A 133,606-nucleotide genomic window follows, 5' to 3' on the forward strand; every position below is an offset into this window, starting at 1 on the left:
GAGGCCTATGCTGCTGCTCACCAGCTCTGCTTGGGGGCTGGAAGTGGGACAGCCATTCAGCCCAGCATTAGAGAAGCTAACTGGCTCTGCTCATGGACCAGCGCCAGCACACGACTGTCCTGTGTGACAGTACAAGCTCTAGGAAACACAAGCTCGGAGGTCTGGGCACCATGCTCCAGCACAGGCTATGGCCATGCCTTGGTTTATCCAAGGCAAGAAGTATTCTCCTCTTCTGATAACACACCAGCTTTCAGGGATGGATGCAACCACAGTACTGAGGGGGAGGAAAAAATCTGCCAATCAGCTTTTCCTCTGTGCTAACCAGTGGCAGCTAATTAGATGGCTAATGTCCCCCCAGGCCTTGCAGCTCTCCTAGAAACCCTGCCTTGGCTAATCACTTTAGCATGAACTGCAGGAAAGTGTTGATAACAGAAGAAAATGAGATCACACTAAAACTATCACACTGTCTTTCTTGGTGAGAAGAATAAAATTTATTTCCGTCCGTCACTCAGATAACTTCAGATACACTGTGCATGATCTGTTGAGCTCTTCCCATTGATGCCTTTATCAAGGGCTCAGCAGCCACATCAGCTTTGTCTTCAGTATTTTCCTGTTTTACTTTCTCTGCAGCTTATCAAGTGTAGACACTGTTCTTTGATAACTCCACAGATAACTGCTCTTTCTGGACTTTTATTTTCACCATTCAGCATCTTGCATGAGTAGATCTCCACGTACTTCAGGAAGCCCTGAGAAAGAGTATCAGGAGGCAGATAGGGTCTGATTCTCCAGTGTCTTATGTTGTCCTTAATAACTACATAAAGCTTTAACACCCGCAAAGCAATTCCAGGTGTGAGAAAGGAGAATCCAGTTCGACAGAATTGCCATTTCTGGCTGCTTTTCATGATGAAGCTGGATGCCGGTGAGCATCGTGTTTCTAGAGAATAACTCTCAAGTTATAGAAGACACAAGAAGTCCGTGGCAGCCCCAGAAGACAGCAGTCAGCTGTCCCAGCTCCCAGCACCTTGTTTTAAGAGTGAGCCTCAGCACACAGAGGCAGGGGAGACTAGGGCTTGGGTATCAGGCAGCTTGAGAACATGACGGTATTTTTAGCATTGAGGAGTTTCATTGCTGCTGAGATGCCCACCCAGGGCAGGTGCCTCCACAGCAACTGGCCAGCATCCCTTCTCATTTCTGAATAATCTCTCACGTCCATCATCCCGGTGGGCAAAAGGAAAACATGCTGCAGAAAGGACATGCCTTGATTTTTTTTTTACCAGACACCAACTATTTTGTCCAGTATTTTTCAGATTAAATGTCAGCTTCTCTGCTTTGGGGCAGATAGCTACAGGTCTGCAAACCCAAAGACATGATTTATTCACTTGTGCCCCTCTCTCCCACCCATAGCCAAACAAGTTGGCAATGCTTTAACAACAGCTGCACATGGCGGCTCAGAACACAACCGACAAAATTACCTGGCATGGTCGCAAGTTGTTCACCACACTGACAAACAGTTACCAGTCACTTTCTTCTGCCTCCCCTAGCTTAGTCATATTACAGACACCGCTTATAAACCACATCCTTCTGTTGCAGTATGACTTGTCCCCACAGCTTATGACACATTTTCTGATTAAATGCATGCATGCCATGTTTTATCGCAGGGAGAAGTCGCTGTGGAGGCTCAGAGGATCCCCAGTCTGCATGGAGGATGCTTTGCCCACCGGCGGCAGAAGCTTGCTCAAGGCACCAGGACCCCCTTTGCATTTAAACAAGCACTGCCCTCATCCCATGGTGGGCTTCTCAGCACTCTTTCTCTAGCGCTTTCGGCCGACGTTACTTGCACGGTAGCACATCAGTACTACTTTACTCAAAGGGAATCCAACTATCCTGCCAGGGAAGTAAGGGGAGAAATTAACTTTTCATAAACTGACTAGGAAGAAACAAATTCTCTGCCTACCAACAGGAACATGCCTATGAATAGCCCCCGTGTAAACACGGATTACGTATTGCAGAACAACATCAAGCATGGTTACCGCTAGCCATCTCTTCCTGAAATTCAATAGACATTGATATTTATATCCAGCATTTGAGGTTTAGCATGCTTCAGCACAAATACACATGTATTAATACCGCAATACATCGGGTCTTACTGACTGTTATTGAGTCTCATTTCACTCACAGATACACTTCTTTCCTGGACTGTCATGCTTGAAATAAGTTAAGCCAAGAGTGAATGATCTTTCAACAGAACAAGTAATATGCTTAAGGCTACATTCAGCATTATTTTCCTTACTTCACTTCACCAAAGTGATATTTAAAGAGAGGGCTACATTCTGCTCAGCAGTACATTAATGTTAATGATACGTGACTCCAGTGATTACAGCAGAGTGGCTCTGAACATGTATCGACAAAAGAAGGAGCGGGAATTTGGCCCAGCGTTCTCAAAATAAGAGTACTAGGACTGGAGTTATGCCAGGGAAGAATTTGGCCCATACTGTTTCTCAAATGAGGGAGCCAAATAATACAACAGCGTAAGCTGATATGTAGCCTGTTCATAAGAAAATCCACGATTTCCAGTGATTTATAGAACCCAGCTAGAGGAAGGTTAAGTTTCAAGAGCAATACAACATGACTAAAAGAAGTTATTTCTCCCTGTCAAAGGACGTTTTAATAGAAATGAGGGCAAATAAAATTCTTAAGACATGACCTTGCTGTGGAAATACAATCCTTTTATGTTTTCCATCTCAGATCATGCTCCTGTGTTGTACAAAGGCATCGCTCTGCCTATAAAACAGTTGTTTCTCTGCTTCTGCTCTCCAGCATTCTCCTGAATCTTCATCAATATAAATGCTTCAGGGGCGATAGTAAATAGTCAGGTCTGCGTGCCTGAGGTTCAGTTATACCAGACGGATCTGGCAGTTAGCAGAGCAAGATGCAATGACCTCTGTTATTATAAATTTCTTTGTCCAAACAGGAGTCGGGTTCTGCCATTTCCAGCTCGGGGGCTCCAGCGCTGAATCTGACTGCCAGGGCTTCACCAGCACAGCAAGGCGCATTGCTTACACCCTTTTTTTTCCCTTCCAGATTGACCCTTCCTTTCCCCTCTCCCAACATTACAGAGCTCATGCCTACTGCAAAGCCGGGCTAAAATAGGTCAGAGAGTCTTCAAAGGGAAATCTACATGCAGGAGTCATGCATTTCCATCCGGCAGCAGACAAAACAGGCAGGCTAGAGGAGACGGGAGCAGAAAGGAGTTGACGGCTGTTGGTCCAGGGAAGCTGCTGCTCCTTTTCTCTTGCTCTGCAGCACCAGATGGCTGGGCCCGTCCTACTTACTGTATTTTGGTATATCACAGTGGGCATCGCCTGGCCGCGCAGGAGGGAGGAAGGCAGAAATGCCAAGGTTAGCGGGTTGCGTGGCTTTGTGCAGGCACGCTGCGCTGCTGATTCAGTCAGCCGGCTCCCCTGCAGGCATCTTTCTTTAAGGCTGAATCTCAAAATTTGGGACTTCTGTCCAAGGATGTCCCCGGCATCTAGATGGCAATCGATGAAAGAAGAAACATGCTATGCAAACAAGCCTTCAGCGCTGAGCCTATTTTGCTGGGGAAGATCCCGTGTGCTAACTGCCTTCACTCACACACCTAATTGCTTCTAAGTATGGTATCTTCTGAGAAAATCCTGCTTGCACGGACACCCTGCTTTTTCCAGGGTGTAACCGCCAGAAAAATAATGAAACAGGGTAAAAACATTTTTAAATCAAAATAAGCCAAGTCCATAACAGATGCAAATCTTTCAGCACTTCAGCTCTTCTTTGTCTAGAAACAAAGAATAAAACTCTGCCATAGTTCAGACTGATCTTCCAACATACTTATGTTCATATCTCGGGGGCTTCAATGGGAAATGAACCTAAATTATGTGCCATATCCCAAAAGCTGCTGAGTTTTGTATTTGATTTTTGTATTTGTATTTTGTATTGGAAAATAATGAAAGTCATAACATTGCCAGTGAATACAGGAAGCTAATTTCACTGATCAACTCCATCCTTAATGTGGCATCATGCTGTACCATGTGTTTCATTTGCAAAATATGAACAGACAAGTTCTGCTGCTTGAGAAATTTTAGGTTTTTTCAGCCAAAAACATTGACATTTGTGCGCTTTGCACTGGCTGGGCATAGAACTGAGCCAAAGCAGTGGAAGGAAACAGGCAGCAAAACCCCGGGTTCCAGTTTGCCTCCCCAATGAGCAGGTATCTGAGCCAGCTGCCTCCTGCTTGCCCTCTTCTGGCTCCTTGGCTTTTGAACTCTTGGCCTCATGGTGTCCTGGCTGCAAAAGGAGGGCTCGAGGTGCTTTTACCCAGCCTGACCTACAGTGTCATGGTTAGGCTGTACTCTCCAGTGACGTGTGATGTAGCTGGGAGCCGAGGCAGGAGCTATCACTTCCCAGCCAACAGCCAGCAGCACTTCTCTGTCTTCTCGAGGCAATCTTGCCACCTGGACCCAGGCCCAAGGCATTGGTAGACACCTACATCTCACAGAGGTGTCATAACCGCAGCTTTGATGCAGGCACCCATGTTTAGGACAGGGATGAAACTTCGGGCACATCCTTCCTGGTGCTGCGGCTGGTGCCGCATGTTGTGGTTGCACAGCCAGTGCTGAGACCCAGACTTGTCCCTGCTCCACGTGTACGACCCCAGGCATCCGTGTCCGCCCCGTGAACTCCACCTCCAGTCCTGGAGGGGAGAGGTGTTTCTGTCACCAAAGATAGTCCTGCTGTTGTTAAATCTGCTCGGTAGGACTATCTTCAATATTAATATGAATACATTGCAAGGCATTACTTGTAATTCTCCTTTTGCAGGGAGCAAGACCAGGCTACCTTTGTCCTGCCTTTCAGATTTTTTTTCAATTAATGCATTTCCCTGCTGTATCACTCCCAGAAACTGTACAGGCCAAAATACTTCCAAAGTTAACTCAAAGCATAGCCTATTTTTTCCAGATGATCCCTATTTACAGGCTCGCAGCATTGGCCAGTGTGGTCTCAGAAGGCTGAACTGAAGTAAACAACATGTTGAAATATATTTAGCGAATTATCATGCAAACCACAGAAGAACATAAAGAGAGAGAGGAGAAGAGGTTTCTTGGTTGGGTAGTGATTTAATGCTTTTTAGAGTTATTTAACTGTCAAAGAAATTAGATATTAAAAAGGCCTATTAGGTCAGCGAGTTCAGCTCTCCTGGGCCAGGCTGTAATGGTTTCTTACGATAAACATAATTTCAAGTGCTGTATCTAGTCAGGGCTTAAAAGCTGCAAATGAAAAGTTGTGTACCCCTCACGCTCGAGGAAGAATTCCACAAACTATCACATCTCGCTGTCTCACGTAATTATCTGAACACTCACTTTGCAAATTAGGATGGGAAGTCATTTTGTAGTGTCAAAGTGTGTGTAACATCACTCAGGGCACAAACTTTATCTGCTGCTCTTCCTTCCCCTAACAATGTAATATAAGTCCTGTGCGAGTGATATTAAAACGGTGCAACAAAAATTATGATAATGAAGGCAGGATTATCGCTCATTTGACATAAATGCAATGGGCTGGATTTTCGGCCTTGAGAAACCACATCTGTTTTCCTATGTATCCATGTTTGGTATGGCTTTACTGAACGATTCATGGACTCATGAAATGTAAGGCATGTGACATGTCAACCACCTCGCCTAACCACACGCACAGCGCTTTATTGTGGCAGCCAGACGGGGAGAGTGGGTAAGGCTCCAGAGCTCAGACATGCCCTCTTTTCCGGCTCCTGAGCAAAACTTGAGGATCTTTTAATTTCATGTGGGATTTCTAGTCTTGCAGCGATCCAGTCAGAGCTATTGCATCGCAGCTGCTCCCTCCCTTCCTCTCTCTCCAAGCTGCTGGAGGTCTATGAATCACAAACATATTCACTGCATAACAAGTTCAATTTTACAGCATTGATCTTGTCAATCCAACCTTTTCAGGAAGCATCAAGCTGTTGTATTAATGTATGAACAACAAAAGTACTGCACGCTCGTACAGGAGGTACACATCTTGGGGAAGCATCGTGTGGACTGACTGAGCACTCCCGTAGCACCTGCACAGCACACTGCAGTCAGGCTGACTTTTCCGGGACACACAGCATGGTCAATACTGTACAGGCGATCTACAGAGCATCTTCTTATTCTGTGCTCTCTCACAGGTTGGTTGTACAGCGGATGGTTGTTGGGTGTGATGCTTTCTAGAAGGCAGTGGAGGTGCACTGTGTCCAGCTCTCAACCTTCTCTTCAGGAAATTCCCGGCAGAAATATTGTAGCCCCAGCAGGAGTTCAAAGCTGGTATCACACTGCTAAACTGTGGTATAAGTGCTCAATCTGGGGGAAGAAAGCAGCTTGATGTTTGGATGTGCTATGTCTCTTAGCCGATCTGTTTGAACCATGTCAGCGTAAAGGCTGCATAAGGCATTAGGAGAACTTTGACCTTCTAGCAAAGGCTGTCACATCTCATCCAATCCTATGGCGAGGGCAGCAGTCCACGCCTGGCTGCAACATGTCTGCCAAAAATGCATTTGATGATTTCAGGAGGCAGAGAAATCCCTACTTCCTTTGGAAGTTTGTTCCTGCCTTATTGTTTCATCAGAGTGTTTGTTTTTTAAACTTTGCAAAAGTTACAATCATTGATGATAAAAATCTGTTTAAACCAGTAACCACTTGTGCAACTCTATCTCAGCAGGTCAGTAATCTCTCTGAAAGGATGCGATGGTCTCAAGTCAGTATGCTCCATACCATCAAGAAAAATAAAATCTCTACCTTTCCCATACACGGCAATAACTCGCAGCCTCTTTAGGTGACCTCAGCAGAGAGGACTGGTTTTGTTTATAGAATTGACCGCCGTCTTAAAATTTCCAGGCAGGTCAAGATGTCAGGCTGCTTGTAACTCAATTACCTCTTAATTTCAGGATTCTGCTTTCCTTTACGACTCAGTAACTGGGCAAAAACTGAAGGAAACCCACAGCAGCGGATGGCAGGTGAGGTACAGTTGGATCATAAAAACTGCCAGTCAATTGTGAAGGGAGCCTTGAATATTTTTCGCAATACTTCTTTCGAGAAATAAGTTTACAAGGAGAACTTTCAAGAATGTGGATATGTTCACCAAGAAGCCAGCTTGTACAAAGAGAGGCTTTTCCTCTGCAGAACTTATGCACATGTTCAACTCGAAATGGAACAAGCCAAGAGCTTAGAATCAGGCACACATGCACAAGTCTTTGCAGACAGCAGGACTCCGCAGATGGCGTAAGCTGAGCACATACGTGGCGTTTTACAGGATCGGTGCCACAGGGATCCCAACAGTTCATTTCCAAACACTGCAATGAGACAGAGCTCAGGTGCTTTGAAAATTCTGATATTGTCTCTAGTCTACACGCTAATTATCTAATACTGACACTTGATAAGCACTGTGTCTGGCCCTGTTAGGTACACTTCTGATCTCTGTTAGGCATTAAAACTCTCTACAAAAAGAAAATGCAGAGGAAAAAAATGAACTTCAGAAAAGATATCCAAGAGAATTTTTGTTGGGTGCAGGAAAGGATTTTAGGCAACTTCCATTTGCTGTATTGTTTCCAAAAACAATGAAACATTTTCAAAGTTTATGCTTCTCTTGACATTTCTCAGATCCTAAAGTACTGAAAGGCAAGACTGGGAGCCACAAAGGTACTCAAGTGCTTATGGTTTAAGTGAGGGTTAGTCAACCACATACTTCAAGCATCTGGACATACACGTCCTGCCCCCTTTCACAAGAAGTTTGTGGCAGAACAGACCAGATATCAAATTTCTCAAATTTTAAACTGCCGTACAAGTCAGCCTAACTTTCACACTTTGCTAATGGAAAATTTTCCTGGTTTTAATGGGCTTTGCTAAAGGTCTGAAGTTGTCACTCAAGGTGGGAATAATTTCAGTGGAGAGCAATGGGACCCAACCACATTTCTGAGGACAGCCTGTCATGTGTACTTGCCACTGTGGAAATAAAATAAATGAATGGATTGGATATATAGAATATTGAATATTGAAATCTTAATATTTGCCAATGTTCCAATGTTAAAGAGTAACTCAGTCGAAATAATTCTCTTACCTGTGTTTCAACTTGCCTGCTACCATCCTCGCCAATGGGTTTGAGTTTTGAACCACGCACTTTGACAGCAAATGACTCAAACTGATCTTACTTGAGCTGAAGAGTCAATTCCCCATTGCTTGTGGCTATGACTCTGAACCTCTTCTGCTTGCTTTAAAACTTCTCATTTCAGATACCACCATCATGGAGTTCAGCAATAAATAGCAAGCCACTTACATCATTCATGTTGCTTACTTACATTTTAGCATTACATTCAGCCTAGACGATGGAACTAAGCTGTTGGGCTTTCCTTTGTCACTTCAGTTGTAATAGCACCACGCTGTAGTATGCGGGATGCAGACACGGCACAGCAGGTACCTGCACTCTCGCAAACTGTTTTCTCACGTTGGGATGTCATTTCTACTATACTGCTTGGAAAAAAAAAAGACCTCTTCCATTTATTTCTCTCCAAGCATTTTGTATGGGTGCCTGTGACTGTAACATTTGGATGCATTCCACATTGACTTGACCGGCAATAGCGGAGTCCACACTGTGCCCGCCTGCTGAAGGCAGCTCTGCCTCAGGAAAAGATCCCTTTGGAAACGGATGGAAGGGGAAGGATGGGGGAGGATGTTGCTGTGGATGCGGTTTTACTTACAGTGGTACAGTCTGATCTGAGAAACTTTTCGGTAGTTCTCAAAGACCGTCAGATCTAGGTTCAATTAGTCTCCTTTAAGAGATGTAAATTACTAATCGCATTCTGCCCTTTTTAGCCAGCCAGTTGACTAAATTACACAATGCTTCATTTTGCAAAAATAGAAAGTATTCCCAGGCAAAGCAGATCACATGACTTACAATTGTTTTGCCAGGAGAAACCTTGAAAACAATGTATGTAACACCCCAAATCTTCTTAGAAATTTCATAGAGTTATAGCATTGTTTCCATAAGAAAATCAAATCCTTCTACACCATCATCTTTCAAGATAGGAATTACATAAGGCTCGACATTTAGTAAACAAACTTTTATTGCTGTCAGTGGGACTACTCACGTTAAAGCCCATATATGCGTATTTAAAACCTAAAGCTAAAGCGCACACAAACAAGGAAAACTGCAGTGATGCTATGATGTAAAAAAGAGGTTTATACCCCAGCTATCCTAGGCTGCAGATTATAGATTTGTTTCTGTCCTAATTATACACTCCATCTCTGTGCATTAGCATGGAGCCTAGAAAACCTGACTCATCATTTCTAACAATCCCGGTGACCCGAGGCAAACACACACACGCTCGCATGCGCGCTCCAAACGTTCCCAACTTCCCCTAAAGCAAATACCTAATCCTATTCTGCCTGGCAGCAGAGCAGTCTCGTCCCTACATGTGCAAGCTGCCACCTCAGCGCGGCCGCTTTTACAGAAAGCGGTTCGCCCTCCACACAGGCAGCCCCCCGCCCCGGACGCCTTCGGCCGGCAGCAGCGAGCACCCTCACCACGATTAACGGATGCGCGGCTTTGGGGAGGGGATACCCCGGGAGGATGGCCTGGGCCTGGGCCTGGGCCTGGGCCTGGGCCGAGGCCTGGCCCCGGGGCCAGCAGCCAGGCGGGGCGGGAGGCTGAGGCCCGCACCTCATCACACCGGCGACCCCTCGCCCTGCCCTGCTCCGCGCCCCCAAACTTGGGCCCCTCGGGGAGCATCCTGGAGGGGAGCGCCCCCGAGCAGAGCCGGGGGGACCGGCCGGGGCGGCTGGGGGGAGCCGAGGCCTCCGTGGCCCGGCCGCCCCCCGCCCCGGCCCGCCGCTCCCTCACAGCCCCCGCCGGGCCGCGGCCCCCCACTCCGGGGGCGGGGCCTCTCGCGCCTCGTTTGCATAGCGCCCGTTGAGCCACCCTATTGGCCAGGAGAAGGCACGCGCCGAAGCGCCGGCCCCGCCTCTCTCCCCAACGCTGCCCAGAGACGCGGCCGGCCCCGCCCCTCCGCGGCGGTGACCACGCCTCTTCCCCCGCCCCCTCTCCGAGGCTGCCTGGAGATGGGAGCCGGAGAAAGCTCTGCCCATTGGTCGGCGGCGGGCGGCCTCCGGGATTGGCGAGGCGCGGCGGCGGTGGGCGGGGCGGCCCGCGCGGATTGGCGGAGCGCGCAGGGGTGTGCGCGGGGGGCAGTGGCCCGGAGCGGGGTGCTGGGGCCGCGGCTGGAGGATGGGGGCGGCCGGCGGCGCGGGCTGCTGAGCGGCGCGGAGCCACCCTGCCGCCACCCCCCCTTCCCCGCCCGGCCAGCGCCGCGCTCCCCGCCAGCATGAACCGGCTCGGCTCCGGCACCGTGGGCAGCGCTACCGCCGCCCCCGCCGCCGGCCAGTACCGGGTGTGCGGCAATTGCCGGAAGGTGCCGAGACAGGTACCGGGGGGGGGCCGCTGTGAGGCGGGGGGAGCCAGGAGGGCTGCGGGAGGCGGTGAGGTAGAGACTTGTAGAGGGCACAGGGGGAGCCGGGCGGTGGGGCAGAGACTTGGAGGAGGGGAGGCAGTGGCGTGAGGAGAAAAGGGCCATAGGGCAGCAGTGGGGCGGGGGGCTGAGGCGGTGGGATGGAGGGCGGGCAGTGGGGGGCGGTGGGGTGGGCGCTGGGGGGCACCTGGGGCGGTGTGGGGGTGTGGATGGGGCCTGCCAGGAGGTGAGTGCCTGGGGGTGTGGGGTGGGGGGTAGCGGAGGGGTGCAGGGCAGGGGGGATGTGGCCCCAGGTGTGCCGGGGGTGCAGAGGGGCGCCAGGTCCCGCACCCCCATCGCCTCCCTCCCCTTGGGACGGTTGTCACTTGCCCTTGCCCTAGGCTGCCCCCCCCCGCCGAGGGTTTGGGGGGCGCCTGGCCTCCCCGATGGCATGGGGGGATTGACTTGGGGCCCAGCGGCGCTTGGAAAGTTTATCCACGTATCTCACGGACAGAATTCATCACCGCGATCTCCGTCAAGCCTTTGTGCGGGGCATCCGAAATCAGAGCTTTGAAAAAAGAAAAAAGCACCAAAAAAGCCCCTGCCCCCCCCCCGCCCCCCCCCAGTCCGCTAAACCCCATCCCTACAGTTATCAGCAGCTCCCTTGCGCGGACCCTCTGTGCTTCAGGAGGAGCGTGATCGCTTTACCACCTCCTCTCGACATCTGCTTAACGGGGAGCATTAGTTGAGGTGCTTTTTGTTTGTCCAGTGCAAATGAATTAAAATTGCTGAGCTGTGCAAACGCGCCGAGTCTGAGCGCCCAGGATGAACGCGATGCCGTTTTTGGTTTTATTTTAATTCAGTCTCTCCGATAACATTTTGCACCAGGTTGTTTCTTGCAAACGCTAAGAAAGCCTGTAAGTCAATGAGCTCAAATATTTGCGCTCTTTGTCCAAAATCTGTTTTTCTTCCTCTGTGGGTCAGGCCAAGTGCCAATCAAAGTTGTTTTTCAAGCCTCTCTTCCCTGCAGTAGGACTGCTTTTTTCTTTCTTCTTTTTTTTTTTTTTTTAAGGGTTTGGTTTTTGGAAAGGAGGTGTGTATTAAGGGGAGGGAGGAGAAGAAACGTTAAAAATCGGTCAGAGAGAGAAGCAGATCTTAAAAATCGTGTTCCTCGAATATTTTAATGGAAACAAAATCTTATTAAATGTGCATGCTTGGTATGTGCAGTTATTTTTTCCATAAACTCTTGGATCATATTACAGTTGATACTTGGTGCTCAGCTCTTAGCTCAGCTTGCGAGAAATGTAATGGATCAGAGAAGCACACATCAGCAGAGTCTGATTTTTAACCATTTTGTTGCAGGATCAAATCCCTTCTTGGCTTTAACTTGCTGCTGTTACTGCTTTAAGAAAAACAAGTACTTAAAAGAGAGAAGTTCTGCGGGGTTAAAGCCTGAAACAGCTTCAGACTTGACATATGTCTAAAGACATACAAATTAACCAGTGCCAAATATGTCTGTGGAGAAAGCAGGGAGGGAGCTTGCTTTGTTCTGCCAAATAATCAAAATGTTTTGTTGACAAATAAAGTGGTGCTTGGCAGCACTTGTGGATCTAAAATTAAATTTAAATTATTTAATTTTTTTTTGAAGCTGTAGTCTCATCCTGCTGGGTAGAACTTTTTTTGTATACCTCTAATATCGGGGGGGACAGGACTAGATGTTACTTTTCTAATAACAGGGAACTTGCTGGATTAGATTTTTTTTTTTTTAAGTAATGTAGGGAGGATGATGGTAAAACATAGGTACTCAGCTGGGTCTGTTGAGGAAGGCAGCTCAGCGCTGTACTGCTTTGTCTGTGGTCATTTCAACTACTTTTGTTGAAAAATAGGGGAAAGAAAAAAGAAACTGAGTGACAGTCCATGAAACGCTCTTGAAATATAGGTGTTTTGTGCTTGCAGTGGTTGCACTAGGACATCGTTGCATCTGTGGTTTAGGCTGGACAATAAACATAGAAGTACAAAGCTTCTGACTACATCTGTAATTATTTAAAAGTTGGTATAATAAAAATCACTGTAAACTTTAACCTTTTGCACTTCATTGGCAAGCATACAAGTAGAAAACAGGAAAAAAAAAAAAAGGCTTGGTGGAAGTGAGATGCAAATTTGACCTGAGTCTCTGTAATAATCTTCAGATAAGTGCTGCCTCATCTGTTCTTTTGATGGTATTGTTCTTTTTTTTAATGCTGATGTGATAATATACTGGAAAAATGATTGGCCTTAAAACATGTTGAATCTCTTCTGCCCTCCTCAGTCTTAGGTTTTTATTTGAAGCCACTTGAATGCTCGCAGTTTAGGTTGTGCTGTTGTCAAAATTATAAGGGGCAAAGCCAGCTTTCTACTCGGTGGCCTATAATGCAATCTGAAATAGTCTAGCACGTTTGGGATTTTCATGGGTGAAGGTAGGTTTCTTTTTTCAACAGGGAAATGGGAAAAGCTAGATGCAGCACTTTAGGTTCCAGCTAATTTCAATTAATCAAAGCTATGTTTTATTACGGAAAGTTCTATTAGGGTAGCGCTAGAAACTTGCTAAGGATCCATGGGTTAAATTTGCTTATGAGGAAGGTTTTTCATATTAAAAAGATAAAATTTCCGGTTGGGTTTATTGTTATGGGACACTTCACATAACCAGATCTACTTGCAGAACAATTGCTGCTAATCAGAAGGGCTTAGACAGTCATAGATATGACAGCTATGTCATTATTTGATTTAGAAAAAAAAGACAACTAGTAATAGGTGATGCTGGTTTGGATTTGGCGAGTGAGCTTGTTGAACAGACAACCAAGGATAATGCTTTGACTCAGCTTAAAATAAATGGAAGAATGAGCAAAACGAGATGAGTAGCTCCAATTTGTGGGATTGATGGGCAGGCTTTGTACCAAAACTGTGTCATATCAGTATGGAAAAGTGCTCAAAATGGCCTACAAGTGCTGTAGCCAGATCTTTCCTAGAGGTGGCCAAGAGTTGCTGCCATTGCAGTAACCAGGACAGCCTGCAGCTTTCACGTTTGAAAATCCAACATATGGGGGAGTCCCTGGGCAGGGGAGCTCCGGGGTGTAAATCTGGAGGGGGTCTGGAGCCTGATGGAAACGCAAGGTTCTCCTGTCTAAACAAAATCAATAGCCCAAGCAAGCAAGAAAAGGATATATAGGAAGGGCTCAGTATTTCTTTGGACAAATAACTGCTTCAGGAGGGCTTTTAGGAATAAGCAGAAAGTCTTCAGGGAATGGAAAAATCCTGATACGTCAGGGGAGAGTTTGCCAACTGTTCAAGCCTAGTTGCAAATTGCAAAGCATGTGAAGTAAAAGGTTCTTTTACATGTACATACAAGTTGGTAGGATAGAAAATAAAATGAGTATACATGTGGTTCCAGGATTAAATATTTGTTTTGTGTTAGATTTCAGTGAGGGAGATACAAGGGCAATGGCAAAACGGGTGATTGGGGAGTGCGGTTTATAAGTATCCATCGCTGTTGGCAAGGTGGAAGTGAACCCAGCTTAGCTGACCCTCCTGGCTCGAGCCAGTCTCTGTGCTGGAGTCCTGGGTAAAGATATATGAAATCCAGGATCTGTTCCTGTTTTTCATAGACCTACCCAATCAGGGTGATCCTGTGAGAGGGAAATAGCCATCAATATGATGGACATAATTTTCAGTGCTCCCCATCTCGCCATGCCAGTCTCCTTCTTTAGCACAAGCCTCAATACTATACAAGTTACTAAGGCAAATTTTGACGGAAAAGCATACAGGTAGATGAAAAAAATATGTATGACACAATACCACCAAAAGTAGGTCACGCTAGAGTAATGTAGTAGTCTTCTGTTGATAAGACATCTGCTAGAGTGTCCTCTTCCAAAAGCTTTGGATGGACTAAAACTAGACTTCATTCATTAAATGTCTGAAGTAACGTCAAAGGTTGAACTCCTTGCTGCACTAGCAAGTCAGCTCAAATTAAACTTTGGGATTTACTAACACAAAATGTTCTAAATATGAAAAAGTTTAAGTGAGTTTGTAAAGTATTTGGACAAATTCATAATAGAAAAATTAAACGAGACCTGTAAATGGGAAATAGCAACACTTTTCCGGTATATTTTCTGTATGCTTTCCTGGCTGTTACATGTCTGCTATTGCCCCCTGGCAGTGACAGGTTACTGGGCTATAGGGACCTTTGATCTGACACATTTTGTCTTATTTTTTCTGTTCCTGTTAATTATAGAGGAGTGATTGGGAACTGGGGAGAGTGGGGATGGTGGTCTGCCATGCTGAAAGGAGAAGTCACCATGCTGAGAGCAGACTCCCCCAGTAGTTTTCGAAGGATCACTTTTGAAACTAATCTGGTTTAACGCTGTCCCGAATCATGATGTGGGTGTGACTGTTTCTAAAAGACGTACACAGGACAGAAGGGGTAAATGTTTGTCCAGGGAAAGAGCGGAACACTTCATAGAAGGCTGGGAGACCTTGAGCACTGGTGTAGTTAGAAGTGGGGTGAAATCCAGTGGTATGAAATGGAAGAGTTACAGGCTTGGCTATTTGTTACTCGTAACTTTTAATAAAAGCATCTCCTTGGAACAAGCAGGGAGAAGGATGTCGGTGTGCAGGAGGACCAGCAGCTTACTGTCACCCTGCAGGGCAGCATTGTTGGGGAGGAGGGAACCCAGGAAGGATGGACCCTAATTAAACAGGCACAGAGGTGAGCTGGTTGGGTGCTAGGAGAAACGGAGTACTGCTTTTGCAGGAGGAAACTAAGAGAGTTTGCTTTTTTTAATCCAGCAGAAACAAAGGCTGAGAGGGGATATGATCCATGTCTATAAATACATCCGATGGTAAGAGCCAGTGAGGAGAAATTAGCTCAAGAGCAGATGGATGTAAAATGGGTGTAAATACATTTCGGCTGGAAAATTAAAGTGTCCAGAGGTGTGAGGTTCTGGAAGAATTTGTTCTAGGTCTGGTGCTGTTAAAAAAAGCACCTACTTTTAAGATAGAAAAATGCGTGAACGTCATTAAATGATGCAGTGCTTACAATAGCACTAGCCTAGACTCAGGGAGCTGAGGTCATATCCAAAAAAAAAAAAAAAAAGACACTTTCATTCACTTTATTGTCCTGTGTGGGTGAGTAAGAAAGTAGCCCAAAAGTGAACCAAAAATAGTCTAATGTCAGGTCTCATAAGCCTGTGTAAGCTAAAATATGTGTCACCGTGAGTCATGAAGGTGCATGGAGATGCTGTTACCTGTTCTGTAGAAATCAAGAGGCCTTTGAAGGACGTCTTGACTATTTTGAAGAAAGTCAGCCTGGTTCAATCTGTTGTGCGCACAAGCAAATGAAAGTTGCTATGCCTTTGCTTGGAAAACACCTCGGGTTTTCCACAGTGCAGCATCTTTGTCATTGGGTTGCATAGTGTAGTTGGCTTTGGAAATCTGACCAACAAACTTGACTGTCCCAGAGAATTTTATTTTGTAAAATCAAATGATGTCTTCCATAGTTTGACCACTCTTAATAACAGTCTTGTCATGCTGTAGTTGTCTTAATTTACAGTTGCTTACATGGCTTTAAATCTCCAATGTGCCTCTTTCTAAAGGAGTTCTCAAAGTGATTTGCAAACTCTGGCATGAAAACCTAGCTCTGTTTTCATCGGCTCTAATTTTAGCAACTTTCTGTTGTGTAAAACATGGTGCCTGCCTTTGGTGTTTGTGTCTTCCAGTCCCCTGGAGCACTGCTGTGGTGAAACCAGCTCGGGTCACTCTTCCAGTAATCCTGCATGCACAGCTAGGGGGAGAAGATGGGTCTTTGAGGGTCCAAAATGTAAAGCTATAAACCAAGAGCAACAAACCCAAGCTTTTTGGGCAGTTAAGATTGTCAGCAACAGGTCCCTCACCCTCATCATTTGTTCTTACTTCTTCTGGAAAGATTTGGTTTAAAAAAAACCCCCAACTTAAAGAACAGAATTCTTTCCTGTGAAATAAATGCAGTGAAAATCCAGAGATGACTGTGGTTTCTCTCCTTCCCCATCCTCACGAGTTTTGCAGTAATTTGTATCTGTTCAGAGACTGACCCTTTTAAATAATTGTTCTCCCACCCCCCTGTGTAATTATTGGCTTCGTTGCCTGGAACTGGAGAGCGCTATTGCTCTTTGCACATGTATACTGGTCTTGAGGGTTCCTGGGTTCTTCCACTTGTGTCTTAAAAGCTAGTGTAAAAAATTTTCCTTGTATCTTTCTAGTCTAATGTGCTGAAAATGAGAAGGCAGAACTATTAAATTTTCATTAGACCTGTAATGACAGTGGCATGAGTGAAATGAACCTCTGGTGAAGGACGCTGTTTTGCAATGAAGAGCTGTAAGAGGTTGCCATATAGGAACCACGCTCATTTAGAATAGTCACTTTTATTTAAAAAAACAAAAGCAAAAATACAGTCTTCCCTGAATTACAGGGAGGGAGTGGAGGCGAGAAAGGAAAGAAAGTGGGGAGGAGGATTTTCTTCAAAAGAAACTTTGAGGTTTAGTGTTGGGAGTGGGTTAGCCAAGCGTGGAGGTTGCCCTCTGTTAAGACTTACTGCTGCTGGTAGGAGTGGTGCATTGCATTAGCCAAATTGCAGGCTGTGGTTTGGAGATGTGGACTCTGTGAGCATTTGCTTTAAATTTATGCATATTACTTAATTAGTGCTTCAAATTTCACATCTCTTTAAATGGCGGTGTTTTGAAAGCTGAAAAAAAAAATATGGTTCGTTAAGCATCCTTGGTTTTTCCTCTCTCCCGCATTGGCGAGGGAGCTGTTAATACTCATTTGGTTCTTTATTTGAACCTTTTTTTCCAGCTAGGGAGACTTGAGCGGAAGAAGATAGTGGTATAATTCTCCCCTGGCTTTGCATAGCTAGGGGAGTTGGTCTGGATATTTTATTATCGGATTTCTATTTCCAGGGCTGGAGAATAAGAAGGGATCGCAAGCATAGTTTGCTCCGCCAGGCTGAATATTGGCTTTTGCCTAAGTGGGTCAGGATAGACTGAGGGGAAAAGGGGCGTTTTCAGTAGAAAAGAAATTCAAATTGTCAGGAGGGAGACCTCAGTTAATGAGAAACTGCACATCATCAGCTTTGGAAAAACCTGTATGGAAATAATTTATGCTGTTTAATTTCTCCGTTCTTTGCAGGTGTTCCTGTTTGTATGCAGAGGTCCTTTCCATTGTTGTCTCTGCAACCCAGCCTGGTAGTCTGTGTGCTTTAAGTAGAAGCTATAGGGAGTGTAATGCAGATGACTCAAATATCTTGTGGAATTCCATTACAGGGAGGTAGGGATATTCTCTGCAAACAATTTTTTTCTGACTGTTTATCTATCAGTCGGTCCATTGAATGCATTAGGGATAGTTCAAGAAATTTTATGGGTTTCTTGGTACGCCACCCTGGGCAAGCTAGTGTTGCTGATAATAGGGGGTTCAAGGGGTATTAATTTTAAATGGTTCTCTTAACCACTAGTTTCAAATTTTTATTATAGGATGCTTCTTGCATATCAGACGTTGGATAACTATCAGTTGGGGCAAAATACCAGTGTAGATGATAGTTAATATTGCATGTTTAGGACGCGGAGAAGCTAACTATTTTGTTCCTGGTATAGACCGTATCAACCATTGATTTATTCAAATATCTTCAGTCTCGCATCTTATTTAAATTGAAAGTAAGACGTTTTGAAGCACAGGCTTTTTTCTTCTAGGGCATAGTGCTTGTGACAATCAGGGACTTAAGTCAGGGAGGGGCTGAACAGGGTGTAAGTAATGGTGCTCAGGGTAAGAGATGGAAGTTGGTGCTCTTAATCTAGAAAGGCGTCTTAAATCTTTCCTGAACGTCCCTGGTTACCCGAATTAGAGTAAGATAAATAAGCAGATACAACTTCCTGATTAAACACCTATTTTTTTTCTTGTTAATGACTCTCTTATATTTCTCTCAAGCTAAGCATCTTGTTTTGTTGCAATGGATTTCTAATGGATTCTGAACTCAGCACCCAACCTAGTGAACCTGGTAACAGTGTGAGGCTACCTGCAGTCCCCTTCCTCAGGGGATCATGTGGGAAAAAATAATAATGGAGAGGAACATGAAGTATTCCTGGCTTCATGTGTTGTGAGTAGGCTGCAACTGAAGGGATAAGCCTGCATCACGCAAGAAGTAAGTTCCTCATGGAATTGCTCCATATTGTGTGGTTAGTGTGTGGGCCACCCTTTGGGTTGTGGTTTGTCTTCCAATGTACACAAATGTTAGGTTAACATGTGTGAAAGCCAGGAGAAATCGCATTCTTGAGAATTATGTGGAGCCATAGGTCTCTATTATCTCTTCAAGTGCAGAAGGTATTTGGAAGAAAAGTAAAAGGTGACTTTAAAATCAGGTTTTCATCTAGTCAGAATGAGCAATAAACTTGTAAATACAGCCAGTATGTCTCAACTGCTGCACTTTGGAATCAAAATGCGTAATTGTGTATCTGTTTTAAAGTGAATTAAACTTGAACTTAGTTTTGACATGAAACTAGAGAGGATTGTAAATTCTTTTAGAGTCAATTGATACTTTAAAGGATCAATTAAATTCTTCCTTAGAAGGTAGGAGTGGTTGCAAGGATGACTCCTCACTTAAGGTTTTCACACAGAAATGAACATTAAATGTGACTTGTAGGTTACTTGGGAATTAAGAATTTGTGCTTCTGAGCAATTCCACACAACCTAAGTAAAACAGAGTTATGTCGATGATAACGAAGAAGTACTAGCTGTCTTGGTGTAAGCCATTCTTAGAGCAGTACAGAGCTGCTTACTCAAAATTACCTTTTATCTGTCTCTGGGCTGTCTATTACTGCATTGGATTTGCTCTGGCTGATACCAACAAAACAATTGAAAGCCAGCATACGTTCTCTCCTCTGTATGAATTGTGCAGTTAAAAACTATTTGAGAAGACAGTATCTTAACAGCGTTGAACCTAATTTAATAGCATGTGCTTGTAAATATGTTTAATATCTCCTGCTTTAGCATGTGGTGAAGGGAATATAGTTACTTTATTAGCTAAATGTATCTGGAGGGGTTTTGGCCATATGGTTCTAAATCTGTTTTAATGTAATTATCCCTATTAACTGAAAAAATAAAAAATATTCCTTCTGAGTTGATTGACATTCTTCTCAGTAAAGCACCCTCGTTGCTGATTAGAGGTGTGGAAATAGTAATTTGTTCTAGCATTTAGAAATTTGATTAGACCTCTAATGAAATGGAGCGCCTACACGCTGTCTAAATATTCTACCTGACACCAGTTGGATCTCATCCAGCATGGAAGAACACTTGAAATGTTGCTTTACTACAATATGTTTTGTGTCTTGAAATCAGCTATGCTGCCTGCATGCAAATACCCACTGGCTGTTGGGTAGAGTGAACCTTGGCCCTTCCTGGAAGTCGGCATCAGGATTTGATTATTCTGCTGAGCACTCATTGCCTTACTGCAGTAACTAGCTTAGAGTTAGAAAATTAAAGCAACTGTTTATGTGGAAGCACTCATACTACTAACTTCATAAGCTGGACTTCAGAGTGGCTGCACACATATGTTATATGTAGTATGAAGTGCATATGAGGTAGAAGCATGCTGTTAAAGCTCACAAGTTGTCACTGTTCTTGTGTAGTAATAAGTTGATAACAACACACTATAAATGAAAATTTAAAGTTAAAGCATCACATTTCTTTCCCCATTATGAGCTGGCTTGTTCTGTTTCCTCCAAAGGCTGATTGAAACACCCATTGGGTGCCGTGGCAGCTATTCTAGCACCTGTATTTTAAGTCCTCTTTAACTCAGTTGCAGCAGTTTTCGCTCAAGAGCACTACTGCCGGAAAACTGCAAATTAGGACTCTTCATTAGCAGTGGAAACTTCCAGTCCCTAGTGGTAGGAAACACATTAAAACAATGCTTCAGGTGCACAATGTCCATTGGTCAACAGTTCATTTTGACTGGTTAGCTTCTTTCTCTGAAATACAGAAGATACGCTCTAGTGCATCTGAACTAGAATCAGATACAGCCTTTTGTCTTCTTCCTTATAGGTTTTTTGTATTCTGTTTCTCCACCATATTTAATATTTTTACGTTTTGCAGTCTCCACATTTAAACAAATACAGTGGGCGTGTTGAACCAGAAGAACTCAAGCTAGTTTATGCTGTATTAATGCTTCAGTAGACTCCAGAAATTTTTTTCATCTTCTGTTCCTTCCAGAAAACCCAAACAAACTGTTCAATTACATTAATAGTGTAAGTAAGTTTTGCATTACTGGGGAAAGATTGGACGAGGCAGTAACATCAGGGATCATGCAGGTAGAACCTGCTTTGAGATAAGTGACTTCTATTCCAGCAATTTAAAACTTGTTGTCTCGCTTCAACAGAGACAGTTGTGAAGCTGGTGCTTCACAAGTAGTTAGAAGAAAAGGTGTGTTGGTTGAAAAGGTCAACTGTAGCGTAATTAAAGGCTGAAGGAGCCTGCAGCCGGTGTTGCAGTTCTTCAGGGGAGACGGAGCTTGGTGCTTGTTACACCTGAGCAGAGGATGAGTGGAAAGAGAGCAGTCTGCACCAAGAGAGGGTATGTTGGAGCAGTCTTTCACACATGGCTTAGAAAAGCAAAATGGGAATGGAGGTTGAAGGAAGGTCTTCCTCCATGCCCCTGCTCTTTAGGTCACTTATGCAAAAGGTATTAGATAAAGCTGTAGTTACTTGACCTATTTATCCAGCAGAAACTTGCAGTACAAGCAAAAGCAGTTTGACTATCCAGCACTGTTGCTGTTTTGTATGGGACACTCCTTTGGGTTAAGCTGTGCCTCATGAATACTTACAGGCAGCATCCAGCCATCCAACATGAGTAATTTGACTTGTTTGAGAAGGTAGGTCTATGGCATCGGTTCTTGTTTCCCAGAAAATTTGGAATACCCATTGCATGGTCTAACTTTTGTCTGGACGGAGCTAAGCTGGCTGCAAATAAAGGCTGTGAATGTGTCTCTTAGGAGCTGGGCTTACTCTGATGCAAAGGTCTTAGTTTGGATTTGGTGGCTTCATTCAGAAAAAGGGCAAGTAGGCTGGAACGCAGTGGAGGGTCTCATTAGGCAATGCATGTTAATCATTCTTCCGTAGCTACAGAAGACATTATTCAGGCAGGGTATAAAATAAGTGGTTTTATTATTTCTGTAGTACTTGCTGGCGATTTTTTGTACAGTCATTAAGTCACTAAAATGTAGCCAAAAGTCCTCGTAGTCATAGGCAGTAATCTGAGGAGACAGTAGCGCCTGTTAGCTCTGAGGTTGGAGGTACATCTAAAGTTCTGCCAATCTGCTGGCCTGGATGGCTGAAGAGAGCAGGAATAGCTGATCTGTCTCTGGACATGTCTCTGTATTTACATGCAATAAATCTTCTCTAACAGTTACAAGTCTTAATTTTTGAAAATCAGCATCTCTTTTAAGCTCTGTCAGGAAAATACATTTCTACCTTAGGACTTTGCTGCCACCAGCTCAGCCACGTTAAGTGTGTTTTGGAGATTGTATCTCAGTAATGACTGACTTTGGTAAGACGTAGCTTAAGATGCAAAATGTTCTTTAAAAAATAAAAAGAAGAAGAAAGAGGAAGAAACTGCCTGACTGCAAGTATTGTTATGGTCGTTCCAGCAGATCGGTGGCTTTCGGATGTGCTACTGAGATGAAGCCTTTCCTCTGTTGGTCTCTTGCCCAAACCTCTCCCAGACTAATCAAACAAAAAACAGTTAGCGTGTCAGCTCCTTGCTCATTGTGAAACAGTCTCCAGCCTTTGCAAACAAGACTCCTTGGAGAAATAATTTGCCCTAATTGGTGACTATTTTAGGATTTCTTATCAGGTGAAGAATCAAAAGGGCTCACCTGTGTTTTTTTTGTCTGTGGCCCTAGCACAGACAAAATCCATAAGATTTCTCTGGACTTCTTTCAAGGAGACCGTGTAAGAAAACTTATTTCAGTAAACTCATATACATGGTGTAGATACCACCTCCTTCTGAAAAATGCTTACGAGTCAACTAATCAAAAAAGGCTTAAACTCCTGGCTTAGACAGCAAGGCGCTTGCTCTTGGAAATTGTACCTTTAGGCTAGAGGTAAAGCGTGTTAGTCAGGGAGATTTTATTTTTTGTCTGGCACGTTCTTTCTGTTTGAGTCATCGACCAAAGAAAGACGGCAAAAAAAGGTGCTTCTCTTAAAACAGGATATTGCTCCCTTTGGACATCCAGAGGGACTATCCCTTTCCAGGCAGAGCTGTGAGAACAGCATCTGCGTTCCTTACGTTATCTGAACTGTAACAAAGATGCTCAGTGGTCATCAATTGTACATGAGCATTCGTCTGAGAAACGTGTGCCAAGGGGGCTTCTCTTTTTTTTTTTTTTAAAGTTTTTCAATGGATTAACTTTTAAAATTTTAAGGAATGTCAGCCACAGGTTCTGTTTGCTATAAACTAGAAACCTTATGTCAGCCTCATGTTTTAATATTTTTATGTTGGCTTGAATTTTACTGTGAACAGCTTAGCTAAAGTTCTTCATGGTGAGGTAGCATAGCCAACGTTTGCTTATATTCTTCCAGGTAGATACCATCAATCTAAACAAACATCATCTGCCCATCAAGTGAGCAGGGAGGGTGCAGTATTTACATTGTCTTCATGTTTTAACTCTTCAGGGTTTTTTTTTCTTAACCTTTTTCAGATCTGAATTGGTGTAACTTCTGATGAGGCGCATTCAGAAAAGAGGAAAAATAACATTTGCTTCCTAAAAACAGTGTTAGTAAATAATTGAAGTGTAATGTACTCAAGATTATGAAGTAAATTATATGGTACCACCTGTGTTGAACAAACAACATAGGAATGTGCCCACCCAGGCACTAAGGAGCTCCATAATGTGGACTGCAAGCACAATGCTTGTTTCTCCAACAGTCCAGTTTAGTTGAAATGTCTCTTTGTTTGGGTGATGCCAATTCCTATCTATATTAGAAATTATATTTCATTTTTTTAATAGCATTTGTAGAATAAATAGTATTCTTGAACCAATGTGCTGCAGATATATAATATAACAGCATTAGAGCAGGTATAGTGGGTGAGATTGAAACTCAGCGTCCTGTCTCTTGACAGTGGCCAAGGGAAGGTATCTAAGGAAGAGGACACAAAACGGAGCAAGTTCATTGTGTCACTCCCTCGGCACTGTCTCCCAGTCTCCAAGTATTTGCAACTTGAAAACTTCCTGAGCTGGAGGTGGTTTCTCCATATTTAATAACTGTTCTTGCATTTCTCCTCTGTGAGCTCAAGCAATTCACTTTTAAACACATGCCGACTTCAGGTGTCCGCAGCATCTTACAGCAAGGATTCCCACAGTTTAGTTGCACATTGTGGAAAAGGTTAAGTGCCTCTGCTGGAGCTTGTCACCTGCTGGATGGTTCCTAATCCTTTTATTGGAGGTGATAAAAGCACACTATGCGTGGACTGTGACAGCCAGGAGGCAATCAATTAAAATATCTTGACATGCTTGTGACAGCAAGCTCAGCAGTTCAGAGTAGCTTTCCAAGACTTAAGCTACTGTGTTTCACAGTCCTATGTGAAAAAGATGGCAGAAAGTTAGCTGCGGGGCTCCAGTACTGAGCTGAGCATATTTCCCTCTTTTATCTGGGTGAGAGGATTTGTTTTTCTGAATTTTGGCAAGTTACTTCTATGACTCTTAAGATAGTTCCTGCACACAGATTTAAAATAACTGCTGTGATCATTTTGGACATAAAATGTGTGGGGAAAGCAGTTTGAAAACGCATGCTTCTGCCATCTGCTTGACTTTCTTATGTCTCAGAATAGAATTTGGTTTTATATAGTACCTGGTAAGTGAAAGGTGCTTGGGAGCATGTTTCTGTAGCAGCGTATTCTGGGACACTATTTATTTGCTCAGTAGTAGTTTTTACTGAGCTGAAAACACTACAAGGACACAGACTTATCAAGAGGGAGTGTCAGCAGGGACCTGTGGTGAGTTTATTTCTGGAGTGTGGGGTTTCTGTGATTTTACCTTTTCCTTGAGATGCAGCGAAGAAGCACCTGTGATACGCTCCAGGTAACGAAATGCTCCTGTACAGCGGGTGTGCTGCTCTTCTGCTAAAATTCAAACTTTCCACTTAAACATCCTGGTTCGATGGTTCTCATCAGTTGGCTGAACAGGGGAGCAGGCAGAGCGCATCGCCTCCTGCGTTTTAAGAGAACAGCTGCAAGAAGTGAGAGCTCTAACCAAGCAGTGACATTGCGTGGTGAAATATTTGATGAAAAGTAGTGGAAGTGCCTGGGAAGCAGGACTGTATGGTCTGAGATTGCATAGCTACAGGTCAAACAGCTTTTCACATTGGAAAGATCCTCAACCTTTGCCTTCTTGAGTTAAACTCTCTGGTGGATTTCCACACTTGCTAGTAAAGATTTTTCAGTGTTTGATAGTTAGTAAACATGTAGTGTTTGACAATAGTCATGAACATTGCTTGACTAACACCTCAGCCAGCAAAATACCTTGTGTGGCCAGGACACCAGTGCAGCCTTATTGCTTCTGATAGCCTATCATGCAAGTAGTTGAAGCTGGAAAGGAAACAATTTTAGCAAGCTGGTGCAGAGGTCAGAGCCCAGCTTCCTCCCCTGCAACTGCGGGGGGATTGAGATGCTAATCAGAGGAGGATATTGTTATTATTTTTTCCATTAAAGTGCAAAGGTAGGACCCTATATTTGCTGTGAGCAGATCTCTTTATGATACTAGTCAGTCTGAACTGTCTAGCTTCATCATTTCAACTGAAAACTCAGCAGTGGCTGAATTAACGTTTGTCTGGTTTCTCAAGCAGGTTGTACAGGTGAGCTCCATGTCCCTACCTGACTTAGGAGCTGTTAACCAAGGACTTCTTTAAAACTACTGTTAGCTAAGGACTTCTTTAAAGCTAGCTTTAAATATTTCTAGAAGAGCTGCAGTTGCGCTAGTGACTGCAGTGCAGGCATAACCTTAAGAGTCTCACCCTTGGTAAAAATCTAAATTATAATGTTTTAAGGCACAGCGCCTCTGTGTCCCTCTGTGTTCTTTGTCATCATGAATGCGACGGCAGTGCCAAAGAGGAACAGTGAGAGAATGCAGCCTCGACGGCAGTCGCTGGTTAAACAATTCTCCCAGTCTGCTTTTATAGTAACCTGCAGTTAAGTGCATCTTCCTTCCTATAAACCCTTGGTGAGCATGATCTCTGCTGGAATACTGTAGCACTTGAGGATGTTCCAGCATGAATTGCAATGGAGTCCGTTAAAGGTTTTCTTTAAAATATATTGTTGGAGTATTTTTCTGTGTACTGCTCCTATATTAATCTAATATTTTGAACATTTAGCATCTTTGAATTACTTTAAAAAAAAAAAAAAAAAAAAAAAAAACAAACTAAGCCGCTTTCCTCACAGTAGAAGGATGCCGTTATGCATTTACAGTATGGATGAATACCATTCAATTTTGCTTGTTTACAAGGCATGTATTTTCAGACAATACTTCTATTAAAAATTTGGTAGAGCATTCTTGGGAGGCAGTTCTGCCAGAGAAACGTGACGGATTTACATAACCCTAGAGGTCCTTCTCTCTTTTTTTTTTTAATATCCACCAGTTGTGCCTCTCTGATTGGCAGTATGCCCAATAAATCAAATGTGTGTGCGTTTATGAATTGAAGTATTTAACCATTCAATTACTGTATTGTAAAGAGGCTGTTGTGCTATCAGTAGCTAATCTAGGTACTAATTCAAGCCTGTCAAAGCAGCTGCTGTTTTATCTGTACTTTCTATCAAACGTTTGTTCTACCTGTTGGCAGTGGTTTGCTGTGTGGATCGAATGGGGAAGTCGATACGTTCTCTCTGCAGGAGGACAGAGACCACATGCGTGACCACGGCTGCTGCCCTTACCCACGCTGAGCATGCAGCCTCCCAAGCACGTGGGACCCCGCTGGCAGAGCGAAACCAGGCTTGGTTAGATGGGCTGTGCTCGGGCAGGACGAGGCAGCCCTCTGCATGGGAGGCAGCGGATTAAAGGATATGCTGTGCTGCTTCAGAGACTCTTCATTAGCAAGCAGCATTGCTGTCCTGGCTGATGATGAGGCAGATTAACTCGATGCAGTTTTGCCAATTTAGTGGCTGAAGGCTATGTTCCCCAAACTAGATAATATTGGTCTGTCTCAGTGTGTCAGACTTGGACTAAATCTGAAGGTGGAAGTGGGCCAAGGTACAGATAAAACAAGTCCCAGCTTAAACCGCCAAAGTTTTCCACTGTAACTTTTGCCCTTGATATCTGATGCTGTTGAAACATAGAAAATGCTCTTCTGCCGTGCTTGTAGGATTTTGAGTCATCTTGATGGTCACAAGATCTTCTGTCCTGAGGGCATTTCTTGGGGAGCATACAAACTCCAGTGTTACCGTTGAGTGTGCAGGGAGGGAAGGAGGTGAGGTTCTCCATGGACTGATAAGAGGGAAGCTTTGTTTCTCTCTTTTCTTTTTCTTTTCTTCTTTTTTTTTTTGAAGGCTGAAGTAGACCAGAAGATCATTTGTTGTCTGCTGGTGGTACGTGTCTTGCCTAGCTTCAGATCACTAAGTTTAACCTGGTTAGCCATGGATTCCTGTCAGTCTGTGGAGGAAAACCAGGCCTTTGCATGGCACAATTGATCTCATCCTGAGTTAGACATCACCTTTCTTTTTTGGTTGTAACCAGGGTCCAGCTGGCTAACTCTTGATTTGAGTGTCTGTGTTTGGTCAGTTGAGTTTCACCCTTGGTATCTGATAAGGATTGGGGCATGGATAAGAACTCAGATTTTGAGGTTTGGCTTAAATTGGATGGAAGTGAATCTCTAGCAACAAGGAAGCAGAAGAAGTGACTGTTTGTCTCTCATCCTTTTCATGTGTTAATAGTCGATGTTTAGGTTTGACTGTCGGCACCTTTAATTGAGCAAATCTTCTCATGAAGATCGTTCCGGTCAGGAGCCTCAGCCTTACTTTCTCATTTAGATGTACTCTGTACTTCAGTTACATCAACATTAAGTTACAGGTGTGTCTTTTACTTGATATCTTCAGGTCTATTCTGACAAAAATGCAAAACACAATTTGGGCTTCTTAAATAAAGACGTGTTTTGCAGCATACCCATTACTCTGACATTTGACTTGCAGTCCTTGCCTATCTGCTCCCAGTTGCGGTTGAAGGTTGGTTTTGCTTAACAGAAATTATTTCCAGGATGAGGAGATTGATACAACAGAAGTAGGACTAAAAGAGGAGGTAGATGTAGGCTTTCTTTATGAAAAAGGAGATAGACTTTTCTGCCAGTAACTACGTGTTCACTTCTGAGTTTTTCTCCCGTAGGTTGAGTGTACCAGATATCTTTCAAAGATCGAGGAACCGCTGTTGGACTTCTGCTGCCTGGCCATCCATCTTGGGTTGGGTAGAAATTGCTGCCCTTTGGTTTCTAATTAGTGTGGATTGTGTTCTTAATAGCTGGTGGAGGGATGGGAACTTGGGATAGGCTTCCTTTTATTGTGTGAAATCCAAAAGGGCTGTAACCTGTTACCAAAGCAAAAGCTCCCCATCAATTGTACTGCACTGGCTCTCTTCCCAGCTCCTTGCACCACTTCATCAGCTGTTAGGCACAAAGATGCCAAATTCTTAATGTTAAAAGTGACTGTTTAAGTATTTTGAAATGCTGTCCCATAAAAAAGATTTCCTGCTGTTTGACTTCCTCTGCTAATTTTCATCTTTATTGCTTAGTTTGCATTTTTGGAGTTGTACAGTCTGTTAAGAGGAAGAAACCGTTGCAAAATCACTTGAAACACCGTTAACAAATGACTGTAGGCTAGGACTTTTACTTTGTGAACTCTTAACATTTTGACATTGGTTGTTCTGAACATCTCTTTTATTGCTTCTGGAGATAGGTCCTGGGTTTAATTATAGAAATGGGTCAGTCGTAAAGAGGAGTTCCACACTGTCAGCAAATAAAGTGTTGTGCATCATTCAAATTATTCCTCTTCACATTCTCTTTTTTGTCTTTCGGCTTTTCTTTCTTTAAGGAAATTGTTTTGAAAAACAGGACACCAAAGTGTATCCTTCTAATGTGTATCCAAATTTTTGAAGTTGCAACAGAAACTTAATTTGAGATGAATTGCAGATATATTCTGAAACTGTAAAGCTCCCAATTTTATTACACTAGATGCCATAAACAGATTTTTTTCTTTAAAAAATGATATAACAATAAATGTTTGTCAATAAATTTCAAAATTTCACAGCTTTAATGAATATACTTTTTTGTTCTCGTCAATCAGAACCTCCCAGGAGTACAGACATGTGAACTGTGTCTATTTGGTTTTCCTTTTCATCAGCAAGACTATGTGTAGCTTTTAATATTATATTAATCCTCTATAAATTTATGAAAAGTATTAAAGTTTCCACCTAAAATGAATCGGATGCATCCTAAACTTCGGCCACGTTTCTAAACTGCTCTTCCTCTGACAAAGTTAGGTGAATAAATTAAAATGCAACTTGGCACATGTAGAAATAAACAAAATCCCTCTCACATCCTAAGGAAGGATTTGAATAATAGTAGAAGCTAAGATACAATCAGTGTTCAGATTTTTTTTTTCATGCTTTCTTCTGTCTTCAGTGAGGATAGAATGAGCAGACGGTCCAGTATAATTGTAAAATTGTGTTAGACATTAATGAAGCCCAGAGCATTTGGCTGTGATCAGAGCAAATGGAGGTGGATCCTTCTCCAGGACCCAAGAATCAAGAGTAGAAATGTGTTCAGTAAGCAATAACGGGGGTAGGAGAAGCCAGTTTGTAGGTAGGGTTTTAACGAGCAGTAGCAAGTAATACTGCCTGCGTCATGTGAACTAAAATACAAGGCATTTGTGTGTGCCAGGCTGAAAACCAAAAGCGGGCTCTGTAGCATCAAGGCCATGAGATTGAACTGGTGTATTTTGAAGATAAATCTGAGACTGGGACAAAATTGATCCCTTTGGGGAAATCAGCCCCAGATAGGGAGTCCTGAACCCAGTTCTCCACTCCCATCCTCAGTGTCCAAACACCTGGTGCAGCCAGCAAAGCCCAGGAGGTAACCTGGCTCACCAGTCACTAGGTTTGAGGGTAAATCAAACTGCACTCCAGGTGCTGTGACCAGTGCCATGGTGCCCAACACTTGCATTAAGTACCATTTAGGATGCTTAAGGGTATCCAGGGCATCCATAGGGACTGACAGACACTATATGTACCTATGGGAAGCCCATTCCCTTCTGGAGCAGTGGTTGGACGCCAAGCAGGAGACTCCAGGGAGTCTTGAATGGTGCTCAGCTCCTGTTTTTAATGACACTGCACCTTGCTCTCGCTTTCTGCTGGAGAAGGAGTTTAGGCACCTCGTAGAAATGGAGACATCTCCATGTAGGTGTGCCAATGACGGACTTGGCTCCAGATTATTGCCGCAGATGATAATGTGTGTTATAAAGAGATAGACCACTGAATTTAATAACAAAGATCCTTAGAAATGCTAGATGGTAGCAAAATTGCTTGTAGACTATAATATAAGAAAAGGTGTAATAAATAAGAAATACATACTCATCACCTTCCCCCCCCAAAAAAAATTCCTGCTTGTTTAGGAAAAAGAGTTTGTTCCTCAGGAGCAGCTAATTTTGGGATGCCTTTAGGATTTATATTTGATCTAGTGCTGTTTATTATCCTGATGTCTTTATAGTGGCGGCAGTTTTTGTCGGAGTGGAGGCTCTGAGCCCCTTTGTGGGTGTTTCCCAGCCACTTACACGGCTCTAGGAGTTCACAGGGACATGAGTGGCAGCGTTGCCACAGCTCGCAAAATTCCCTTTTGAGGTGCAAAATGTTTCTTCCCGGTGATTCTCCCCCCCCCCCCCCCCCCCCCCGAGTCTCAGCATGACCACCTTGATGTCGAGTTCAGGATGAAGTAGCTTTTATGCACCACGTGTGTGAGAAGCCCCCATATACCCGCATCAGTGCAACCACTTGCTTCTTGCCTGTGCTTTCTGCGTTCATGGCTATTCAAAAGTACTTCCCAAATCAGCTCTTCGATCAGCCCCACCAGCTAGCGGCTCCATTCTCAAATAAAACAGCCTCCTTTTACAGCTTGCTAAAAATAGTCATTTCTTTAAAGCCTGAGGACATGGTGGCTCATGTGACAGCGAAGAGGAAGAAGGGTTATTTCTTCTGCTTTAGGCTTTGGGAGGAAAGCCGCCATGCTGCCGCAGCACCGGCCGGGCTCGTGCTTGCTCCCGCTTGGGCTTCACAGCCATGTTGCCAGCCGAGTGGCTCTGGCATCCCTTCCTTTGCTGCGGCAGCCCGGCAGCTATTTGAGATGCAGATGCCATGTCCCAGTGCCCGCAGCCTCTTGGCTCTGGAGGGAAGGTGCGCAGTCCCTGCCACAACTAAAAAGAAACCCATGAGACGGCAAGTCACAGCTTTTGGCTCTGGGGGGTTTGGGCAGGGATCGTCCAAGGATGAAGGTGTTTCTTGCAAATTATAGACATGCAAATGGGAAATGATTCCACTTCATCACTGTTAAAATTCCTGATATTTAGCTCCCAACACCGTTCCAAGTGCAGCTTAAGGAGAGAAAGCAAGTCACAGATAAAGCTTGCTCAGGCCTGTTCTTTCATGAATTCCTGCAGCAGCTCTCCCATGGTCTGGAGAGGTCTCGTTCTGCTGTCTGACGCCGCAGCGTGCTACTGCAAAACCTGCTTCTAAGGCTCTGACTTGCAGTGGCCTCTCTCCCAGTAACCTGCTTGGGCTCAGTTTTCTCTGCTTATCTTTGAAGCTCTTCGTCATCTTTCTCCTTCCGAAGAAGCACCCCCAAAAAAGGCTCTAGTTTTAATGTAAGTGGAATTGGTTGCAAACCTTTTAAGGTAACTTATTCATACTCCAGCAATGCGTTTCTGGAGGAACATGAAGCAGAAGATAGCTGGTATATGTGTGTACGACATTTTGGTTGCTGAGCAACCTGTTTCTTGCTTCAGCCACTTAGCATAAGAATCCAATTTCAAATAAGATACTAGGGACGCCGGCTGATTTACCAATAGGTAGCAAGGACTAGTTGGACAGGAAAACGAACCCGCTTTCTTGGGAAATAGGAAGCTTTGCAAGAACTTTCACCGTAAAGGACCATATATCTGCAATGTTGCTTTGTAATTCCCATACGTAGTTTTTCATATTTGGGTTCTTGGGTAGACCTTAAATCACTGCTCTAGATAAAGCATGCCCAGAAGCAGGGGTTCTTATCTACCATTCGGCAAAGCCAGCATTATCTTTCTTAATGCTTGTAAACTTCCCATGTTTTTATTAATAGCATCCTGAAAACTTGTGTAACCAGATGATGTTTGCTCCTTTTCTTCTGACAAGCTTGTTTTAACCAGTCTTAATAAAATAAAAGCTTTGGCATGAAGGCAAAGTAATCTTCCGTGTTGATGGAAGGGAAGAGTATACACTTAAATTACAGAAAAAATCCAGCTCCCTGAAAGTGTGCTGTGATTAGACTCACCAACTTGAATTACTATGTTTCGGGTTTTGTTTTTTTGTTTTTGCTTTGGTTGTTTGTTTTTTCCAGGCTTGTTTTTTTTGGAACTACCAGCACCCAAAAGGAGCTGGGTTTTGTAGTATATTTAACACACCTCGTTTTTTAAGTCTGACTATCTTCTTGGCTTTCTGTCGTCATTCACAGGAATTAATTTGAGATACTTGCCTACATTCATCCACGCAAGTACTGTTTCCTCCTTTCCTTCTCAGCAGTAGCTTATCTGCAGGGTCAAAGGAGTAATAGCAGTCACACTGAATGGGGACACACGGGAACACAGCCCATATCCCGCTAGAAGAAGCATATGCATTTTTTTGCCCTGGTCTGGCCTCGAGAACCAGCTTTGCAGAGCCTGAAGAAGCAGGGTATAGGTCAGAGAGCAAGATGGAGAAGGCAATGGTTCAGCTCTGGTTTAGACCTGTGTTCCAGCAAGAGCTGACAGTTTGCAGCTATTCAAGTTGTCTCGCTCACACAAGCTGCTTCCTCCAGATTATTCAGTATGAAATGAAGGTTTTAAACTCTAATATCCAGATAACCTTCATAAAGCAAGTAAAATGCAACCTTAATAGTAATCTTGGAAAGCATTTCTTTTTTTAATGTTGGCAGAAATGACTGGCTGCTAGCAAGATTGTGTATTTAAAGCTAGAAGATGTCTTCCTGTGCCTTGCGTAGCTTGTGCGAGGAAGGGGTTGCATGTGCAGATACCCAGTCTCTCTACACCCTTTCTTCTTAATTTAGACTGAGTACATTTGATTCATAAGAAGTATTTTATGGGATTTTGGGGCTGTGACAGCAGGCAGCGGTTGCAGTAAGTTGTCTCCTGGCTGCTGGGCTTCACACAGTAGATCCAGCTTATTTCTGCATCTTTTAGCAGCTAATTATTCCAAAGTCACAAATCTAATTGTCCTGTGAGAGTTTGCTTTGGAACATCTTTCCTGAATAATCACTGCTGATTTTTGCATGTTTTTTCATAATCTAATTTAGAAAGGACAGAATGTTTTTAAGGAGCAGGACAATAGTTACGCAGCTCCAGAGGCTTCATTTTCCTATGTGGAAATCAGTGGCACGTTCCTTCTGGGACCGGCGCTGCTGTTTGTGCGCATGGCGGTTAAGCTTAAGCCCCCCTGGTAGAGGTATTTAAGGGTCATTTGTTATGGAAAACCTCGGACTTTTGTGTTAGGGGCACAAAATATTTAGTATGCAAATCCAATACGGCTGTTGATGGATAACTTATTAAGAGTCACTCACGCTGCGGTGCAATTAGGGACTTGAGAAAGTGTGCAGCCATAGTTTCCAGATAGGTGGAATACAACCATAAAGAGGAAAAGAAGAAAAGACAAGAAGCAATGGCTTTAAATTACTGCAAGGGAAATTCAGGTTAGACATTAGGAAAACTTTATCTAAAGATCCAAGGAACTAAATGACCTGGAGAGAGGGAGGAACATCCAGGAGGGTCTTTAAGAGGAGGTTGGACCAACGTTGGTCATGAATGACATGGACAGTGCTGGTCCTGCCCCTGGTGAACCAGAGGAGCAGGCAGCCTCCCCAAGGTCCCCTTCACCCCTCTGGCTGTCAGCGGCCACGTTGTGAAAGCCTCCACAGTTTACCTTAGTACAATTTCTTACCCCTAATAAATCAAAAAAGTCCTCTAGCTCTTGTTACGCTATCAGCCTGTTCTGTACTAAATATACCATCCTCAAAGGGCATTTCATGACTTCTAGCTGGGCTTTGCACACCAAGGCTTGTACCGCGTGTGGTGTTCTCCTCTGGGCTCGGCAGCTGAGCAAGGCGGCCGTTTTTGTCGGGTTTCTAGAACAAGTCTTTAATTGGGTCTTGCTGGTTTGCGTGGACTGTGCTTTTCATGCCAATATTTGGCACGCAAAGTGCTTACACTCTTCTCAACACTGAGGATCTCATAAGATGTTATTGAAGAAAACAGCATCTTGCTTATAATTTCCCAAGTGTTGCTTTTTTCCTCCTCTGCTTTCTGAACTTCCATTCAATCCAGTAAATGGCTAATTTTAGCATTGTGCCAAATGTTTTATTGCTGTTGTCTATGTATCTTCAAGCTGGTCTATAAACCAATCTGGATTAGGTTTTTGGGTTTTTTCTGTCTCATCCCTTGCCAAAATTGGTGCCGTTCATTTGCTCAAAGTACAGGCGATGAAAAGCTGATCTAACCAACATGGTGTGACGGCTTCACCTGCTCAGTGGGCTATAAAACACCCAGGTGGCCTTGGGAAGAGAACCTAATCCAGGCCTTGAAGATCTCACCTTGCAAGATAAAGCGAGTTAATACGATATTCCTGACACTGACCGAATTATGTGACTGTTTTGCAGGAAAAAAGAGTACAAGTCTCCCCGCCATTGACAAGAGGACCAAGTGCCTTTATACCAGAGAATGAAGTAAGTTTGTGATTAGCTGGGCCAGGTGGGTGGTAGCTTTTAAAATGGAAATACTGAAGGACGGTTTTACGATCCTGCTTGCCCAGTGGTACCCAGATGAGCTTCTCTGTGAGCAAAAGCGGTGGTTTCTCTGGAGCAGGCTCCAGTGGGTGAGAACCACCCTGCCCTTTCACACAAGTGGTGCCGTTTGACATCTTTTTGGTTGCCAGCACTCCCGGAGACAGCCGTGAGCGCTGGCTCTGCTCTTCTCATGGGCGATGATCACTTATTACTCTTAATGCCAGGCCTAAGGGGATGCCTATCCAGTATTGCAGCGGTATGACTATATAGCTCTCAAAGCAGTGTCTGACCTACAGTTTGAGAGAACCTGAAAATATGACTAACTCCTTAGACCGTAACTGTGACTCTTGAGATAATTTATGGTTGAAAGGTATGGTTTGACTTCAAACTTGAGATTTCTGCCCATGATTTAATGTTCAACTTAAGCCTTGATTTGCAGTTTGCTGCAGTAAGTAGAAACTTTGCTATGGTGGTGTTCTCCTGTGATCTCAATCTTCACAGAGTATTGTTTATTGATCAATTAATTATTTGGGATGGCCAACTATAAAACCAAGACCTTTTTTTTGTTTTGTTTTAAGTAGTTGCTAAAGGCAGATAATTCACGTTAGAAGGGCCAAAAAGACATTTTGAAAGACAAGATAGCTGCTGTTCTCTGAGTCTTTCTCCATTTATACACCGGCAAGGTTTGAATCTAAAAACAGAGAGAGTGTAAAGGCTGGCAACAAGAAAACATAATGAAGCAAAAAGGAAGAGAGATCAAAGAGAGTCTTTCAGACTTGGGAAGAGGAGAGCAGAATGAGTTCCAGCCAGCCAAACTTGTGAAGAGGACTTCCCTTTCGTGTGAAATACGAGATGAAATTGAGATGCCAAACTTCATAATGACTTAATTTTTCTCATAAAGTCAATAATTGTATAAAAAGTAGAAAAATAAGTGTAGTTAAAATGATAACATATTTTGAGAGAATTGTTGACGAATTTATTTCACAGCTGATACACTTGGTACAGGCGCTAGCCAAGGGTGGAGAAGGAATCACTGAGTAGCTCTCAGAAAGGAGTAACCCCAGCAGTTACCCAGTACAAGCAGCGAACCTCCACCTGTATGGATAAAACAGCTATTCAGTATCACAAACAAATGTTAAATATTGTTTGTTAAGCAAACGACTACCTTTTTCCCCCCGTTCCTTGGCATGAAATAATACAGTGGATAGGAAGGATGTAGTTACAGATTAGTAACACACTGAATGTCTCACAAATCTGGATAATAACACTGCCCGTGTCAAAGCCTGCTTTACTGTCGTAATGGAAGGAATATGGACAGAGCAATAACAACTTAATTGTAAATTAACAGGAGTTAAAGTGCCGTAAGACTTTACAAGCAGAATAAAAAAATGTGTTTGTGAAACCATGGATGGTAATAAATCAGGAGGAAGTACATATACGGTATGAAGAGGATAGTAATATAGGTGGAGATAAATCTCAGAAGCAATAATGCCGCATATTGCTATGCCTGACATAGCAACAGTGCAGTCCTACAAGACTATATTTCAATTTTGTCAGCAGAATTTCTTCTCCATAACTTGTACTGCTACAAGGAAAACTCCTGACAAGCTGGAGAAGATTAGAAACCTTACCAGAGACATGAAAAGTATGATTTCCCCAAGAAACTACTAAATGAGACAAAGATGTCTTAAATACATGGGAGATACACTTGCTGAAGAATAAGGGGTACTCCTTGGAGTGGAGCGAGGGATATACCGTAATAAGTGGGATAAAATGATCTCTAATGTGTGAATAAATTTCCGATGGTAAAAATATTCTTAAGGAAAACTGAGGAGGCATCATTTTGGGTACAAAACACAGAAAAGCTGTCATAGTGAAGAGCTACACATGTAAAAATGATGGAGCTGCCTAACCGCGTAGCTGCTGCTTCCCTTTCTTTCTGGGCCCACAAATTAAAACAGGGAAGTACAGTGGTGAGAAGTGAAAATGTAGTATGTTGTTCGTGTTTCTTTGTATGTAACTTCTATATAAGATTTGATGGAAAAATATTTGAGACATGGTCCATTCATCAGCCCATCATAAAGAGGGAAAATGTATTTTAAATACAGTATTTCAGCAAAAGCATTGTGTCTTCTTGGTTTTAGGCACTTTCTATTTTCATGTGCAGTAAACCAGCTGAAATGTTTTCTCATTTCATGGTGTTTGCAATAGTAAGCTGGCTGGTTGAATACTGTGCAATTGGAGAATAAATACTGGGTATTCTAGTCTTGTGCTTGTAACTTCAGTGGTGAACATGTTGAGAATGGCTGTTCTTGGTGATAAACACTGAGTAATAGCACTAATACTGTGTCAGGGCTTGCAGTGCAAGAGCTACTTACTCTTTTGCTGTTTCATTTCATCTTGTGCCCAAGGTTTGGATTGGTTGGAATAATTAAAGAACAGCTTTTGTTTAAAGAAAGCATTAAATTCCTATTCTAAATAATACTTGAATGTTATGGACAAATTAGCATTTGATCTCCTCTTCAATTATACAAGCACAGAAGGGGTAGATTGCCAGGCTGTTTCTATAATTTGGTTACATAACCCAGTTCCTCTCCATTAATTCTGAATTTGGTTTTAGGGCTGAATGCTCAGGTGGTGTGTGTCTATACAGGCTGACTTTCATAAAGACTTCACTTTCCATTTAGCACTTGCTTCCTTCCAGCTCTCTGTACAGATTTGACTTTAAGCATCTGCGAGTTTAGCCGTTGTGGAAAGATCTACAGAAGAATGTTTTTGGTTTTCATAGAAACGTATTAAAATAACAGAGGTACAGCGTAAAGTGCTCTTCAGTTCTCAATATACAAATAACATCTGTATGTGTATATTCGCATGCATGCAAGCATGTACATTTACAAATATACATCCAGATCTCCAGCATTGCCTTTAAGTTTGTACGCAAGCAAATCTTTCATAGCGCAGTATGTTTCTCTCCAGGGCTAAAGCTAGAGAAAATCTCTTTTTCTGTTAAGTTTGTCCATCTTATTTTTAAGGTTATGCAAGCAAATGGTTTGGATGAACGTACTAATCTTCTTGTGGAAGAATACTCTACGTCTGGTCGCCTGGACAACATCACGCAGGTCATGAGTATCCATACCCAGTACCTGGAGTCTTTCCTCCGCAGCCAGTTCTATATGCTGCGCATGGACGGGCCCCTTCCTTTGCCCTATAGGCACTACATTGCTATAATGGTATGTACCAACAGGCTATATATTTTCTCCTGCAACCTTGAGTTGTGTATTTAAAAAAGAGGAAAAAAGGAAGACTTTAGAAAGGAAAGACTAGTGTGATATTTTGACAGGGGCTGAATTTTCGTAGTTGATTTTCATAGAATAAATCATGTCTAGCCAGAAGGTTTTCAATGAGAAGGGAGAATTGGCAACGTACATGTTTCCCTGTTTCCCACAGCGATACACTTCTCACATGCCCACGAGAGTGAGGTATTACAGAGAGCAGTTAAAACTGCGTAACCTTATTTCTGGATATTTAACCATCAGTGCGCAGCAGTAGGATGAGATGCAGTGGACTCAAGTCACAACAAATTCCAGGTGGACGCAAGGAAAACAGTTTTTACCATGAGGATGTTGAGACATTACTGCAACAGGGGCCAAGAGAGGTTGTGTGATCTCCAAGGATGGAGATCTTGTCTGAACAAGGCTCCGAGCAACCTGATCTAAGTCAGCCCTACTGTGAGCAGGGGGTTGGACCAGATTTCCTCTAGAGATCTCTTCCAAACTAAATTAGATTCTGCAATTCAGAGTAAAGTAATCAAACGTATTTTTATTGGAGAATCCTCCATACTGTATAGAGATGCATTGCAATATAAAACATGGCCCTTTGGAATGAAATTGTATTTTTGTTTTGTGTTAGTAACCTGTCTTCCACCTGCAGCAAAATCAGATGACACACTAATGTGCTGCCCTTTTCCCTCTGTGTTTAATTATTCCAGGCTGCAGCCAGACATCAGTGTTCCTATCTAATAAATATGCACGTTGATGAGTTTTTGAAGACTGGCGGGATTGCAGAGTGGTTGAACGGTTTAGAATACATTCCCCAAAGACTGAAAAATCTGAACGAAATAAACAAACTCCTTGCACACCGGCCCTGGCTAATCACAAAAGAGCACATTCAGGTACCTGTTAAGTCGTGCCCTGTAGTAGCAGTAAATGTCCGGTAGTGAGAACTGCTAAGAACTATGCAAGTGTCTGGTTAGGCTTCATTACCTTGAGTTAAAAAATTTAGGGAAGTACTAGAGCATCGAATAAGCCAATGAATTCTTCTGCGTGACAAAGCCAACAAGATTTACTTTTTAGGAATAGCATTGGCTAAAATAACCCCAAAAGAAAGGTAATATATTAGTTGTCTCTTTTTTTCATCCAGTGAGAGTTTGTGTGCAAGAGGAATATGGTATTGTTGGAAGAAAGGACTTGATCCCTTTTAAAATACATAAGTGTTTTATAGAAAAGTTGGGGGCCAAAAGAAATTTTGTATTTACACTTCTTTTATTCTCATTTCAGAAACTTGTCAAGACTGGGGAAAATAATTGGTCTCTTCCTGAGCTGGTGCATGCTGTTGTCCTGTTGGCACATTATCATGCCTTGGCAAGTTTTGTATTTGGTAGTGGCATTAATCCAGAGAGAGATCCGGATACATCTAATGGAGTCAGACTTATAGCAGTCAACAACTTCTGTGTCTGTGATCTTGCCAATGACAACAACATAGAAAATGCATCCCTCACAAGTAGCAACTTTGGGGTTAGTGTCGCAAGAAGATTCTTTTACTTGCCTCTGTTTTGCATTAGAAAACTTTCTTCCATTCTTTCCTGTTTAAATTTCAGCATAGTTTGAAAGTTTTTGTCTGCTTTACTGGAATGCTTGAGTCTGGTAACTCTTAGGTTAGCTCTAGCAGTTTGCAGTGTAATCTATTGAAAGCCACATTGTAATGGCAGATGGTAGTCAGAGCAATGTGATTTTGATAGTTAATCTCACAACCCATTGGGCAAGACTAAAACTTCACTTTCAGCTGAAAGCTTAAAGTCCCAGTTTCTTCAGACAGCGTGTCGCAGACTGCAGCATTGTGTCATCCATGTTCCTAACATGTGGAATGAAAAAAGAAAAGGGAAAAAAAACAGAAGCCATAATAATAATAATTTTGACTTCAAGGCCTACAATCAGAAAACAGGTCAATTCTGAAACACTTCCATGTAGATAGGAGGAAGTATCTGAAATAAAATTACTTAATTCTTCACGCTGGTGTTCCAGTCTTGAATCAACCAACAGGGAACTTTGATGACTAGTTAATTAACATAAATGTGGAAATGTTTTTCTGAAAGTGGCTCTATAATACTTTGAAGACACGTCCTTGAATTAATACCGATTGATGAATTGGCCTCATCGCCTTTGATGGAAGATTGGGATTATGAGCAGAGTCACTAGATATATTTTTAAAAATTAGCAGTACAATGTGAAGATGTGATCAGTCAGTTCAATTGCTGTATATTAAATTTCTGGGCTGTAAGACGTGCTAGCTCAAATCACTGGGGTATCTAATTCCCCGTTTGTAGTGGGCAAACGGCTGCTGCTGAATCTGTGCTGCTTGTTAAGCAGTGAGTAGCATACTAGAAAACAATTACAGCTATGGGCAGAAGAACAGAATCAAAAAGATGGAAAAGAAAAACCAAACAATTTATCATACGAAAAATCTGAATGATAAGTACAGATCACAGAATCCCAAACTTTGATGTGTTTCTAGTAATGAGGCCTGTTTTCCTTACAAAAGCAAGAAAAAGGGTCAACATAATGGTTATTTTGATCACAGAAAAGAAAACACTGATTTGCTGTCTCAGGTTGTGTTCCTGCATTGCAGCGTTGCACTGTATGTCTTCAGAAACATACTTTGCGTTACTAATAGACTGAAAAAAGTTACTTTAATATTAAAAGCTGTTTTCTGATACACATAGGGCACACAGATGGCTTTTCCTCAGCCACGTACCTGGTGGAATATATATTATAAGTGACTATGGTTTCCACATTCAAACACCACCTCTTCTGCTGTTAATCCCACTGCAGTAGGTTACTGTGATAGGTTAGAGTAACACTTCCAAGCTCCCTTCTTCTCACTGTCTGAAAGCTGTTTGTCTGCACTGTATGTGACCAAATGCATTCTGGCATGAGTTTTCGTGTTTGCTGCTGCTATCTGTTTTTGAGAACGTTTGTTGTCGAGCATGAAATCTGAAGATGACACACGTTGTCTATCTTCTAATTTTGCAGAATGTCATGGTGTTTTTGCAGATTGCAGATTCTTTAAGTGAGCTGGAGGCCTTAATGGAAAGGATGAAGAGGCTACAAGAAGATAAAGAGGACGAAGAAGCCTCTCAGGAAGAAATGGCAACTCGCTTTGAAAAGGAGAAGAAGGAGAGTCTGCTGGTAATTAGTGGAGGTATTTGTGCTTTTCCAGTTCCCTTTTGTTTGTGCTTTGTAAGGACTAAACACTTGAGGCCAGTTCAGTGACTACAACTTTTTCTGTCCATTCCTTTATTCTGGCTCTTGGTCTAGTAGGAGTGTAGCAAGTTCCTGTCGCTTGCTTCATCTGCTTAAGATTTCTTGATTGGCAAATAACACCATCCTTTTTGCTACTTGAAATTTAGCTTTTGTGTATTAAAAAAACCAGCCTTTAGGCTTCTTTAAAAAGTTGGGTGTAACCTTCTCTTTCTTTATATGCCCTATATCTTCAAATTAATTCATTCATGTAAATATTCAGTAATATTTCACAGGTTTAAGTTCTACAGTGCTTAGAACTTGCATGACACTCATAAGTAGCCTTCAGATATGACATTTAGTTCAGGAAGTAGATTGGGATGAGACTGAACTTCTTTACCATTTACTGCCCACCTGGAAAGGACATTTCTAACTTACCGTTCTGAGTGATCGTACTGCTGTGCTGTTCCATTGCCTGTGTTGTGACAGAGATTCTTAGCTTTTTTTTTATTCTCAAATAATGTTCAAAATTCTGAGCTGAAAGCTTTTTTTTCCAGTATTCTTCATATGCTCTGGAGGCCTTCATCTCTAACAAACCATACAATGAAATCTGTTTCCTATATTCAGGAAGGTGGGGTTTTTTTCCAAAGAAAGTGTTCAAAGAAAGAATACTATTAAGACAATCGGAAGCTCCAACCATTTCCTCATAGTAGAGGCTACTTGAAGATGACAGCTTGTGTCTTTTTAAGAAGTGACCCATAATTTTCTTCACATTTTACTGACACTGTTCTTTGTGAATTTAGATTTCAGTAGCTTCAGACCAAACGTGTTTGAAGTTATCTAAGTTTTTGTGCACTGAGCCCAAAAGGGAGGAAGAATGTATTGTGGATCAGCAGAGAGGTTGTTTTATGGCTCACTAGGAACATGCAGAATCTCTGAAAGAAGACACATCCAGCAACGTTATGGCTGGATTTTAAGAAATGGACATTGTCCATTCTTGCTCTATTTTTCTTTGGTCAGACAGTATCAACAGTGCAGAAAAACTGACACCCGTTGCAGTTTCATTATCAAATCAGGAATTCCATGAGTCTCTGCAACTTCAGACATATAAGAAAGAGGGGTTGTTTGGGACAGAAGGGGGTTTTTGATGCGGTTGCTGATAGTTTTGTTTTCTTTCCTCCCTCTTTGCCTTTTGCTGGTTTGAGTTGAGGACTCTGTATGTGTTGGGCCTTTACCCTTTTGTGAAATTGAGTCCTTGTCAGGGGAGAGGAATGTACATGTGCAGGTTTTTTATTCTTCGATAAGGATTTGCTGTAGCAGATGCTGTGCGAGCTTCTTCCTATGCAGTTATGTTTTGATTGTTTAACGAGACAAAGAGGAGATAAAGCACTTCTGCAATTCTTAGATTAACTGACTTTTCAAGGTGCTAACAGTGGACATATGGCAACTGCTCTGTCAATGCCTGTGGAAGCGAGCCAGGATTTTAACATCAGGGTCAAATGCAGTCAGCTGTGCAGTAGTCAACTTCTGCAGAGGTAGTTACACAGTCAAGCCACCTGTTTATTCAGGAGGGAAAGATTGATTCCTGATAGAGAACCTGTGCTTGCTTAGTGACACATTTTGGAGCTCTTTGAAGATGCTTAGTTACTAAAGCTTCTGGCAGAATTTCAGCCTGGTGTACTGTAGAGCTCTTTGCTTTCATATAATCTTCAACTGATATTTACAAGTGGAGTGTTGCATTGCTTTCTGGTTGCTCATACTCTGGGTTATAGAACAGAGCTGGTGTAATTCCTGACACCATACCTGCTCAGCATAGCAATCCTGTTGTCAAGGGTACATTTTTCTGTTTCTTATCCTAACACAATGACTTTACTAACAGGATTAATCTTCCTGATTTAAGATACCTAGCCTCCCTCAGATGTCAACAGAGGTAAAAGCACAACCTCAGACAGAAGTTTAGCCCATCTCTTCCCATTTTGTAGAAGTACGTTAGATGGCTGGTGTAGGCTGACATTTAGTTGGCTCAATGAAAGGGATGGATCCCATACAAGCAGATTAGGGTTGAAATGTTTCTTTCCTTCATACCGCTCTCTTCCTTTGCACAACGTCTAAAATTGTTCTCTAGTCCTGTAGTAGAGTGGTAGTTGGAAGTCGATGCTAACTCATGTGCTTGCCTAAAGCAAAGCATTTTGCTGTTTTATTCACAGCATTTGATGATGAAATAGTTTCTACAGATGTCTCCCGCTATATTGAAGATCCTGGGTTTGGGTACAAAGACTTTGCAAGGCGAGGAGAAGACCATCTGCCAACATTCAGAGCTCAGGTACCATCTCTTTAAAGTACATCACTCAAAGAATGTTTGTATATCTCCTTACAGGGCAAATAGCGTAAAATGGTTGTAGTGGGGGATGTTTGTTGCATGCTCCTTTTCTTGCCCTGGTCCATAAAATAACTCGCAAGCTTCCATAAATCTACCTGAGATGAGGCTTTTACTATTTGTAAATCTCAGACAAGGGAATACTTAGCTTTCAATCTTATTCCAATTATTACCAGAATTAATGTTTGAAAACTGTAAAGCATATCACTAAATCTGGAATAAAAGTGAAAGGTAGAAAAGAAAGAATTTCTTTTCCATCCCTCCAGATGTTGTAGAAAAAATCCATTGGAAGAACTCTTTATTTCTGTCATTTTATCAAGTATTCTCTGTCCAGTGGTTATCAATACATAGATGTATATATGTCTGTGACAATGATTTGGTGAGTATCGTTCTCATATATGCACCAAATCACTGGACTTTGAATGTCAGAAAAGAAAAGGAGTTCTTAAATATGATTACTGAAGTTTTTGGCTATATTTGAATATTTTTTTTAGTACTGTTGCATGCACATGTTACCTGTACATTGTCTTACATATTGGCATCTTTTTCCATGACCAGACTCAGGAACTTCTTCATGATATATATAACAGGAGGGACATTCTAGGTGATTTTGTTCCGGCTTATAGAGTAGATTAATCAGCAGTCTAGTAGTAAATTGTAAGCAATAGAAGAAATCTTAAACCAAATCAGAGAACTTCAATTAAAAAAACAGTGGGTGCAGGAAAACTTCATGGTCAGAAGATGTATCTAAGACTGTACAATAAAGAATCCGTGACCACTCTCAGGAAATGTATGTAGCTATATAGCAGTCTCTGCTGATCTGGATAGTTTACTCTGCAGTCTTTATATGAGCCTGAAGTAGGTAGGTACTGCCAAAAAGAATACGGCAGAGTCAGTGCCTGTAAATCAAACATTCTGCTTAACTACTTTAGGAGCAGCAGGCTCCCATGGAAAAAAGCTCTACAGAAGTTGAAATTGGAACTAAAACATCTCTGCTCTTAAATAAACAGGACAGCTTCTGGCCTACATTCAAAGGAGTCACCTTGATAATTTAACTTTATTAGTATGTCCTACTCTTAAGCAGTTAGATGTACATACCCACAGCCTCCCAAATGCTCTGCTATTAATGCAATTTTACTTGCACTAGCATCCCAAAACCCTGCAATAAATCCAATCCTTATTCTGGAAAAACAAGACTGCCTTTATCTCTGCGGGTTTAAATTTAGTAATAGAAAAAGGCATTCCATACACCGCAGAATGTCTTTAATTTTTTTTCCCCCTTTTTCATTGTTAGTATGGATTAACTGTTGTTAATCAGTTAAACAGCGCTTCCCCCTCCTGAGGCTTCTGGTTTTCAGAGACTTTTGTGATGCCCCAGGTGTTCTGGACACCTTTACAGGGCTGGTAGGTACAGCATATTTCTCACAAGCCTTATGTCATGGTTTAACCCGAGCCGGCAGCTAACGCCCACCCAGCCGCTCGCTCACTCTCCCCCCGGTGGGATGGGGGAGAGAGTCGGAAGGGTAAAAGTGAGAAAACTCGTGGGTTGAGATAAAGACAGTTTAATAGGGAAGGCAAAAGCCGCGCACGCAAGCAAAGCAAAACAAGGAATTCATTCACTACTTCCCATCGTCAGGCAGGTGTTCAGCCATCTCCAGGAAAGCAGGGCTCCATCACGCGCAGCGGTTACTTGGGAAGACAAACGCCATCACTCAGAATGTCCCCCCCTTCCTCCTTCTTCCCCCAGCTTTATATGCTGAGCATGACGTCACATGGTGTGGGATATCCCTTTGGTCAGTTGGGGTCAGCTGTCCCGGCTGTGTCCCCTCTCAGCTTCTTGTGCACCCCCAGCCTACTCGCTGGTGGGGTGGTGTGAGGAGCAGAAAAGACCTTGACTCTGTGTAAGCACTGCTCATCCGTGACTAAAACATCCCTGTGTCATCAACACTGTTTTGGTCACAAATCCAAAACATAGCCCCATACTAGCTACTATGAAGAAAATTAACTCTATCCCAGCCAAAACCAGCACACCTTATGGTCTTTTGGACTGGCAGCTGGAGGCCAAATGTGATGTTGTGCTGCGTTTCAGATGTCACTGAATGCCTCTGTTTGTTAGGCAGCTGAATATTGTCGTACATACTCTTCCCCACTACCCTAATCAGGGGGCCAGTCCAATAGATGTGCTCTAAAGCGCCTGGGTGAGGACCCTTGCCCAGCAGTACCTTTTGAAAACAGCCAGACACAGAAAGGACGTGGAGATGATGCCCTTGATTGTAAAGATGGCATCAGTGATTGAATGATGGAACACTTGCCAAGGATGTGGGCAAACTAACATGTTCTGTGTAACTGCAGCATGGAGAGTGGTTGCACGCTGCTCTGAAGCAGGGTCGTTCTCCACTGCTGATGCTGTGCCACCACTCTGCAGATTTCCCATTCCTGATACGAGCAGGCAAACTTTTATCCTTGCAATCCAAGTGCTTGTCTAATACCAAAGCAGCCTGGATTTTATTAGTTTTTTCAAGGACGGTTCAGCACTTCACTTGTACGCTCACTGGGTAAATACTCCATCTCTGCTCAGAGCTAAGCATCAAAGCCTCCAAGAGGAACAAGTTTTCAAACTCACAGGCCCATGCCACATAGAATGACACTGGTCAGAGTGGCACAGCAGACAGTGTGTCGTGGTTTAATCTCAGTCGGCAACTAAGCACCACGCAGCCGCTCGCTCACTCTCCCCCCGGTGGGATGGGGGAGAGAATCGGAAGGGTAAAAGTGAGAAAAACTCATGGGTTGAGATAAAGACAGTTTAATAGGTAAAGCAAAAGCCACGCACGCAAGCAAAGCAAAACAAGGAATTCATTCACTACTTCCCATCGTCAGGCAGGTGTTCAGCCATCTCCAGGAAAGCAGGGCTCCATCACGCGTAACGGTTACTTGGGAAGACAAACGCCATCACTCCAAACGTCCCCCCCTTCCTTCTTCTTCCCCCAGCTTTATATACTGAGCATGACGTCATATGGTATGGAATATCCCTTTGGCCGGTTTGGGTCAGCTGTCCTGTCTGTGCCCCCTCCCAGCTTCTTGTGCACCTCCAGCCTTCTCAGTCGGTAGAGCATGGGAAGCTGAAAAGTCCTTGGCTAGTGTAAGCATTACCTAGCAACAACTAAAACATCGCTGTGTTATCAACATTGTTCTCACCCTAAATCCAAAACCCAGCACTGTACCAGCTACTAGGAAGGAAATTAACTCTATCCCTGCCGAAACCAGGACACAGTGGAAAATTGCCTCAACACTTCAAGAGAAGCTTGGGTTTTTTTTCTCCTGTAGGCTAATGATATCCAGCTGGAGGTGGGGTATTGCAACATGATATTCATTGCCAGGAAGCCTCGGGGAATAGAGCAGGTGATACGGACGAAGGATTCAAAATGCAAGTTTTTTAAGAGAATAAAGTTATAACTAGCAGACAACAAAAACTGTTGAGCTAGAGAGAGGATCAGATAGGGACTTCACTTCTTTTGTACATTTATATATTTCCTTCTCTTCCTGCAGGACTATACTTGGGAAAATCATGGCTTTTCCCTTGTAAACAGGCTTTATTCTGATATTGGGCATCTCCTTGATGAGAAGTTTCGGATGGTATATAACCTCACGTATAACACTATGGCAACACATGAAGATGTTGATACAACTACGCTAAGAAGAGCTTTATTTAACTATGTCCACTGTATGTATGGAATCAGGTATGGATGAAAATCCCCTGGCTTAGGAGTGCATTTTAAACTGTGTAAACAGAATGAAAAACGAACCATGTGAAAAGCACTATTTTAGACTCCGGGTGTTAAAGCGGAGATGGTGCCTCAGTCTGGAAGTTAGAGTGGTTTTGCTGGCATATCAGTAGAACTTTTGCTTCCAGTGGAGAAAACGATTATGAATCAGGATGGAAATTATTACAGAAATGTCTTCTCTGAAGCCAGCCTGTATCCTTTGTTCAGAAAAGACAACATCCCAGTCCTAAGCCTTTAAGATCCTCTGTTAACAGTTGGTTTTCTAGCGTTTATAATAAACGCTCCGATTCCCAAACTTAAGAACATAATGCTGCAAAAGACCATGCTTTTAAAAACTTATATCCAACAGAGTGATTGCCTGTGTTATTTAGGTATGATGACTATGATTATGGAGAAGTTAATCAGTTACTTGAACGCAGCCTGAAGGTTTACATAAAGACAGTGACCTGCTACCCAGAGAGAACTACCAAGCGCATGTACGATAGTTACTGGCGTCAGTTCAAGCACTCGGAGAAGGTACGTATTTCAAAGCCAAACTGACTTCACAGAGACCCCCACGCTGTTTAAAAATGAAAATATGGAAGCACCTAAAAATGGCAGTATCTGTCAAACGAACTGTTTTTAACCAGAGAAAAACAAATGAGATTAATTCATTGAGTGTTAGATATCAATTTTACAAAAATACTTAGTGTTCTGGAAATACTGATTCTGTTTTTATTATTATTTTGAGTGACTTCTCCATAAAATTGAACTGACAACTGTAAAAGAAATGTGGATAAACTTGGGAATGCAGAAGTGGTCAACTATGCCAATACTTGGGATTTGGGGATCAAAACAAACCTTAACTCATTCATATATATATATATATATATAAATGTAATCTTCATGGTGTTTTTCATCAATAAAAATGTCAATGTGTCTTCAGATATCCAAGTTAAATGCTTCCTGACAAGGGTTCAGAGCTTGTGTGCCTGCTAGCCTATCTGGCATGTAAACTGTTCCTTATTCTGTGCTCCTATATAGCGGTCACAGGTGGTAGTAAAGAAAACAAAATATCATTCATAAAGAACTAATACCATTAGGGTACAAAAATGGTTTTATTGGGACTTCTCAGATGGAAGAGTGCTTAAAGCAGCAGTTGAGGCTAGTTCCTTGCAGCCCTAGGATGTTGTCTAGTATTGGCATGCTACACAGCTGTCTCAGGAGGAACTGGAGTCCTGCAGCAGGGTACAGGGAGAAAGGACATAGTTTCTTGCAGCGGTACTTTACTAAAGGTTAGAAATTTTAGCCTAAATGAATAAATGATGATGCATTCAGAGGTGAACTAAATGGCTGATTTAATTTTTAACAGGTTCATGTCAATCTACTTCTAATGGAAGCTCGTATGCAAGCTGAACTTCTGTATGCCCTTCGTGCCATAACTCGTCACTTAACCTGAAGCATTCGCTGGGCAGGAGCAAAGGAGTTTTTACTGAGTATGTAAAGACCTTTCAAAATAGATACACACCAGAAGCTGTTTGTGATGTAGCATCAGGTTATTCAATTCTCTAGTGTCAAAGTTTAGCCGTGCTTCTTGACGGCTGTAATGTGCAATGACATGTTTTATTTTCTTGATGCTTAACATTACTAATGATAACAAAAGTAACACTGAGGAGCACTACTCTGCATTGTTTCCGGCTGGATTTCTGCGCAGTGGTCAGGATCCTGAAACTGTTTTTATTATATTCAATCTTAGCGCTTTGTTCTTTAAGCACCGGAGTGAAGTGCTTAGAGACTTCTTTTTCCAAGCAATCATTTTTCAGATTAGTGGAGTCCAGCAGAAGATCGGTTCTGCCTGTCCTGAGAATGTACCACCATGTCGTGACTCGTGACAGAGACGCGCGGGCTGCGTTGCATTGAATTGCCCACTGGATTCTTCTGTGTCTCCTGGAGACTGCTTGCCAGTCACCGTCTTACTACAGCAATTGAAGGTGATGCAAGATGTGGATGCAAACATTGAGCACACTTTAATGTGAAATTAATCATGATAAATCCTACAGCATGCTACTGAAGTGCAAAATTCATCTGCTTTGTCGTGCCCCTTCCCAAGAGAAGAGGCCTCACGATTTGCCATTTCAGCCACACTTACTGTGTTTCAGTCATGCATAATCTTGTTTTACTGACAGTCACCCTCAGTTGTCCTTACAATATCCATGCTCATCACATGTTGCAATTTGTTTAGTTGGCACCTATAAAGTTAATACACAGGCTGACCAAAAACAGGGTTGTGGGGTTTTTTGCACTCTCTTCTTTCTCAATGTTTTAACTAAGGAAAGTAAAGGAAGGCTAGCATATCTGTTCTTTCATATTGGATGTATAGAAATTTATTTCCCATAACTTCTTCATAGCATGAAATTTTAATATTCAAACTTTTAAAAGTTTCTATGCATTAGTGTGAGTGAACAAAAGAAAAGTGCAATATTTAAAAAGAAAGCAAGCTTTTTTCCCTATCATGCCACTGCTAAAGTGTCCTTCTTATATAGCCATAAAGAAATTTCAAAACCAAATTTCTTTATTGTCTAAGGCCTAGCAGTTTTGTTTTAGCTTTTACGGCTTAAGACAACCTGATACTGAGATGCCAAAGCATCCCCAAAACAAAGCATTCTTGGACAACCGGTAATATTGGGGAAGGGAAGAAATAAGCTGCCAAAAATGTCACACTTTTGTGCTGTTTTCTGTTGCTTTTGACTAATTTTTAAGAGCACAAAATGTTGATATTTATAGCTTTATTTTGTATTGCATTTAATGAACCAGTGAAGTGCCTAAAGAGATGCTTAAACTTACCCGGTAGGATGCAAGTTGTCACTGCTTCAATTTTTGTCTGTTGGTTTGGACTTTTCATATTTCTTTGAGGAGGGTGACCTTTATTTCTGTTGCATACATTCAAAACTAACTGGATAGGTTTATTTTTAATGTTCGATTGGATTGTAGAAGTTGATACAGGATTCTTTTCCATTGGTGATTGCAGAATAGTTTAAAAAAATACTAGCAGTCATATTTTAACACTTTTCATTGACAAAATTATGGACCAGTACGCTACTAAAGTTAGTTTTTTCTTCCCTTTTCCTGATACCTTGCTGTGACTTCGCATGTTGGTTTTTTCGCTTTATCTATCTGTTCCAGATTGGAAAGCTAAATGATTGTACACTTTTCTGCACTTTCAGACTGCAGACTCTGCATGTGAAAACCTTTTGAGGAAGAAATCAGTAATTCTTTTTTTTTTAATGAAACGTTGGCTATTTAGAAAACTACCCAATAGACAGCATTGGATTCTCTTCTAGAGAGAGCATTGGGTAAAACATCAGATTTATTTATCTTGTATAGCTAACTGCAAAGATTTCTCAGAAGTGTTGAGATGCTCATATGTATGAACTTAGATTAACTTCCTAAGTTGTTATGATCCTTTTTCCTCCCTCTTGTGACTGTAGTGGCCATACCTAATGGCTTTTGTGCATAAAACAGTTCTGCTGAGAGAAGTTTTCATGCAATACTTTTGCTTTTTTCAAGTGATGGGAACTGTACAGTACTACTTTAAATTCCTTTGCTTTGAAAAGTCAAGTAGTTCTCAAGAAGCACAGTTGAGCTCTGGAAAGGAGGTGAAACTAGATGTGGGTAACTAATATGACGGCTTAGTTTCCCTTCAGAACTGCAAAGACTCTTAGAGTAGGTTGAGTTTTATGTTTGGAAACATGAGTGCCTTTACTTCTTTCCTTATGAAATATACTTGCCAGCTCAAATGCCTTCTGAGCAAAGTACATGAGGAGATTTGAAATATAGAAACCATAAACGGATTGCTTCATAGAATTTGTAGTAAACCAGTGATTGCTTTTCCTTTTAAGGTGCCATATCAAGTCACATATGGCCTGCAAGACATTCCACCGTAGGAAATGTCATTGTACAACTAGTTTGCTATTTCTCTTTTTTTTTAATATTAAATGCAAACTTGAAACTTCTGGAAATGTTTTCCACGTGGCATTTTTTTTTTCCAAAGTATTGCATTTACAGTGTAACAATTTATAGCCTAGTTTTTATACTCAAATTTATGATTTTTAATAGATGATTGTTCAGAATAGGTGTTCAAAGTCAGACAACTCTACCATACGCTTTACGCACGCTTTAGGCTCACACTGTGCCAAATTTAATGTGCAAGTGTTCTTGGATTTTTTGCATTTTTAAAGCACTCATGAATGTGAATCTTCACACTTTGTTCATTAATATTATTCTTAAGAGTACCGTAATCATTGGAAGTGTAGATACTCTCCCTCTGTGTTCCTTTATTGGAATTGATATTTACCAGCATTAATGTTAGTCCACAAAATCCCATCAGTGACCAACATAAAAACAAAGTGTACAGTCTCCTGTCTACTGAAGGGAGAGCTTGGTAGGTACAAATTAACCAGCTAGCACAGGGAATGCTGTAAGTAGGGAACAGAGCTTTTGAGCATGGACAGCTTCTTATCATTGCAGAATCGCTTCAAAATGTGTGTTGCAATAGAGTACATTCTTGCTGAAATGGCTCCATTTTTTTTTTGGTAATGAAGAGAAGTGAAAAAGGTGCCGATTGGAGAAAGCATTTGCATTTCCCAGAACACTCTGCCTGCAGCCAAACATCACAAGCATGCCATCATACAGGAGCAGAAACCATTTTAAACTAGGGTACAGTTTGTGCAGATAGCTACTGAAGCTAGCGTTGTGGTATCCTATGAGAATTTTGGTGAGCTGTAGGTGGATTTATTTTCATCAAGACTGAACTGAAACATATATTCTTTGTCCTAAAGCCTTCATTAAAATGAAGAGGCTGTGCTTTCAGCTTTAAGAGTTAAAGAATTGCCACTATCAGCTCTTCCTATGTATTAAAAAAACTTTAAGGATGGAAAATCAGTGACTGTAAACAACTATAAATGTAGGTCTATAAATTTAGAACAGATCAGAACAGAACAAAAAGGAAAACATTTTGTTTCTCTGTTACTTGAGTGCAGAAGGTCAAAGTACCAGATTCTTCAAAAGTATCGTTGTTCGTAGTGATGCCGATAGATGTTTTCATGGGATTTGGAAAAAGCAGCTAGTTGCCTAAATTTCAATGGGAATTTAAGCACCTAGACACTGAGCAAAATCCTACAAGGTGCCCACTTGCATTTTTGAGTCAGATTTTTAAAGATACTTAGTCACTTAAATTCAGTAGAATAAAATCAGTTTCCATAGAGATTAAAGGAATAATGTGTAGCAGATCCATGTGATTTGCAGCGATTGTTAATGAAATGGGTTGTTTTGGGGACTTAATATAGGCTTAAGAAATCTTTCCCAAAGCAGTTAAACTGTAAGCTGCTGCTCTTGCAGAACAGGTTCTCGATGTTTCTCATGCATGTGTGTTTTCCATGAACGTAGGCATGCATATCAGGCTCATGTTCCAGAGTTTGGACTCCCTTTTAGAAGAGCTGGATTATTTAACCTCTACTTGCAGAAAATATTTATTGGTGGTAGCAAGTGGATAGCTTGTGTCCGGACTAAAAAGTTTTGGCCAGAAAGAAATACTGCAAATCTTCTTGATTTCAAGTGATGTTCTTTCAGTTACTTTCCTTAGAGGTTTGGATCCTTCTCCCATAAATAAGGGGTGATGTTGCACAAAATGGAGGGAGAGGGGAGTGGATTCATTGTAAATGAACTTCCCCAGAGCTGATCTGAATCTAAAGCTGTAAGAATTGGTTTGCCATTAGTGATCATGCCAAGAGCTGGACAAAAATGTCAGTTTTCACTATCTGAACTTCAGATTTATTCTCCCTAATGTCCCCCAGCACTATGTTTGTCTGAAGAGATGCATCCACCAGCTTTTCCACATTTGGGAATTGTAAATGAAAATTCTTATCTCCAGATGAAAATGAATTTAGCATTTCATACCTACTGCATAGATCACAGGTGTGGGAGATGGAGAGAGCACAGTAGTATGAGGAAACTTTAGGAGCATCTTGATCAGTGTTAATTTATCCCTTAGAGCACATTTCCTGGCATGCGGTCATGCTGCTGCTCCCCCAACACACATCAGGTCTCTCTTGCAGACATTTAGTCCTTCTGCTGCTCACCAGGAGCAAAAATTGTCATTTTCCAACCTGCCACCACCACCACCCTGCATCAAGTGCTTCCTGTCTTCCCAACTCACAACCCCTAGCAGTCATGCAGGGACAACCTCCTAGCCTTAACCTTGTAAAACAATGCTAGGTTCCTATATCACCATTTGCTATTGAGTTCAGAGGGTCTTTCTCATGTTCAGAAACACTTAATTGCCATATTAGGTTATTTCTGGACAGGAAAATTCTAAATCTGGTTTGAAAGGATGACACTCAGTACTTCCTTACAATATTTAGGTAGCATTTGCCAGTAGCGTGTCAGATCCCATCTTTGGAGTTACAGTAAGAATCCAGTGGATCCACTAAGGAAACACTTTCTTTGGCAAAACTCCCCGTGCTTGAGCTGTTCAGCTGTGCAGGTTTCCTTGAGGGGCATCTAATGGGGGATTTGAGGTCCTCTTGTGCCAGGCAGGCTTACAGGGCCATTGGGTCGGCAGTTCCTCGGGTGCCTTGCAGCTGGGCAGACTGCGGCCAGCCTCTGGAACAAGTGGATTTGGGTTTTTCGCTTATCTACGGGATAAATCCAAATGCACGCCATGGAGTGACTGCTCGAGACGTAGGCAGGGTTGGCTGTTCCTACGGGTACTGAGTATCATCAGGGCTCGTGGAAAATAGAAATCTGAGTCCTGTTCTCATTCCTGACAGTAGTTAGAGGTGGTATTGAAGATGCCAATTAATATACTAATTGTGGGGAGCAAGCCACGCTGTCAGCATCAGAAGGTACAGACCACAGGCGCTCTCGAGGGGACACAATGCGCGCAGGAGGAGTTGACATGTTGGTCAGTTGAAGAAACTTCACTGATGTGTCCGAGAGGTTCTTGTGTTCTCCTGCGTGTGCGTAGGGGAGATGGTGGGAGATGCCTCCTTCCGAGGTGTCCAGAGGGCTTCTGTAGGACAAGAGCTGGGATCCTTTCCTTACTCCACAGATGGAGCAGGGGAAGGGAACCATTCACTTCTGCCCGAGAAAAATGTGCCGCTGTTGAATTAAATTTTCTTGCCCCCATCAGCCCTTTGAAGGGAGTTTTCAGGCAAAATGCGTGAATCACCAAGTATTGTGTCTCTAGCCGAGGGGTCTGGGGGGCAGCGACAGCAGCGGGTCCAAACATGCACGGTCCAAAACTGTTTCTCATTCCCCACTTCACGCTCATGTCGTGCCACCAGACCCAAACCTCTTCCCTCCAGCCCGGCTGCCACGTGCCCGGGTGGCTGCAGGAGCAGCCCACTCGGGGTGGTGGGAGATGCGTCTGCTTTTGGGGGAAAAATAATAATAATTAGGCTACAGCCCTTGGACTCTGTGAGGCGACGCAGTCAGAAATCTTCACGACTGTGACCAGAACTGGATATAAACTGTAGCTTAAAAAAATAGGAATTTTGTAAACTTGAAATCTCTCGGTTTTACCCTTTTCTCCTTTTGCTGGAAAGCCACACGATGAATGTATATGCTTTATCTTTCTATCCGACATAACTGAAAATCAGACTGCCAACTCCTTGTTTTGTATTAGCCTTTTTTTAAAAAAAAGAAAAGTTTGTGAGCAATATATGTAGCATGCTGTGAACGTCTGTTTTGATCTTTATAGTTACTCTTTAATCCATCAGTATTAACACCAGTTCTTTTTTGTGTTCCCCTTGGTACTTCGTATGCAGTGTAAGCAGAAGCTGTGATCGGCTTTGCAGTCCTGTGCCGTGTTACTGTAACTCCTTGATTTTTTAGGAAGCACCTGACTGTGGGCCACCCTGGGGCAGGCAGCGTGCCCGTACACGACTGCCACTTTTTGGTCTCTTGTACTATGTATAGTTTTAAGTAGAATAAGCTTTTTAACAGAATACTGATGCGGTTTATGAGTCTCGCAGGCTGCAAGTGTCTGGTGTGTGAGAGTCTTTGTATTTATAGTTGTTGGGGTTTGGTTTTTTGTTTTGTTGTTGTTTTTTTTTAATTCATAAAGTAGCAAACTTGATAAACATAGCCACTTTAAACTGCTCTTGCTAAACAGACCCTGCTGTAGATAAAATACCACTGTAGATACAGGGAGGCGTGCCGGCAGACCTCTCTCGACCGTGAGTGAGCTGAGCCCCTCTCTGCGAAAAGCACGGTCCGAGCTGCACGGCCGCCCTGCGTTTGGCCGCATTTGGACCCAAACACCAGGAAGGCCAGGGTCTGGCATGTGTTTCAGCCCCTCGTGCCCATAAGCCTGCCACTGGCTGCCCCCCCGCAGTCTGCTTGCCGGTGCACCGGGGGAAACGTGAGCCTTGCTGGCGTGGGAGGGATGGACAGACCAGCTGCTGGACCGAAAACATAGAATCGTTTAGGTTGGAAAAGACCTTTAAGATCGTCAAGCACTGCCAAGTCCACCACTAAACCATATCCCTAAGCACCACATCTACACGTCTTTTAAATACCTCCAGGGATGGTGACTCAACCACTTCCCTGGGCAGCCTGGTCCAATGCCTGACAACCCTTTCGGTGAAGAAATTTTTCCTTACATCCAATCTAAACCTCCCCTGGCGCAACTTGAGGCCATTTCCTCTCGTCCTATCACTTGTTACTTGGGAGAAGAGACTGACACCCACCTCGCTACAACCTCCTTTCAGGGAGTTGTAGAGAGCGATGAGGTCTCCCCTCAGCCTCCTTTTCTCCAGGCTAAACAGTCCCAGTTCCCTCAGCCGCTCCTCATAAGACTTCTTCTCCAGACCCCTCACCAGCCTCGTTGCCCTTCTCTGGACACGCTCCAGCACCTCAACGTCCTTCTTGTAGTGAGGGGCCCAAAACTGAACACAGTATTCGAGGTGCGGCCTCACCAGTGCCGAGTACAGGGGCACGATCACTTCCCTACTCCTGCTGGCCACACTATTTCTGATACAGACCAGGATGCCATTGGCCTTCTTGGCCGCCTGGGCACACTGACGGCTCATGTTCAGCCGGCTGTCGACCAGCACCCCCAGGTCCTTTTCCGCCAGGCAGCTTTCCAGCCACTCTTCCCCAAGCCTGTAGCGCTGCATGGGGTTGTTGTGGCCAAAGTGCAGGACCCGGCACTTGGCCTTGTTGAACCTCATACAGTTGGCCTCGGCCCATCGATCCAGCCTGTCCAGGTCCCTCTGCAGAGCCTTCCTACCCCTGAGCAGATCAACACTCCCGCCCAACTTGGTGTCGTCTGCAAAGTTACTGAGGGTGCACTCGATCCCCTCATCCAGATCACTGATAAAGATATTAAACAGAACTGGCCCCAAAACTGAGCCCTGGGGAATGGTGTTTCTGCAGCCAAAAAGCTTCCAAGCCTCTCTCGAGTGCAAAAATTAGCCCTTGATTTGCTGTCTGCAGAGCCCGGCATGTCAGGGGCAAGTAGCGGCATTGGCTCCCCATTGGCAGCTGTGGGTCTGAGCCCCCTTGCCTGCAGGCTGGGGCAGCGGGCAGGGCAGGGCAGGGCAGTGCTGTGCCCGGGGGGGTGTTGTTTCATTGCATCTCCCACCTCTCACCCTCTGGACGGGGGTAGATTGTACCCAGCCCCAGCCTGGCAGCTGTCAGCTTCTTGCCTCCTCCTGCCACAGCCACGTGGGTGTTTCGGGATGGAGGATTAAGGACAAAGCTCTGATCCTGCTGCTCCTTCCCACCACTGCAAAGTGGGGAAGCGGCGTAGTTCTGTGGGTCCCACGGTCCCTACAGCATCCCGCGGGCGGGTGGCACGTCACCTGTCCTGCCTCCCGGGCCACCATCTGCCCTGAGCATATCTGGAGATATGCCGTGGGCTCCATGCTTTCGCAGGAGGTTTGCCTGCAAGGTGAGGCAGCTGCTAGGAGCTCACTGTGGGTTTCCACAGCAGTTCTTATCATTTATTTTTTTCTGTTGTTGCTGGTTGGGGTTTTTTTTGTGGGTTGTTTGTTTTTTTGCAGAGGACAGACTGGCCTAGTGGGATGGATTTTTTTTTTGTGTGTGTCACTTCTGTTAGTTTTTAAGTTACCCAACTTGAATTTATCTGAACAGATGCAGAAGGAACTTTTTTTTTTTGTGAGTTAAGAGACAAAAATGCATTTTTAAACAAAGGAATCATGTATTAACATTTTAACAGCAATTCATAAATCTGCACTTTTTATGAGGTTTTGAAAAATCTATTTATAGGTACGGAACAATGGGGTTTGTTTAAAACTGTATCGCATTTATACTTGCTGAAATTACTTTCATTGTTATCAGTAGGAATTTCATTGGTTAAATAAAATGGATAAAACCTGTCTCCTGTTCGAGCCATCATTTGCCACGTGCTGGGGAACACATCTCTGGAGCAGAGCATCCTGTGTTTTGGGAGGAGATCCAGTCCTGGAAGGGTCCTTCCCCTCCATGCCCTTGTTCCTGGTTTTTAATCCATGTATTATTTAATATATAGATTATTTAATTTATACATAGATGTAGATAATAATTCTATTTAATTTATGTGAACATAGGTCCTGAAAAACGTATAGCACTTGCCAAAGGGGATGTCTTTTAAACAGGCAGTTGTCAGTGATGAGGGATGGGCCGATGGGCATCATGATGGTCGCTCTGATACAGGGCTAGTCACCTTCCTCTTAGAAATTTGTTTTGTGAAACCACAGGCAGTGGGATGCACCAGCAACTGCTCCCTATTCCAGGGAGCCCTGAGTGAGCCCCAGAGCAGTTTTATGGGTGAGAGCCATAAAACCATGAAGGAAATGCAAAGGAGAGAGGTAATGAGTGCCAAGGGTGCTGCCTCGGGGCAATGCCAAGCTTATCTAGCAGCCGAATTGCCCCCAAGCCCCCGCAGTCCTGCCATCTGCCCCGTGCAGCCCCCAGGGAAAGGTGGCATAGTGCTGAGGGATCACCAAGGGGGTTTGTCCTGGGAGAGATGTTCATCTCCCCTCCAAAGAGACAAAACTAGTTAACACAAGCCGCAGACCTGGGGTGTTTTGGGTGTATCTTATCCTCCAGCTGCTGGATGCTCAGCTGGCCTGTCCTCACCTTGCCCTGCAATGGAAATAACCCCCCAAAAAACCCTAAAAGCCCATTTCCAGTTCTGTTAGAGGTAGCGCGTGCCCCGAGGAGGGCTGTGACCAAAGGCTGTCACAGCACGGCCATTACCTACTGGCATCTTTGGCTGGTTCAGCTTCATCCTCCTCTGAAAAATATCGCAATTTTAAAAAGTAGATCTGTAAATATATAAAGTGCTTATTTATTTGCTTTCAGTGGGATTTTCAAAATACTGAAAATATCTATCATCTTGGGTCCAGGCAGAGCTTCCCGTCCCCTTACGGCACTGCGGCTGTCGCCTCCAGGTGCCGGTGCAGCTCCGGACTGGGGGGAGGGTGACCGTGTCGCCAGCACCGTCGTGAAAAAGATAAAAAACTTGCAATATTCCTCAAAGCCAAGGGCTGCTGTGGAGTTCCTGCTTTACTTCCTAAAGGTCCCACAGAACAGGCAAGCAGCAGGGCAAGATGGTGCCCTCCTCAGGTGAGCCCAGTCCTGATTTTGGTCCCACCAGCACGTGGTGTGAGTGCTCAGATGGGGCAACCCAGCACAGGCAGAGGACAGCCCCGCTCGCCGAGGACCCCAGGCTTGCCCTGCACCCTGTCCTCACCTCTCCAGCCAGTTCCCCCCACGAAAGCCAAAACCAAAAACATTTGTGTGTCTTGGTGATTCCCCAGACCTTCACCTTGACCATCCTCCCTGGGCCATCTAGCTCTGCCCGCTGGCTCTGCTGCCCTCTAGCCGCACGCCCGCTGGCTCTTGCTCCTGTACCGGCTCGCCCTGAAACCAAGTCCATGGCCGGAGAAACCCAGAGTCTGAAGGGCAGTGGCAGTCCAGGGACCATGTCACAGGGATGCTCATGTGCCCACGCCGAGTGACCGTGGGACAGTCTCCCTGCACCCCATATGTGATCCCCGTGGAATGTCCCCTGGGATCTGGGAAAGGGCCATGCCCAGGGTAAGGGTGGGCAGCCCCCACACAGGCAGCATGTCCTTGGGGAGACCTGGCTGGGCTGACCCCGAGTCTCCCCAGGTCCCTCCCCAGCCTTACGGAGCACAGGGGGACACCTTAGTGTGCCCCATGACCAGCATCAGCTGGGAGCACGGCCACCCCCAGTCTCCCCGATGGAGCCGAAAAGCCATGAGCAGCAGCAGGGTGGCCAGCAGCAGCGGTGTGCCACTGCAAGCGGAGACCACGTGCCCACTCATGGCTCGAGCAAGCCCATATCTGTAAGGTTGGATTTCAGCTCGTACTGGGGTCTCCCTGGCCTCTTCACAGCATCACCTCAGGCTCCTCGTGGCATGGCGCTGGGAAGCAATGGTGACCAGGCCGGACCCCCGTATAGGGCAACTAGTGGATCCTCTCCACCAAGCGTTTGCATTAATTGCTGCCGAAGTGCACCCACCAGCACATGACTTGATTTCAACGCTGCACACTAAATTAGCCCAAATTATAGGCCACGTGGGAGCACACAAACTCCCCCCAAAGACTTTTACTTTGATCATGACAGAGAAATCTGGTGAGGCACCTGGACAGCAGAGCAGACGCTCTACAAAGCCAAGCTAGAATTATAGATGTTATAAATAACATCACTCATCACGCTAATGAGCTCATGTAAATATTATAGATTTTTTGTAAGCTTTTCAATGTATAAAAGAAGATAATCACTGGACTTGTATTTCTTGCTAAATTAAAACCTACCCTCTGCATCCTCCTCATGTGCTTTTTGTCCTTGGCCTTTCTTCAGGCCCTTGGAGCGAAACTTGAACGTTTCCGACCTGCAAGAAAGTGCTTTTGCAGAAGGGAAGCACTCCTTCCCCCGCCTGGGGCTGGTGTTTAGAGTATCAACATGTCCAGGGAATAAAATGTTGCCAAAAACTGGATACAGAAAATACAACAAAACATGTGATTTCAGCCAAAACCGAAGTGTTTTAGCAGTCATGACCTGCAACATTCAGTGCTGACTTGCCCAGGAATGAGTTCCCCAGCAGTTTGCTGCTGCAGCATGTGACCCCACAACAGAGGGTTTAGCTTCACCCAGACCACCTCTCCCATGTTGTCCTCGTGGCCTGGTGTCTCTCATGATGCACCAAAAGCACCAGGAGGAGAAGTGCTGGGCTGGGGAGATGATGCTGCCTGAATACAGACTTTTAATTTGTCTTGCTAAATTACCTAGCTAATCTCTCTTGGCTTCCTCTGCAGCCGGTGGAGAGATGGAGAGACTCCACCAGAGGGTGACATCCACCCTGAATCATCTCCTGGGGGAGTCTGATCCGCCTCCACCCTCCACGTCAGGGGAAACACGGTTGGGTTGCAGCGTTCAGCTTGCAGAAGATTAAACTCCAGCTCACATCTGCAATACAGCACAGCGATACTGAAAAGATCAGCTGAAAACATTTTTTATTAGATTTAAGCTAACCCCTAGGTTTTTTCTTTCAGTTTTCCTGCTAAAAAAGAAAAACAAAACAAAAATGCAAATTTTGCAAAAAAACAGGAACAGAAGCAGCTCAGCTGGAGGCATCCATACCAGCTCTAATTAGCAGACCTGAGTGCAAATCCCCACCACCGCAGAGATCCAGAACCTCAGTGCTGTGTCCCCGGGAGTCCCAGCAGTGCCGGCAGGGCACATTGCGGGAATGTACTCGGTGCTGAGCACCTGCATCTGCTCACAGCTGGGAACGGGTGATGGAGAAAGAGTGAGACTTTGAATACGGTCCTGAGAGAAATAAAGGACCGGTACCAGGTTCCCAGACACATCCCACTCCACCAAACCTCCCTCTGATTGGGCTTGGGGGGATGATCTACGGCATTACAGGATCTGGGGATGGACAAAACTATCCTCCATCACTGGAGCCCGAGCACCTGTTCCCTAGTCCTTGATGACACCCGGCATCTGAGTTGTCACCCTTTCTTCTTAACTGTCTGCTGGTGGGGTGGTGAGCCTCAGAGATCATTTGCACCTCTCTGACACCAGGATGCTAATTGTTACCAATCAAACCTCTTCTGCAGCCACTGGGCTCCGTGGCCTCACAGATCCTTGAGAAGGCAGCCCCTTTGCTCCACATCAAATAACTCATTTCAATTTTGCAGAGTGCAGTGTTTTTTTTCAAGCGCAGGCTATCACCTACAGTGCAGAAGTGTACAGTTACATCCTGCAGATGCCTGAGGGTGAAGGATGCACTCAGCCACCCACAAATATGCAAGTTTTCCGTGAACTCAAAAAATTGTGGGCCAGGTTCTTTGGGCGATGGGATCACTCCACACAGGTCAGGCCAACTCACAGGGTTTGAGGCGCACATGGTGGTTAATCCCATCTGTTGCAGCAGGACCACACACAAACCCCACCACCGCCCGAATGTGGCTGTGAGCGCTGGGAGTCGTTTTCAGCAGCACTCACGAGGCATCAGCCCCAGTATCATTCCTACCTGCATGGAAGGACTTAGTGACCCAAGAGCCTTCCAAGCAGCTGTGGGAAAGACCATCCCACCTGTACAATCATCTGGGTGACCCACATCAATGGACACCTCAAAGGTCTCAATGGGTGGGACAAGCCCCATCAGCCACCAACCCCAATTAAGATTCATTGGCCCCAGCTTTAGGCATCCAGCTGAGGTGCCCAGGTAAAAGCCTAGTGAGATATTTATACTGAATGGAGAGAGTCCAGTGCCTGCGGAGAAGAGATTTGCCCACACTTGGGTGGCATAAATCCAGATAGCGATGTCTCCCTGAGTCTATCATATCATCCTTCTGGAGCTGCTCCACTCATCTCAGCAGCTTGTTGGTGTCAGGACCAAGCAGAGACCTTCTCAGCCGTTACTGTTCACTATTTAGCTACTGGACACTTGGTTTGAAACATGCCATCCATCTGCTGCTCTTCTTCCACCAGCAAGGAGCTCCCATGGTTCCTCCCCTGCCCACTAGCATCACCCTGCCCATCTGCTGCAGCTCCTGGCTTTGGTCCATAACCATCTTCTGCCAGCAGATACTGGGAGGTTTGGCAAAATCCACAGTATCACAGCAGTAAATATGCAGTGACGTCTGCTCCAAATGTCCATTCTCCACCATGTTAAATTAGTTTAAAACATCAAGTTATTAATAAAGATGATACTGCAGAGGAATTTGAAGCCACTGCTCCACCTTTGCAGGCAACTTTGCTGCTGGCTCAGTGGAAAATAGCTTCTACCTCCCAGGAAAATGGTCACAATCTCAGTATTTTTGGAAAGGAAACAGGGTTTTTTCACCCTTACAAATGGGAGAAAATGAGACATAAGCTAAGAGGAGCCATGGGTGTAAGGGCACTCCTATGAGATGGAGACAGCCATGTTCACGTGCCGGGCCTGGTTTTAGGCAGGAGCAGGTGCTGAATGTCCACGTCCAAACCTCTAATCCAGACTCTGGGCAGCTCTTGGATGATTCTGGTCGTTGTTCCAGCCTGGACCTGAAAAATCTTTTCCACTAAAAGTGGCAAATTGCCATGAAAAGACCTCTGTTTGATAAATCAGCCCATTCTGACAGGATATATTTCCTTGGAGATTTTCCAACCAGCTGTAACACTAACACCACTGGAAAGTCTGTAGGCCTTTCTGCTTGGCTGGAAACACCAGTTCTGTGGAAATCAATGGCAGATGTTACCCAGTGTGAGATCCATTCCCAAACTGAAGTAAGTCCAACAGCCTGGAAGACTGCAGCAAAGAGAAATCGTCCTGTGCCGAACCCGCAGGATCACAACCTCGCTAACACGCACACCCCAGACACACCTCACGCTCCTTGCTCCTGGGCAATCCTTCCTGGCCAAACAAGTTACACTGGTATTTATTTTCCAATACTTTTTCCATTTTCTGGCACTGACTACGCTGGAGTGGTAATCTGTGAACAAGCATGGCTCAGTTCCCTGCTGAACTGGAGCAACTCCCTGGCTGGGGGGAGGTACCGAGCCAGTGATGGAGCTCCACGCAGAGGTGAGCAGCTCCGAAACGTGCAATGGCAGCAGAGGTGTGACCCAGAGGACCTGAGCCTGGGGCTGTGACTGAGGGGCCATGCTGCCGGGGTTGCTGAGTCCCTCTGCCATCATCAGTGCCTAGCCCCAGGGTGGATGCAACAGAGACACAGATCATCTCAAGGTGCACAGAGACCCCTGTGTCGAACCTGTGTTGGGTGATCTGGATGAGGCAGGGACATCTTCCACTAGATCAGGTTGCTCAAAGCCCCATCCAACCTGGCCTCAACCACTTCCAATGGTGGGGCATCCACAACGTCTCTGGGCAACCTGTTCCAGTGTCTCACCAATTCCTGCAGACCTGAGAGGAACGCAGACTCCGCTGGAGGGGTTCATCTGCCCAGAGAGGTACCTGCAAAACGCAGATGCCAACATCTGGTTTAGTCATCCCAGGACCTCTATACTGTCAGTGGAGGAAAACAGCCACATTTAGGGAGTGCTTGTTTTTCTTCTAAAGAAGATGTGATAAAAACAGTCAAGGGAATGGCATCACACAAGAGCGAGTTTCTCTCCATCAGCTGCAAAGCATCATCCTGCCGTGATGTGATTTTTCTGTATCCAAACCGGCCATCGTGCTGCACCCCAGGTGTAACCACATCTCAGAAGAATAAAACATCCCCTCTCCCTCTCTTCTGGCACACACAGAGCTAAATTCACTGCCTGCAGCCCCCCAGCTTTTACCTACATATTCTGCAGCTTAATGAATTGACCCTTTTAAAGTGCTTTGAGAGAGAAAAGGTGTTTTAAAAGCACAAAGGGGCCATTAATATCAGATGTCAAGCTGTAACAAAGAACAACTGTGCTGCTGGTGCTTTCTTGATTAGTCAGGGTGCCCCGGGTTGCATTATCTTGTTTGCAACTGTGACAGAAATGTGATACTAGCCCCTCTTTGGAAAAGTAACTTTTATTTTGTTGAAGCCTTTGTTTCCAAGGATAGAGTAAAGCTCACAAGCCATAAATCATGCCCAGATAAGAATAATCTCAAACAATAGTTAGTTTGCAGCAGGATGTTGCTTGGTCTGTGACAATTGCTCAGCGTTTGAGGCAGATTTCCCATTACCTGCTCAGACATGCAGCACAGAAGAAAAATGCCCCGTGCTGGTTGCGGTTCTTAGCGTTCGAAATCTGAGCATGTTAAGACAATTTTTAATAATATTGTTCCACATCTGCCCAAATCCTACAGTGCTGCAGCTCCTTAGATTTCAGGGACCGTCCACCTGTGGTCAGAAGACACGGTTGCAGCACAGAGATCTGCCGGTCTGACCCGAGCTAGGCTGGGTAGCGATGGTGATAGAGATGTGGCAACGCAGAACTCCCAAGGTGTCTCAGCTTTGCTGCCTCTCAGCACGTGAGCTCCCACGTCACTGTGACCGGGGGGTGCACTGGAGATGCTGGTGGAGCTGGGATGGAGGGGCTGCTGGGTTAAGGTGTGGGGAAGCTGCTCTGGGTGCAGGACCCTTAAGAAGTGCATCAACGGCCGCTGCGCAGCGCCGCACAGATAAGATGGGTCAGAGACAAGGCCACGCAGAAGGCACGAGACAGGCAGCTGTGGGGGGCAGCTGCCTCCTCCCCAATGCTTGGGCTGCACTTGAGAGCTGCTGCCACCTCACGTGCCTTCAGAAGCTGCTGAGGACCCTGGGTCCACCAGGCTGGTCTCCCTGTCACTGCACCCTGGCAGCTCCTGGGACCTGAGCTGGCTGCTCTCCTGCCTTGATGGCTGCCACGTAGCCCAAGAGGAGTGCTGGGGTTGGGACAGGGTCCCATGAAGGAGTGAGAAACCAGCTCCACATCTGGCTCTGCAGCGGGGAAGGCATGTTTGAAAAGGCACATAGGAAAAGATGCGAAGTTTGGTTTGGAGAGCATCCGTGGACTGCTGCCTGCCTGCTGGGAGCAGTGACCTGGACCTTGCTCCTTGCACCCAAAATCCCCGTACCAACAGCTCCAAGGCAAAGGAGGGATTTGTAAAACTCTGTTGACTTCACCCAGTTAGACTCATATTAGCACACAAAAGCTGCCTTTCCTTTTGAACAAAGCCAGTGCTGCTTGCCGGGTGGCCTCTCTTTCTCCACGAACCAGCCGTGGCCCATGAAGGGTGAGACAAGGAGTTGTCCTCTGTCCCTGCTCAGCCCACCACCTCCCCACTTCATCCCCATTGTTGGCATCCCCAACGATGCCATTAGCATGGTTGCCAAATGGGGTGCCACCTGGTCAGGGTGTGCTGGTCTGGGATATGCACGCACAGCCGGTTGCATTGAACACAGCCCCTGAGCTAAGGAAACAACCCTCTGTCACCGCCATGAACCAGCCGAATCTCCTTTACCCCCCGAATCTATCCCCCCGCAGCTCAGCCCTGCCATGAGCAGCATGAGGCAGCAAAGCTGCTGCATTGAGTATTTGAGCTTTCTTCAACCCAGGACTGGCCACCAGCAACACAGCACCACTGGGTCCCCCCCAGGGACGGCAGCATTGGCTTGCACACCCCTGGGACTCCTTCTGGGGTGCTATGGCAGATCAGGGGTCCACAACCAACCTGGCACTGGAGGGTGGGACAGAGGTGGGGGTGAAGGGCAGGATCCATCCATGTAGGACTCCCAAAAGCCTCTGGGAGTCCAGCCAGAGCAAACACTGCTGAGACCAAGAACCTCGCTCCTGCAGGCAGCTGCACCAAGAGATCCAAAGCCTCTCGCTTAGCTGAGCCCTGTGGAAGAGCAGCACCCCTGTGTCCTCCTCCAGCAGTGGCGGGTGTCCCTGTGCCCTTTGTCCAGCCGCAAACCCCTGATGGTTCCCTGCAAAGCTCCCACGTGCACCCTGGCTCTGGTGTCCCAGATGTCGGGGGTCCTGGCTCATACCGGCAGAGAGAAGGGGTGAAGAAGAGTGAGCAGAGAGGATGAGCGGTGCAGAAGAGGGGTTGGGTGCCGCTCCCACATAGATGTGTCTGGTAGTGCATGGGCTCACCAGGTGGGTATTTACACAGCAAAACAAACGCTGTGCCTCAGATCCCCCTTCCGCCTCTCCTCCCACCTGACAGTCCATAGTCCCCACAGGAGCAAGGGGCAATGCAACCGCGTTTTCCCTCCTCTATGTTTCTGAAATTGGATAAGGAAGGGAAATGCCCAGCAAAGGCCTTTGCTGCTAGGGCTCATGTTGAGCTTGGCCGTGCTGGTCCCCACAGCTGCGACAGCCACGCAGACCTCTCCTCCTCTCCTGGGCAGCAGAGGCCCCTGCCATGAGTGCTGCCAGGACCTCCAAGTGTAAGCAACTCACCACAAGTGTCCTATTCCCTCTGCCTTTTCCCTCCCATTTGCAGGACTCCCTTCCTTGACATCCCTCTGGCCAGCTTCCCTCCCAGCACAGCGCCGAGGGGACCCACCTGCCCTGCCCGGGGCTGGCTTCTGCCCCGCTCTGACCCTACCACTGGGTAGGGGCTATGAAAACACCAAATCAATCCACACAAAAGCAGCAGAATCCCCCTGTGCTCCCCATGCATCTCCTCTCCCGTGACCACTCTCTGTAAGGATGTCCCTGATGCCGACCCAGACCGGTGGGAAGGGCAGAGCTGCTTTTCTTTTGCCCTAGAGGGAAATCCAGGAGGATCATTTTCCCTCTGCGAGCTGGGCTTTCAAAACAAGCCCCAGAAGGACAGCTGTGGTGTTACCCATCCCCAGCCTGGGCACTGTCTCGCGGAGACCTCAGGCACGTAAATACTGCTGCGTGTTTGGGGAGCTGTCAGCTCTCAAGGGCGGCAGGGCAGGTGGCAGTTGATTCAAAGCCAAAAGCATGACTCCCGGGCACTGCTGGGCTTCAGAACAGGCACAAGGGCTTCAGGGCTGAGACCTTCAGGGGCTTAGACCATCATGGAATGCCATGTCTTGAAGCTTCAGGGCTTAGACCTTCAGTGGTCACCAGAGAGCAAGCAAGGGTTGGGGGGAGATGACCTTGGTATGGCTAAGGGAAAATGTTTTCCTACCATGCGAAAGAACAGGCAGTGGGTCTTTCCTCACAGCAAGATCCACGTGATTTCAGCTGCCTGGAAAGGCCTGAGGGCTATGAGATATACCCAGTTGCATCCCCTCCACCAGTGGAACCCTGGTGCAACAAGCAGTGCAACCAACAGCAGGACCTTGCCCCCATCCCTCCTCGCTCCCCACCATTTGCCAGCCCCAAATCCTTGCACCCTCACCTCCTTCTCCCTTCTCCACGTCCCAGAAAACCCTCTGTAACTAAAATCCTGCCCCGACCACCACCTCCTCCCCGGCAGGGATGGGCTTCTGTGGAGCTGTCTGCCAGTGCATAGGTCTCAGTGTTATCTTTTCCGGAAAGAAATAACCCCATACCACATTTAGCACGTGTCCCCCAGAGAAAGCATCTTGACATCTGCAAATCACAGAAACTTTGTGGCCTGCACCAATAAAACCCGAACACTTTACAACAGACAGAACTTGAGTTACAATGGTGGCGTCCCCCGGCAACGTTACCTTCCCTGTTATTCCCCAGTCGGTTCATTATTATTAATGTCACTACAATAAATACCAGAACAAAATTGACAGCGTTTGGCCACATATCTTAAAGCATTGCCCCACTCCTCCTTCGCTCCGTGTCTTTGCAGCCTTGGTTTCCATCCCTATCAGTCATCAGAGGAGCCTTTGGGGACAAATCGTTTGACTATGTAACCAGCCAAGTAATAAAAGCCATGCAGAAGTGTGGCTGTGGCATCGATGACCAACGAGAAGGTGCCCCCGATCCCAGTGGCCACGTCTTTGAGGACGGAGGGAATGGCACAGATGGAGTGGTAAGGGAAAGCAGCAAGGTGAAGGACAAACCCCACAGGGATGCGCAGGATCCTGTAGGTGAGGGACGCCACATCTTGAACAATTTGCAGGAAGCCCAGGAAGATGTTGACGATGACCCTCCCCACGTCATAGGGGATGCTGATGAGCACCATGCTGATGGCTTTAAGATAGGACACCACCCCGTTCCACAGGCTGTAGACTCCATCTAGAACTGTACCACCAACCCGCTTGATAACAAGCCACAGAAAATAAAACACAAATTTCACCAGCTCCACAAACACGTAGATGAGGAGTTCCAGAAGTTTGATGAAAGGGGTAGCAACGATGGCAGCCACTCTTCTCACCAAGCTGCTGTCTTTGGCCTCCTGGTTGTCACTTGTTCCTACTTGCTCTCCAGAGCGGATCTGACCGACAGCTTGCAGTATTGCTTCTGTTTTCTCCTGGCTTTGGTTGTCTCCCCCACAGTTGCCCTTGAACAAGTGAACCCCTGCTAGAAGCTGCTTCTCCAGCTCTCCCACCATGAGATCCACCAAGCTGTTTTCATCATTCATTTTCTTCACTAGTCCCAGGGACCATCCCCCTGGAGCATCACAGCAGGCTGCCAGCCAGAGGGTGTCTGGCACCGACACCTTGCCTTTAACTCGGACACTGGAAGGAATCGCGCCTGCAAGGAGATACAGGTGATCCTTCTTGGAGCAGTGAGGGACCAGAGCTTGCTCCACTACCCTCGCAATGTCTCTGTGCCAGCTTTTGCTCAGAGATGGGCTCAGAGGGACAGCGTTAGTGAGCGTGTAAGTGGCCATTTGGAAATCCTCCTCATTGAGCAAGCTGGGATTGAGCAGCCCTCTCTCGTAACCAGAGCCCACGTAGTCTGAGGTCAGGGCTTGATTTGCACCAAGGCCGGCCACGGTGCCAATGATATCGGCTTCATGCACCATCTCATGCAGGTCATTTTCTGGATCGTCTATCTGAAATAGTAGAGAGGAGAGTTATGGGATGCTATTTGCCTTTCTAGAAAGCAACATGTAAAATGGGCCTTGAAGTGTATTTTCCATTACGACTGCTACTACACACTGTGCCTCGGACCACAGCCTGCGCTCCCTCCTTATTTTCCTCGCAGCGCTTCAGCAGAGTGTATGCTGTACTTAGCTGCCCTGCCAAACACATCAGTTTAGGCTGCAAGGGATGCTTGCAGCTCTCCAGTCTGGTCCGCAGCACAACACAGCCTCCAGAATCTCACCAGCCACCCTGCACCAAGCCTCTAACTTGTGCTTTTTTTTCTAGAAGAGATTTTTAAGACCAACAGATGGCTTGATATAGGTCCGTGTTCTCACATCCTATGGTGGTGGTACCTCCAGTTCATTTAAGCACCTACCATGGCACCTTAATTCAGTCCCTCTGAACTATCAAATCCAAGCCATGCAGAAAAAAACCCATAAGACACCTAGAGAAGGCATTTACCTCTCACCACTGATTGTGTAAGAAGCCAGAATGAAGCCAGGCACCATGGCAGGTGACCTGAACTTCCCTGCCTTGAACACAGACAGGGCAGTGAGCTCCTAGGGCTCTCTCAGGGCTTGTCATTAGTAGTCTGAACCTCATGTCATTAATAGTCTGAACCTCATCCTTAATGACCGCACAGCTCCTGGCATAACATGGGTGAGGATGCCATCACCGCAGGTCCTCGATGGAATCTGTGTTACCTGCTCATGTCTGCCACTCCCGTGCTGCGGAGCCAGAGGTAGCAATTGCTGCAGTGGGAATTCGTCCTGGAGTCATGCACAGAGGCGTGCACGGGGAGGTAATGAGCAGTGGGAGCAGGAGCAATAAATGCCAGGGCATGCTCAGGTCTTTCTCGGGCGGCCGCAGCTCTGTCTGCTCCTTAGTCACTCCTATTGACACTGCCTGCAGCCGTTCCGGGGGGGTGTGCCAGATTGTCATTTTCTTCCCCAAATCAGAGGGTGAGCGTGTTGGTAGAAGCTTGGGGATGGCAGATGGTCTCTGGCAGCTGCTGCCTCCTGTAGTCTCTGTTTCAGAGGCTGTAGCCCTCAGCTCCCAGCACTGTGCTGGCCCAATTAAACCTGCTGTCTGTGCTCCTGGCCTATAGACTGTTTACTGCACTATATAATACATACTTCGGAGACATCTATGGCAGACAGTTCATAGCCTACCTTGAATCACTCTCCAGTCATCCTTCCTCGTCCCTTGGCCACCCTGCAATGCACTTGGACAGATGTGCAACTACGTCCTTGCAACCTTACCCAGAGTTTGCATTCTCTTAGTGCCTCATCACCTCCTCGCAGCTCTGCGTCAGCCTGTGCTGAGAGTCAGGGTGAAAGGGCCAGCACCAGCGAGTGTCAGCAGCTATCCGTCACCCTCGCCGTAGCAAGTGAGCTCTGGCTGGCCTCCTGCATCAGCCAAGCTCCTCCGGTCCAGGCTCAGGGCTCCCTCTGCACCAAGGCTGGTCACAGTGCCAACGCTGGCCATTGCAGAGGGCTGCGTTACCCCATCTCCTGCTAAGGAGGTTTCTTGCACTTCGTTTTGAAGCATCTGATGCTTATTGCTTCAGGACTGGAAGAATCACAGCAAGTCCTATGTGCTGATGCACAAGTCGTAGCTTTTTCTAAATACGCCACTTAAAAAAGACTTATCCTGTGCTTCATCTGCCTTATTCTGCTCCTCTTGCTCAGACACCCCAAACTCACGGGCTGTAGCTGGCTGATGAGGCCAGACATTTTGCGTTCCACAAAATCACTGTCCCTTCCTGCCCCCCCAACTCATTCTCCCTGTTCTGATGAGATGACGGTGTTGTGCCATGGGACAAGGGATACACCCGCTGTGTTTAATCCCACAGTGCAGGCGAGGGAGGAGTGGGCACGGGTGCAAGGCTGTGCCTGGGAACTGCCCTCCATGCTATGGCCCTTTTGAGCCTGACATCCTCGCAGAGACACTCATCCCCTCTCACTCCCACAGCAGTGCTGCCGTACCACAAGGACACATAGACCCAAGATGGGTCAGCTCTACCTCCTGGCAGAGATTCCCAGCCTACATGAAGCAGATGGTATAAACTTAATTTTCTCTCCTTATGAGCTGATGCATGCAAACCTTGAGGTGCTCATCAAGAAAATATGTCTCCGGTTACCTGTTCAGCTGCAGGCTTTTGCACATACCATTGGGATTGTTTAGGTGCAATTAAAAAAGAACATGATAAAAATGCGGCTGTGTGCTGTTCATGCATAAGGCTCTGATATCACCAAGTTATGCTTACAATAACTCGTATTATGGTTTGTAATAACTCATGCGTAACTGAGGTTTTCATACCTCCTCCACCTCAGCCCCAAAGGCAAGCTGTCTCCAGCACTGCATCTAATCTGCATTGCAAGCTACCTTTCCTCACTTCTTCAAAAAGCTTTTGGATTGTGTCACTGCCAAAGTATATCTGCATTCTTGGAGTCAGCCAAGAAGCCACCTGCCCAAAAAAACTGGAATAGCTAAGGGCAAGATCCGAGCAGACAGGTAAACACCTCATTCATAGGATGGGGATTTAAAAATAAATTATGCATCTGAACACCTGTATGGATGTGAGCACCTAACAATATTGATGTGTTTCATAAAGTGGGGTTGCAGTTTCACAGAAGGGGCAGAGGCAGAGGAGGATTAACAGTATGGCAACACACAGCTGTTAGAGCAGGCAGCTTCCATCAAGTTTGGTCATTTAACAGCGTAGGACACTGTTACCTCCCACCTTCCCCACCCTAGTACCATTCCAGGCGAACTTCAGCATCCCACTCCCCTCACTATTTCCTCAGGCACGCTTACGCCTTTGATTGCAGTGGAGATATTTCATTTACCCTTAGTACAGGTCCCAGGGAGAAGGCACAGTGCATCTTACGCCAAGGTTTCTGTTGTAGGACATTCACATGAGTGGCTCTAGAAGTACCTGTTTCTCTTGACAGTACCAAGAGACATGGCAAGAGCAGCTCAGAGGTAGCTATAGCTGGGCGATGCAAGTCCCACCTTGGTCATCTGGCTGGCGGTAGTCATCAACCAAATGAATACACAAGGTGATTCATCCAGCCCCTCATATGTTAGGACAGAAAAAGCAACTCCAGAGTTTTCCATCTCTCTCTAAGCTGTAGAAAGAGTCAAAACCATAGGTTTTCAGACAACCGAAATGAGATGAGGTGAAAGCAACCTAAGTGACTTGCCCTCAACCCCTAGGAAATCTGTGGCAGAGCAGGTTTTCAGACCCGAGCCTGGGGGAGTCCCATCAGTAACCTGCTCATCAGCCTACCCTGCCTGCTCTCTAATTTTTCGCTAATTGCTGAATTAATTTGCTATTTCCAGCTGCCAATCGGCAGTGCGTGGCACTGACATTCCTCACAATTATCACCCAATTACTGCCTCTGTGCTACATTTGGCATTTGTTTCTCAGGCAGACATTCCTGAGGAGGTAGGCATGCAGGGAGTGAGACAGTGCCCTCACCACTTACATCATTACCCAAAAAAAAAAGCATGTGACAACCCTGAAGCCCTCACCAGAGTGTGGAGAGCACTTTTATAGTGATTTCTTTCTGCTTGCTGTGTCTCTGCATCTCCATGTGCACACACATAGGCGTAAGCACATGCCACTGTGCAGCTGAGCCTGCTCATACCGGGCTACCCCTGTCTTGGCAAGGAAATTACCCAGAAAATAGGCAATATAACCTCATAGGGCTATGCTGCAGAGCAGGTGTTGCTAAGGGTTCCCTTCAGCAGCCATCTGACTTTTCCTAACCATCTGACCTAGCCTTGATAGGAACACACATAACGGGTGTGAAATCTCTTCCCCACTTTCTCCTCCCAGATCTGGCGTGGCGGTGTCTGAGAGGGGTGTACGTGCTTATTTCTTGAGTTATAGGAATTTTTGGTAGTCCTGATTTCTTCTCCTCACAGACTCTTCAGGCAATTTTTTTTTCTAGTGGTTTTCTGTCTCAGACTGAGGTTCCTCCAGTGAACTGCAGAGCTGCTACCTCCCACCTCTGAGACACCTGCATTTCAGCAATGAGTGAAGGGGAACCATTAGTGTAAACTAAGAACATACCCACAGCAACCCATGGGGATGCTCTGGAGAAGCCAGAGCAACTAAAGGTAGCGCCTGGCCAATTATTTCTGGGGCCGCGGTAGCTTGGAGGCAGGAGACACAAGGTTTGGGGCTCTGGAGTGCTGGCAGGGACTATGACAAGGTGAGGGATGAAGAAGAATGGAGCAGGGAGGGCAGGGGAGCCAGCTGGAGGGAGGTGCTGGAGAACCAAAGCTGCTGTGGAGGTGCTGCCCACTGCTCCACGGCAGGAATGGCTTTCAAGCTTGCCTGGGCAGGTCTAGTGAGTCAGACCATGAGAAGCAGGATGAGATATGGTGGCTAGAAGTGACAAAGGGCATCAGCAGCTGAGGCAAATGGGAAAGGATCTCATCTCTGCTGCTTTGCCTCACTGCCTCCATGGCACTGACAGCAGATGTTCATCCATCTACGTCGTCTTTGTGCTTTAAAAATTCATCACCCTTCCTCAACTCCATAATGGCAGTCTGCAAAAAGCTTCCCTCTGTTTTAAAAGGGTAAGCAGACACCTCCCACAGCCATCTGTGAAGTGGAAGGAGAGCAGATCAAAAGGCCCTTGGGAACTCCTGCAACTCAAAACCCAGCCTGGGGAGCACGGAGACAGTCCAAGGTGAAGACAGGGACATAGGATCTCCTGTCTTCACTGCCTGTGACCTCGTGGTCTTAGTATCTCATCACCCCACACGAGGAAAATGAGCCTGGCAGCCACTCTCTTGGGACGGGGGTGAGCTTTGATTCTGGCTACATCCAGCACCCAGCACCCGAGGGCCCTGCTCCCAACACGCTGCTCTGATACTGCAGCCATTCCTGCCCTGACGAAGCACCCTTGCATGCTGCCAGTCTTTCCTGAGCTCAATAGATGGGGGTAGCTTGATCGCTACAAAATTCCCCATGATCACTGCTGAAAAACCTGAAACACAGCAAAAAAAAGGAGCGGTAAAGCGTACTTGTTCTCTTAGGGCACCAGGCATTTTTTAAGGATTTCCTTTAAATTTAACAGCCTGAAGGACTTGCTTAAACATGCCAAATGTCAGGGGAGTCAAAAACCACTGAGGCTCTGGCAAAATTCATTTTATACTGCACTCTTCTGACCTGACTGAAGCCTGCACACTCCAGAACATGGCAACTCATTTCCCTACTGGAGTCTGCAACACAGGGACACAACAAAAAGCCGCAGGGTCGACTTGGTGAACTGCAAATGGATGTTTTATCCCTGCGCAGTGAAGCTAAAGAACTCTTACCAACACTGTGATCACACTGGCAACAGAACAAACTTCAACTTGACACTGTGATGTTTAACCCTGCTACCCGCCGGCAGTGCTCCCTGCCTGTGATAGCTGGCTAGGCAGGACAGACGCATCAGCTGGTATCAAAGATGACTTTCCTCTCCCCTGGCATTGCACGTCGCACGCAGCAGCCTCCCAGCTTTCATTATAAGCCCCGTGGGACAAGGAACTATTTGTTTGCTCAGTTCCAAGCACAAGAATAAGTTCTGCTTGTGTTAAATTAATATTGAAAGAAGTTCAACAAGCAGAGCTCCTGTCTCCTTTGCAAAATCCTAGCCCCAGCTTCACCCCAGAGGAAACGTTCTCCAGGAACATTTGCTTTACAGCAAAGGAAAAGCTAACTTACCTGTGGTTCGACCAGCCAGTTCTCCTCCTTGTTTTGGGCTGGCTTTGTATACTTAAAAGCTGAATAAAGAGGGATTTTGTCCTTAGTACTGTAGAGGGTTGCAAAGCGTGGCTCTTTGTTGTACTGCTGACAGATTTTCACGTGGAATGGCTCCGTAAATCCTTCGGGTGGGACTTGTCCAGGGAAGAACACGTTACACTCGGCAAAACCAGTTTCATCCTCTCCAACAACTCTGCCCTGGGAGAAGCCTGGGAAAACTGAGATGCAAAGCAAAAATACAATTGACGTCTTCATGGTCCACTCCCTGGAGCTGAGGGAAGCCCCTTCTGCCTCCGCTGCATACAGCAAAGGACCTGTGCTCTGAGTCCATGCAGCAGCAAAGCCAGAAAGCGTCTGGAATTCGGGTGTAGCGTGCGAGGGAAATGAAATATGAAACCACAGCCGATCCCTTCGGGGAGCCAGTGCTTTCTGCAGGCAGCACGTTGTGAAACCGAACATGCGCCAGGCTACGCCGACACACGCTGCGGATGCCAGCTGCCCACAGGAAATTATGCCAAGCAACCTGAAATCATCAGGGCTCGCTGGGAAGAGGAGGAGGGAAGCCTACGGCGATGCAGGGCTAGAGCTGAGCAGCACCGGCTGTCCAGGCTGGGGCTCAGCGCTGGCGGGGGTGTGGTGTGCTGCATTGCAGCAGAGTCCCCGGCAGGAATTTTGGCTGACGCAGCCAGAAATCTTCCTGGGGCTGCCAGGGGGATGCTGCAAAGTCAGATTCGCCACCCCGAAGAAGGCGTTAGCTGCCCTCTCCAGCCATGAGCCTGGCTAAGGGAGAGGGAGAAGGAGAGGGAGAAGACAGGTGGCAGGATATTGGCACTGCTGGGAACCCACTTTGCCCCTTCTTGGGGTGTCTGTCACCACTGTTGCTGCCAGCCACGTGCTGCTAAGGCGCCTGGGAAAGGCATTCTCCTCCCATCTCTCTGGGAGCTGTAATAGGTATCCAAACCCCTCCTGTGGAGCAGTATCACCTCACCTTGGCAGACCCTCCCTCAGGAGAGATTAACAAGAGGCAGAAGGGGCATGAAGACCCTCAGATCACATACCCCTAATCAACACACACCTCTGAATATTTTGACCAAATCTATAGAACTAGCAAAAAAAAAAAAAAATCTACCTAAAGGGAATGAAACCACTCCTCTGAGCTTATGATCAGCAGAGCTACTGCTGGGTAAAGGCTGTATTCCTTCAGTGACTGGGAAAATTAATGTTTTCAGAATAGTGGGGATGGAAAGGAGACTACAGAGCAGTTCCTCAGAGTCAAGAAAATGTGCAAATTCCCACCCAAGAAGTTAGATATGATCAGATGTGTTGCCAACAACCTAAAAAAATCCTGGGTGCCAATAAGACACGTCCCTTTTAGACAAAGCTGGTTTATACTGTTAAAGTGATTTCCAAGCAAAAATCTCCAAGTGCTACCAACCCACAAGTGCTTTGCAGATGAGGCAGGAGTAGTCTATATTGCAAATGACGAAATGGGACAGCGGGTGGTTAAAGTGCCTGCCCAAGGTCAGAGAAGGAGCCTGTAAAAGCGCTAAAAATAGACTGGACTCTAAGACGATCATTCCTCTACTCAGGGATGACTTCTAGAAGTATCAAGGCAAGGAAACCTCTTGGTGTGGTGTTATCAGCTGGGGGAGACAGAGGTGGGCTGGACAGGCCCACAGGAACAACAGGAAACGGAGTAAGTGGGTTTGGTTTTGGTCCAGGCAGATGCCTGGTCACCCAGCCCTGACAGAAAGAGTTAGTCATGTTCAGGAAAGATGATGGAACTGAAAGCACAGATACAGCCTGACCTGAAGACAGCGGCTCTAAAAGACAGGTTTAAAATTTCATTTTCCTGGATGTAAAAAGGCTCCTGGGAAATCGAGAACTGAAGCTAAGCCTTAGCTATTAGATGTTTGTCTGATCCCAGGCTTGGAATTACCTGGACAGCAGAGGAAAAGATTTTCACAAGCATGGTAAGCCCTGCTCTTCAGGCAAACCTAGGCTAGGTGATGCCTTTAAACACCCTGCTCCAAGACTGACACGCATTACCCCAGGATAGGCATGGTCCCAATCCAACAAAAAGGCAGCATGAGGTGTCTCAAGATGAGCATGACAGCAACAAGCATGCTGAGCAGATTGATGACTTCCACCAGGAAACACGGACATCCTGCCTCTGCCCTGGACCTGCGCATCAACCTCCTCCCTCAAAGCAGCACCTCTGTCTCAGTGGGATGCACAGCCCCAAGCTGTCTCCTGAGCCTCCAGGGCTTCTTACCTGCTTTTTGGGAACTCTGAGCAGCTCTTTCCTTTCAGGCTGTGAAGCTGGGGTCTGCCTGCCTATTTAGCTCTGTATTAATCAGCAAACAGATAACCCTTGACTCAGCCTGAAGGGCAAGAGCCTCAGGCTCTCATCTCCTATGAAGAGCATCAACATGAAAGCCAGCACAGAGCTCTGCTCCTCTACTCCCAATCCCATTTTCTCTCCAAGCAAGGACCCTCTGCAGTTTCTATGATCTAATTTAAGATAGCTGTTGTGACCCTTGAATGTGGAGCTGGGTATTTTTTCTGTTCTTGCTAACATCCCTATTACTAAAGAGACTGGGTGCCATCATCATGGTGTGGCACTCACCATGCTGGGAAGATAAAGGCCAAAGGACTGCCCTGCCCCAGGAAGATCACGACCTCAGCCAAGGGATCACAGACAGAGGAGTCAAACACAGTGAGATGGGGTCGATCAGAGGTTTTGATGACTCAGTGCTCCAGTAGCTTATCTGCTATCACAGGCTTTTATAGGTATCACAGGGAGTGATGCCTATAGGAAGTGATGCAAAAGGGAATATTAATATTGGATACAAAACAGCCCTAAGGCTGTTGATGTGAGCAGAAGGGCTCTGGGAAAATGCACATTGGGTTGGAAGCAGGCAGCATGAGCCGGCAGCGGCAGCATGGCCTCGCAGAGGCTGCCTCCTCCAAAGCCACCGAGGGGTGACAGTGCAACAAGCTCAGCGGTGCCAGCAGTGCAGGCAAGCACTTTATGTTTGATGTGATGGAGGAGAGGGAGCCCAGGGAAGATGCAAAGAGGCAGGTGATGTGGTCAAAGGGACACATGAGAAAAGTGATCTCTCAGTGGCAGGCAGAGCTGTGTAGGAGGACAGGAGAGGCTGTAGGCAATAGACTGTATGGACACAGAGTTTGCAAAGCATGCCAGAGGTAAAGTGCGTCGGGAAAAAGAGATTAAAGACAGAGAGATTGGAGAGAAGGAAGGGCAAGAAAAGAGGTAAGGATCCAGAAAATGGTGTTGACCAGGAGGAAAAGGAGGATATTGGGCAAAAATTAGAGTTGAGGGGGATCTCCATTCCTTAAAAACTGAGGTACTAAGGAAAGGTTAAGAAGGAAAATGAATGGAAATAGGTGTGAGGAAATCCAGGGTCAAGTGCAGAGATGAGAGCAAGCTGAGGAAAGCTGTCTCCTTCCGTGATAAGAAAATGAGGAGAAAACATGAGGAGGAGGAGGAGGGGAAAAGGAGAATGAAAGGAGGTTTTCATCCATCTTCATTGACATAACATGGATGACCAGTCCTCCTCTTCCTCAAGGATCTCAAGCACCAAGACCAATGTCTCAAAGAAGAGAATACCTCCCTGCAAAACAAACCTGAAAAACATGCCAGCATTCAAACCCTTTAGCCACGAAGAAGCTGCCAGGCTTGTTTGCCTGCTTTCCCACACTGTGCCTCCAGCCCTGTCTCTCTGTTCACACGGCTGACACTGGATTTGCTACAAATAGCAAATCTTTCTCCTCGCATGCCTGACCCCTCCAGTCTAGTCTTTCAAAACATTCTTGACTCCAAATATTTTTCCAGGCCGGATCTCCTGTCTCCTACCACGACCTCTGGGCAGGACCCCAGTGCTGTATGTGCCTGTCCCATTCTTCTGAGAAGGAAAGGAAGAAGAAAGTGTCTCCAAGGGCAAGCAGTCCCACTGGAGAGACACCATGTGATTCAGTGGAGATGATACCAAAGATTGGGCTTGGAGCAAGGCCATGCCAGCAGACACGCCATGGCATGTCAGAGAGCACATCTGCCTCTTCAATGTCTCATGGGGAAAGAGTCTTTTTTTAAAATTAGCCTAAAAACTTGGTCTGGGAAAGGAGCCCAGTGCTGAGCTAGGGAGAAAAGTAGGAGTGAAACAATTTTCCTGCTAAAACTAAGAGATTCAAGGGCTGGGAGGGCAGAAGGACAATAAACTCTTTGGGGAAGAGCTTAGTTGTTGGGATTTTGATTCCCACCTTAAACCAGGTCTTGATGCCAGTCTCTGCTGCCTACTTGTTAGGTGTTTACAGGGACGTCTTCACGCCTTCCCCACGGTGCCCCTTGTGCTGGTGAGAAATGGCCCACCGCCGATAGTACTGCTTCGTTGCTCACCTTCTGCCGTAATGCTCACACACAAGGATGGGACAGCGAGAGGCCACTAACCACCTCAAACTGCCAGGGATGCTGATCTGGCTACTCTCCTTCCTCACTTGCCTTTCCTCCTGGCCACACTCACGGTCTCTGTCCACAGCAACCAGTGGATGCCTCAAAGTGGTGTCACAGCTGAAATCAGAAGAGAAAAAGACATGGAGGTTTAAGACATAAAATGATGGAGGAGGTTGTCTGTGGTGCACAGTCAGAGGAAGAGGGTGACGACTGGGAACGGTGAAGCACCCAAACATACTGCTCTCTGGGTGATAACACCGTTAGGACAGGGACCGGTTCTAGGTTTGTACAAAAACTTGCACAGTGGGAATCTGACAGGGACCTTGTAAACCATGAAGTAGAAATGCATTGCATAAATACTGAATTAAATTAATAAAATCCAGAGGCTACATCCTTTGGCACTTTATCATAGCGTTCAGACTCAAGAGACCCTGTTAATCTTCAGGCTGTTAGAAACAAGCACAAAGACAGCAGAAGCAGAATAGATTTAGAAGGCAATGTTTTTAATAGTGCAAATGATTAACTATCGGAATGAGTTATTTAGAGATATGCTGAAAGCTCCAACACTTTCATTCTTTAAATCGAGAGATGCTTTTTAACACAATAACAACTATGATAAAAGAATTGATGCTTCAAATGTAATGGCCTTTGTTTTACAGTTTGTCAGTTGGTCAGAGCCACAACAGTTCTTTCACACCTTAAATCTGTTTTGGACAGGAAGGTTACCCACTTCCATGCTTTTCTTCTAGGTATTATTACTGACTTTTTATTATTTGTTATATTTTATTTTTTCAAAAGTGCGGTGCGATTCAGTCAATGCTGAGAGCCCACCGTGCTAGGTGCTACCTGAAAACAAGGTGTGAGACAGCTCCTGACAGTCTGCATTGACAGGAGACTGATGAGTGGGAACAAAATTAGAGGTACAGACTTGTTAGGTTTGCATCATCTCAGAAGAGGGAATGAGAAAGCCATAATGCTTGACAAAGCTAAACCTGCTGGCAGGATCCAGAAGCTTTAATCAAGAAGCAAGATAGCAGCCGCACCCAGGACTGCCTGTGTCCAGTAACACCACTGTGTTTTGGAACCAAGGAGTGAGAAGAGGAGTGAGATGTTCTGCATTAAGGGTTTGACCAGACCCCATAGATAGAGGTGAGGTTCCAGCTGCTCCCCGGCTCCAACACCCTCCGTGCCGCTCAGATTGGCAGTGGAGATGATACCCACACGGAGCCCAGTCATCCCAACAGCCAAAGCAGAGAAGCAGGCACCGCAAGGGTGTGACTTGCATCATCCTACATGGCCAGGCGAGAACGAGATGGCATCCTCCAGATGTGCCTCTGTCTCTGCACCGACTGTAAAGTGAGCCCAGGATGTCCACAGCTGGTCAGACAAACCTTGGGCAGGACCTAACGTACTCCTGCCACCGCAGGGATTTAGCCCCTGAAAAATCAAGTGTGTTGGCTGTGCGAGGGAAGAGCGAGCAGGTCTTTCTCCATTCTCCTTTCAGGCCTTGACCTTGCTACTGAAATACATATTGCAACTACTGCTTTATAGGCGTAAACCTAATATCATATTTTCCACATATGTTGCTTCTTGGCCAGTACTGTCTGGGGAAAGATTCAGATATGAAAAACACAATCACCAGTCTCAGGATCCTGTCCCTGCCGTGAGTAGAGGGCAGAGCTTCTGCCCTTAGAGTTCACAGAATAGTATCGGTGTACAGCAGACAGGACAAAATATTTCCTCTAAAAAACAAAAGCAGCAATGCTTTTAGTCACACTAACTGACAGCAGGGTGGAAGGAAGTACTGGCCTTAAATTAGTGCTTTAAATAAATGGGTGGCTGGTTGGGACTGCAGGTTAAATTACAAGTGCAAAACCCGAAGCCTCTGGAGACCGGGGAGCCTCCTGATTTCAAAAACAGCTCAGAAGAAGAGAAGAGCCGGACTTTGCAGCGTCTCTGCTGGGATCTGCTGCGTAACTGTCTGACTTGACTTTCCTGGGAGATGGTATTAACTTGTCTGTGGCTGTGTAACACTTGTCATATACCGAGCTGAGGAGCAGCCAGTCCCCAAATGTTTCATCAGGTGATATTCAGGGTGCACTCAGCTTCAGTGCTGTAGTGTCTCATGTCTAGATCACCTTCCCCACAGTAAAACTCAAGATCTCAGGGTAGGCGTTACGGCCCCCCAGAGGATGCAGGAGAACAGAAATCATAGAAGCCAGCGCATTACACAGGGACCCTCGTAAGCTAGACAGTCACTGACAAAAATATAAGGCTTCGGCACTGCTTGCGAAGAAAATTAAAAGCCTGCATACCCTCAAGATCTGTAGCTGTGAATCCTCTCCCGGCTGCAGGCACTCAAGGAAGGGTAACTTACTTTGTTTTCTCTCTCTTAAACTCAGTATCAGCATCTAGGAGATTGAGGTTTTAGTTTTACCTCCATCAGGAGGCAGGAGAGGTTTGGGGTCAACTGTCTCACTCTTATAAGAGTGCTCCAGTCACCGTCCTGCTGCCCTGCGCTGCTTGCTATTGGAGTTTGCACAAATAGTCACCTACTCACAAAGTCAGAAGGTGAAACACCTTATGCCCTTTAGTTCTGTAGTGAAAGCACAAGGGCAAGAGACTCACAGTCCAGCCTGGACCACACTGCTTACAGTCCCTGTGAGCAGCAGCCTCTGTGCCCGTGCCATGACACGGTGCTCTCAATCTCCTCTGTGCAGCACCCAAATGAACCAGAACTCTCTGGAGAGCACCCCAGCCCTCTACCCTTCCTCCAGCACAAGGCAGTGCATAACCACTCCATGTGTTTCTAACTGAACATCCGTACACCTGATGGGGAGTGCTTTGAAGCCTACCCAGCACAAATTCTAGAGCTCATAGCTGGTAAAGACTGCAGGAGTTGGAGTTGTTGGAGTAGGCAGGCTCCAACACAATGAAAACTTGAAGGGGGGAGAGATGTGAATAGTGCAGAAAGCACATTCATCGCACGCCACACATTCCTGTGCAAGCCCTACCCCCACAGGCACCAGCTCCATTGGTGCTTCCCTCCACAGCTGCTCATTGAACTGCCGTTCTGTGGTGGGACTCCCCACCAGCGGGATGCAGCACCTTGCACAGGACCAGGACTCCTCCCTCTATTCCTGCTTAAAATTTTACCTGCAAGGATGGCAAGACAAAGTTACTAAGGGCACACTAAGGTAGTACTGGATAGGAGCGATGAGGTCAAGCTGCTTCGTGTGCATGTTTTTGCAGGGACAGACGTGAGATGTGGCTGCTTGCACCATGCTCATGGCAGGCGACAGGCCAAGAACAGGAAAGGGAGGGAGGGGAACGCAAAGTGCAGTTTCAGTTACTAATCCTCAGCAGCAATGATACAGAAACAGGCAGAGTCTTGCCAAGACGAGGCATGTCTGTAGGCACATTTGCAGCACACACCTTCTCACTGTGCCCCGAGTCTGCAGGGGAGCATGCAACGCCCTGTTCAAAAGGCTTCCTGCTTCTGCAAGTAAGGCTTTACTTACACCTGCCATGGAGCTCCATGTTCAGCTGAAGGAACTGGCCACCACAAATCCTGAACCAACCAACTCTGCTAATTGGGTTTTGATACTCCTCACCAGCACTAACCACTTAAACTTCAGCTGAACACCTCCTGCCCCTCTGCCCAAACCCCAAAACGCAGATTAAAATCCAGGAAGGGAACAAATTTTGCCAGGCTCATCTCATGCAGGAAGGGCTTCAGTCGTGGTTACTGATCTTGTAGGAGAAGCCTGCCTCATCCCTAGTCTGTGTCCCACAGCAGGACTCAGTGTACAAGTCTAGCTCAAATAGAGGTGATGGTTCTGATGGTAAAATTACACGGCAAAGCCCTCTGGGCTTTGTAATACAGGAAATCAAATTTCATAGCCTGCTCTTAGATGGGATATTGCATCTACAGATCGCAGAACAAAAGCCTTTGGTCCATTATCCAAGGTTTTATAAAGAAGGAAATGCACAGGACTTGGGAGAGGGGGTTACTTTTTCAAGGTCCCCAGGCTAGTGGCAGTGCTGGGAAGAAAACACTGGTTTCCTGAGTGCCAGCCCTCTGCACTGACACAGACCCACATAAGCAAAAGGCTCCCTCGAGGCCTCAGCAGCTAAAATACTGTGAATTTGCAATCAAGAGCTAAGGGAAAATCAACCTGGTTGATCCCACTTGTGGGTCAAGAGTTGACTGTTTTCCGAGCGGCTGTTCTTTGTTTTCATCTGAATTAGAGTAAACTCGCTTCTGCCCACATCTGAAAGAAACAATGCAAGTGTTTAAAACTCTTCCAAAGCCAGAATTGCCTCGCTACTGGACAAACCCTTTGCACAGTGTGCTAGTTCAGTAACTAAAGGATAACTAAGGATAACTAAAGGTTATCACAGTGGTTAAGAGAACTCACTGCTGACTGATACCAGCCAGAATGCTCTTAGGTAGGAAAACATGATACATTCATATGGCACCTTTGGAGGAGGTGGGGATTGATCCTATGACTGACCTTCTTTTCAATGAGTTTGAGGACTGCTGGAAAGGAACCTGAATTGTGTTTTAACTTGGTCAGGATGACACTTAGCTGTTTTACTCTTCTTAGAAACTCTTCTTTGTATTCCTGGTTTGGAGACTCGAGATAAATTAGGAGATTCTGTGTTTTCACACTGGCTGCTCTATTCCTTACAGCCCCATTTACAGAAAGTACTTAGCGGCATCTTGAAGCTTTCAGTAACAGAAATTTTAAACTCAGAAGGATCTTATCTAACCTAACCTCATCTGTGGAACAAAACTACTTATATTGTTTTACCTTGTAAACTCAACATCTTCTGCCTGCCTTTATAATGTACTAATGAAATACAGGGCAGGATTTTCTGAGATTGCCCAAGAGAAGTGAGTGAATCACCTCCCAGAGGAACCTGTCACTGTCCACTGAACAGAAAAGGAGCCTTAAAGATTTGCCTAGACTAGGTACCTCACTTACCTGGAGCCCTGTGAGAGTAATCCTAAAGTTAAGGGAGAGTAGCACATAAACTGAGGACTGACTCAGGCAGAAAATACTGATTAAAAACTAAAACTGAGAAAAAACTTATAGAGCGATATGGGTACCAGCTCCTGATGCTATTGCTAAAAGTTGTAGCTGCAGCTGGCTCTTACAGAGACGAGTGCATCTCCACTCCATCCTGCCTAACAAGCTCACTTGTGGAATACTTCACTGGTTTCTTTGTTCCACATCTACATGGAGATGACAGAGGGAAAGCGAGTAGGTCCAAAACCAGAGCCCCTGTGGTGCGTGGACAGCCGGCCCTTCCTTCTGTATAACGCTGGTTTTTCAGAGTCTGGGCACCGTGCTACTGAGACTCCTGCCAGCCAGGCTGAGTCATCGTCAGCCAGCATTAAGAAAAGGATAAAATTAGCTTAGCTATTAGTAGAAATGTTTGGCTAATAAATAAAACAGTGGGACATTTTTGCTTAACAGTGGATGCAACCATAGACAGAGGTATGTCCTGGCTGCTCACCTGGATATAAATACTGCATGGCTAAAATTATTTGCTTTGTCCAAGCTCAGAAAAAATCAATTCAGCAGAAACAAGAGAGCTTCCATGGAGCTGAGTGTGCATCCAAGACTGTGAGGCCAGGAAGCGTGAGCTGTGTGTGTCTTGGGGCGTTGCTCATTCCTCCAGCACCCTCCCTCCCCCCCCACGTCCCCGAGTGCCTTTATGTTGACATCACATCTCACGTTGAAAGAGCACTGGGATCTCAATGGAGAGCCGCGCGCACAGGGAAGCAGACAGAGAAAGACACAATAAACAGAACACGCATTCAAAACCAGTATGTCGGACCTGCAGCACTGGTCCAGCTCGTTTAATGGCTGGCAAAGGAACGACAGTCTGCAGTGTCTGATGAAGGTCATCACTGCTTCGGGCAAGATTCAGATCAGGTCCTCACCCTGTGCCTTTTCTTGCAGGGAATTCCTGCTGACTCCCAGAATTTTCCCTCCATTGTGAATACGTCACAAGGTCTCTCCCTTGCTGCAAAGCAGGAGTTCACGCCTGCTAAATCCACCCAGGACCGGAGCACTGAATGCACAAAAGGAGACAGCAGCTGCTGATGGAGCACAGAAGCACAAAGTTGGAGAGACGGTGCAGAGGGAGGCGGCAGGAAAGAGGTTAAGGGCCGGGATGACTTTGTGAGCACAGAGAAGCAACAGCACAAGGTTTTTACTGTCCCACGGCAGCAGGGAGGGTGTGACAGAGAGCTAAACAGCGCACGATGGCCTCATCGGAAAGCAGCCCCCGCTGACTCACCGGCTGAGTCACAGCCTTGCCCGGCCTCTGTTCTTTTCCCAATCAAGGAAACAGCAACTTCCCACAAACTTCTTTTAAGGCTGTGATTCAGATGCTGAGCATTCCTGCACCAAGCCTCCACTCTCGACGATCCCCTGTGCCCTTCCATGTCTGTAACCCAGAGGGAGGCACGATCCTTCAAAGCACACGGTGTCCTGAGGGAGGAAACGTGCTGCAGCCTCTCCAAAGCAGAAACAGGATTTGCTGCTGCTCGGCCCGTGCAAGCTGTGCCCTGGACGGCAAAAGACAGGCTCTTACAGGAAGGGAGACAAGGGGAAAATTCAAGCTGGGAGATTTCCATTCTGGCACTGAACCTCTGCCCTGCTCAAGGAAAATGCTCATGTTCATGGTACCACACTGCTTTGAAAGAAGAGGTTGCACGCCCTGATGCTGGACTTTAAGGGTGGGCAGAAGAAAGCCCCGGAGCCTACAGTGGGAGACCCAAAAATTCAGGAAAGAAAATTGCCTTGACTGAATTCCCATCCAGATTCAGAAACAATCAGTGAAAAGCAACAACTAAGAGTAATGTTACAGATAGAAGAAAGGGGAACCAGATAGCAAAGAGTATACATGAGAAGCTTTAAGGAACAGAAAAATGACACAGGAAACGGGGAAAAATCCCTGCATTGGCAAGGCTAAGAGGGAGTTTTTAAAGTCCTTTAGGAACGTAAGCATTCTTCATAACGCTACAGGCCAAGAAGTAGATAAGAAAAACATTAACAAGGTTCAAAACAGGCACAAGGTTTCTATAAATGTTCCTGTTCTCTTTCAGGATGCGATGTTTTTTGCAGTCTTGCAATAATCTCAGAGAAGGACCAGCACTTAGGAGAGACCTGCACCCTAGAGCACTGAGATAACCAAAAAATATTGGTCTCCTGGTGTGATCCACAAGCAAATATAAAATCAGACTGAGAATATGTACAGGTACCATAAAGAATTTGGCATGGTAACTAAAAGGCCATGCCAGTGACACCAGTGAGGGATTTCTTTTCGAGACAGATGCCTTTAACACAACCAAACATGTTTATTCATCTCAGCTCAAAGACTACATGGAATTTACTAATCCAGAAAGCAACAACCCTGAGAAGGATTCAAGAGTCACCATGGACACGCACCTGGACTCAAGCACCCAGTAGAGCGGTGTGGGGAAAAAGGCCAGTGTGATCCTTGGATAGATAAACAACAGCCTAGAAAGCTGGGGGAGGAAAATTATCTTATCTCTCTATTCACATTAGTGGAGCTGACGCTGAAACAATTCTTATGCTTCTGATGTTGATAAATTGGATAGAGAGAAAGAAAAAGCCCCCAAATAATTGGTGGGAGGAAGGAAACGATTCTAGGAGACCAGAAGAGTTCAGTCTGCTTACCTTACCCAAAGGCAGTTGCAAGACTGGATTACAAAGTATAAATACCTGGTGAGAAAACAGGCTTTTAAAATTACCAGAGAAAGGCACAACAGGCACCCGTGGTTGGGAATAAAGCCAACTGGAATTAAAAGTAAGATGCAGTTTTGAACTGTGAGGATAATTAATCACCGGAGGAAATGATCAAGGGAAGTGGTGACTTCTCCTGCTTTTCATGTTTTCCACGCAGTACAGAGTACCTTTCTAAGAACTGCCACAGCCAAATTGCTCAGTGGAGGAATAACTGAGGGTGCATCTGCGGTGCCAATTACTGTGTGCAGAGATCCAAGGCTTAGCGTGCCACAGGAAGAAAGAAGTCTTCGGCCTTGAGCTGTGTTGTGATTAGAGCAGCCATGGGAAGGGGGAAGACCTGGGGGTTTGTCATTGTCTGGTTGTTTACGTTATCTGATGACATTTTAATGCATAATCCTGGAATCCAGGAATTCCCACTTACAGATGAGCGCCCGTACCATTGAACTTGACTGGGCTCCCTTCTACATACATGCTCTCTTTCTCGATGAATCTTCAATTCCTTCCCTTACGCTCAGCTAGTGAGCTTCAAAAACACAGGGAGAGCATCCCTAAATATCAAAGCAGCCTAGAGCTGCCTGATTGACGGGGCAACGCTTCTCTACATGCAGAGTCAGCCCTGCTCAGGAAAGGGCTATGGGACGTGCCCCGGAGGAGCTGAGAGGCTGCTTGTGGTATCCACAAGTGCTGGATGTGCTCTGAGAGTAATTACTGGATGAAAGTTCTCTGAGCACTTGGGGATATATCCTGTTTCTATTAGGCCTTGGTGTGAGCAGGATGCTAAAATTCTTGGACCTAAACTAAGTCCAAACAAGTTCAATTTTGGGCAAAACTGTATGTTTAGAGATCTTTAAAACCAAACGTTGTGGACCTGTGAACATTAGGTGCCTCTGCAACAAGACCGAGTAGGGATTTTCAGGAGTCTGGACTCAGGCACCTCCACTCCACCAGTATCCTTCTTTAGTGCCCAAGTCTTCTAAGGAAACCAAACCTTTGACCATAAAACACATCTGTAGCTATTTGTACTTCACATTGATACACACAAGTTGGGCGAAGGGAAGCACCTTGGGGTTGTGGGGAACAATTTTGGCCAAAGACACTAAGACAGTCCTTTATTATTCAAAGAATCACTGTATCTGTTCAGAGCAGGGACTGTGCTAGTTTTTTAGCTCTCATCTTCAAGTAATCCTCCACGCAGAGAATGCTTGCCATGTACTCTTACCCAACAGCAGAGGTCTCTTCAGTTTTTGAGGTCTTTAATCAGGACTTGATACCTTTTGCCAGACGGATATTAAAACTGAACAGCAGGCACTGCCCTCAGGACATGTTACTGAGCAGAATACAACATTCTGCTGCACCAAGACAGTCAAATTAACATAACAGTTCCTCCTGATTTAAAGTCCACAGATTTATAACCTACGAATAACACCCACCACCATAGGATGACGCACTGTTTTCAGGCTGCTGTGATCTGCAGCCCGACAATACTGAATTCCCAACCGTCTAGCCACGAAGCCAGACTCCTCTGCAAGGTTTGATCTTGAGTCTAAACTGCCTGTAGTGAAATCAATCATAAACCCACTTCACAGGGCACGGACAGAGGCTTGCAGATAAGAAAATGCAACGGTGGATGCTTGGTTACTGACAGGTATAGCTCTTAGGAAATGACACACTAATTATTGTTACTATTTACCTGACTTTTGAGTGAAGCTTAACATTTATGACAATTTGCTTAAAATAACCGGTTTCTTTGTATACCAAGGGCCCACTTCTTCCAAGTGCTTTCTCTGATGGCTTGCTGACCCAAAGGGTGTAATTTACATTGTTGCCGTAGCTCTCCAGCTAGCAATATCTTTGGGGACCTCGTGTGGACGCTCTTCTAAATTGCATGCTCAGGAAAACGTTTGTGTTAATTTGTAGATCTATCAAAGAGCCTTTTACTTCAAATGCCCTCGTGGATTTGCAGAAGTTTGATAATAAGATGCATCTAAAAGCAAAAGCAAGCACAAGAGAGAAACTGCATTTTAAGAGGGGGAATTTATGTAAATGAGTGATGCTCATTTACACTTTGGCTTCTTTACAGAGATGGCAATGAATATACATCATGTAAAGGAATTCTTTGTAAGGGGGGGCGGGGACTTGCTGACTGACAGTCGGGCTTAGGCTAACGTTGCTAATACAGATCTCTGAGCAAAGAGAATGACTGAGAGCTACTCCCTCTTCCTCCAGCTGCCTTGTTTCTGTCTTTCCCCATCTTCCTCACAAGGACCCCAACCCTTTCTCCTGAATCCCTTCCCTCTTCCATGGCCGTTCCCTCAACATTCCAGCCCCCCTCACACTGACACCCAGGGTGAGCACTTTGAAGCTGTGAAGTGCTGTTTCACATAACTAATACACCGCCCTTTTCCAAGCCTCCTACATCAAGCGAGCAGACTCCTCTGAGATACGCAACTTGCAAGTCTATTCATGAGCTAATTTGTGAGAGAAGACTCAACAGTGGCTCACACCAGTAGGTTACAGTAATGGTTGCAGTATGTCCTGAAGCCCTGTCTCTCCGCCGATGTGTCCTCTGGCTTCCCCTCACTGCACCGGCGAGAGCCCCGCGGCTTGCACAGGCCGCCAAGGGGAGGCCTTGCCTGGGCAGGACCAGTGCAGTGCCATGGCCTGGTAGCACTACGGGGCGAGGCCCTCCTCCAGGGCAACTCCGGGCCCGCAGGATGGGCGCCCCAAGCTCTCTGTTCCGAGCTGGGCTCGCCCGACCCCGCTCTGAGGAGCAGGAGGGTAGGAGGAGGCCGCCATTGCTACGCAGGCAGCAACGCTGCCACGGCGCCCACTTCCGCCTCGGTAGCCATCATGGCGGACACGCTCGCCTCCCTCACGTGATAGTCCTGCCAACCCTCTCTATGGCAAGTCCTCCTTCGGCGGCAGCTTCCGCCGCGTTGTGTCTGTGGTTCCCGCGCGGTGCCTTGTGGGTGCTTGGCGGAATTATGGTGGTGGCGTAGGGGCCTGATTGCGCAGGGGGGGAGGAGGCCGCGGTGTAAGTACCGGGGGAGGTGGTGGGTGTGTGGGTGGGCCTGGACGGGGAGGGAGGGTGCCTGGGAGGGCTGTGGTGGGGTTCCTGGAGGGGGAAAGGGGCGGCCCTGGGGCAGGGGGTGCTGGGGGAGTCCCTGTGTGGGGACGAGCCGCGGCCGGGTCGGGGGGCCGGGGCACCAAAGGGGCCCGGGGGGGGGGGGGGGCTGGGGCGGGAGCGTTTCTGAGGAGAACAGCGGGGAGTGGTTGGGTTGGGGGGGTGAAGGGGCGGTCTGCGGGCCTCACGGTGGAGCTCCAGGTACCAGGCGGTGTGAGGGAACCCGCTGGGTGGAGGCGGATCAGCGCGGTGCTCCAGCCCCGCTCCTGCTGCGGTCTGGGTTTCCGCGGGGTGGTTGCTGGGGCGGGCTGTGGCCGGGTCCGGGCTCCCCCGTGAGGGGTGGTCAGGAGGGGTCCAGCGGGGATGTGCAGCGCTGCGTGGCCGGGGCAGCTCGGCTCCAGCCCAAGCCCAGTCACTTTCTCTCGGCTTGTACGCAGGCTAATGAACCCTGCTTGGCCGGTCCTGCCTTCGTGTAGCACTAAAGAGCGTTCTCTAAGGCTGTATTTCTGAAACTTAAGAGGTCAGTGTGACAGTCCCTGAGTGGTTTCGGGTTGAGTTTGGGTCCTTTAAGGTCAAGCCAAGTGCAAACTGGCTTGAGAAAGAAGCAGGGACAGTTTCCTGGAGATTTAATGCCTCATGAAACTATGCAGTCATGTTGTATCTGATTCTTCACCTGAACTCATGGATTCCCCCCCCCCCCCCCTTACGTATAATTAACACAAATGAGTTCTGAGAACGAGTGGCTTTCTTGGATTGCGGGTCCAGCAGAGTGTGTGCCAAGACAGAGCTGAAATGCCTTGCTGAGCTCCAGCTGAGTTGCACAGCGTCGCTGCAAAGTGTCAGCAATCCTTGGTCAATGAGCCAAGGCTAGTTACTGTCTCAGTTCTTTTTAAAGGCGTTTCTGTCTGTTAACTCTGTTTTTTGAGTAGCAGTTCAGTGACAGTAACTGTGTTCTGCCTGATGGGATGTTACTTTGAACGACAAATCTATTTTATGATTTTAACGCTAAAGTCATGTGTTTTGTGATCTCATTAAAAATGAAACAACAGCAAATAATGCAAGCAGAGCATAAATGACTTTTATTTGTGTATCACAAAAGCATATGGAACAATATAATTTTTTTCCTTCTGCTTTTTAATATTCTTTAAAATGTTGTCTTGTCATCCTTTAACATCCAACATTCTGGTCGGTAGGACTGGTGCCTTTATGTACTTCTGCAGATGTGTCTCTCGTGTCTTGTATATATTTAGTCTGTGGTTAACGGAGGTGCATGTCTTGGTGAAGCAGGAATGAGCATAGTTTCAGATAATAGATTTAAGACAGCACAGGTTGATCATACAGGGTATTTTTGGCATTGGTTGACCATCTTAAACTCTTGGCATAGCGGTTTAGGATTACAGGGTCTCCTGTCTGACAGCGCTGAACACAGTGCATGCTGACAGGGTGTCTGTGTGGCTGAGGCTGGTCGGCACCTGTTTCACTCCTTTGCCACAGAAGAATTGATAGTAGCAACTTCAGGCACCAGCTAGTTCATTTTTAGGACATGCTGGTGGTATGTGAGTTCTTGTAGTTTCTACATGAGAGCTGGTGAAAACTGCCGCATTTGTCCGAGCTTTGTTAATTGCACGCAGTTTATATAAGGGTAAAGCTGTTGGCGTTGTGGTACCAGAGAAACGTTAACCCTGGCCCTTCAGACAGTTTTGGTGGCCAGCTGGAGCTCTACTCAGGTCGATCCCAAACGACTGTGCTGCAGTATTAATGACAGTGCTGTGCCTGTACCAGAAGACTGAACAGGGCCAGGATGAGGGCTGGAGCGTTCAGAGTGCGTGATCTTCATCAGTATTTAATTATCAACACCATCCTAGGCATGCTATGGTCTGTGTCAGCCAGCATTTCTGGTGATGATACCTAGATACAGTTTGGGGAATAACAGAGGGGTCATTCCCAGTAGGCGGTCATTTCTGGCTGTCGTTTTTCAGGAGGGAAAAGAGTTCAGTTACGAGACTGTACCACTTGACTTGAAGATAGGAGATTGGCTCCTGGGCATTTTTATTTACTTTATAAACATAGCGTCACATTCTTGTTAGAGTCTGTGTATCATCTTTCAAACATGTGAAAAGACTTTCTTTTGAAAATCTGAATAGATTCTGTCAATAAAAAGCTCTTTAAATTTTGAGGGTCATGTGGCAAGTGATAGCTGGTATTGTGTAGTGGGACTTAACATTGCTGCTACAGTTTCAGGAACAACGTAGCTTCTGGTGAATGTCTTTCACTGTACATTGTAGTAACAACTGTTTTTTATCCTTGATTCTGTAGTAGTTAAAATGACGACAGCAGCGAGGCCAACATTTGAACCTGCAAGAGGAGGAAGAGGAAAAGGTGAAGGAGACTTAAGTCAGCTATCCAAACAATATTCCAGCAGAGACCTTCCTTCTCATACTAAAATCAAATACAGGTTAGTATTGGGTTTTTTGGTCTTATGGCAAAACAGGCTGGGAATGTTTTTTTTGTTGTGAGTGGTACTCTGAAATTTTTCACACATTCATGTGCTTGACACTGAGCAGGCACTGGAGATTGTGCAGCAGCGTGGAATGAGTGGGCTGAAAGCGCAGGTCTCAAAAGCAGACTTAAGAGATCAAATGCATTGCAAGTAATTGGAGAGGTTTCATTTTAGTGGTATTTATTACTGCTTATGGAATTGAATTGTCAGAAGAAGGTGAGCTTTGGAAACAAAGCATTTCAGGCAGTGCAGTGGAAAGAATGGGAACAGTAGGAGCTGACTGAGCCACTGAGGGTGCTGTCACTTGCAGAGCAGAATGGGATAAGTGGAGTGAAGTTGAGCACGTCTTAAAAGCAGGAAAACCACGTCATATATTTGGCAAAGGACCGCTGGGGAAGGGCATTAAAAGGAGGCAGGGGAGTCATGGAATAGCACTCAGGCAGTAGTATGTGTTAGAAGAGCTGATGTTAAACACTGCAAGTGGTTCATGCAGGTCCTGGGGGAGGAGGCTGCTTTAATCAGCGTGAAAGATAACAGGATCTTATGAATATTTTCTTCTGTTTGAAATGCGTAATAAATCTTCGTGATCCTGTTGAAAGATGAAATGAAATCTGGAGTCAATGTGATACAGATACCTGGAGTTCAACTGAAATGTGTCAGCCTAGAAATGTTTTTTCATCTCGCTGATGCTACTCTTGTCAGTGAAATTACTGTTAAGGTTTTACATTTGCACTTTTTTGTGCAAGTGTTTACCCTTTCACCTTTTCCCTCCTGCCCCTTTGGTTTTGAAGAATACATATGGATGAGGGAGTTGGAGTGCTTTGGAGAATAGCAAAATCAACAGCACAAAAAGTGCTGTCAAATGCATTTTGCTATTATGGGAAAAATTGCTGGTGGTTTGTTTCTTTAAATAAAATGGGGTTTGGAACACCAGTCTGTTGCTTTGAAAGAAGTGTGTGGGGACAAATATGTACAGGAATATACAATGTATGTTTTAACAAATCCCTCCGTGTGTGTGTGAGAGAGAGGTGGAGGGGGCATTAAGTGTCTTCTGTTCTTTCTCCCAAGTACCTAATACAAAGTTGTCTTTGTTAAATTGCCAGGACTGTATCATTGCAGGAAAAGTTCAGTGTTTCGGTCCTGCTTGTGTTTGCTTGAATAACACAAGGTTTGGGAAGATTTTGCAGCTATATCAGGGATTCCAAGTTCAGGTTTTTAATTACAAAAGCAAATGAAATACTTCATCATAAAGACAGGCTGTGCACACAATGTATTTATAATGGCTCAAGTCTGGATTTCTTCCAGGCACTCTTATTTCCAGCACTGGGTTCACAGAAAGGTGAAAGGAACTGCTGCTTGTTTTTATTCATTAGTTCTTTTCAAGTTTTCCACAGAAAATTCAGTGCTCTCTAGGTAGAACTTAGTATGACTCAAATATAAATAGTCTGTTGCTTTTGGCCAGCGTGTGTTATATAAAAGAGGGAAAAACATGTATTTGCAATATGTTGCACTAAAGCTAGTGTTGTGCCTGTTCTCCCAACTTTTTTTTTATGGTCATGGGAGATTATCTCATATGTCTCTTGGAAGGGAAAAGGTTTATGAAAAGTATGTTCTAGTCTTGGTCTTATCTGTAAGCCTTAGAGACTGTGTTTGCAGTAGCAACTTGGGATGATAAAACGGCAAGGAAAGTTGACCATAATGCTGGTGGATGTCTGCTAGGACACTGGGCTTGGACTGCTGGAGAACAGAAGATTTAGACATAGCTACAAGAGGTAGATGTAGTCATCCCAGTTTTGCAGGAATTTATGTAGGGTCTTTTAATTAATTTGAGAGCCACTGGAAGGAGCATGTGTGTGTGGCATTGCGTGTCTGTGTGTGTGTAATGCATGCAGAGAAGGGGGCTGATGAAGAGAGAATAAAGAAACATATGTCTACATGGTACCCAGTTCCTATTCTTTATACTTACCTGTTCAGGATTTATTGACCTCCTTCAAAAAATTGCTCCCAGCTGCAGACTGTCAACTTCAGCTTTTTCCCCTGCCCTCATGTTGTTTTAGACAGACCACTCAGGATGCTCCTGAAGAGGTGCGTAACCGTGATTTCAGAAGGGAGCTGGAGGAGAGAGAACGGGTTGCTGCAAGAGAAAAGAATAGAGACAGACCAACCAGAGGTAAAACCAAAGAAACAAAAAATCTTAATACCTTTGTGTGGCATCGCCCTTGCACAAAACTTGGTGTTGTAGGAAGTTTGCAGGTTGCAGACAGCATGTCATGAGAGTAGAATTTAGGGTACTGGTCTGATAGTTCAGAGCCATTGACCTGCAAGGGAATGTCAGCTGGCTTTCATGCTGGCTTCGTGCTAGCAAAAAATCTAGGCCAGCCAGTAGAAAAGCGTAGACCATCATGCAAGCCAGCTGATACAGTATGATTGTAATGAATTGGCAACAAGTGTGTACAGCTAATAAAGGGCTTTTTTTGTGTTTGGACAAGCGAGACAGGAAGGAGAAGGGGAATGACTCATCTTCTAGTGTTGCAGCACCAGTGTAACAATAAATCCATTTTTTAAAGTATGCGATTCTGTTCAGGTATAGTGAAGCGATAATTAAAATCAATCAAAGGTATGTTTTTTGAGAAATAGTCATTTATAATATTAAGCTTGACAGAATTTAGGTACTTCAGGTTTAGATGTGAAATGTACAGAGGTATTGCAGGGCTTTCAAGTTCACAGACAAAAGCGGATTTGGTTTCGACCAAACTGGCCAACAGTAATGCTTTGGGGTGGTCTCCAATGGGAACCCCCCTCATTGGAGATATAGGATAAGGATATTTCTCCACAGCTTTTTCTTCTGCTGTTCTTTCTTCTTGAAATAATTACTTCAAAAAACTTTCGGAGGCCAAATTGTAAGTTTGGGGATGTTACTGCTTCCTTGAGGATACCTCCAGGGGAGAAACTAGCATGGGCATTAAGATTGAGAAGTGAGGAAAAAGTAAGCATAAGCTTGCATCTCTTACTCTAATGCAATCTTTGTGAAGATGTTTGCCTTCTGACATTAAATGCTGTTAAATGAAATGACTTAATCACTTTTTTAAAAAAAATCTTATGCCATAGAACACACAACATCATCTTCTGTGTCTAAGAAGCCTCGGCTAGACCAGATTCCTGCAGCAAATCTTGATGCAGATGATCCGCTTACTGATGTATGTATCTCTTTTCTGCCTTATTTCCTTTCATTGTCCTGCCTTCAGGATTTGCTGTTAATAGGATATGTACTTTTAGATCTGCTAAAGATTTAAGACAGGTTCCAACATACCTTCCTTTTACAGTTACTCTGCTGTGGTGGAAGTCCAGAGTGGTTGAGAGCGTTCTGGTCCATGCTCTAATGGTATTCTTGGAAAGCACACAAAAACCAGGGAACTGAAAATAGCACTTAAAGTGTGGGGAATGGGTGACTTTTTAGACTCTGTCAACTACTGGGTTAGTTAGAATTCCCCTAAGGTAGAACTGTTGAGATACACTGACTATCTATATGAGCAATGGATTCTTGCTCTTGGCTCCTCTCCTCATGCTGACACCTAGGAGTTAGGTCTAAGGCTTGACAGTAAGCTGAGCTTTTTTTTTTAATCCCGTTATATTTGGTCCCAACAATATTGGACGGGGTATTTGGGCACACTGTTATAATGACTTACATTACAATGATTAGAGAGTGATTGAGGACAGTAATTCTCTAGAATCTATCAGCTACATAGCATTTGAATTATAAAAAATCAATTGCAGTCATCCAAAAAGCACAAACATATTTTTGTCATGACTTTACTGTACGAGAGTAAATAAACCATTTGTATTGTATTTGCTGCTGCTACAGTCACCCAAGCGCTTCAGAAATTAGCCAGCAGCAAATTGCAGCCTTAGCTGGGCAGACCAGGGCTGTTTTTATTAAATGAAATGAATGAGCTGCTTCTTGTTTCTGTTTGTTGCTATTAGGAAGATGATGAAGATGAGGACTTGGACGACAGTGATGATGATGACACTGCAGCTCTTCTGGCTGAACTGGAAAAAATCAAGAAAGAACGAGCTGAGGAACAGGCTCGAAAGGTAAAATCTCACCCATTAAAGAGCATCTGTTTTTTGAAAACTAGTGTTTATTAAAACTGGTGTGCCTTAAGTACTTGGGACGAGTGAGAACTAGTAAACAAAGTAAGTGCCCTTCAAAACTCTTCTCAAGTAGACTCTGACGGATTTGTTCTTCTGTCTATTAATTGTTGTCAAGAATTTTTTTCTTCAGTAGACATACTGAACATTCTACTCATTAAAACTTTTTATTTGCTTTCCCAACAATTTGTAGAGGCATTGAGTCAAGATAATCTTGCTTTTCATATGCAAGTCCTTCTCTGAAGACAGCTATCTTACCAAACTATATAGTGGCATTAGTGAGCTACATACTATCCAGTGTAATTTCATTTGTTAACTAGCTTTTATGAAATAAGAAATTTTTTTTTTTAATATATATACATTTATGAAAGAAAAATATGTGTGCTTTGTGATGCTTTTGCTGATGGCTGCAAGTTTTATACAGTAGTTGCTCTTTCACAGCATTGGTGCTGCGTTGCCTTGGCAAGGAGCACCAGTTGTAACCGTAAGACCAGAACTATTTCGTGTGATTATACACAGACGAGTTTATTTGAAAAATGTCTCCACAAAAACTACTAATAATACGGCAGTCTTTTCAGAACTTGGAAAGTCAACTCACATGTAGCCTTCATACCTCCATATAATCTCTCTCTACAGATAGAAACACTGTGTTCTGCCCTTGAAAGGGGAAGGAAGTCCCTGTAGTTAGAGATTGTTTTCCCATGAGCGGGATCAAATCCCATGCCATTGGCTCCCATGCCTCCTTGGTGTAAGAGATGATGTTGGGATGGAGTACGTTAGCAAAATCCCTGATTGATGAATGGACTTCTAGGGACTGTTTCTGGGAATAGTCTATGTTGTCAAATTGATCAGGACTTAGGATGAACTGTACTGGCTCTAACATTGTATTGCAACAGAGTTTAGAGTCCAGCTATTTCATCTGCACTACTGAAACGCTCTGCCTCTGGTGGTGCAACAGAAGTGGTGGATATGTGCAGCATTCTCTCTTCCGCTTTTAGTAAGCACTTTCTTTTTTTTTGAGTAGGGCTTAAATCATTTTAATGGTTTTGGAAAATGTTGCATACTTCAGTTTGAGTAGTTTTCTGTGATGTTATATGTGGATTCTACATCAGTGTAAAAAACCAAAAACAAAACCAAAAAACAACCTTGTCGTCTTTGTATAAGGTAATCTGAGATGTTTTTAGAACATGATAAATAAACATATTAAATGCTGATCAGGATCTTTGCTGCTGTGACAACTTAATGTTTTGGTGCCTCTGCACTACTCATAACCTTATCATAGCTTAACACGCATGCTTATAGTTTCATGTTTTTCACAAATGCTTAGAGTCAACGGGCAGTGAACGGGACGTACGATCTAGCAGACGCTAGGAACAGCTAGGAGAGAATATGTTTTAAATTCTGTAGGCAGCAATGTAGTGCTTGACCACTCTTGGCTAACAATGTAGACATTTACCTTTAGAATCAACAAGGCCTCCAAAACCTCTGCAATTTTGGAGTTAAGTACTTTGGAAGGCTAAAAGCTGTACCATGCTGCTTCAGTGCAGAAATTTTGCTGTAGGAGACTATTGATACTTGGTTCTCCATCTGGCCTATGAGTGGTCTTTTACATTAAAGTATGCCCGAAAGTGTCTCTCATCTCTTTATCTAGGCATTTGAAGCACATCATGCAGCAATGAAATTGTGTTCTGCAGTAGTACCATGGTGAAAATTACTTAAAAACACTGGCAACAATTCTTCCATGTATTCCTGTGTGAAATGTACTAAACTACAAATTAAGGGTAGCAATGTGTAGGAAAGACTTCTACTTCAGCTGTTCTTGCACAGTGCTTAAAATGAAAGCTTAGATCTGTATGGATTTTTCACTTTGCCTGATAGTTGAAATTATACATCTAGATTAAACAGCATAACTTGTCACATTTCAGTGTAGAAAACTTGCATTACGAAAATAATGGTAGTAAATTGCAGCACAGGCAACCAAGTGCATGCTTCTCTATTCGTGTGTAGAAAGCAGGAATGTTATCATCGCTATGAAATTCTTACTTTGTCACTAGAGGGTGCTAAAAGCTATGAAGTATTTAGTATAGCACTTGTTTTATTTTGCTGTCTCTTAACTGGTATTATTTTTTACCTTCATGGATGTTCTTCTTCCCCCAGAAGCAGGGTTTATAATGGCCAGTGCTACGTGCATACTGAATACTTGCACGCTTCTCTGAAATGAATACGTTTATTTCTTCCTAAAAATAAATGTTATTTATTTGCAATAGTGCACACTATTGCACACTCACCACCTACTCTGTTCATCCTTTCACTGATTGGTGGCTGATAGGCTCTCTTAAAAATTGACATCTTCATTAATAAGGAGTGCTCTACAGGTACTTGGAATTTTATTTTCTTGGGGTTTTTTCAGAGTAGGAAACTAAGACTACATTGATGAAAAAAGTAAAAACCAAGGTGGGGTGCAGCCTTGGAAAGAGTCTTTGGGAGTAAGGGTCTCCTTAGGAAAGATTACTTATGTATGTTGGCTTTAGGGGTGCAATCTGTTTAGATTATGCCTTGTTTTCTATGGCTTTGAAATAAGGCATTACTGGCAAAGCATTTTGTGGCCATTTTATATAAATCCCTTTTCCCTTCAGATATGTGGGATTTCATATTATTATGTATTGCAAACCATAATTTAAACCTAATTTTGTAAGTAACCTTACATTAGTCATCCAGCTGACTTCAGGGTAAGATCTCATGTAAAGTCTTAATTGTGTAGTCGCTATTAGTCCTAATCCACGTTCAGGGATCTGCTGAAACATTGCTGTTCGTAGTAGACAGCATGGGTAGTAGACAGTGGCAAGGCAAAGGGAAACTGCAGAGTGAATGCCTCTTCACTCTTCTGCACATGGTTCTCAAATCTCATTGTTGTTATACAGACAGATTAACAAGTCTCTGCATCTTCTTGGAACATACCAGGGTCTTAACAAGATGAAGTGGGTAAAATACAGTAATATATCCTGAATTTGTGCCATATGTACACTTTTTTTCCTGACACTTTAGTTATTTTGATTTATTAAAACACTAATCCAATTATTTCTGAGACTTCATATGAAGTAAACTGTATTTTTGTTAACTGTTTTCACTCATCACTTTGGTGTCCAGTATTTAAGTTGCCATGAAAGAAGGACTGCTCCTTTTAAAATGCATCTCTGATGAGACAGCAGTTAAAAAGGAAAGATGAGAATCTGCTTTTTTCAGATCATCATGCTCTCTGTTAACTTGCCTTATGTGGTAATACTAATTTCCAAAGAAATCCTCTAAATCTGATTTTGACAAATGTTAGTATTAAGAGGTTCTAGCTTCCTTCATACTGATATTTCCCTTTAATCTGTGAAGCGAATAGTTTGTCAACCAAATAAGCAATTGCTGTCAAAGCTTGTTAATGTCTCAAAATGCTTAAATTGCCTTGAATTCTGTAGAAACATTAAATAAATACTATGAATGTTTTTAAAAACTGATTGAGCATGGGAATCCTCCTGACTTTTCTCACGCCCTTCATAATTTTAATCTCTCAGGTTGTTTCTAGTAGACGCTAAGCTGACCAGGAAATTTTAGTTTTGAAAGCTGTTTCTGTGGAATAATTCTGGGTCTGCCTAAAACTGTACAAATGCTAGGTCTGCTGTCTGTGTGAACTATCCACGGATAGGTTTCATGGAAACGTTTCAGTATTCCAAATTCAGCATTACAATGCTCTTGATTTTCAATTTTCAAGCACTTCCTTAAAAGGTAAATTGAAATTATTAAAAACAAACCTCAAACCAGTGAGCAGCTGAATGTATATGTGCAGTTCCAGCAAAGCTATTTTAACATCCAGTCATTTTACGCTTATCTGAGAACAGACTTAAGTTTTTGGTTGGTTTTCTTAAAGTTTTATTTCACCAAGTGTTTCTCTATAACTGAATAAATTACCTTACCAATGGTCAGAATAGATCTTAGCTCTGTCCTGTGTTTTAGCCATGTCACAGAGTTTCAAATAAAACATTAGAAAATGAATCTTGATAGATATTAACCTTTTCACTTAAATTTTAAGGGTCTAACTAAAACTAGAATATCAAATCAGTGATTAAGAAAGAATTTTAATAAAGAGGCACAAGCAGATAGCAGAGTATGTTTCTTCATTAAATGTTTGAGACATGCTAGCAATACTTACCCTTGCCAAGAACTAACAATAATGTCCTCTCCCTTGTGGGTAAAATGACAACAAATCTGCGTATAGGCACTGCAGTTGTGATTACTCCGTGCTCTTATTTTTGAAGTTCCAATCAGTAATTTGAATCGCTATATTGCATTGAGTTAGTAATTTGCATAGGATCAAATAACTGGGGTGGATCTCTGCATTATTAGGTTTTGTTCCCTGCTGCTAAAGGCAGTGCTGTCATAGTTCGTCATTCAAAAATTAGCATTTAAATAAAGTTATGTGATTTCCCCCCCAGCCTTCAGTGAAATGTGGGTATTTCAGGTTTTCTTTCAGCTATTCAACATCTTCAAAAACTGAACAGGACAAGTTACTTTAATACAATGGAGTCATTTCAGGAATTTCAGCACTTTCTGTAAAAGTGATCTTGCTCTGTGCTAAGGGTAGGAACTATACTGAAAAAAATAACCATGGTAACAATGATGTTTTTCTTTCCTTTGCGGTCAGAAACAAATATGCCAAGGGACTGTTATTCTTACAGCAAGATAAGGAATAATTGTTTAGTTAAGGTTAATATAGTTTTGTCTGCTTTTTTTTTTTCCCCCCAACTGTGATGCCACATGGTGAGTTCAGTTGTACAGTGGAGGTTTGCTTTGAGATCTAATTCACATAGCAGCACCTCCATCTGCTTCCTCAGGATATGGGACTCCCTCTGCCAGTCCAGCCTTATTCCCCACACCATAATATTCCTGTTCTGTTGCCTCTGCTTCTAACACAGTGGTCACAACATGGTTGACTTCTGATTCATCTCTGCAGATAGTTGGTGCAACACGCTGCCATTGAAAAGCACAATGCTGCTGTCTGTAGCGATGGAATAATCTGTAGCATGTTTTTTTGCTGAAGTGGCTTAGGAAGAGAGTTGTATACCTTGTCTTGCTGAATGGAAAGGCAGGCAAAGAGTCATTATTTTAGAAAAGGTGGAGTGAATAGAGAAATATTATTTCCCCCCCTTAGGCTTTTCTTCTGTTGTGGGTTTGTTGTATCCACAGTGTTTTAGCTTAATAAGCCTTTGTTCCACCACACAAAAGAACAATGTAGACTTTGGAGCAACCCGAGCCGCTTATTTTGTGAACAGCTGTGCTTGGTCGTGCCTCAGAGGTGTGAAGCTCAGACAGCTATGAAGGTTATGTCTGGTCTGTTTGATTTGATACAACCCATGCTCCATCGCCTGGAGCATCCCAGCTTTCAGTGGAGGAGTGGGCAATGGAAGATTTATGTGGAAAATTCTAAAACATAATGAAAACCTCATTTGGCTGGAGATGAGGGATTCTGCAGCTCTGGCCAAAATGTACAACTTAGCTCAAGCATAAATGTCAACTTTACACCACTGTGAGTTACACCTAGTATTTCCTCCATGTCATGTCTTTAAGATACAAAACTTAATAAATTACTTTTTTTTTTTTTTAATCTTGAATACCTTTTTTGGGAGGTTTTAGTGAAGATAAATAGTACAAAAGATCTTCAAGACTAATCTTCAGAATTAGCCTGCTTCCTAAAACTTGTAGCAAATATGTTGAAATGTCATCCAACCTAGAACAGCTTTGAACGACTGAATTCTGTAAATAAATTACCGTGTGCGCCAGGTCGTCTTTGTAAAGTGCCTAAAACTGGCGATGCCTCACTCAACAGATCTGTTCCCTGTTTGCTTTCAGACTCTAATCTGTTGATCTTTAATGACAAAGATAGGCTTATACAGGTTGTGACTACTTCTAGTTGTGCTGCCTCTGCGGGTCTAAAAGACAGCAGAGTTCTGTTTGTGAACAGAGCTGAGAAACAGCAAATGGCTGCACAAGTGCCCAGGGCTCTGCAGCATCCCTGACAGGCAGTAGGGAAAATCAAGCTTTGAAAATAAGATGCATGATGTTTTCTGTAACTGTTGTCACTATAAAAGAATGTTTGACAGCTTCTGTTAGCGTTGTGTTCATAATTGTTCTTAATAATTTAATAGGTGCAAAAGTAAAATGTAACCATTTGAAATTCCCAGGATTGCCCCTACCATTTCTTTTGGTTATAGTGCAGTTTTTGCTACCCTCCAGTCCTCTGGAATTGTGGTTGACTTGAGTCAATGTAGTTTTTTGCTAGCAATTAGCAGTTTTAGACAGAATTCAACTGAGCTTGAAATGCCAAGTTGTTGGAGTTGGGGTCAATGTGCAAGTCATGTATACCAGCTTCCATGGTGGCGCAGTGGAGATGCAGTCAGTAGAGCCTGGAGCGTGGTTGGTCTCCCGTGTGTGTAATTTAGTGTGAGCAGAAGAGCCATCTTGACTCCTTATTGTATTCTCTAGATCTCTGCTGAGATGTGAGCTCAGATGCCTACAAGCAGATACCTAGATGTAGGTGTCTTAATCTGGAGCTAAATCCTGCTCTTAGGCTTATACTACTGCTTATAGTGTAATGCTTCTTAAAAGTGTTATTTCAATTTTTATTTTCTTTTTTTTTTTTTTGCCTATCACCACATTTTGTCACTTCAGTCTGATAATGCTTTTTTTATCAGAAAGCGAACTATGTCAGGCTAATTGAGGCTGAAGAATATTACATGGGTTACGTAAAGCAGATAAAAGTTAGGATGATGCCTAAGATGCCTTTTTAAATTCTTATTATAGAAAAATTAAATGTGCATCTGTGTGTAGTAAGAACACTGGAGTAGTTACTACTGTATGCATATTTTTTCATTATTAATACTGACTTTATCTTCTAGTGATTCGAATGACAGTGCTTTTCACTTCTCTTTATGCATGGTAGAGAATGCTTTTTAGGAGCTGTTGAGATTAAATCTGAAACGGGGGAAGAGAGGGGAGAACAACTGTAATTCCCCCAAAAAAAGATGCTGACTGATTCCAGTGGACTTTTGACCATCGAATAAATACTGTGTGTGGAGTGCATTGTAGTTCTGTATTTGTCAGTGGTGTGTGGATGCATTTTCAGGCATCATAAAAAAAACCAGCATAAGATATTTATGTGTGCCCCAGATAAAGTGGTACATGATGCACAGGTTCAGTAACTTTGGATCACGGCCGAGATTAATGTCTTAGAAATTTGAGGGCAAGACTGTGCCATGGCTCTGCATGCCACCTTGAGAAAGGTTCCCTGGAGTTCAGCTCTAAAATGGAAAACGCTGTGTCTGTTTGCATATATAGGGCTTGGAAGAAGTTCTCGCTACAGAAGCGTTTGTCAACAGGGGAGTATTAATTTCTTACAATGCTCTTACTAGTGCTACCTTCTCTTGAATATAGTCCAGTATGAATTTTTGGTTTGTAGCATTCTTATTTGCTTTTAAGATTTATCCCAGACCTCTTGTTTTTTCAAAGTCTCACTTTTAATGGAGTGTCAGAGATTAAATTTAATGAGGCAGAGCCCACCTCATTTTGGACAACACAGAGAACACTTCACATGCTTGCATCCTGTTGTAAATTTGCCTGATGGGCTTAAACAGAATCTGGTCACCTCTTGGGAGGTACCTGAAAATCAATACTGATTTTTTTTGCTTGTACCAGTATCTTAGATTTTGCTTGGTTTCAAATTAGTGCTTTGCATGTGCTGTACAGTAGTCTGAGAGCTGCTTGACTTCTGGTGGGAACACAACACAGACTGCAGTAAATCAGATTTCACTGCTGTTGGCTCCTCCATGTTACGGGGAAAGAAGATGGTAAATTAAAGGTTGGCATGCTGTGCAAAAGAAGCTACGTACAATTCTTGTCTGTAATCCACAGAGGAAAGAAATGTATAATTGGAATTTGTATTTCTAATATGGGGAAATTACTGTTCCATAACAAATATTTTTGCTCTCTGTGTTTCCGTATTTACTGGGATGGTAACAACAACTGAAGTTGGAATGCAAATGTTGGATTTAGAGCTATGTTTGAAAATGCAAAACTTTAGTTTATTTGTGTTAATGACTTTGAACTGCTGTGGTTTGTGAAAGCTCCATGGATACAGCAGCAAGGGCAAGTTTTGCCTGCACACATGTTCTAATAAGGGCGTTACAGGGCTGTGCTATGCTTTTAAGCAATATGCCCTTTTGGGGAGCTTTTCCCATCCCACTGGCAATTAATTGCAGCTGGTTCTAAATTTTATTTGTGAGAAGCAGTGTAATGGTAGGTGTTTTCTCATAACTAAAACTTGAGTAGATTTTGAAAGGTAAAATCTTTACCAGTGATCCTGCATCATCTGGTATTTGTATATATGTTAAGTTGGTATTGTTCTTAAGAGGGTTGGGGTGTTTTATAGGAATATTCCACATACCTGATCAGTCCAATTGAAAAACATTGTAAATTGTAGACAGTTTTAGTAATATATCACTTAGTATTGATTAAATGTTTGAAGCTAGAGAACTCTGGCTAGCATCAGTGTTCAAGTTTAGCACTTAAACCTTGTAAAGGCTATCATCAAGAAAAACATTTCCTCTTTTGGGATCCCATAGCAGCCCTCAGCCATGAATTTTCTGCAGTTTGGGAAAAAAAAAAAAAACACCAACCTTGTGATCTCCTTGTCTTTAGTTTGTGTCATTTTTAAAAGCCATGGTTTGAGTCTCCTGCAGTGCTAATGAGACTTCAGTGCATTTTTTAAGTAGAATGTCCAGACTATACTTCAGCATACAGGGAGCGGGAGACCTAGTCAGTCATCCAAATTTAAGAATTGGGTTTGTTTTTTTTTCCTTCTGGTACTTTCATCAAAGAGCAGTCCTTGTAATACATTTGAAAGGTTGTGGAAAATATGTTGATGTAAAATGAATATTATGTATTCATTTTGAAGTCTGTGAACATTTAAGTCACTAAATATATTAATACAGCTTGGAAGCGTGGGCAGTGAAATCTACTTTGTGTTGCCTGTAGTGCAGTGCTTCACTTAGGCTTGAGTTACATGCTTTTGACAGTACAGGGAGAAGAAAATTTTTCTGATCCTTAATATTGGAACTCTTACATAGTCTGATGACATCCACTGCTCAGTTTCATCTTAGGTTTCTCAGTATTCTTTTTAACTGGTCCCTAGGGAAGTTGTAGTTGTAAAACCCAAGCGGATTGCTGAAGATGATAGAGAAGTTTCAACATACTGTAAGGTTTCTTCCACCTAATGAGTATTGTATAATGTATTCTCTTTTCTCCTGAGGATAAAAAAAATCTTTTAATCTGTATACAGTTTTTAATATAATAAATATGTAAATGGTAAAGCTAGAATCTAACTGAATATTTGGTGGAACATCAGAGGTAAGTAGAGCAGGTATGAGTGTTGCTAGATTGACAGTTTATTAGCAATGTTAAGCTCTTTAGAGTATCTCTGCTTCTATCCTTACTCTACTGATACGCGTGTCAAACGCTCTGAAAAGTCTGAGCTAGGAATTAAAGCTCTATCTGTGTGGGTGTTTGCAGCTAATAATGTTTATCTCTACCAACTAGATGAGAAAAATGGCCCAGAAAAGTAATGTATCCATTTCTGGTTCTCAGGAACAAGAGCAAAAGGCTGAAGAAGAAAGAATTCGGATGGAGAACATTCTGAGTGGTAACCCACTGCTGAACCTTACCGGCCCAGCACAGCCTCAAGCAAACTTCAAAGTGAAGAGGAGGTACTGTGCAAGCTGTACTGTGATATCCATCCCCTTGCTCCCTCTTGTAACTCAGTCTGAAAATGTCATCGCTGCCGTTGGTTTTTACTTCCTTCCTCAGATCTTGTCACAAGTGGTGTAATGTAAAATTGGGATGCTGATGCTTGTAGTGATTGCCTTGTGCATTTCTCTGAACAAATCATCCTGTTACTTTGTGTTTAAAAAAGAAGGAGAGATTGAGAATTGTGTTTGTCTGACATTGTTCACAATGATACAAAAAGTAACAGGACCAATGTTCCCCAAGAAATTTGATGTTATGCTCCCCTTTAAAACCTAGCTGGTTTGGGCATTTTGTTTATTTGTTTTTTAGTGTAAATATAATTAATAAATAACAGCCTTTTTCTGAATACAATTCTTGTTTGCAGATATTCCAATTACTGCTGTGTTTGTCAAAATTAGGGCCATTAGATTCAAGGGTTTTTTTCTGCTCTTTTCAAATGGTCATTATTTTCTGTAAAGAAAAAATAACCTTTAATCTACTGATACTGATCTCGTTTCTAACTCAGGAGCATGTAGGAGATGGCTTGGATTAGAAAAATAGATCTTTTTTTCTTAAAGACTAAAATCTAATCCTAATGACTAGTTGTTCTTACTACATTTAAATAGGAGGGCCAGACTTCATTTATATATTCTTGTAAAGTGCACCTAACTTTCATACAAACTTACTGAAGTTAAAAACTTTTGTTTTCAGATGGGATGATGATGTTGTCTTCAAGAATTGTGCCAAGGGGATAGATGAAACAAAAAAAGACAAAAGATTTGTGAATGATACTCTGCGATCAGAATTTCACAAAAAGTTCATGGAAAAATATATCAAGTAGTACAGTTTTATGTGCGGTGGTGCTGAAGGACTTGGAAGGTCATGGTTGTTCCCTCCCTCTCCCTCAGAATTCAAGGCTGAATACTTGGTCATGAATTACCAAATGCTTTTCCAAGATCATCAACAGCTTCATAATTAGTAATTGCTATGTATCTGGAGTTTTTATTCCTGCAGTATGTTTTCCTTTTCGGTTTTAATTAAATCAGTTTGTTTCATGAATGTTTCTCTGGTCACGTGTGTTTACTTTTACTGGCCGCCTTGTAAATGGTAGAAGAGAGAAGCTGGTTTGCAATAAATACTTCTAATTGTTTAAATTGCTTTCCAGAACAACCTGTATTTGTAGTGATGGTGGTTTGTAATTTATGCAACTTACATAAATGTCAGTATTATCAAAGACGGGGAATAGCTGAGTATGACAAGCAGTGTGAACTGAAAAGAGCTATACTTTCTGTAGCAAACTGGACTTAACTTCCTCTTAATAGCTAGTTAGAAACTTAGTTAATAATCTTCCTTTTTAGTTTCTTCTTACTGTCAATCAAGTTATGGTTTGGTGGGATAGCTCCAAGTTCTTAGCAGCCCTGCTTTCTGGGCTCTCTTGGCTCAGCACTTCTGGGGCAATACCTTGTAATGCTTGGGGGAACACTGGGAGGGAAATGCTCTGTGGAACCGTGGGGATATTTCCTCCTTAATAAACCATTGCAGTGCTTGGTCCCTCAGCCACAACCACATGGCCGCAAGGCTCAGTCTGTGTGTATGTGGTTCAGTAGTAATAGTGTTGTCAGAAACTTGCAAGTGAGTGTTTTTATTAAACGAGTGGTCTCCTCAAGATACCATAGTACACTTTGTTTACTTCTTAAATGTCCATTTTAACACTTAATAGGACAATATAAAATATGAATGACTGAAAAAAATCTCGGTTGTGAAGGACTTCCCCCCCCCCCCCCCTTTTGTGGAGGTGATTGGTGACAGCCAACATTTGCCACTAAGGGCAGATTGTGCCTGACAAATTTGGTGGCCTTCTACGATGGGTTTACAGCGTTGGTGGATAAGGGAAGAACAACTGACGTCATCTGCCTGGACTTGTGCAAAGCATTTGACGCTGTCCCACACGACATCCTTGTCTCTAAATTGGAGAGACATGGATTTGACGGATGGACCACTCAGTGGATAAGGAATTGGCTGGATGGTCGCGCTCAAAGAGTTGCGGTCAATGGCTTGATGTCCAAGTGGAGACCAGTGACAAGTGGCTTTCCTCAGGGGTCGGTATTGGGACCGGCGCTGTTTAACATCTTTGCCAGCAACACGGACAGTGGGATTGAGTGCACCCTCAGCAAGTCTGCCGATGACACCAAGCTGTGTGGTGCGGTCGACATGCTGGAGGGACGGGATGCCGTCCGGAGGGACCTTGACAGGCTTGAGAGGCGGGCCCGTGCGAACCTCATGAAGTTCAACAAGGCCAAGTGCAAGGTCCTGCACATGGGTCTGGGCAATCCCAAGCACAAATACAGGCTGGGTGGAGAATGGATTGAGAACAGCCTTGAGGAAAAGGACTTGGGGGTGTTGATTGATGAGAAGTTCAACATGACCTGGCAATGTGCGCTTGCAGCCCAGAGAGCCAACTGTATCCTGGGCTGCATCCAAAGAAGCATGGCCAGCAGGTTGAGGGAGGTGATTCTGCCCCTCTATTCCACTCTCGTGAGACCCCACCTGCAGTACTGCGTCCAGCTGTGGAGCCCTCAGCATAAGAAAGACACAGACCTGTTGGAGCAGGTCCAAAGGAGGGCCATGAAGATGATCAGGGGGCTGGAGGACCTCTCCTTTGAAGACAGGCTGAGAGAGTTGGGGTTGCTCAGCCTGGAGAAGAGAAGGCTTTGGGGAGACCTTATAGCAGCCTTCCAGTACCTGAAGGGGGCCTACAGAAAGCTGGAGAGAGACTTTTTACAAGGGCATGTGGTGATAGGACAAGGAGTACTGGCTTTAAACTGAAAGAGGGTAGATTGAGATTAGAGATAAGGCAGAAATTCTTCACTATGAGGGTGGTGAGGCACTGGAACAGGTTGCCCAGAGAAGTTGCGGATGCCCCCTCCCTGGAAGTGTTCAAGGCCAGCAACCTGGTCCAGTGGAAGGTGTCCCTGCCCATGGCAGGGGGGTTGGACCTACATGATCTTTAAGGTCCCTTCCAATCCAAAACATTCTATGATTCTGTCATCTCAGTTGCATTTGAAATCTTGGCCAAGTGGTGCACTGGCTATGAAGCTAACATTTGCAAAAGGTAGTAGTTACCTCTCTACCTAGAAGGCTACAGTGGCAGAACTCAGATGTGTTTATGTAAAGTTCTTGCCTTTTTCCTTGCCAATGTTATGCTCAATCTAGTTCATTCTTACAGACACTGTTTTATAGTAATATTATTTTCAAGCTCTTAATTTGAAAATATATCTGATTTTCTTTTTAAGAGAGTAAATGTAGAGCACAATGTTTTAGACTTTTGTTGGGCATGACTCTAGTATCCTGTAAAAGCTTTCATTAGCTTTAGCTGTATTTTCCACCCTTTTATTAAGCTATGCATAGTGTACTAATGCCAGCAGCTAATGTCCGTATTTACTTGGAAGTGAGATTTTCAGCATGCTTAAGGTCATGTGAGCTCCTACAGCTGCTGGAGGAATATGTGTTTGTGTTACTTCTGTTACCTGCCTCATGATAGTAATGATTCTTGGGAAGCAGAAAAATAGGTGTAGTTTGCAATTCTCTCTCTTTAAATTAAAAGCTACTAAAATCTTGGTATATAGGCAACGTATTTAGAAGGAAAAAAAAAGTGAAGAGCTGTACTTGTCAGAGTCTGGCAGTGGAGAAGCCAGCTGCTGCTTTAGGTCTGACCTAACAGCATAGTTGTCATGGCAACAACAAAAAAATACATTGGTCTCGCAGTATTACAAGATACAATCACTGTGCCAAAGTGAGCAAGTGAGCATACAGTTTTATTGGAGAGGGGGAGACATAGTTGGAAGTCCAGTTCAATGCCTTCATGGAAATCATAAGCGCATAATGCCATCATTTGTGTTCTTGAAGTAATGTAACTCTTTTCTTGGAGAAAATAATACTTTGAAGAAGTCAGATGGCTAGGGTTGCATGAGCTCTTCCTCAGCTATGCAGGCAGTTGTCCTCCGCACCTGGAGGAACATCCCTTTCTTAAACTTTTGCATAATGCGTAGGTGTACTTGGTCATTTTTTCCAGTAGCTCTGTCCCTCCCTGCTTCTGGAGAAAGAGCTGTAGGGGCCGTACAGCTCCAGGCTGCAGCTTTATTTGAGGTTTTTTGTTGGCATTGTTGTTCAGCGCAACCACGGAATTTGCAGATCCTATCTCTAACCTCCCCCCTCAAAGCTTTTGTATTTTAGCCTCCTGCAGTGTAAGCTGACCCACAATCTGAGGACTCAGCAATATACAAACACAATTTGATAATTAAGGAATCTCAAGCTTTATCTCTTGGTGGGTTTTGCATCATTAACTACTGAATTTTCTTCTCCAGTACTGGAAAACTGTAAAGCGCTCTGTGCTTTTTGTTGGGGAAGAGCCCTGTGCTTTCGGTATTGATGCTGTATTGATGTTTAATTTTCTACTCTGCTTCTTGTACTCATCTAGGAAAAGACAAGCAGATCATTTGTTTTTGTAAAACTGCAGCGTGACTGCGAGTTCTTAGAAAAATCAGACTGTGATGTTCTATACCTCTGCTCCCAGCATAATTTTTTCCAAGAACCTCTGTTCAGTATGACAAATAACTTTCAACAAAGGCAGTGGAGCTGGCAAGGCAGCTGTTCCCAGGAAGTGAAGTGGAAGAAAGTTAACATTCGGCACTTCAAGGAATGTAATATTTTACAGTTCCTAGCAATCAGGATTGTTTAATCCTGTGTTTTTGCAAGCAACACCTGAACTCACTGTAACTGGTGGCTTGAAACAAAGCCACTTGCTTTATAAACAGTTTCCCCCTTGTTTATGGTTATTTTCGGTGTAGCATTGGAACTGAAAACCAGAATCTGTTTTCCATAGGGACTAACAGTTAAACTTCTAAGGGTTTTTTAAAAAGCTTTGTCTTTCAAAATTTGTCTTGGAATATGTTTTATAATTCTAAAGGGATTAATAGTGTGAGGAGTAAATGATAGTCCTGCAGCTGGAAATAATTGTGCTCTGTGTATACAAGGTTCTAAAATGTTTAGCATCTATTTGTCTTCCTCAAGTAGGTGGCTGAATATTAGAGGCTGCATATTGCAACCAGCAAAATTATTATCTGCATTTTTCAGGATTTCATGTAGTTGTAGGTACCATGTAGGCATCCTATGAATGCCTGGAAGGAGATTTTTTTTTTTTTTAAATAAAAAAAAAGGCGCCTTTTTGATGAGTTCCAGTTCCTCTGTTAATTTGGATTTTGTTTGAAATAAAATCCTAGGGCAGAGGTGATCTGGTACTTGCTCTGTTTACCTTTGAGTGCCTCATGGGCAGCCCAGCTGGTGCCTGGTGTGGTGACAGCCTGGTATCTCCTTTCAGCCATGCTCGTATCGGTTCCCATTGAGCTGCTGAAATTTCTCTCTGCTTTTTCCTACATCTACAAATACCTTGAAGTCTTTCATGCTGGAGGCGAGGTCTGAGCACAGGGTCAAACCATCAAATGGATGGGGCATACTGCCTTGAAGCGCTTCACTTCAAAGGAAGATCTGTAGGATTCAAGCCTTGAAGGGATGTGCTGATGCTCAGAAAGTGCTTCAGGCTCAAGTGTTTATTCATATCTGCAGTCATGGCTGGTTGGAGCCTGAACCCTTATTTCTCTTCTAAGGAAAGTCAGAATCACATATAGGGGCTTCTCTGATTTTATTTCTTTCGCAGTGCCTAGTGCTCTGCAATACAGATTCAGGGGGAGGGAAAGAAAATACCCACAGAAATGTTTCCATCCGCAGAAGACCTCCTTCCATCTCCTGTCAACTTTTAGAATGAAATTTAGTTAGTTGTTGGTCAAGAACAAAACTTCCTGCCAAATTTTGTCTTGCTGATTTGGGAGAAAAATTTTGGGATGCTTTTTCCAAATAAATAAATTTTACGTTTTGTTGTAAGTTCAGCTACTTTTTCCCTAGGCAGACTGACATACCGTCATATTTAGCCATAAAAGCAAATGCAGCCTCATCACCATACTTCATGTCCCCCAAGGTATGGTTCAAGCAAAGTGTAAATAGGCAGGTTTGGAAAAGTCGTGTTTCCTAAGAAAGGCTCCTCTGAGCTCTTTTTCTGAATTGGGGGTAAGGAGAAAGAAGAATGATGTTTCCAGAGGCGTCCAAGTCCACTCATTTTAAATAATTAAAAAAACCCCAACCCAACTGAATTCTTACATTGTTCAGTCAGATACATTTTACCATTGTGCTGCTTTCCTCCTTTGACTGAGATCACACAGGTTGGCTTTTATGAATTTCAGACTTGACTTTGTTTTCTTGTCATAGGTGGGCGTATCATGGGATGTAAATGAAAAAGAATGACCATGATACTGTGACTGGCAGGGAAAAAGATTAAAAATGAAATAGGGACTATATCTAGTTTTTAAATTGCTTTAGTTCAGAGGGTTGGAATATGCCTAAGGGATGTGATAAAGTGTCTATGTGTAATATGGGGTTTTTTTCCCCTTTGTAGCATCTGACCAGCGGTTCAGGAGCAGAAGCTTAACGTCACTGTCCTTATCAAAATTTGATCTTTCAAGTGGGAAACCCCAGCTTGGTGATTTAAAAAAAAACCCCACAAAATTGCTTGGAATTCTAATGTGCCTAGTGCAGCTCTAACGAGGAGAAAAAGCCATCTAGATCTAAACAAATTATGTCTCCTAATCCAAATCCCAATTTCCCACCAAGCCTAAGAAATACCTTCTGAAGTAGAGGGAAGTGGCACTGTACAGGAGGTGGAAAAATGAAACAGAGAAGTCTGATTGCTCTCTGTTGAAATCAGTAGCATCTGGATAGGAAAAGAAGGTGATTTCTAAATTGTACTATAATACAATTTTATAGATTACAATGGAGCTCTGTTATGATAGGTTTTATGGAAATGGAGGCTGTAAAGCAGGCTGTATTCTGAAGAGCCTGAATGCTCAGAAGTTTGGGTGAAGGGCAGGATGGAGACAGACTGTTCAGTCCCACAAAAAATTGTATTTGGGAGCCGAGTGGCGAGCCCCTCCCCCCTCGGTACCTGCCTGCCGCCTTACCTACAGGTCTGCCCCTCCTCCCAGCTCTTTTCTTAGAAATACTCTTGTTAAGAAGTTGGGCTATTTTTTTTTTTTTAACTGAGTTGTTTCCAGTGGACGGGATTTCAAGCAGCTGGTCTTCCTCCGGTGGAAAAGGTTTATTTTTACTGCACCGGGAGAACAAGTTGTAAGTGCAAGCTGGATAGGGGTGGAGGATAGATCTGCCAGTCGGTCTGCTTGCTTTCAAACGGGATCCCCTGGGGGTGATCTCTGTCCTTTGGGGTGGCCCGGGTGGACTCGGTGGCACACAAGTTGTTGGGATTGGTGGGGTGTGTGGATGTTACGGTCTGCTGAAGCATCACGTGCTGAACCACCGCCTGGGTGGATGGTTGAATCCTAGCACTAAACTTTCAGATATTCTTGTTGCAGGGTAAATTAACTCTCTGAAAGAAAAGTCTGTTCTGACTGAAATTCCCATGAATACTTCCTCTGGTGTGCATGCATCCTAGACGTCCCGTGTTCATGTGCCCCAGGCAGGAGCCCCAGATGTGCCATCGTGGTGAGACCAGCACGATTCAGAGTTCTGTAAATGTTCTTGCTGAATTTGTCCTTCTGGTGCAGACCAACGTCACGAAAATGACACGGTCCCTTTGAGCACAGGTCAACAACGGGCTTGAACAAAACCAGTCATGTAGCCTAATTCATGACCTAGTTTGCAAAGGCTGATACTCCTAGGTGCTGTTTACCAGCCCTCAAGCTTAGTGTGTGATAGTCTCGGTCTTTTCCCTTGATCTGGAGAGGTACTGCAGCTGGAGGCTGCTCTGAAGCCAGGCAGCAACGGAGGTTGTCAACACCAGACAGAAGAGTGGAAGAAGTCGGGGTCCTGTTGGGTTTCTTTCTTCTGATGAAGTGAACTGTCACTTGCACCTCTTAAAGGACTCTGTTAAACCAACTTTGCTCAGCAAAACCTACTCCCGCTAGCAATATATGGATTCATCACGTTTCTTACTGCGAGACTTGTTTTGGGCAGTGCAGCAAAGACGGTGAACGTTGTGATTTATTTTAGAAGATGATACTCCAATGGAACATCATTCCGGTTTAAAACTTTTAGGGCTGAATTAATTTCAGTTGGAGGCACAGGTAAGCTGATGGTAACGACAATGAATCATGGTTTCTGAGAGCTTTAGAAATTATTGATAGATGTTGAAATCTATAGCTGGTTTATGCCCATCTCCTCCTTTAATTTATGCTTGCTTTTCAAACACTGGCTTCTTAAAAATGTATATTCTCTCTTTCAATGCAGACAGTGAGAGAAGGAATAATTTTAGAAAATTCTAGAGCCAAAGAATAAAAAAAAAAAAGCAAATTAAAGTCCTCCTTTATGTAATACCCCTTTCTGCCATTTGTTCCAATAAAGAATAAAAGCAAGATGGTGCTATGTAGGCGTTAGAGCAGGGGATGGTAATGAGGACTCCCGGAGTCTATTTCTAGCCACTAACCGAGGATGGTGGCCTGGTTTTCATTCCCCTTGATGGACTTATGCTGCAGAACTTGTTATATTTGTGGAGTCAGGCATGAAGCTAAGGGGTGAAGCAATGATTTCAGCCCTACTCTAAGACGTGAGGAAAGCAAGGTTCAATTTTTGCCTCTGCTGCAGTTTGTGTGAATTTGCAGGAGCGGCTCAGGCATGTAAACCCTTCCAGTCCAAACCCTGGATCCGAGCAGAGAGCAGGGTGCTGGCATCCCAGCTCTGTCTGGCTCCATTCCTGCTGAAGGGGGTGCACCTTTACCCCTGCAGTGCTGAACCGTGGGGAACAAGGCAAGGACCCACCTTAGAGCATCTGACAGCCTCGGTGGTCACAACACAGATGCAGGAGGTCTGAATTAATATTACTCAAGGCAGGGGATAGAGGGAGAAGTGCTCAGCATTGGTCCCTTGAGTAAGTTCATGGCTTATGCACCTGTGGGTCCCTCGGTCTGGAGGCTATTGGCCTCCTGTGGTCCTGCGGCAGGACCTCGGCAGCGATGTCTTCTGCCGGTCTGGGTGGAGCTCTGAAGTGAAATGAAGCAAATGTAGTCTGTGGTACAGAAAGGTGCGTGTTGGTGTAGGCAGCGGCTGCGCTGCACTTCTGCGGTGGGCAGTGGTGGCAGTGGTCGCAGTGGAGGGATGCAGCCACCCTCTGGGACATGCCTGGGGTGGCACTAGCCCATCTGGACTTCTGCTTTCCAGGTCAGACTCCTGCAGGAGGACAGAGCTTGGGACATATATTTGTCTGCTGAGCTGCCCATTAGCTCAGCCGTAGCTGCAGAGCACAAGAGCGTGGCTGGATCTAGTCTGAGAATGGGCAGTTAGGGCCTTTGGCATTAAGATTTTGTTAAAATTACGCATTGTCAAAGGCAACAATTTTGGTCAGTTAGCAGTGATCTGTCTCAGAAACATATTTTTAATTTTACTCTTCCTTTTAATAGCAAGCTACTAGCAACTGCTGATTGAAGATGGGAGCGTTTATGGATAAAGCCTTTCCTTTTCATACTGCTGCAGCCTAGCTGGCTGGCTCCTCTTCGGCGTTTGTTGGTTTGGAGTGGGTTTGTTACTTAATTTAATCCATTTTTCCCCGGTAGTTACTCCTTGCCAAGAATATCAAATCTGAGAACTGGGGCGAGCGTGTTGCAAGAAAATGGAGAGATGCCACGAGGCGCCTTGGTACAAGGGAATGCAAGGAGAGACTTGACAGAAGACCTGGAGGGCGTTTGGACCGCGCTCAACTGGAGATGGACACAGTGCAGAACTAGCAGATGCAGAAAGTTAAAGAAAAAAAAAATAAATAAAATGTTGAAAAGAAGTAAAGGGAAGAAATCAGGAGGTTGGAAGGAGCGTGACGGATGAGCAGGAAAGATGAGCAGAGTAACATAGACAGAGAGAAGCTCTTCCCACTCCTATAACGTGCCTTAGCCGAAGAGGTGACAACTCACTAACTAGGACCAGATGGACTCATTTGTCTGCTCTCAACAGCTCAGCAGAACTTGTTTCAGCTGCCACAAAGGATGAGTTGCAGAGTCTCAGCACAGATCGTTGGTCTTTTGACAAGCAGTTCAGGGGCCTGTCAACAGGTTTTCCAAAGCACTCAACATCTGCGGGAAAATGCTGAGCAACGTCTGAAATTGAGGTCAGTTAAGAAGCATCTGAAAGGAAGGTGGGAGCTTTTGAAGATCTAATTTCTGTCCCGGGATGCTTGAAAACCAGTGCTCTGAGACTTTAATCCTGTGACTGGCATGGCTCTGATTTTATCCCAGCATTACACCGCTGGCTGCGGTGGAGTTATTCTTGGTCCTCGCTGCTGTAAATGGGAGAGCAAGACCAAGATGTTTCTAAATACTTGGAATTCTTTTTTTAGCAAAATGTGTTTTCTAAGTGGAAATAACAATAAACCAAAGACTCTTTTGGAATATCCTGGAATCCTAGGAGTCAGCCACGTCTTTTCCTGCTGAGTGCAGGGAGTATGGTGGGATAAGCCGCCCCCGGCAGCCACAGGGACAGGGAATAACTGAGAGTCTGAGAGCACCAGCTGCAAATCAGGGGTGGCAGCTGGGCTCTAGAGAGACGGGTTGATGCTGAAGGGCATCATTATGGGACTAACCCAGCAGCTGCTCTTCCTAAGGAAAGAGATTTGTCAGCAAGTTGAAAACTCCCCGCAAGTTTTCTTTGCCAATGCAGCAGAAACAGAGATGTGGGGACAGCACGGTAGGGGTGTGAAGGACGTGGTGGGACCAGCACTGGGTCTTCAGCTAAGCCAACTTTTGCCAGCAAAGGAGTGAGTCCCAGGGCTTGTTTTCTACCCCTGGCTTTCAATTCTCTCCTTTCCTCTGTAATGCCTAAATTTTAAAGAAAGGCAAGGCAGTGGAATTTTTTTTTTTTTAATCCAGCATTCAGTAGGACAGAGTATAGCTGGTAATTTTAAAACGATATCCAGGGGGCTCAGAAAGTATGAAGATACTCCCAAGCTTCCTCTTCCTTTTTGTTGTGAGCTGGGAACTGGGAAAGACTTGATATCTGCAGGTGCTGCCTTGTGCAAGACAACATGAATTGGCATTGGACACCATGGCTAGAGAGAGCTTTGCTGTGACAATTAATGCCCATAAACTGAACATGACGGATGCATGAGGAATGGTGGCTTCAGCTCATACCTGTCATCTCCTGTAGTAGATGTATCCTTTGCCCTCAGTGCTTGCACACTGCTGTGATGGCAGGCACAGTTGGAGGGGGGGAATGAGGAGGAAATGTGAAACTCTCACAGTTTGAGGTCCTGGACTTGTCCATGGAGCTGCTGCCAAGCAGAGCACCAGTGCAGTGGAGCAGTGTGTCTCAGATGTGACTCAGGGTGATGGCTGCCTTCTTGCATGGTGGTTCGGTTGCCACTACCCCGTGCTGCCCTGTAACCGCAGCCCCGACATGGGCTCCTGCTGCTCATTCTCTGCTGGAGTTTCTGCCTTTGGCTGAGCCTCTCCAGTATCGTAGTTGTCTTTTAAGGCTCTCTGCAGGTTGACTAGGGTGGAAACTTCCTCGTTTATCAAGATTATGCTGAAATCTAATCCAGACCTCTAAAACACTTGTAAGCACCGCCTCACTCATCCCAGTGAACGCTATGTGCAATTTTACGTGTTCTCCTTTCCATCGCGAGGAGCACTCACAAATGGAGTCTGGGACACGTCCCTGGCCAGGGCCCTTGTAGCTCCTGGGGAGCATGAGTGCATCGCTGGCGTACATGAGCGGGCATCAGGCAGGACAAGGTAGCTGCTTTACCATATGAGCTTAAGCCTTGGAGGGAGAAATACCTATACAATGTGGGCCTGGTCCTAACAGAGACTCTGGGAACTGCTGGGTGCTTGTTGGCATTGGTAGGGCAGCACTGTTGGCTTCAGACCTCCTCGGAGGTTGATGTTAACACAGCACTAAAGTCCAGTCCCAAGAGCTAGCTTTTCCCAAAGGGTAAATGGCCAGAGAAGCTGAAATCAGCTCCTTCTGTCTCTGAAAAGGTGTTGAGGCTAATGATAAAACTTCTCAGTTGCTCTCAAAAGCAAGGACTGTGTGATGGCTGTGTTGTGAAGGGATTGTGGTGGTTTTGTCTGGTAGAGCAGAAAGGGGAGCTTGGGGGTCTTGCTGGTTGGCAGGTGTTTGCTCTGCCTGAGGAGCAAGAGAGGGTACCCCTCCATGCCGGTAAGCCTGCAAAACAGGTATGGTTTGATTGCAGTGATGTTGACTGAGTCAGATCAAATGTTCAGACCTTGTGATAACTGATGTACAGGCGTTAGAGCGTGCTGGACAGGGAGTTGCTGTGGTCTGGGGTGGCTCTGCAGGTCTGCATGGGTTGCTTTCACTCTCTCTCCCTGGCTACCAGTACAGTGGTACTAGAGAGTGATGTAAAGCACTCACAGCTCTGAAAAACCTCTTTGCAGTTGTTCTTGGAGGCAGAAAAAGGGGCAGCGGTTGTGATTTGGGTGCAGAATGAGAGTTTCAAATACTGCACCTGTGGGGAAGGAGGAGAGCTCCCCTCAAACATGCCACCTATGCTCTCCTCTGCTTCACTGAGTTTCTTTTAGGGGAGCTAAGCGGCTCTCACAGGGCTGGAGAGCTGAAGACAACACCTGAAAAGGGGGATGTGGAAGGAGAAGAGAAAGTGCAGCTGTGCTCCTCCCCCCTGAGCCCTTTGAGGCATCACTTCAGCATCGAGAGGGGAGGCTGACCAAGCTGCTTTCCAGGACACCCTCTACCACAAGGGACAATGCCATTCCCTGGGGGCCACGTGCCAAAGCTGTGGTATGGTAACAGTGGTGGCGGGGAAACCCAGCACACTGCAACCAGCCCTGCAGACCCTGGCTACCCACCCATCAGGAAAACTCATTTTCAGGAAGCTGCTTTGAAGCCCTCTCATTTATTTTCTCCTGCCCACTTATGTATGACATTTTAACAAGTTTCGAGCTGCGGTGTTTGAATTCCCCCAAGTCCTTGTGTTCATCATTGTGCCAATACCTTGTTTCTTCTCAAAGCATTTTCACCCAGGGCTACCCACTGGGTTTCCATTAGCCAAAAGCTGTTCCCCACAAGGCTCCCACCATGAGCAGGACTCACTGGGAGGCAGCTGCGAGGGCGAAAGCCTGTGTGAAAACACAGGGTTGCCCCTTCTCCTCGATACCAGGCACATGGAAGGAGCCCAATGCTCATGAAAACATCCCAACATTTTTTTTCCTTGCTTTGAAGCATTCAGATCCCAAAGCCAAGCCTCGGGCTCACTCGGCTGCATCTTTGCAGTCCTTTAATGCTACCCCTGTACGATGCAGAGATCACAGTGAAGACAAAACAACCTCCCTTGCCCATCAGGGATATCTCTTGCAATGGCCTCTTTGTTGTTCCAGCCCAGGGGGCTCTTCCACATTACAGGCTGTAAGACATAGCACGATGGGTCAAGGCAAGGCCAGAGATCCCAAGAGAAAGAAATGAAAACAAGCTACTTTAATATAAACTATATGTTTTCTTGTCCCTGCTCAATTTACATGCTGCATTTTTGTCTCTTCTCTGACGAGCAGTGTTTATCTGGCAGGGGACAACTCTCATTAACAGCGAAGGGCAGCATCAGATTTTTCTGTGCCTTGTTTAAACAGTATCTTTTGCTTGTGTTTTCCTTTTAAAATGATTGAGCAAATGGCTCAAAAGCAACTGAGGCAAGGCTACAACACCCTGCTCCCTTTCCATGTGCCTCCAACTATTTTAAAAGTTTGAGGGAAAATAAAACATTGAGTCAAGTAAAACATTTCAACTCACTGATTCAGAAGGGTCAAAGAAAACCCATCTCCAGGAGACAAAAAGCGAAACTGCTGGCTGGCATTTATGAAAAATGTTGGGTCATGGTAACACAGACTAATAATATTTAGAATAATCTTTGTTTACACAGAAGTCGTGTTTTACATGAAGGTCACTTCTATTAAGTCAGTATCTTTTCCAGGAATAGAATCCTCTTTCTTTGGAAAACCAGAAGAAATGTGCAAAAGCTGTTATTTATAGAAGACTGACCAGTTCTAGTACTCTTCTCAGCCCTGGGGTGGCTGAGGGCTGGAGGGGCAGTGAGCAGGGCAACCATTGCTCGAGCAGGGCAACCATTGCCCCATTGCACTAGCCCATGCCCAGTGCAAAGCCTTCCCGTTACCTCCCCGTGCCGAAGAACTACTCTTTTCCAGACTCACTTCCTCTCCCCGCTTCCCTTTGATCACGCTCTGCAGCCGAGCACACACACACACACCCCCCACCCACACACACACACCCCCCACACACACCCCACCCCACCCCACCCCACCCCCCCCCCCACACACACACACACCCCCCGGGCCAGCTAAACGGGAGGGAAGATTTGCTTTGTTGGCTTCAGGAAACAATGAGCTGTTTTCAGAGCTGAAGGAACTCCTGGCAGCCCTGGCATCTCACCCAGCAATCACCACGTTTCTGCCAGAGGCAGCTCTCTCCCCCCTCAGACCCCATCCCCCACCAAAGTCTCTCCCTGCCCACAGGGGACAGCTCCGTCCCAGCTCTGTGGCCTCTCTTCCCCCATGCTGGGACACCGGCTCAGCATCACCGATGGAAAGGCACAATCTCATGCAGCAGTGGCCATACTCCACGTCCGCGTCCAACCCTGAGGACCCTGACTCAGTCTTTGCTGACTTCGGGAGCATCCACCACCCCTATTTTTGGCACCGTGTTTCCAGAATCACCTTGTGCATTTAGAGCATCGAAAAATGTTTAGCAAAAGTCATTAGCAGCGTCACAGCGGCAAGTGAGCAAGAAAGCCCTCTCGTGCTTACGAGGTGGTAAACTAACGGCTTGCCACTGTTCAACCAAAGGCTCCACAGCGCTGCTTCTCCTGCATCTTACTCCTCCTCTTCCCTCGGTGCCCCCTGTGTGGGCTGGGGGCTTGACTTCTCCCAAACCCCCAACCTCCCTCACCTCCTGCAGCCCCTGTGGCCACTCGCTTTGCACTGGCCCTGTTACAGTCCCCACCTCCTGCTCCTCCAGACCATGCTTCGTTGGACCATTTTAGTAGCTCAGGCAAATGCCAGTATGTGCTGGTGTTCCTGGACCTGGGGAGATGTGTCTTGAGCGTGCGCCGCCCAGGTAACGTTCAGCACTTGCTTCCCACCGTATTTCCCGACCAAGACGGTAAGGCTGGACCAGTACTATGGGATGGATGGATCCTGCCAGTCCAGCTTAGCAGGACACGACTCATCCCCGGTGGCTGTGCCAGGTGAAGACGTGTGTCTGGTATGCGGGGGGACGGCCGTGTGAGCCAGCAGGAGGGGGACAGGTGCTGTGGATGCTCCTGCTCCTGGGGGTGCTCCCCCCGTACAGCCACATCCCCACCACTTAGCGCGTGGACCAGCTCTCCTCCTCAGCGCTCCTGGGGCTCACAGGCATTATCATTAGTTTGACTGGTGTTTTTTTTCATTTTTATTCAAGTTTCCACCATAAAGTGAGGGATGTGCTGGTCTAGGGTTTTCCTAGCACAAGGCTGAGGAGTGCTGGGTGTCCGGGTGGTGGCTCACAAGCACACGTGGTTCTTTGAGAGGATGGAGTCTGCTGGGAGGAGCGTGCAGGGCAGAAGGAGCCAGGCTATGTCGATCTGGCCCTGTGCCTTTTGACACTGCCCCTGGAGCGTGCCCGGAGCTGGGCTGTGGTTTCACTCTTGGCAGAGCAGGCTGGAGCTCGCCACACTGGAGAGGGCTAACGGGCAAATAATATTGCACTGTGGGCAACTGGGGGTCCAGCATTTGAGCTTGCCCTCTTGCCTGCTTTTTTTTGGGGGGTGTAACATCCCAGGTGGGGCTGTTTTAGCATTTGCACCCAGCTGGTGGTTAGGTACCTGCCTGCTCCTTTGGTGCAGAGGTACCTCCTGTATCTGGCATGGAGGTCTCAGTGGGACAAGGTCCCCCAGGCTGCGCCTGGCGTGCAGTGGCTGGGGGACACCAAGGGGTGACATTGCTGAGAGTGAAAAGGAGAGTCCTAAACGCGGAACCCCTCCAGAGTCCACCCACTCCTCTTCAAGGATTATTTTTATGGCTCTGTGGATGAAAAATAAAAGGTTTGTGATTTATCCACAGCCTGAGACAAGCTAAAGGGCTGATCCCCACTCCAGCTCCCCGGTGAGACGGGGAGGTGCTTTGGGCTGGTCTCAAGGACAGCAAGTAAATCCACTTAAGTGGTGGGCTTGCTTCCAGCCTTGCTGGCTGCCCCGAGGCGTGTAGGTGTGCTGGCAGGAGCCAGGACCAATTTTGCACCTTCCAGGGGACAACAGGGATTTAAGGGTCTCGCTCTGAGCACCTCCCTCCCTGGGGATGGCAGGCAGCTGCCTCTTTAGGGTGCTGCAGAGGTAGGTCCCTTTTCCTTGGGGAAGCGCTCAGTGATCCTTGGGTGGATTTTTGCTGTGGAAATATTACATATCATGACACATTTGCAACTCCCTTTTCAATTCTGCTCTGCCAGACAGCAGATCCCATTGCCATGTTGCCTATAGCAACATCTCCTGGTTGAAAATAAGCGAGCTGCAACAAAAAGGTTTGCTGGTGGATATGTAAGAATGGTTGATATTATTATCATTATTATTATTATTGCTATTGCTATTACTACTACCACTATTATTTATAGCTTTGGGGGCCTTGCAGCAACTATTTTTGGTTAGGGATGCAGCAGTATGCAATTCAAAAGCAGCATCACCCAGACGGCACCTCTGCAATCCTCAGGACGCAGCAGTCTGGGGCAAAGGGACTGAGATCACAGCAGATCTGCTTTCTCTCCTCTTGCTTAAACAACTGCTTTTCTTGGCAGGGATCTGGTGAGGAGAGGCCTGCAGCATCAGTAGGGAATCCTTTTTCCTGGAAAAAACACATATGTGTCAGTGTGTCCGGGGCAGTTGGACAGTGCAGCGTGTCACCGATGCTCAGGCTGTGTGATGTGCTGCCGGTCTCAGGGGACGGTGCTGCTCAGCGAGGTTCCCGCTCACAACCACTGCTGCACAATGCGCAAGTCAGAGGTTTTTGGCAGAAAGTGTCTTTGGATGGGCTGAGCTGTGCAGAAGTGACTCATGGCTTTGGATGCCTTGGTTTCTGGGTGACCCTGTTTGAGTTATTTCACTATACTCTCGGTTTTCATTGCTATTTTGTGTTTCAGGGAGCTTTTCAAAGCCTGTGGCTCAGTGCTTCAGGTGTGTGGTGAGGGTGGTGCCTTCTTGTGGGCTATGCATCCAGGCCACGGTGAGTTGGCAAATAATAATTAACAATTAATAATTTGTTTCAGAAAAAGTTATTTTTTGAAGAAGGGTGCCCATTGATTGGGCGGTGGACTTTGGCCTCGTAAGCTTTCATTTTTGATCATTTTCCTGTTGACTGTTGACCTTTAAGCAATTTACTTTGCTCTCTGAGGCTGAGGTTACTCATCCTAAAAAGAAGGATGTGGCTCACACGTGTTTTTTCCTCTCCCCTCCTGAACGCTTGGCAGGCTCAGGCTTCCCAGGTGGGGTCAGCAGTCATTGCACCAATCCACAACTTTCCTGGGATTTCTGGTTTTCAGCACATTTTGCCCAAATCCCCTCAGAGCCTTCTAGAAGGAGTCTGGAAAAGTACCCAAATCTTTGGGACACCATCAACTGCTCCACCACCCCAGGACCCACCAACTGCTGTAGCGGTGTCCACCCAGGGAAGATGGAAATGGACACCCTGGTCCCTGAGTTGTGGTTGTTCAACACATTCTCGCTTCAAGGTAGGGAGGAAAAAGCAATTCCATTTAAACAGCCTTTTGGTGGTTTCCATCCATTTGGGGCTGGTTTCCATCGTGCCGGTTCCCCACTGTGGATCCGTGCTCGGTTATTCACTGCCAGGTCCCCTCTCAAGCCTGGAGATGTCCTGGCCGGGATGGTCCCAGGAGGGAGCCAGGGTATTTACAGCTGGAAACACTGGGAGAAAATGAGCTCCCATGGTGTTTTCTCTAAGAGCAGCAAATCCCAAAGGTTCCTCCTGACACTTCCTACTAGAAATGAGATGAAAAGAGACACTTAAATGAAGTCCTGGTTGGAGCAGCAGGGGATGCTCCTGACAGCTTCTCCAAGGGCTTCATAGTGGGCAGCAGCATCAGGGAGGCAGCTCCTGTTACCAGGACTTCCCTGGGCTGAGCTGAGCACTGCATGGTCCAAGCGTGGTGCATCCCCCAGTGTCACCACGACAGCTTGGGCAGCTCAGCCACATGAGAAGTGCAGTAGAAGCCTTGGGTGCTGGTATGGTGCAAGGTGGTAGCTGGGGGAATGCTTCAAGCCCTTGCGATCTCTCATTTCATGCACGACTTGGAAGAACTCATTCAGCATCTCTGGGCTTTGGTTCCTGCTACGTAACATACAGATGGCAGAATAAACTGTGGGACATGCAGATGCTTGCTGATGGGGACAGATCCACCCCTGAAGGAGATTACTTTCCAACCCTCCCAGAGCAGGCTGGGGTGGGAAATGAGATGCCGAAGGAAATAAAACCGCAGCTGCAGGGCCCCGTCCCAAGGGCCTTCTGGTAGTTCAGCATCTCTCCAACCTTCCTCAGTCATACTCTGATAGAAGGCAAGAGCATCCATCCAGCCCTTGTCCTGCAAGCTGGAAACGCCGAGCCACCGCTTTCTCCTCTATTTTGGCGTGCTCTGCATTGCTTCACTCAGCTCGGGACCTGTCCCAGTTTAGACTCATTTTCCCTTGAACATGGATGTGCCGTGTTTCCCCCCCTTCGTGCCTGTCTCCTCCAAAAGCAGGAGGCTGCTGTTAAATGCGTGATACTCCTGTGAGGGTACTTGGGTTTTCCAGGGCACCATCATGCCAATGGCTCAGCATGAAACTGATATATATAGATTTATAGATGCACGCCTGTCTGCTAGGGGACATTGCCATTATCCATGAATTCAGGCTTTTTGTCCTATTAAATTTCATCCCATTTCTACTATTCCACTCCACAGGGTTGTTCTGTTCCTCCAAAAAGACCATGCACATCCTTTTTTTTTTTTTTGGTGAAAACTATTACATGTTTATGTTACCACAAATTCATTAGCATATTATTTCTGTGCCACTGGCATTGCCAGAAATACTAAATGATCCCTAAGACTGATCTTTGAGGATCTCCAGGAGTTATCTCCCTGCAGCATGACAAAACCCCTACTGAGACAGAGCACTGGGATCTCCCTTAGTCCATTTGCTACCCATCTCAGTTTCCTCCCACCAGGTATTGTCATCCCCATTTTAACTAATAATTTCACATGGGACACCATAACAAAAAGGGCTGAAGTCAGGCGAGATATGACTGAATGCCTCTCCTTTGCCTAGAAAATCAGTTATTCAGGAAAGCCTGCAGAATTCTCTGGCAAGGATGTAATTTGGCAGACCTACTGTAGACAAGCGGAGCTGTAGTTGCCCAGGGCATCTTTCTTGCCTTTCTTAAGTTACTATTTTCCAGTACCGCTTCTAAAACGCCATAGATTAATTTCAAATACTTGCTGCTAAACTTGCAATTTCATGGCCCTTTCTTCCCTGACTCTGGGATGGAGGTGGTCCAGTTCCTCCCATTTGCATGCACCCAGTTCTTTGAGATTTCTTTCCTCTTTAGATGTGGTTGTTTCCATATCCTGATGTCTGTCCATCTTCAGTTTGACCTGAGATTCAGCATCCTCTTTCTTCCCAAAGCCTGACACTGAACAGCCACCTCATCTGAGGGACATACATAATTTTAGTATCTTTAGACTCTGCCACACCCTGGCCATGCAGAAGCCACATTTCTTTCTTCTTTTCTCATTTATGACTCACTAACATTTTGCTAGTTGTTTTAATTTCCTTTGCAAGGTCTACCATCACTTGACTTTGGCAAGTCTCACGTTACCCCTGCACTGCCTGACCTTTAACATAAACCTCTCTTTGCTGGTTAATCCCTTTCTCCACCCATTGCAGGCTTGTGGTTATTCCTAATATTCATTTTGTAGTAATTCTTCATCCAGTTAAGGCTTTGGCCTTTCCCCTGAGAGGTTTCCTTTCTTGCCTGGGATTGCATTCCAGACTGTTGTAATTTCAGTTGATTTCCCTGATTACTTCCCTTTATTTCTCAAAATTCCCCTTCTGAAAAAGTTAGCAGCAAGATAATTTCTCCTTTTTTATTTAAATTGAAATACCATGAGGACATTCAATCTGAGATCTTTTCTATGACAAGTTCCTTTATGATGTCCTTACTTCTTAAGGACATTAAGGACATCTTCTTTCTTCTTTTGCTTCAAAGCCAAGCAAAAAAGTCTTCCCTCCTGTTGGATTACTGATACTTCAGTGAAGAAACCAGACTTGTGTCCAGGAGTAGCCACATCTCATCGTTACTAGCAGTGTGATGCGAAGTTAAGGTCTTCATTAAAGACACCACTCCCATGCTTGACAGTATCAGCCCTATGACAACAGCACAGAAATCCCTGTCCATATCCACATCTGACCCTAATGATCTAGAGGAAAGTGCCAGCACTACCCTTGTACGGCCTTTTGATGCTCCTGTCTCCTTCCTATCATTGCTGACACTTGCTAGATACTTCCTAGCCAAAGCACCGAAGGATGTGATTCCTCTCTCCCAGGCTAATGCTCTCATTAGACGGTGTTTCTGCAGAGCCACTATGAGGTCCACTTACTCCTCTCCATCCCTGCTGCTGAGTCTATGTCCCACTCATTGGTTCCCACACACTTCCCCAGCCTGACCCAACTGTTTGCCTGATCTGCAGACTCACCCTGGAAGCTGCCGTGAGAAACAGCTCGTTTGCTTGATATAAAGAAGTCAAGCCCTTTGAAAATTATTCTATTGACTTTCCCTTTCCTTCACCAGGAGTCTCTGTCAAATCTAAGCTCATTAGACCCCGCTTTACCTTAGACCCCTAATAAAGGTGTCACTTGGAATTGCCTTTAGGTTCTTGGTTGGAACCTGGGCCCCATCCGCAATCTCAAGGCCAAGGATGACTCCAATCTAGCTTCTCTCTCCGCTTGTCTTCTGGCTGCCTCTTTTGCCTCTTTTGCCTCTTTTCCTCTCCATTGCTCTCATCTTGTGAAGCTTTGTAATCCCCCCAGTCCGCAGGAACAGGCATGTTTTAGGAGCTTTGAGGCTTATAGGTCATGGAAGGTTGAATTCTTTGGGGCCTGGGTACAAAGGGGATGTCAAATAGCTACTCCACTGTAACTGCATCAAGTTAGTATCTGCTGGTGATTTAGGAGGAACTCTACATGCTATCAACCTCTTGCCAGTGGTTCTCAGCACCATGACTGCAAAGCTCAATAAATGACAGAAGAATCCTCTTTTTCTTCTCTTCTGTTGACTTTCTGGAGGTCAGATCAGGTCCTTAGACCATCTCTGTCCCATGGCTTGACACCTGCAGGAACTTGCTCTGCCTCCACTGCACCGGGGCTGATTTCTCTGACCTTTTCCCCAAACAGCTCTTTCTTCGTCTCTTTACAGCTATATGGCACACCACTAACTTGGGGCCCAAACAAACATTAATATGACCGAGAACAATTATTTGTTTCGTAGGTCTGGAAGGAAAGGTTTAGAAGAGAGGGACTGGAAGGGTCTGACAGAGATGTTTCACCAGCACAAGGGAGAACGCCTGCAGTCCCCACAAATGCATTTGGTGATGGGTGGAAGCTCCGCGGTGCTTCCCTGATAGTCCCACGGGCTGGCACAGGGGACACACGGAGCCGGTGAGGTGAGGTGAGGAGGAGATTGCCGAGGGAATTCCCAGCTGCTGGTCAGTGCCTGAGCAACTCCAGGGCTGCTGTGCCTTTCTGTGCCACCTCTGCTGGGATCAAGAGGGACTAGCCATGGGTCACGATTTTTGCACATGATAACACAGCGCTGCCGAGGGGCTCTGGGACCCCAGAGCAGGTCCCACTGATGGATGCCTGGTGCAGTGCGATGCCGGAGCTGCTCCTGGGGGAGGCCCCAAAACAGCATTCTCTCCCTAATGAGCTGGGGGTGAGTCTCCGTGTCTGAAAAAAATCTGTTCTACTTAGTACTTCAAGTGCATTTTTCACGTGGGAAAAATCTTGCCGCTGGTGAAGGATCCAAGGAGAAAGCCGACGTGTGCCGGGTGAAGGCTGCCAAGTGCTGGGAAGTGTTTGCTCTAAAGAGGTATATGAAATTCCTCTCTAAAACTGAAACGAACCCAGCCTGTGGTAGCTGTTTTGGGTCGGAATCAGTCGACTGGATGGTGAGGAAAGGAGGACTTACATGCCCAGAGGCTATGTAATAAAATAAAGAGTTTTCAAATGCAGCCCAGTTCCTGTGAGCGCATCATCCCATTTTCTCCATACAGACTCAAACCCTGTGCTCAGGTTGAGATTTTTAGCTGGAAAGGCTTAAGTTTGAGCTGGCCTGGACACAGCCAGTGGTCACCGGGGGATAACAGACAATTTTCCCCTTGCATGGACATGCAGCACACTCTGGAATCAAATTCTTCACCTTCAAACCCTTCTTTTGCCACTTGTGGTGAACAAATTTCTTGTTCTCATTCTCATTCTTATTCGTTTTCTTTTTTCCCTGTGATGAACTGAATTTCTTATTCCTATTCTTACTGTTTTTCTTATTTTCTTGTTCCTATTTCAATTCCTATTCTTATTCTTTTATTCTTATTCTTATTCTTATTCTTACTCTTATTCTTATTCATTTTCTTGTTCCCTGTGATGAACTGAATTTCTTATTCCTATTCGTACTGTTTTTCTTATTTTCTTGTTCCTATTCTTATTCTTATTCTTATTCTTATTCTTACTCCTCTACCTCTTCCTCTACTATTGCTATTGCTATCACTATTACTACTATTACCATTACCATATTACTATTACTATTACATCATTGTCACCATTACGGGCTGGAGACACCTTTCACACCAAAATCCGACCATGCTGCATGCTGCACAAACACAAAATGACCATGACTCCCATCCCGGTGCCTTCCCAGTTTAAGTGCCAGGGAAGAGCCGGCAGGACAGGGCAGCAGGGGGGAGCGGCTCCCGCGCTGCTCCAGCACACGGGCAGACCCCTTGCTGCCGGCTGGCTTTGCCCAGAAGTTGGCACGTGGCCTCTGGAGAATGGCACTGAGGACCTGTTGATGGTGGATGGGGACAGGGACGAGGGAGGCTGGTGGTGCAGCTCCAGCCAGGGTCGGGTGAGGCTGCAGGGCCCCGTGGGCAGGAGAAGAGCCAGCGCGCACACAGCCATCTGGGTAACACGATAAGGAGCTCATGGCGTCTGAAAATAAAGGCTCATCCATCTAAAAAAAGCCCTGTGGTGGGGGTGAGGCATTATTTAACACCTAAATGAAAGGGCTCTTACTTTTGTGCCAGATTTCAGCTCGGGGAACCTGTACAACGATTTCATTTTAAAAGCAGAGGTGCACTGAGCTGGTGCACAGATAATAATAATAGTAATAAATAATAATAATAGTAATCAAATATTATGATTTACAGCTTGAGACAGTGTTTTTGGGCCAGCACACATGGTACCACTGTGCAAGGTGCTGTACAAACACCTAAATGAGGGCAGCTCCTTCCTCCGAGCTGTTCGGTCTTAAAACTAAACAGGGAAACATGGGGAAATGGTGGCACACAAGGGCCTGAACGCCTGGGCTTCCCTGCCTGTTTCTGGCAGGGTTGAGTCAGAAAAAGATGTAGGAAGCAGTAGGATGAGAGGGATGGAGCAGAGAGGCAGGGTGAGGACGAGCGCTGCAAGGATGAGCCTGCCAGCCTGCAGCAGCAGCACGGATAAGCAGGGTGGGGGACAAGGGCATGGCCTGCAGAGGAACAGGACATGGAGAGGGAACGTGTCCTTGCAGGGAAACAGGGCATGGGTGGGGATGTGTCCCTGCAGAGGGGCAGGGGCATGAATGGAAAGGTGTCTCTGCAGAGAAGCAGGGCATGGATGAGGATGTGTCCCTGTGGAGGAGCAGGGCATGGATGGGAACAGCCCACCGCAGCCCCCTCTGCTCACCCCACTCCCCACTGAGGGAGCAGACAGGTTACTGCTGCCCCGGGCATCATGCCCACCCCAGACCTGGGTTTGTGCAGGTGGTGGCTTCAGCTCTCTAACCCGCTTCAGCCCCAAACCTGAGCGGGGCCAAACACAACACGGGCTCCCTGCAGGTGTGGGGCGAGCGTGTCCTGTCCATGGGCCCTTCTCTAGCCCCTGTGAGAGGTGGCCAGGCCCACAGGCCCTGGGGGTTCCCCATCCCTGCATCCTGCTTCGCCCAGCAGCAGGCAGAGGAAGGCTTCCCGCAGCCGGGGTCTGCACCTGGATGGTGGCCTGATCCTGCTCCTTCGACAGTCCCGGGGCAGCCAGTTCGGGTGCTCAGTGTTCCCCGTGGGGTCACCAGGTCCCACCGCTGCTTTGATGGGCTCGGGGCATAGACAGCATCAGAGTAAAGACATGGTGGTCACCAATCCTCCAATAAGAGCAGAAAACCACTGGATTTGGTGTTTGGCCTGCTCATTTCTGGGTGTGCTATAAATTCAGGTGGAATTCATTACCTGAGCAGCAATTTTTTTTTGCACACAAAATTGCAATGAGATTAGAAGAGTGAGCCTACCAGAACGGCTCTTCTTAAAAATACTCTGAATAACTGGGACCTCCATCTCCTCACACCCTGTGACACCCTTCTCCCTCCCGGCAGGATTTCTCCTGCCTAGGTTGATCAAGTCCCAAACCAGGGACTGCCAAGGGGATGTTGGCTGCCTCTGCAGTCCCCTGTCCTCGCCCCAAGCCCAGCTGTCCCATGAGAAGCTTCACATGCCTGGAGGGTCACCAGCTGCCCACCCCACTTCTGCAGGGGCCCAAGAGCGCTCCCAGGGCACGCGGGCACCGGGGGGGCCGTGAATGGGGAGTCAAAGAGGCCACCGAGCAGCCAGGAAAGCCACCACGGTGGCCAGGTGTGGGTATGACCTCCTAGGAGAGGTGGTGGCACAGCTGTCCCCCAGCTTTTAGCTTGCTGTTAGCTCTGTTGTTGCCTCTCCCAGCGGTACCCAGGAAAACACAAGCTCCTGTCCAGCACCGAGCTTTGTCGTGGGTCCTCAGACCCTCACAAGATGGGGGGCCGATATGGACCCGAGTCTCATCTCTCATCGCTGCCCTGCTTTGTGTCAAAGTGGAGGGTGCTGGCAAAGGATCGAGGCCTGGACTGCAGCAGGGCCACACAGGGTTACTCTGGAAAATATGCGCGCTGATATTTTATTCATCTAAAGCTGAAGTGGTCGGTATGAAAGAAAATAGCTTGTGGTCTTTCATACCTCGAGTCAATGAATTCCTGGGCCTTTTATAGCTCAGGAATGCTGGGCGCTCTTGGTTGGTTTTACAAGGCTGTGAAGCTGCAGTTTAAGATCTGGATGAGCATTAATCACGGCGGGGTTGATGACAGCTGCTCGTGTTTTACCCGGCTTTCAGGCGGGTATCGCACTTCTGCACATTGCACCCTGTTTTCCCCACTGGTCTGAGACATTTGCTTGGGTGGGTGGGTGGGTGGGTGTGTGTGTGGGTGGGGGGTGGGGGGTGGGTGTGGGTGTGGGTGTTGTTACCTTCAGGCTTGTGGGACCACTGGGTCCACCAGTTTTAATACTGGGATTGAAGGGGGGGTCTATGCCCAGCACACCATTGCAGTGCCAGCACAGGAGGCAGCTCAGCACCAACCTTGGGCACATCCCTGTGCTTTGCTTTTCCCCTCAGGCTGCCGTTTGAACAGCACTCTTGCACCATGGGGGCGAGGAGAGGTATTTCCCAAATTACCGTGACCTCTGTAATAAGAGCTACAGACCTGTAAGAAGATGGGGCTTGAGGTCCATGTGCAGACGGTCTCTCAAGCCCCCATCACTGTAGGCTGACGGCCGGGAAGGGCAGCCCAGCACAGACCCCACCAGGTACCACCGACCCGCCAGGGTTCTCCCACCCCCACACTGTGTGTTTTCTGGGCGAAAAGCTCATCTGCTGCAGGGTACCCAAAAACCTGGCCAAGGGTGGTCCAGGGACACAGCAGGATGCTCAAATCCAGCCCGATTTCTTGGGTTGCATCCAGACCCCAGACTGGGGATCCCAGTGGCGAGTGGACAACTGGTAGCATCCTTCCTGCCGGCGAGGGATGTCTGCACTTTGTGCATGTTTCACTGCAGCATGCCTTAAGTCCAGCTCCAAGAGGTATTTAACGATGCGAGAAGTCACAGCTTTTCCCCAAGAACGCACCTCACCGCTGTTTGTACGTTTGTTCCTGCAATGCAGGGAAGAGAAAGCCCTGAATATGGTAACAAACCAGAGCAGAAGAGATGTTGCAGCTGTAGAGTACACTGAATCCAAGTGAATCCTGAAAAGGTCTCATCATTTTGGGTGGGACGTGACTCGTGATTTTTGAATGCCTCTAAATGGCAATTTTGTTAATATTTTTAGCTCTTCTGAGCTCTCTCCCTGTGTGTTCTAAGTAAAGAGACCACTGTCCTGTACTTACTTTTGGGAACATGCAGTAATCAGGGATTTTAATGTTTAAACAAATTGGCTCTGAAGTTTGCTTCTTTGTACTGTTGTTCCCCCCCCCCCCCCCCCCCCGCTAGGTTAACATGCAAAATGTACTTAACTCGGAGACAGCATTGCAGTGATGTTCTTGTTTTTTGGCTGGAGCATCTGTGGTGAA

The 133,606-nt window shown here is 45.3% G+C and overlaps 3 protein-coding genes across 5 annotated transcripts; 2 read left to right on the forward strand and 1 right to left on the reverse strand.

Annotated features, from left to right (window-relative positions):
• Positions 1-10,366: 10,366 nt before the first annotated feature.
• Positions 10,367-55,993, forward strand: SESN3 (sestrin 3). Of its 2 annotated transcripts, none has more exons than XM_076328263.1 (10): positions 10,367-10,492; positions 34,486-34,551; positions 37,644-37,841; positions 38,600-38,782; positions 39,168-39,404; positions 40,920-41,088; positions 43,334-43,449; positions 47,050-47,240; positions 47,657-47,801; positions 48,637-55,993. In XM_076328263.1, exons 1-10 carry the CDS (start codon positions 10,394-10,396, stop codon positions 48,721-48,723), a joined length of 1,491 nt encoding a protein of 496 aa, XP_076184378.1. In that variant the 5' UTR covers positions 10,367-10,393; the 3' UTR covers positions 48,724-55,993. The 2 variants fall into 2 exon arrangements, with proteins under 2 accessions (XP_076184378.1, XP_076184379.1); XM_076328264.1 differs by having other exon boundaries at positions 40,941-41,088.
• Positions 55,994-64,299: 8,306 nt separating this feature from the next.
• Positions 64,300-75,566, reverse strand: ENDOD1 (endonuclease domain containing 1). Its single transcript, XM_076328262.1, has 2 exons — positions 74,932-75,566; positions 64,300-69,169 (listed from the first exon to the last, which is right to left on the reverse strand). The coding sequence occupies exons 1-2, from the start codon at positions 75,427-75,429 to the stop codon at positions 68,036-68,038; spliced, it is 1,632 nt and encodes a 543-aa protein (XP_076184377.1). The 5' UTR covers positions 75,430-75,566; the 3' UTR covers positions 64,300-68,035.
• A 14,614-nt stretch (positions 75,567-90,180) lies between these two features.
• CWC15 (CWC15 spliceosome associated protein) lies at positions 90,181-107,885 on the forward strand. 2 transcript variants are annotated; one of them, XM_076328268.1, is made up of 8 exons: positions 90,184-90,268; positions 90,796-90,878; positions 92,675-92,813; positions 94,916-95,028; positions 95,967-96,055; positions 96,840-96,950; positions 106,689-106,807; positions 107,538-107,885. In XM_076328268.1, the coding sequence occupies exons 3-8, from the start codon at positions 92,683-92,685 to the stop codon at positions 107,665-107,667; spliced, it is 693 nt and encodes a 230-aa protein (XP_076184383.1). In that variant the 5' UTR covers positions 90,184-90,268; positions 90,796-90,878; positions 92,675-92,682; the 3' UTR covers positions 107,668-107,885. The 2 variants fall into 2 exon arrangements, with proteins under 2 accessions (XP_076184382.1, XP_076184383.1); XM_076328267.1 differs by lacking the exon at positions 90,796-90,878 and having other exon boundaries at positions 90,181-90,268.
• The last annotated feature ends 25,721 nt before the right edge of the window (positions 107,886-133,606 follow it).

The sequence above is a fragment of the Aptenodytes patagonicus genome, chromosome 1, assembly GCF_965638725.1.
Source record: "Aptenodytes patagonicus chromosome 1, bAptPat1.pri.cur, whole genome shotgun sequence".
Lineage (NCBI taxonomy): Eukaryota > Metazoa > Chordata > Aves > Sphenisciformes > Spheniscidae > Aptenodytes > Aptenodytes patagonicus.

What these genes read in the sequence shown, in the direction of transcription:
- SESN3 (XM_076328263.1), top strand. Translation starts at nt 10,394, where the DNA reads ATGAACCGGCTCGGCTCCGGCACCGTGGGCAGCGCTACCGCCGCCCCC. An exon ending in TGCCAACATTCAGAGCTCAG is followed by an intron (nt 43,450 to 47,049) that starts GTACCATCTCTT and finishes CTCTTCCTGCAG; the next exon opens with GACTATACTTGGGAAAATCA. An exon ending in AGTTCAAGCACTCGGAGAAG is followed by an intron (nt 47,802 to 48,636) that starts GTACGTATTTCA and finishes AATTTTTAACAG; the next exon opens with GTTCATGTCAATCTACTTCT.
- ENDOD1 (XM_076328262.1), bottom strand. Translation starts at nt 75,429, where the DNA reads ATGTTCGGTTTCACAACGTGCTGCCTGCAGAAAGCACTGGCTCCCCGA. An exon ending in ACTGGCTGGTCGAACCACAG is followed by an intron (nt 69,170 to 74,931) that starts GTAAGTTAGCTT and finishes CTACTATTTCAG; the next exon opens with ATAGACGATCCAGAAAATGA.
- CWC15 (XM_076328267.1), top strand. Translation starts at nt 92,683, where the DNA reads ATGACGACAGCAGCGAGGCCAACATTTGAACCTGCAAGAGGAGGAAGA. An exon ending in CTGAGGAACAGGCTCGAAAG is followed by an intron (nt 96,951 to 106,688) that starts GTAAAATCTCAC and finishes TCTGGTTCTCAG; the next exon opens with GAACAAGAGCAAAAGGCTGA. An exon ending in AACTTCAAAGTGAAGAGGAG is followed by an intron (nt 106,808 to 107,537) that starts GTACTGTGCAAG and finishes TTTTGTTTTCAG; the next exon opens with ATGGGATGATGATGTTGTCT.